The 144179-nt window shown below is 45.7% G+C and overlaps 3 protein-coding genes and 1 pseudogene across 3 annotated transcripts; 2 read left to right on the plus strand and 2 right to left on the minus strand.

Annotated features, from left to right (window-relative positions):
* Positions 1–13259: 13259 nt before the first annotated feature.
* Positions 13260–16342, minus strand: SYCE3 (synaptonemal complex central element protein 3). The gene is made up of 2 exons (XM_090041138.1): positions 16234–16342; positions 13260–13499 (listed from the first exon to the last, which is right to left on the minus strand). The coding sequence occupies exons 1-2, from the start codon at positions 16340–16342 to the stop codon at positions 13330–13332; spliced, it is 279 nt and encodes a 92-aa protein (XP_089897264.1). The 3' UTR covers positions 13260–13329.
* A 9810-nt stretch (positions 16343–26152) lies between these two features.
* STYK1 (STY kinase 1) lies at positions 26153–71754 on the plus strand. The gene is made up of 10 exons (XM_090043953.1): positions 26153–26305; positions 42276–42385; positions 47832–47984; positions 51293–51541; positions 52047–52228; positions 64920–65003; positions 67644–67852; positions 68138–68178; positions 69313–69409; positions 69614–71754. The coding sequence occupies exons 2-10, from the start codon at positions 42319–42321 to the stop codon at positions 69816–69818; spliced, it is 1287 nt and encodes a 428-aa protein (XP_089900079.1). The 5' UTR covers positions 26153–26305; positions 42276–42318; the 3' UTR covers positions 69819–71754.
* On the minus strand, positions 56511–57325 carry LOC149866592 (kit ligand pseudogene; annotated as a pseudogene).
* A 21465-nt stretch (positions 71755–93219) lies between the features above and the next one.
* On the plus strand, positions 93220–106202 carry LOC149866593 (natural killer cells antigen CD94-like). The gene is made up of 7 exons (XM_090041139.1): positions 93220–93313; positions 99450–99575; positions 100015–100113; positions 100802–100930; positions 103304–103455; positions 105067–105170; positions 105848–106202. Exons 1-7 carry the CDS (start codon positions 93220–93222, stop codon positions 105963–105965), a joined length of 822 nt encoding a protein of 273 aa, XP_089897265.1. The 3' UTR covers positions 105966–106202.
* Positions 106203–144179: the final 37977 nt, after the last annotated feature.

Raw genomic sequence — 144179 nt, forward strand, 5'->3', positions numbered from 1 at the left:
GTTCTGTAGGATGCAATATGTTGTTTACAGACACTTTCAGACCTCATTTTCTTTTATCCATAGATATGTATAGTCAGAGAAAAACATGTACCTTGAAATGCACACAGTGAAATACTGTACCCCTCCTGTCCCCCTGGTGGGGAGAGGGTGGAAAACATACAAGAAATGCTTCCAGAAACATTAGGAAGTATATTCTCTCCCCTACACACAATCACCTGCAAAAAAACCCCCCCAGAAACATCCACATAGAAAAGCACTCACATGTATGCAGATACTCAAAACAATACACACAGAAAGCCTGCTCTAGAAACAACCACACACATTCACAACTGCACACACAACCTTTTAGATCTGAGAGAGTGAAACATGTTGGACAGCTAATATTTAAATGGATCTATCAAAAGTTTAGGGGAGAGTGTTACCTGCCTTTTGTTACTTCAGTTATATTTATTGCATCCATCTTTCACGTGTGAGATTTGAAGAGTGAGAGACTTGGGACCAGGTAGTAGTGATCAGCTGAGCAAACATCTGAGCTTTTCCATATCATGTTAGGTAAACAATTGTCTCTGCCCAAGATTTTCTCAATTTTGTAAACACGAGCAGATGAGAGTGAACAAATAGCAATCCACAATGTCCAGTTTTATTTCACAGTATCTAAAGCAAACATAACCTACCTATAGGGTTAAGCATAATCTAGACTATTCAATTTGAATCTCTGTAGCAGAATGCTAAGAATCGGAATACAGCTGAGATGAACTGCAGTAGGTGCAGCATTAATTATTTAATCACATTTACACAGTTGGCTCCAAAGGTAACCATCCTGTTTGCTGTTTCAGTTACTCTGAAGGGCAAAAAATAGTAGGATGATTTCTGGAATCCTATATAGCTAAGAGTTTTTCAGTAAGGTGAGATATGACTTAAAGAGCCCAGATTTGCCAAGAAAGTCTGGTAGTAGGTAGGCCAATTGACAGTGAAGACCCTTGTGTTTGTAAGGGAAGCAAAGGGGAAAGGAAGGACATCAAGCCTGAAAAACATTCACTGTAAATGGACAGATACTGGTGTAAATCAGGAACAGCTCTATTTAAGTCCACATTGGTGTAAAACTGGAGCACTAAGGGAATGGAGAACTAGTGCCTGTGACTAAATAACTGGTTATCTGCTGTCAGAAGGTGTTATTGGAAATGGGACCATTTGGCCTTTAGAGACCAGACTACAGCCCACTTATAATTGGACCCTCTTTTTCAAGCTTAGATACAAAATTAAGATACAGCTATGATTCCCTTACCAACACTTTATCAGTCAGTGCTAATCTCTTGATTAGAAGACGATCTCTACCATGGCTTATTGATGGGTCTTGAGGTGACTGAGGAGTCCAATCACTGAGCCACAGACCCACCTACAGAAGTTTGTAGGTCTCTTCACAGGGGAAGTAGGTTGTAGGCTGGGATTCCTTTTTTCCTTCCTCTGTGTGCTCTTCTCTGATTCAAGGGCTACTTGGTTGAGGTTGTAATGCCAATGGAGTCAGTTAGCAGCCAGCTCCCCCCAGCTCTTGATGTCAGCACCTGTTTTCTTGGGGTATATCTTCAGTGTGTCCCTGTAGCATTTCCTCTGGCCAATGTGCAATTTCAGACTCTAAGTATGCTGGGAGTTAGAGCACTTGTTTTGGGAGTCCAGAGTTGGGCATCTGCACACAATATCCGGCCCAGTGAAGTTGGTGCTGAGCATCACCAACTCAACCTGGGAAATCCTGGCTTCGGCCAGGATTGTTTGTGAGGCAAGATTTTTTTGTGTGGCAATCTTCCAATTTGATGTGGAGGAATTTATGGAGGCATTATTGGTGATACATCTCCAAGTTCTCAAAGTGATGACAGTAGGTCCCTCTACATCTGTAGAGGAGAGTGGGGATGATGATTGTGGTATATACTTGGATCTTGGTGTCCTTAGATCTTGGTGTCTTTATGGTGATCACAATCAATAAAAACATGCAGATGCAATTTCCTGAAAGAGACACTTGCATACTGAGTCCTCTACTGGATCTTCTCATCAACATTCATTCTTTGAAAGAAGTGGCAACCGAGGTAAGGGAAGCACTCAACTACCTCCAGGATCTTTCCCTTGATGGTCATTTGTGGAGGTATGGGCCACATATAGGCCTGTGCAGCATAAGCCATGGGTACATTGTTGCCAGATTGTGTCTGGAGAACTAAGCCAAAACAGCAGAAATGTAGCTAAAGCAGAAGGTCTCAAAAACCTGTTTCTGAGTGAACCTTTGCAGGTGTAGCAACTAACTTGGTCAGCAGAGCAAAGGGATGCCATTCTTATGTTTAATCAGATACAATCAAACAGACTACAAGGCCTAAAAGGGAACACTATAAGAACCATACACCAAATCCAAATACCTTGCATCATAGCTTCATCCTAAAGTAATTAGAAATAGTAATAGATGTAGCGAAATGTATTGAGTGTTATTTTGCTATAACAGGTGTATTTTTGTTAGACTGCTTAGCTAAGTTGTAAAAACAAAGCAGCCTTATCAGGCCATAAACTAAGGTTAAAAAATTAACAGACCTGTGTGATGCAACATTCCACAATGGGAAGGGAAAGGCAATAAGGAAAGCCTCCCTTTTGCTTTTGCAGGGATATAAATCCCAATTAATTAACACCTTCTAGGGTCGACAAGAAATTCAGTGTAATCTAGTTCTAAAAGTCTCAGTGAGATGAAGAAATTTAAATAAAGTCAATTGGAGAATGTGTTAGAATATTGGGACCGGCCATCTATAAATATTGAGCATAGGCTGGAGGGAAACTTGGATTTTTACATTTTGGACTTCAAAATTTGGATTTATCTGAAGCTCAGCAAACCAACTCAAATCCCCAGGGGAACAGAGAAGTCTAGCCAGTGGACCCGTTTCTTCCCTACTTCCAAGGCTATGTAAGCATTGTCTTTACTGAAACATATCTATGCTATTGAGAATCTTAATAAAGCTTTTGAGTTATGACTGGACAGGTCTCACTGCTCAATTAATCTTCTTTCAACCACACTTAAAGTTTAGTAGGGGGGAGGGAGGGGCAGGAATCACATTCATGGTCTGGAGCAGTCTGATGGAATACTTTACTCTTTTTCCATGTTGAGATGGCCAAAGTTTGGTAGGCTTCTGCAAAGAGATCCAGCATGGTCTGGAGGTTTTCCTCAGTGTATATTAGCAGTGGCGATGGGTAGGGGGGCACATGCACCGAGTGCTGGTGCACCCCCTGACATGCCATACTCCCTGCTTAAATGATGGGCAGGGAGGGCAGGCAAGAGGACTGGTGCCCACCCTGTGAGCACTGGCCAGGCAGTGGGTGCACCAGATGAAGTGCCATGGCTGTTTCCAGGCCGCTTCCTGGTTGGCAAAATTGGCTGTGGGGGGACCCACCCCCCTGGTCGCTGGCCGATTGCTGGGGGAGCAAATGCCTTGCTGACTAAGGTGGCACCAGTCTCCCATGCATACAAGAATGGCACGGTCAGAGTACTGAAGGTCAAGGACACTGGTTATGAAATCCAATCAGTACAGAGAGACAGATCTATAACTTAACTTTTTACTGTCACACTTTAAAAGTGCAAGAATACTTGTATTATGTTGTTGTGGGTAGTTGGTCATGAAAACAAGTAGGTATATGTGGCAGGACAACCTAGGGGTGCCATGAACTCCCCTAGCGCCCCTACCTACTGTGCCAAATAAGGTCTAAATGCACCTTCTGTATCTCACCCACCACGTCTTTGATGTTGATTGTTAAAGGGAGGCTGCCTTCTTGCCCTCCTTGGCACAGTGCCTTGATGTACCAGGGCTCTGTCTAGCTGTCTGCCCGTGCCCTCACAGGCACCTCCTGGTGTCCTCTCGCAGCCTGCACCAGGGCCTTGCCTCTGTACCGTTGCCTGCACCGGGGCTTTGCTCGCACTCCCACCCACTGGGCTCCTCACAGTTGGGGCTCAGGCAGCCTCAGCCTTACCTGGCCCCCAGACCCCCTTTCCAGGTCCTATGCCCCACTGGGGCTTCTTGCCTGCACCCACACTGGGCTCCTCCCAGTGCTGCCTACACTGGTGCCAGGGTCAGGACACCCCAAAATGCAGCACCCTCTCCAGCACCAGCAACCCCCCCCACTACTGGGGATCTCCTATGAGGCCTCCTCCAACCCCTACAGCCTCACCCGGTCCTCCAGTGTTACACAACAACCAAAACAGAAAACACAAAGCCCCTGAGCTATAACATAAATCCAAAACCAACCTGGCTATCCTTTATATGTATCCCAGCTAGGGTTTCCTCCACCCAGTATCCTTATGCTGACGCTGCTCAGGCCATCATCCTTCTCTACCATGCCTGCCCTGCTTGCTCCAGCAGAGCTCCACATCTCCTTGGCTGCCAGAACAGAACTGACCTTCCAGCCTGGCTGTTTATATGGGCCAGGCCCGGCCCCCTTCTGGTCAGCTGACCAGACTGGTTGTCTCAGCATCCCACACCTGGGCTGCCCTGGTAAGTGGCAGCTGAGCCCACATTACTGTTATCAGTAGCAGGCACCTTAGTGCCCTGCTACAGTATACTAGCTGGTGAGGCTTCAGAGGGAGCACATACACTGGTAGATCTTGAATTTGTACAGTTCTTCAATTTTCCCTCCAGTTTATACCATATGTTTAGAGATGGCTTGTTTAATACTCTAATACAGTGGTCTCCAAAGTGGGGTGTGTGCATCCTGGGGGTGCGCAAGACAATCCCTTGGGGTGTGCGAAGAAAATATTAGAACTTGTATTTTTATTTATTTTTTTATCTAAAAAAATAAGAAAGAAATTAAGCTTTACTAATATTTAATATACAGATTGACACTGGTGCCCTCACTCAGTCTGTATGTCGGACGGTCATGTGTCACGTACGGTACATGAGGTATCCTGAGGGAAAAAGCATTCGTTTGCTTTCAGCGTATTGCGACATATTGCAGTTTGTGTGTGCCTGGTTAAGTGGATTTATGAATTTATATTATCTAGTTTTAACTAAACTAACCCTCACAAAATGGACAAGTGGCTTAAAAAGATTCCTGCAAAGAAACCGTGGATTGAAGATAATACTAATAATGCGAGCACAAGCAAACAGCAAGAAAATGGCAGAGCTGACACTTCTCCTACTCCTAGTACGAGCTCGTCATCAGCCACATTATGAGGTAAAAACAATGACTATTTAATTTCTATTTTTTGTGTACGTTTTATAATGTACATAATATATTAGTACAGTAGTACATGTATATAATTTATAAATAAATACACATATATTGGGGATGAGTGCTCAAAAATTTTTTATTGATAGGGGTGTGCGATCAACAAAGTTTGGAGACCACTGCTCTACTAAAAGATTGATTCTATTTAAATTTGTGTCACTGAAATTTTTGGGACTGACCAGTCCCTTATGGCATTTGGGTAGGCAATTACTTCAAGAGGAGGGTCACTTACCAAGTTTTGGCAAGCTGCCAAGGCCTGCATGGGTAGCCCCACCCCTTGACAGGTGCCCCATCCCTGGTTGCCATCTTGGGACCGGACATCTGTCCCTTTGACCTTTGCCACCGAAAGTCCCCTCCCCTTGCCCTTAGAAGTATGCCTTTGGGGAAGAGGGTTTGCCATCTTAGGGGAAAAAATAAATGATACACTAAAAATTGAACACCCATAATACTATATTTTAATTAACAGAATATATTTTTGTCCGGATTTGTGTGTGTTTTGTACTGTATATATAGAAGTGATTGCATAATAGCTCAACATGCAGTCTTACTCATATATTGTTGGAGTGTGCAGGGGTGTTGGGTGGGGTGTGGGGTTTGTGGGGAGCTGTAGGTGGGTGGGTGTGGGGGTTTGTATGGATGTATGTATGTGTGTGGGTATGGCAGCTGCTCAGGTGGTGACTCGGGGGGACCCAGCTGCAGCTGCCTAGGAAGGGGTTCTGCTGCCTTCTCTAGGAACAAGCAGCAGAGCTGCCTCTCAGGGATTTCCCTGCCCACATCCCCCTGCTCCCAGCTGTGGGCAGGGCTGGAGGGTCCTGCCTGGCCTGGCATGGGCCCCAGTACCTCGTGCACCTTACTGGGAATGGCCATTGCGGTGGGAGCGGGAAAGGGGCGCACAGAGCCAGCTGCCTTACTCCCAGGGCTGCCCTGCTGCCCGCATGTGACTGCTGGTGGCAGAAGCCACGGCCCAGTGGTTGGGAACCCCTGGTCTATGGAGCCAGGCTAGGCTGCACCAGCAGGGAGAGAGGGGAGCTAGCCCAGCTTCATATAGTCCCTGCTGGCCTGGACCCCAAACTTCTGCTGCCTTGTTCTGGGCCCCACTGGCACCGTCCCCAGGGCACTGGTGTGGGCCTTGCGGTCCCAGCTGGCTGCCATGCACCCTCTCACTCCCAGCCCCACCTGCCCCAGCCCTGTGGTACAGGTGGGGATGACCATGAACAGCCCCGACCCCATGCGCCCCATGCTTGCCCACCTGGGCTGAGCAGCAGTGACAGGGAACAAACTGGTGCTCAGTGTGGGGGAAAAGTGGCTCCCTCCCTTATTGCTGGCACTCCCTGCTGCAGCCAGCCAGAGCCTATGCGAGGCTGCCTGCATCTCTGCCACATCACTGGTGCCCTGTGGGGCAGCGGTGGCAATGGAGAGCAGGCACAAGGAGCCCTGCATGAGGTCTGAGTGGCTGTAGCAGGGAGCGCCGGTGGTGGGGAGGTAAATTTGCGTTAGTCAAGACGATGAATTTTTATGTCACCAGCTGACAAATACTGGAAACTGAACTGAGACTCACCTGTTCATTTCACATGGACAAACAGAGAAGTTGGCACACAATCAGTACCAAATCTTTCACCTCTACAGTTGGTCATTTGTTCTAATCAAGCCTCAAGTCAGAGATACAGCATGTAGATAAAGCACTAGATCCAGATGGACATAAGTGTTGGTTTGGCAGTGCAACAGCTAACTATAGGTGTCTTGCCATGCAGGGAAATCTACAGCACCAAATTAAATATCTAGAGACCTTATCTAATGCATTGAGATAGGTACCTATGAATTGGATCCATACAAAAAAAACCAAAACCACATTGAGTCAGCCACCACCTACCTTAATAGGAGATGAGGAAGCATGTGGCTTAAGCCAGTTTCCTCTTAAGTAGTTGGTTAGGGCACTTGGGTAGAAACCCTCCACTTGGTATTCACAGCTATAAACTCTCCTTTGGGGTTAGACATCTAACCTCTCTCACAAAGCATGGAAGTATTCTACTGCCCCTTTTTTCAATGGTCCATTGGGGAGAGGATTCACCTTGCATGTAGGGAAATAAAGTCTCCACCAAAGAGCATTTGATTATGCATATTCTTTCTTTTGTGCAATGCCTTATCCTGTAGGGTGTTCTGAGGAACCTTAGCTTCTCAGCACTGTTAGGATATAACCCAGAAGCAAACATTTAGGTGCTCAGGGAACTTTACTAGCAAAAACTTAAAACCCAGTAAATTTAGATATCTCCAGATTAGATCATAGAATCATAGAAAATTAGGGTTGGAAGGGGGCTCAGGAGGTCACCTAGTCCAACCCATTGCTCAAACAGGACCATCTCCTACTAGATCATCCCAGCCAAGTTTTGTCTAGCCAGGTCTTAAAAACCTCCGAGGATGGAGAGCCCACAACCACTCTGGATGACCTGTTCCAGTGCTTTACTACCCTCCTCATGAGAAAATTTTCCTCAATATCTAACCTAAACTTCCCTTATTGCAACTTGAAACCACTGCTTTTCATTCTGTCCTCTGCCACCACTGAGAACAGTCCAGCTCCATTCTCTTTGAAATCAGCCTTCAGGTAGCTGAAGGCTGCTATTAAATCCTCCCTCAGTCTTCTCTTCTGCAGACTAAGTCCAGTTCTCCTCAGAAGTCATGTGCCCTCAGCCCCTTAACCATTTTTGCTGCCTTCTGCTGGACTCTCTCCAATTTGTCCACATCCTTTCTATAGTGGGGGGACCCAAAACTGCACACAGTACTCCAGATGTGGCCTGGCCTCACCAGTGCTGAATAGAAGGGAATAATGGCTTCCCTCAATCTGCTGACAATACTCCCACTAATGCAGCTGGGGGACTCTGATTTAACTTGACCCAGGAAGGGGTCTGAGACAGAAGTTTCATAAACTGGTTTGGCCCAAATCAATCAAACCTCATCAGGGAGGCCAGGGACCAAGGTTGCTGAGGAAATGGAACTCCTCCTACCTACAAGCAGTTCCTCCAAACTCAGGGTTTGAGCACAGAGGCATGTAGTATTGGAGGATCTGGCAATGCCTACTGCCCTGCTGCTGTTTGGGGAAAAAGGGAGCTTTTCTCAAATGTTAGACACATGCATTCAAACACATCACAGTGGAGTTAACTAGGGTTTAATTTGGCACATTACGTTCAAGAGCAGATAAAGCACTTGTTGGTATAAAAGCTGTGGTTGCCAGGAAGAGTTGATCCAGCCAGTGTTAAAAGTTAGTACCAGCACACTGTCACTAGGTGGTAGTGTTGCTTCGCATTCTTACCTGTGAAAAAAATGCTGCATCCTTACAGTGACAGGAAACCAATTTATTTTAATGTGGGTTGTCTGGTTTCATCTGCAATCCCACAATGTGCAACAAAGGTAAAAACCAATGTATGTGAAAAGCATGAAATAAAAACCCACACTCCCCACAACAAGCTCTCTGATTCTCTCACAGAAAAAAGAGAAACCAAACATTTTAGTAGGAAAGGAAACCATAATTACCTCACCACGTAGGATTTCAAGAAACATAGGCTTTGCCATATGGAATGAAGCACACCAGTATAAATAGACTTTTTTAGGATTGAAAGAAATCGTGGGTCAAGGAAATTTATTTACCTTGTTACCTTGAATTCTGTCTTCTGAAAAAGACATGACTGAATCCCTAGGTTTATACCCTAAAGCAGTGGTTCTCAACCTTTTTTGTACCAGGGCTGATTTGCAAAGATTGATGGCTTGTCCTGATCCACACCCCCAGCCCTGCCAGTTCCCAACCCACAGTGTCCCACCCCACCCTGCCCTACCCCAGCCTCCGTGCCTGGCTACCCAGCCACCTTCCCCGGCACCTGGCCCCCCTCTCTGCTATACACTCATCCCTTCCACACACACACACACACACGCGAACACTGCCCCCCTGCCCACCCTGACAGTCCCCAAGCCCTGGTCTGCCAACTCCTGTTCCACATACACTTACCTTCATCTGGCTCCCATGACCCTGCCTGGGTGCGTGCTGCCAGCCTGCAAGGGGAAACTCTTGTTTTTACATGCTTTCCTGGGACTTGCAAGTTATGATGTTTCGATTTAAGATGCAGTTTTCAGGAATCAATTGTGTTGTAAGTCTGAGGACTGCCTGTACACCTTAATCTGCCTCTGCTCAAAAAGCAAGTTTTCTACAAGACACCACAGACTTCTTCAACAGAATCCAGACCATCTAACACGTCCCTGAGGGGGCACAGCTGTCTTCCTGAAATACTTTCTAGACCATGGAGTGGACTCAGATTGCAATAATGTACTGCAGAAATCATCCACTTCCCCTGGCTCACAACAACTTCACTTTCAACAATTGTCACTTCCTTCAAACCATGGACCCAGTTATGGTACAAAAATGACCCTCCCATATGCCAACCTTTTCATAAGCCACTTGAGGAAAACAATCTAGAAAACTGCACCAGCTACACTATACCTGTTAGATGGTATTTTCATTATTTAGACTCACGTATTGACTTCCACTCAACCATCATCCCTCAGTTCGCACTTTAACAATCATCATCCTTCAATCAAAAGTTCTGTGCAATACTCCTACACTAACATCAGTTTTCTAGGTACCACAGTCCATATCCAGGATGGTACCCTATAAAGCACTATATACAGAAAATCCACAGACCACTGTAACTATGCCCATAAGATCAGCAATCATCCCAAACACACCAAAAAAGCTGTTATCTACAGCCAGGACCTCAGATATCACTGCATCTGCTCTGAGAACACTTGTGATGCACACCCGACCAGTCTAAAATCTTCCTCCATAAAACAAGGACACCTCAACAAAGAGATAGCCCATACATTTGAGAGAGCTATCCAGATACCCCACAGTAATCTGCTATAATACAAAAAGAAAACCCCCTGCAACCACCCCGGTCACCTCCACCCCACACTGAAACCAATCAGAAGAATCACCAGACATCTACAGCCATACTCAACAAAGGTCAGACCTTGAGAGAAATATTCCCAGTCTCTCTGCTCCTGGCTTTCAGACAGCACCCAGCCCTGCCCAACTTATCATGAGAAGCAAACTCTCCACTGTCCAACAGACATCAAGTGGAATGCAGCCTTGCCTTGGCAAGACATGCTTAACTTGTCAGCACATCTCCACTGCCATTACCCCCCACTCCACACACGGCAGATAAAAATTCCATCAGGATCCATGGTTTCTATACAAGCTTTTCCCAAAATGTGATAAGCCTGATCTAATGCACCGAGTGCTCTCTTGGTAATATGAGTGAAATTAAACAACTACACACCAGAATGAACTGTCACAGAAAACAGAGGGCAGTCACATAGATCATTAGAAATACATGTCTCACAGAATAACTCCCTCTCTGACTTCACAGACAGATTTCACTTGAGCAGGTAGACAATCTAAAAGGTGAATTTAAGAACAAAAATTCATAAGCTTGCTGGACACAGAATCAAGGACTCTAAAAACTGATATCAGGTTTATGGGATTTATATAATTTATCCACCTCCTGCAATTTTACCACACAAGGAAGGTGAGATTGACCCTCCTCCCTTTTGATAGGCCTTGATCTTCCAGCAATTGGCATCTTTTCTTCTTTTGTGTCTGCTGCCCCTGAGCATTTCTCAGCCCATCCCCTCTGCTGTGTTTCACTACACTGTGCCTGGCTTGCTGTGATCCAAGACCTGGTAAAGAATGTCTTGCATTTGAAAGCTTATTTAACTTTATTTAAGCTACATAGTTGGTCCAATAAAGTTGATCACCCTAAGACAGGGGTGGGCAAAATACAGCCTATGGGCCAGATCCAGCCTGCCAAGGGATTTTATCCTGCCTGTGGTGGGTCCCTTGGCCCTGCCCAGCATAGGTGCATGGGACAGTTCAGGCTGTGGCATATGCAGTGGGCCCCACCACCCCCAGGCACACAGTGGGGTGGGGTTCGTATGATAGCTGGACTCTGCTTTCTGGAACCCCCAGCTCCTTCTGGCTGCCACTGTCAATGTCACTGCTACCGCCAGACCCAGCCCTACTGCCTGGGCACCCTGGCCTGTCCATCTCGCACCCACTGCTGGGGGTGGTAGACAGAGCAGGCAGGCAGGATCTCAATGGAGACTGGCCTGGGACCCACATGGACAGGGCACACCTGACTGGGTGGATGGGATAGGGCCACAGGAGGATGGGGAGTGGCATCTGGGAACAGGGCAGGGATCTTAGGGCAGTGACTGCGGAGCTGGGGCCTGGGGCAGGCACAATCTGCTGCCAGCACATCACTGTGATGGATACTGGTTCTATGGGCAAGGATGTGCTGGGAGTGGATCATGGCTCTGCCCTGGGCCCTGGCCCCATGTTCCCAGCCCTGGCTACCCATCCTGCTCTCAGATACCACTCCCCACCCACCCATGGCCCCATCCCATCCACCTGGCCCAGCACGCCCTGGCCACAAGGTTCCTGCCCCTAGGCCAGGATCACTGGGTGGTGACAGCTTGAGGCCAGGCCCCCAGGCAGAGCCACTTAGGGAGATCTGGCAAACTGTTGCAGCATAGGGGGCTGGGTGCTGACCCAGCCTGCAAAAGCTCACCATAACTCCCTATATGGCATCTCCAGTCCAAATAACTGCTTACCCCTGCCTTAAGAAATTTCTGCCTGACTCACTGAATAAAATTTTAGCTTGCTAAACTCTAGGTGGTGTTATTGGTTCATATCTTGCACACAATTGAAAAAAACCCAACATTTTTTTCTTTCCTCAACTTCAGGAACTCATTAAGGCAAGAAACCAGTGCTTTTGAACATGGTTTATTTGGTTTCTGCTGCAGTCCCACAATCTACACCTTGCCGTCTACGCTACTGCGGTAAGAAAATTCACATAATTCAACAGAGATATCCCATGTACTGTACAATTTTTATACAGTGGAGTCGCATCTTACGCAGGGGTTAGGTTCTAAAGTCAGCGTGTAAGGTGAAAATTGCGTATAGTCAAAATTACCCTTGAAAATCCCTTAAGTCACCCTTCCCGCCGGGTTTGGTGCCGAGCAGCCGCCACAGGGCCTGTACAAGGCATGCAGTGCAACAGCTGCACCTACTACGGGGCAGCGGGGGACAACCTACCGCTGCTGCTCCGTATGTCCTTCCCGCTGTTGCACGTCTTCCACACGCACTCCTTGCCCCTCTTGTCCTCCACTGCCTCATCCTGCCAGAGCAGCCAGCTGACCATGAACAAGCTGCCGCCCCCCAGCCATGCTGGCGTGTGCAGGCAGTACTACGCAGCGCTGCACTATGCGCCGTGCCCTGGCTGGCACCCGGCGGCCAGCCCCAGCAGCCGAGCGCATATAGTTGAATTTGCATAAGTTAACTGCACATATGATGCGACTCCACTGTAATGCAAAAACACAATTTATTTTCCATAAGAAAGGAAGATTTCTGGAAGAAAGTTCTCAGAAAAGGTAAAGAAGCCAACCTGCCCTTGCCCCCCCCAAAAAAACCCAACCCAAAACCAACAACCCCAACAAAACTAACCAACCAAACAGAAACCCTACCTAAACAAGATGAACTAAGGATGTGCAAAACCAAAAATATAAGCTAGCAATTGACTATGAGTCCATTTGATCTACAATGCCATATCTAACTAAACTGGATCAATCTGCATATCTAGCATTTCAACTGTTTTTTTAATTGAAGAATCATAATTTCCTCATAAAGTCTGTTGCTGGCACATCTACTCTTTAGTGGTGATCTGCGGACCAAAATAGGTGTATCTATAATCTGTAAACTAGGTTGGAATCCTAAAGCAAGGAAAATAAGCCGTGCAAGTCTATATAACTATACTACAAAATATAAAATGGGTATAGATCTAAAGAATACATAATTACTTTTTGGTTTTAACAATACATGTATTTTGTAGAACATACCTGTATATATAACCACATCAGTATTTCTTAATAAGCTTGAAGACAATCTGTTTTCCAAGGCCTTTGTGGATCTTTTATGACTGAAAAAAACCAAGTCCAAAATGATCTTCCAGGGAAGGAAATTCTTTCAGAAGGTTTGAAAACAGTTTATTCTTTTTTTTCTCCTCCATCTTTAGTTTCCTTCAGCATTTCTTGCCAGTTCTTCTCCATCTCTTCTTTGCAGTTCAGGAAGGCATCTTCGAGTCGTCTCATCGAGCTGGCCAAATCTGGGTTTGTACGCATTACCACCATGTCATAAGCCATCCAGGTTGCCTGCACTGCAACAAGTATTAGGAAGCTAGCAACATTAGGATGGATGCCAGCAACATTAAGATAGAAAAGAAGCAATGGATGATTCAGGGAAGCATAATGGGAAATAATGCTTCCCAGTTCTGAACAGCACACTCAGCTCAACACTTGCCAGTAATCCTCTATCAACAAATCAGTCAAATCAGTATACATATCAACAAATCAGTATACATATTCCTTATCAATCCCACAATAACAATTCAATGTGCACAGCTTGAATACTCTCAGGCAATCCATGTTAATCAAGTAGTGAGTACAATCTTACAGTAATAAGCAGTCCCACATCTGTCACTAATACTACAGTTAACCAAAGCAAACTGTCCATTACCTTAAGGGCAGTCATACCATAGTAAGCAATTCATACACACCAGTGCTATTCAGCATGTCAACAAAACCTTATAGGTACAAACCATCTCAAAATATTTTAGAATATTGTCCCTAAGACAAAGCCAAATAAAAGCAAAGGGAGAAATAAATCAGGAGGCAGCTACAAAGCAGACAAGATTTTAAGTCAACATTTACAGTAAGATGGACTGTCAATGAAAGAGAAGGTTGTTAACATGGCAAACGTTGGAAAGAAGACTTTTGCATGAACAGTGGCAGTAGGAGAGAGGAAGCTGGTGCTAGATGAAGTGAGAGGGATGTAGACAAGACAGTGAGAAGTTGCAGCAAATTCACAGAAAGTTTTAAAAACAAGTCAGCTGCAAAATGGATTCTGAAATAAATATCTAACAAAGCTAGGCTAATAATTCTTGACAAGTTTTCTGTTTGCAAATTATCCACAAAGATTGTGATTTTCTCAAATTCATGCATTATTTAAAATGGGTTAAAGAATAACTTAATGTGTAGTTTAGGTTAATTAATTCTTCCTCTGCGCATTATTTGTCATCAGCGGTGATGCGAGACTGAGACTAGGAAACTGCCAGTCTAGATAAACCTCAGAAACAGATTTCTGATGCAAACACATTTACAAATTTGGAATGCAACCTTCACAAATATTATTCACATAAATTTAAGTCTGAAACTTTTAAAATTCACTTTAAATTGCTGATTCTGCAAACATCCTTTCTAGTAAGTTCATTCATTGGAATATCTACAGAAATGAAAACAGCGGATGCAAACATCCACCAAGCAAATCTGATAATAAATGCAAGAACATATTGTGAAAAATTGTTCAGTATTTCTTTAGCTCTAGTAGTCAAAAGAATTTGACAAGGGAGTGAGGATGAAATGATTATGTTTTCTGTGGGTATGAGAAAATAAGAGCATTCTGTTTTAAAAATGAAAATTCTGTATGTAATTTAGGGAGGTTTTATAGTAACTAACAAAACAATATATGCAGTCTTATGTTCAATAACAGGACAGTCCTGATAACAAATCAGAATTTCCAAACTTATACAGTAATGACTTTATTAATATACCTGTACGGTACTCATATATGATTATAGTTTCATGGTTTGTAGGGTCGGAAGGGACCTGAGTAGATCATCTAGTCCGACCCTTGTCATGGCAGGAATACAATTATGTATTGTATTATACAATTATGTATAATACAATTATACAGTTATGAAACATGTACATGCAATTAGGATGGAAAAACACATCCCAGTAAGCAATTATACTTCTGTTTGAGGAACCCTGTATAACTCTAAATGGTTACTTCATACTGGCTTGGCAAAGTTCCTAATGAGCTCAGCCTTAGATTTCTTAGCAAAATATAGAAGCCATCTGATTACCCAGTTTGAAACCATTTGTGCTATATTAACATAAAGTTTTATGTCATAAGAGATGCAAACATTGAGTTTGATCCCCGAATGGGAGGGAGGACTCTGTTCACTGTTTGCTATTCTGTGCCTGATAAGCAATTTAAACAACTAGCATTTCCCAGATCAAGACAGCCATAGGAGAGCATCTTATCTGTGATGAAGCTTAAAAGCTTTAGATTAAACAGTCTGAAGAGGCAGCAATAGGAATATCTTTGTATGAATGCAAAGAAAGGGATCACAAAAATAGTGGAAAAATCTAGCTAGATTCCTGCTCTAAAACGCATACAAAATTTAGATTAAAATCACAGATAAGCCTTTTTTCCCAGTTGGATAATCAGTATTTGTCATTTTCCCAGAAGCACATCCACTGTTTTCCAAAGCTGAGTCTCATTTTTTAAAATATTCTGATAATGTTTTTATCTCTGTAAATTCCTTTGTATCATCTCTGTTCTCACTAGTAGCTCTTTTCAATTTAACATCATCTGCAAATTTCATTTTTGAGCCATTTATGCCTTCCAGATTACTTATGAAGATAGTGCACAATGTGCACAGCTTGAATACTCTCAGGCAATCCATGTTAATCAAGTAGTGAGTACAATCTTACAGTAATAAGCAGTCCCACATCTGTCACTAATACTACAGTTAACCAAAGCAAACTGTCCATAAATGCCTGTCGTTCTAGGCATTTATAATACACACATCACTAAACTCCACATATCTGAGTATTCCAGATATTTGAGATAGTGCTGGTCTCCACCAACCAGATTCAATTTAAGCTAACATGGTCATTAGTGGACCTCATTCCATCTCCATTTAAATTTCTACTATACGAAGTTTAGAGATCTCTGAATTACCTTATTATTATGTATGCGTACTTGTGTAATGTTTTCATCTTCTAGTAGCAAACTCTATATCCTCCTAAGAAAACCAACCACACCTGATAGTTTCTCCATTTCTTCCAGCAGTTTTTCTAAGTCCCTGTTCAGGTCCTCCAGCATCTTTACCATATTATCGCAGTTTCTTTCTTGAGGTTCATATTTGGCCATCTACAAGAAAAACCAGAGCATACTACTTTGTCCCAATGTGAGGTGTGTGGGAAAATAATACCTTTTTCATGTTTATGGGAAAACTTTAAAAAATGTATCCCTAAAAAGAGCTGTCAAACTAAGTAGACTACATTAGAAATTAAATATAGTACAGTAATTTAGGGCTCAGGCTGAGTAGATGCAGAGGTTTTTTTGGGTTGTATTGCCTTTTCACTTTGAAATCAATACAAGTTGTGGGCACTAACGTTAACTGTCTGCAGGATCAAGTCCATGCTTAGTGAACATTAAAGTTCACTTTACCAGATCATACCACTAAGAGATACTACCTAAGTGTTTGCTTTACTGGATCAAATTCCTTACTCACCTATTCTTGCCATGGCCAACTAATAATTCTTCATATAAGAATTCTTCTCTAGCAAACAATTCTAGTGACATATTTCATATTTGTTTGATGAAAGGTATCTTTATACCACATTCAGGCACTTGTCTAAGTGACCTGATTTTTAGAGGTGCTCAACAGTTCATTAACCACCGCTGAAGTTGTGGGAGTTGAGCTCCTCTCAATATTGGGCTACTTAATTACACAACAAGGTAACAAGCACAGAAGTTTAATATATTAATGCTAGTCAATTAGTTTGATTTCCTGCTGTGAAAGGTACAAGGGGAGAATTCAAAAACTATTAATAGTACCTAGTCCTCATTGTAAAGGTATTTTTTTTTTAAACTTCTCAGTTAGATTTATTGGGCACATTTTTCTGGCTTTTATTTTTAATAAGTCCTGAAAACAGAATAGTAAATTTTTATCACTTAATTGAAAGCATTTTAAAAGGACTGGTTGTTGAGCTAAAGCCAAGACCTAACAGTAACACACACTTACCCTGAATTTCATGAGACAGGAGGGGTGCTGAAAGATGCTTGAACTCAAACCCCTCCTCCTATGTAAGACAAGGTTGTCTGGGTAAATGTGATATCTAGGGGTGCACCGATAGAGATTTTGAGGGCTGATACCAATAGCCAATTTTTAAGGAGGCATATTAGCTGATACTGACCTGATTTCTTATACAGCTGTGTCCAGCTGGTAAGGCTGTTGAGGTGGAAGGGGAGGGGAGAGGGAAGGGATGTGCGGGTGGGGGGAGATCAATGCTCCCTGCAGTGAGGGATGGAGTGGGGCAGGGGCAGGGGCAGATGCTGGCCAGCTGGGCGGCACAGGGTGCAGGATGAAGCCGTGGCTTGTCTGGAGGGGGTGGGGTGGGGTGGGGTGGCAGCTGCAGCCTGCCCACCCCATGCAGATCTGGGGGCACACTGCTGTGCCCCGGCTGGACAGCACCTGTCCCACTCCCTCCCTCACCGTGGGGGGTGTTGATCTCAATATCAAACCGATGGATCTGTGGACTGCTAATGATATCTTTTATTAGACCAACTCAGGAGTTAGAAAAATTGTTCTTTGCAAGCTGTGGGTACAAACACTCTTGTTCAGGTGCAGAGCGAGCCTGTTGATGTACTGAAGAAGGGTGCTTGTGCCCAGAAGCTGGCAAAGAACAATTTTTCCAACTCTTGAGTTGATCTAATAAAAGATACCACATTCCCCCAAACAACGTTGTATGCCTACGTCCTTAGACCAACACAGCTACAATCAACAGCCCTGCTCCTAAGTAAGCCCCTTTTCTTGCATCACAACGTTTCATCAAGCTTGTATTAATACATAGAGGTCCAAGATATGCTAGTTCTCTGCTGGTGAGATAAACACTTTCTACAGATACAGAGCCTTCATCTCCGGGCTGGCAACATCACTCCACCTCTGCCCAGCTAAGTTGGGCTTCTGCAGCCACCTGGCAAGTAACTGAAGGTTCACAAAGACACTCAGCCACCTGCCCCAGTCTGTTCAACAGCAGCCGGTGACCTTGCAAAAAGCAGCTGTGTGTAGACACTGCCTGAACCATACACCATTTCCAGGGCATGAAAAGATGGTAGGTAGGTGCTAGGGTTCCAGCCCCTGGTGCTTGTGCACTATGCTGCTGCCACAAGATTGTGATGGCAGCAGTGCTGGGGACATAATTATCTGTCCACAGACAGGCATGCATATTGTATCGATTTGCTTCTACCTCCTCAGAGGGAGGGAGGACAAATCCTGGGAGGGTACTCTCTGCCACTCCCAACCTGCTTTTGTCCCTCATTTTGACCCTTCAACGTCTCTTTACCCTAGGAGAGCTCCCTTTACCTGCTCCCCCAAATCCCTCACACCACCCCTCCTATTTGGGAATCCCCTCTCCAGCTCCCACCAGACCCTTCTCACTACGCAGGGGATCACTGACCCTAAACACCTTCCCTCCTCCACCTGAGGGGATCCCTTGAGCCCCCTCTCCGGGTGTGGTCCCTTTCAGGCAGCGCCCTTCCAACGGCCGCCAACGCCTCCCCTCCCCCTTCCCCGCCAAAACCAACAGTGCCGTGCCCGGCCCCACCCCCGGCTCTGTGATGTGCCTGTCAGCTCGAGAACACGGAAACGAGACAAAAAGCGAGCGGGCGGAGACGGCACCCACAACGATTGCCGCCCCTTTCCCTCGGTCCCGCCTTGCAAGTCCCCCATAAATCCCACGTAGCACGGGTGGCGGGACCCGAGGCGTTAGGTCGGGCGGGCGGCGCGAAAGGGGAGGAGAGGCATTGCCGGGACGTCGCCGTGGCGGAAGCTCATAGGCTGTATCCTCAGTGTCGCACTCGGCCTCCCCAGTGCCCCGACACGGGGTGCTCAGCAGATCGAGCCCGGTTTTGGCAGATGCTGCTGTGCTCCCAGTGACACCTGGGAACATCCCTGCTGCAACCGCCGGGGAAGGAAACAGCCCCTGGGAACAAAGCGCCAATTCATCCCGCCGCAGGGACGTGGCGAGCGTGTGTGTGTGTGGGGGGGGGCGTTAAAGCAACACAGGCTCAGATGCATCGGATTCCCTCTGATCCGAGGCTCCCCGGCCCCGCTGGAGGCTGAAGGAGGCAGCCTGCCCGTGGGTCCACAGCCCTTGAGTTTCCCCGCTGCAAATCCAGGGGCCTTGGACCCCCCTGGCCCGCTGTATGTCTCTCGGGCAGACTCTCGGCAGAGCATTCCCTGAAGTGACCCTCAAGGACCTGCAAAGAGCCATTATTTGTGTTTCCAGGGATAAGTGACAGCGTTGTGGTAATGCTTTGGCTGCAGGCAGCATAGGAATAGGAAGGAGATACACACTTATTAAAATAGGGTAGGTGTCTCTTGTCCTCTGCACAAAGTGCGTCAGAATTTAGAACGTAAGAAATGTCACTTACTGGGTCAGACCATAAGTCCCATTTTGCCCAATCCCATTTTGTCAGAGAATCATAGAAAACAAGGGTTGGAAGGGACCTCAGGAGGTCACATCTAGTCCAAACTCCTGCTCAGAGCAAGACCATCCCCAACTAGATCATCCCAACCAAGGCTTTGTGTAGCCAGGTCTTAAAAACTGGCAAGGATGGAGAGTCCACCACCTCTCTGAGTAACCTATTCCAGTGTTTTACTAACCTCCAAATGAGAAAATTCTTCCTAATATCTAACCTAAACTTCCCTTGCTGCAACTTGAGACCATTGCTCCTTGTTCTGTCATTTGCCACCACTGAGAACAGTCTAGCTCCATCCTCTTTCAACCCCCCCTTCAGGTAGTTGAAAGCTGCTATTAAATCCCCTCTCAGTCTTTTATATTGACTAAATAAGCTCAGTTCCCTGAGCCTCTCCTCAGAAGTCATGTGTCCCAGCCCCATGACTGTTTTCATTGCCCTTCACTGGACTCTTTCCAACATGTCCACATCCTTTCTGTAGTGTGGGCCCAAAACTGAACACTGTACTCCATATGTGGCCTCATCAGTGCTGAATAGAGGGGAATAATCACTTCCCCTGACCTCCTGGCAACACCTACCAATGCAGCCCAGGATGCCATTAGCTTTCTTGGCAACAAGGGCACACTGCTGGCTCATATTCAGTTCGTGTCCACTGTAACCCCCAGATCCTATCTGCAGAGCTGTTGCTTAGCCAGTCAGCCCCCAGCCTGTACTGCTGCATGGGATTGTTCTGTCCTAAATCCAGGACTTTGCACTTGTCCTTATTGACCTTCATGGGATTTCTTTTCGTCCAATCCTCCAGTGTGTTTAGGTCTCTCTGCATCCTAACCCTCCCCGCCCCAGCATGTCTACTCCCCTGAGCTTTGTTCAACTGCAGACTTGCTGAGGGTGCAATCCATCCCATCTTCCAGATTGTTGGCATTCCACTTGATACCACGTCCCAACTAGAGACATTGAGCCATTGATTTACTACCCTTTGATCCCAAAGATCCAGGCAGTTTTCTATCCACTTTACAGTCCATTCATTCAACCTGTACTTCCTTAGCTAGCCTGTGAGAATGTTGTGGGAGACTATCAAAAGCCTTGCTAAAGTCTTGTCACACAGTGGTAGAGAGTGAATGCTGAAAAGGAGTCTAAATAAGTCATGACCAGGATTTTTTCCCTGCTGTTCGTCTCTTATTTGCAGCCTCCAGCATTTAAGGTCTAGGAAGATCAAATTTAGAGGCTATATCCCTAACTCTTATGCCTCAGTGTGCTTTATTATTCAGGGCCTCTTGTGTGTTACTGTACTCTGAAGGGCATCCCATAATATATGGGCACAATGAGGTCTTCAGACATGTTCAAACTTACTTGTTTTTTTGAAGGCTGTGGAGTGTTGATGCTTCATACAAGATGGAAGAGACACAAGCAGGTTTTGGTTTTCACAACACTGCACCTGTGCTAGTGGGATAATGATAAAATAAATAAAAGGTGAAACTACTGGGTCAGAATGAATGATCTATCATTTATTTTAAGAGAATTTAATGGTACCAAGAAGTGTAGATTGGCTGGTGTGGAGACTTCCCTGTTCATCCCCAGAATCAGTACCATGCAGTCAGTAATAAATAATAACCAAGCCTGTGCACAATCCATATACCATTCACTAATCAACTATAAAATACCTGGTCCTTTCTCATACAGTTTTCTGCATCTGATCATCTGTTTTAGTGAAGGGATAATATGCCTTGGTCTTGTCTGTGGATCTCATTCAGTTTATTAAGCTCCTAGGGTGTCCCTGTTAAACATTAGCACCGCAGTAGGGTTCCTAGTTGGCAGGCTTAATGAGAGGCCACTAATTAAAGATGCAAAGCATTTCACTACCTGTTCTTGAGTAGCCCATCCGGGCCACAGATAGGGCAAATTAGGTGTGATGCCTGTGGGAGTGTCTACCAATGTTAGAGGTATCTTTCACTATCACTGTCTGTGTTGAACTAAAATGTTAGGGGATTTGAGTCCTCAAGAGCTTTCAGTCAGATATCTTTCACAAGCATTACATCTACTTTTAAACGCTGGCACAGATGTTGGCTTCTTCCACACAGGGATCAAATTAAAAAATGAAATAATATTCTGGGAGATGACTAGATTTTGATTTTCACTTCTGCCCCATGACAATGATGTAAAAGATATGAAGAGGGAGGTGGGTAACGTTCTCTCTTCGGGTAGCATGAAGGTTCTTATCTAGTTCTATATTGGCAGTTCCCATCAATGCTCGTTCACTTGCTTCTTTTGCAAACATTTGGGTTTGGGAATGATTCCATTTTTGCAACGTGGGGAGTTGTCTATTGAGACCTGCACTACAAAACTGGAACTCTTGTCAGTAGTGTCAGAGGAGCCTGGGACAGAACTGACTGCAGTAGTTGAATTACATTTTGGCAGGGATGGTTTGTATTTGTGTGTGTGTGGCTTGTACTACTGCTGTCCTGAAGATAAAGAATTTGAGGTAAACAGGATGTCCTTCCACTACCTCTCACTAGTACTAAAAATATTTTCTTTATTGCAAAACCCCCCCACCAAAACTAAATATTTGAATAATGTTGTGTTTTCTTCATGGGTGGGCATAGAGGGAATATAAAGTTTTCTTCTAGCAGAAAAAAATAGTTTTTACAAGAGGAAATCTTGAAAGTGATTGAACCAAGCAGAAGGGCAGGTGAAGGGAGTGGATTAGGGAGGAGGACCATATCCTGACAGCTGAACTATGAACCTTGCAAATATCTCCTCCAACCAGTATGACTGGGAGAGCAAAAGGAAAAGATTTCAAAGAGGAAATCAACAGCAATAGCAGCTGCTCAAAAAGCACCTTGTATATCAACTTCTTGACTTATCCACCATTCTTCCTGGTTTGGAATCAAAAATTGGGAAGGTGAAAGAAAGCGGTAGATGAAGAGGATGTGAAAGCAACTGGGCTCTCTCAGAAGCAGGAACCTAAAACAAAATCTTTCTTTGGGGAACTACCCTTGGGAGTCACCTCACAGCCTCTGCACTGCTTTCAGCAAGGTTTTAAATAGGTAATGTACTTTTGCAAAACACCCACCCTCTGTATCAACTTTAAACAGAGAATAGGTGTGTGGTAAATTCCCTGCAGTTGCTATAGAGAAAATATTGCTCAGGTTCAACTCGCCAGCCCATGCACCAATGTTAATAGGAAACTCATTCTGCGGTCTGCAGTTACATTGACCTCTGTAACTGAGGTAAAGCCTTAACTTAGATAAGGGTTCTCAGATTCTCCATGAGCAAGAGTCCTTATCATAAAAACCATTTTCACTGGTAGTAATTTGCCCTTTACTGCCAGGCTCAGAAGCAATGGAGGAACTAGAAAGCCAACCTCGCTGTTCCCTGCTTCTCACAGGTGGGATCTTCAATGGGACAGTGAGGCACAGAGTACACAGTTAATAGCTATCCTGTTTTTCTTCTTTTCACAGGTCTGTCCAGACTTTTACTAACACTAAAATCTACTGAACAGAAAATCATAAGCACAGCACCAGCGTATTTATAGGCTGTTTCTGCTCCAAAGGCAAGTTGCCTCAAAAATGCTGTTTCTGCTCCAAGCAGCCTGCTGGGCTCAAGCCATCATCTATATCTCCTCCGAGCCACCTGCAGCAGATTATTGACTTGGACATGAACTGGGTGTTTCAGCAGCAGGTCATGTGGTGTTTCCTGTTGCACTATAACTGCTACCCTGTTTTACCTAAATGCTGAGCAAATAATCTTGCACACCCATGCAAAACTAGTGATCAGGACTATGAAACTTTTATGTAAGGGTTGAAGGCAGCAGAAGAGGTGAATCTTGAACCTGAAATAGTAGGGAGGATTGCAGGTGAGAAATCAGGAATCAGATGTATTCAAAGACCTGTGAGAAAAGCCCCAGGACTGAAATAGCTGGACTGAGTGGTAGAGTATGTGGTAGTTCTATATTGAATTTATTGTGATATTGGAATAGCAGGAGATTGTGGGACAGGGCTGAAGGGCCTTGGTAGATGTGGTAGTGCTGTACAATGCTATCAAGCTCTGTTTCCTTTTCTGAGTCATCCATTGACCTCTATAGAGTGGGGGAAAGTAGGATAAATATGGAAAAAAGAACTTGGTATATCTCCCTATAGGATCTGTTCTTCCTGAGAGAGGTTTCTGGTCTCAAAAGTGTGGAGTTGTTGTTGTTGTTGTTTTCTGATTTTTTGTAGCATCTGTATCGTTTCTTTCTGAATGTGAACCCAGACTAGTACAGCAGAAGTCTGTGAATTCTGAAGCTGAAGTGGTTTTTTTTATTCTCAGTTCCTTATTCCCAGTTTCTGCCTCCTTTTTCAAAGCTAATCCTTACACAATTAACAGTTGTTAGTAATGGATTACTCAAGCTAAAGGGCCAGGATATCTCAGCATAATTCTATTGTCTCAGTAGACAGGCAGATGCCTACTGCTACCAATACTGGTGCTGATTCTGTGATTTTATTATTGCAATTAATACTGTATTTACCTGAATCCAAGATGTCTTTTAATGTGAGTGATGTTGCAGGTGCAACTGGGGCTTTCTCTCCCCACCACTTATCAGGGGTTTGGGTACCTGTTGCCAGGTGTTCCTCTGAACTCCTGGGCCACAGAGGTTTGGGGCTTCTGCTTTTCCTGTCATTCAGCTGCTGCCACTATCCCTGTAAGGCTACAGGAGAACTCTCCAACCCATACTGGGCTATGATGCCTTGTCCAAGTACCTGCAGGGGAATTTTTAGGGGCCCTTACTCTTAGGTTCCTTTTATGAGGGTACCCCCTGCTTCCACAGATGACCACCACAAATAGGTAGCTTCCATACATGGAAAACTAACCTACTATAATTCTATACTTTTCTGTAATTTTCCATGTATAGAATTTAATTATTGGAGGGTTGTCTTAAATCTGTCCTCAACCATAGAGGGAAGGAGGGAGGGAAGAAGGCAGCTCCACAGTAGCCATGCCACCATGACGAGGTGCCCCCTGCCCACATGGCCACAGCGCAGATGGCAGCAGAATGGAGCTGTGCCTCCCCCCACCATTGCTGCCGGGCAGAGAGGGGATGCAATATAGATGATAACATGATCCCAGCAAGCTACTTGGAGCCAAAATAGCCTTTTCCCTATAAATACATTGGTGCTGTGCTTATGATTTTCTGTTCAGTAAATTTTAGGGATTCTCAGGGAGCTGCCCACACGCTGAATGGTCCTCGCTTTGCCGTCATGGTGGCACTCTGCCGTGCCATCTTTTGTCCAATGCTTGTGGAGCATACTGATTGGCTGTTTTAGTCCACCAATCAGAGTGTGAATAAAACGTTATGGACAGACGAAGACATTTATAATATTAGAATGGGGGCCTGTGAGTTGGCAGCCTGGCACTCGCAAACTGAGTTTTAGATCTGGGAGGACACTGCCCAGACTTTCAGGAGATTCCACCCCCTCCCCCCGCCATGGTGAAGCTGTGTTTTGGAGTGACCCGAGAAGGATTTCCACCCAAAGTCCTAGCCCAAACCCAGCTCTTTATTCAGGGTTCTGTATGGAGCACACAGGCCTGGGGCCTGTGAGTTGGCAGCCTGGCATGCAGAGCTTTGGGTTGGGCACAACTCTGTCCAGCCTTCCCGAGATGCCTGAGATGTTTTGGGGTCACCCAAAAAGGATTTTTACACGTAATCCCAGCCCCAAATCAACTCATTATTCAGGCCTGAGGGGCCTGTGAGTAGGCATCCTGGCATGCAAAAACCAAGCTTTGGGTTGGGCAGGGGTTGTTTGCCCAGGAGAGTCCCCCAATGGTGGAGACATGTGTTTTGGAGTGATCTGAAAATGATATCCACCTGTAATCCCAGCGCAAACCCAGCTCCTTATTCAGGTCCAGGGGCCTGTCAATGGTCAGGCTGACACTCACAAATGGAATTTTGGTTCAGGGAGTGGCCTGCCCAGGCTTCTTTAGGTGGGTAGAGAGTACCCTGGTGGCAGTGACATTTGTTTTGGGGTGACACAAGAAGGGTTTTGCCCCATAATCCTAGTATAATCTCGGGTCTTTTTTCAGGGCTATGTACTTGATACATGATCTTATTTTTACATTTTTATTAGTAAAAAATACATTTTTAATGACATCCTAATTCTTTATCTTGTGTCATTCATTACTAACAACCTTTAATTGTGTGAGGAGTAATTTTGAAAAAGTAGCCAAGAATAAAGAACTGGGGACTGGGAGAAAGGAACAAGGGACCAGCTTCAGCCTCATCTCATTATGCTTTGAGATCCCTGCTGCCAGGTCCTTCTGGCCTTTGCTGTTTCAACATCAAGAGGTAATCATTTGTATGTGGAGGAGCCAGGCAGACCCGTTTTACGAGTGTGTGTACCTGTCAACTAGCTTGCTAGAAATGGTCACATGATCTCCCTAGGGAGACAGCTGAGAAGACTATGAGGAGCAAAGAAGGGAAGTTGGACAGGACCAGGCTAGGAAAATCACCTGGGACCAACTAGACACAGGAAAAACAGCAACATAACACAGCTATCATCACTGTCTCGAGTTGTTGTTTAGGATTAACTGGGAAGAACAGCACACTGGAGGGTCAGGGAAAGGCTACAGACAGACAGGAGTAGTGGCGTAATTCAGGTAGGCAAGAGAAAACACTGCTGGAAGATTAGATAATGAATATTTAAATAACTTTGAAAATGTTTTTACCTGCATGTGACCTAATATATGATGTAGCTATATATATATGCATGCATGTGTTGTTTCTGTATGTATCTATCTGTAAATGGATGATAATGACTATAGTAGGGCTGGGGAGAGAGAAACCAGGTGGGTAGGGGTTATAACTCATAGCTGCATTCAAATGAAAAGAGCTCTAGGCACTTTTTAAACAGGTTTTGAATAACTACAAAGGATAACTTTCATATCAAATTAATCCTAGCTCACCAGAAGCTGGGAAAATAGAGACTGATTCTCTGTGTGTGTGTGTGTTGTATGTAAGTTCTGTCTTAAGTAAATATAAAATGTTTGTATATAAGTACCTGACACTGTACTGATCTAATTTACATCAGCTTTACAACATGAGTCACTGAATTGAGTATAATGTAGCTAGTCTCAATTTGTATAAATGTGAGAAGAGAATCCATGCTTGTTCAGATATAAATATATTTTATTTTAGAAATAACAATGTATGTTTGATGTATCCACATTATTGCATTCAAAAATACATTACAAGGATGTCATTGTATAATTAAGCGCTCAGGATGTCAGGAAAAGCTAAACCTAAAGCTATATGCATAACTTAAACTCTGCTTTCTTGTTCTTATGCATGTATAATGTTGTCTTTACTTACTTGCTCATATAATTTTTCACATCCTTCCATATAATATATTTTTTACAACATTGGATACATGGATGTGTTATTTTATAATGTAGCTTTCATTCCTGTTGAATGGCTACACTGATTTCATTATCAAAATGCTCTGGGATATTTTCCTTGGGTCGGTTATTCATAAATGCTGATTTCCTGCAGCAGAAGCTGCAGGAAGTTAAACTGTTGAAGTTATTGCTTAAATTCCATGGGCATAGAACCTATGGCCCACATTTTCAAAGGTCATCCATGGCTGCAAGTGCTTTTGGTTTTGGGTCATGTAAATAAAAATAATAAGTAGGATTATTCGTATTAGGAAGTAATGCAAAATCTAGTGCAAAAAAAGTGTGGAGAATAAACAGGGTGAACTAGAGGTCTTTATACATAAATCAGAATTATGACTTAATAGGAGTAACAGACTTGGGCTGTAATAGTGATATCAACTGGAACATGACTGGAAGAGTAATATGAAATGTTATGACCTGTTCAAGAAGGACACATAGGGGGAAAAAGGACATTTGCTTTTTAAGGTCTTGACTATAGTGGAAGAGAAACCTGTTGAAAGTCTCTGCTGGAAAGTCTTATCTGGAAAGATAAGGGCAAGAAGAATAAATGTGGTTTCATAGTTTGCTGTGTCACAAGAACAGAATTACCAAAGCACAGGACTTGGTGGTAATGGGGGACACAGATTGTCCATCAGGTTCTTGGAATTGTGACTGTTTATATATGTATAGAATAGAGAGAGCAAGAAGGTAGAATGCTTTTCTAGGGACCTGGGCAATAGGGAGGAATTAGTTGGAAGAACAATGGAATACAGACAACGAACTTCTTAAAAAAAGGGGTTCAATGAACTCAAAATTAGTAGGTATGATACAGCAGGAAACAAGTCTAAGGGGGAGAGAATTCATGAGAGCTGACAGTTTCTTAAAGAAGCAATATTAAGGGCATGAACACAAACTATTCTGATAGGAACAAAACAGAGTGTAGTAAGAGACCTGCTTGGCTAAATCATGAGTTCTTTAATGACTTGGGACTTCATAAGAAAACACTAGCAAGGTTAACTAATATCAGATGGTTAACAGTGACAAGAGTGTGTGTTGTGCGTGTCGGGGGGGCGGGTAAGAACTCAGGCTAAAATAGGGAGGGAACAGGTTAGAGATTACTCGGATAAATACAAACTGGCTGAGCCTGATGAATTACACCATAGAGTACTCCAAGAACTGGTTGAAACAATCTCAGATCCATTAGCAATCACCTTTTGAAAACTTGTGGGGATGAGGGAGGAGGGGGGCAGAGGTGCTCCAGATTGCTAGAAAATGGAAGACATAAAGTTCATTTTTAAAAGGGGGGGAAAAAAGAGGACTGAAGGAATTATAGAACAGTCACCCTAACTTAACTTCCAGAAAGATACTGGAACAAATAATCAGAAAATCTATTTGTAAATACCTACAGACAGTCAAAAAGGCTGAATTGATTCAATCTTCACAGGTTCATTTAAACTGTGTAGATTGAACTGATAAGCAAGTGAACAGGCACTCACTTTTGATTCTGGAAATGCAGCCACATGACTGCAGTGGCCCAGGCCAAAAGCTGAGGGGCACTAGAGCACTCCTCCCTGTTCATCTAGAACAGACAGCTTGGGTCAAGGCTAGCATGCTCACCCTGTGAAGGGAAGGGGGTTTGCAGAGAGGTGCAAAACATTCTGGGATGCTGGGGGGAGTTAACTTGAATCTGGAGGGGATCTGGGACAGAAGTTCAATAAACCAATTCACCCTAAATCAGTTTAGTCTGATACTACATCCATCCAGGTTTATCTTAAACCAGCTTCAGCCATTTTGAAAGCAGATTATGTACACTGAACTTCTGTGGCATTACAGATTTGAACCAGTTCTGATCACTTATACCAGTTTATCTGTAATTCCTGTCTCTAGTTCTAGAAGACAGCAAAGTTATTAGTAAAGGCCTACTTGGAACTGTCAAGATCAAATTGTGTAAAATCAACCTCATTTCTTCTTATGACAAGATTTCAGGCATTGTCAACTGGGAAGAGACAGTAGGTGAGAGAAAGCAGGATTTCTTAAAGTCTTCTGATGTCTCAAATGACATTGCTGTAAACAATTTACAGAAATGTGCTGTAGGTGGAACTACTATGACATGGGTACAACTGGTTGGAAAACTATTCATCAGATTTGAGGCACTGTTGGAGTGGAAGGATGTAATAAGTGGGACTCCTCTGGGGTCTGTTCTGGACCTAGTACTAGTCAGTATTTTCATTTGAGAAGGGAATGGAGAACACACTTATTAAATTTGCTGTTGATACTGAATGTATGGGGTTGAGAACACACTGGAGGGCAGAATTAGAATTCAGAGTAATTTGACAAATTAGAAAAATAGTTTGAAATAAGCAGAATGCAGTTCATTAAGGACAAAATGCAAGGTATTCCACCTAGGAATATTAGCTGTATAAATACAACATTTAGGAAAGACTTGTTAATTGGAATACTTGCAAAAAAAGGATCTGTGGGTAATGGTGGATCACAAATTAAACTTGAGTCAATTATGTCATGCTGTTGCAAAAGAAAGCAAGCATCATACCAGAATTTATCAACAGGAATATAATTTGTAAGACGGGTAAAATAATCTTTCTCCTTTACTAGGTATTATTAATTCCTCAAGCTTTAATTGTAACCAATTTTAGACATCCTACTTCAAGAAATTGGGGAGAATTCATGGGAAAATAACTAAAATGATTAGAGGTCTAAAAAACAGGAACTATGGGGAAAGATAGAAAGGATTTCATAGTGTAGAGAAAAGACTAAAGGGAGAAATAACAGTCTTCAAATAAATAAAGGTTACTGCAAAAAGGAAGGTAATAATTATCTTATTGTCCCCTGGAGATAGAACAAGAAATAATTGGTTTAAATTGCAGCAAGGGAGATTTAGGTTAAAAAGGGGGGGGAAAAAACCTTTTAAACTGGAATAGATTACTTAGGGAATCTGTGGAATATTCATCATTGCAGGAATAGCTGATCCTGACTTGGGGCAAGGGAATGTTAGATGGCCTCTCAAGGTTCCTTCCAAGCCTATTTTCTATGATCTGTCCCATGGACTTTTATTATGGCAGGCTATTTCATCTCTAAAGGTGTGCACATTTCACAGTATTTTTATTTTGAATTTTTTAATTTTTTTTGTAAAATAAAACTGTAAAGTCCTAATGTCAGCGGGAGCATGATCAAGGTCTGGGGGGGTTTTACAAGTGCTCTGGGACACAGTGCCGAGTGCTTCAATTAGCAAGCTGTGCTAATTAAAAGCACCCATACAACATGTGTATCAGCGTCCCCACACTGAGAAATGGTGGCAGGCTCTTTGAAATAAAGTTCATTGAATGTTGTGCAAGAGCCAGTAGGTGCTTGATTGCGGTGGCCATTTTAGATCTCTGGCTACCTAAATAAACAGAGCAGTTTGCTGCTGGCAGGCCAGGCAGAAACATTGCCTAGCTGTATGCAACATCCTGGAGGTAAGGGCAGGAGCTTAAGGGGATGGTTTGGAGGCTTCTGGTCCTTGGCATGATCTAAAACTGCACCCTGCCAGGAGTGGGTGGCCTGGTGGGGCTCACAGTGGTGTGGGAACCCCCAAGAAATACCAGGCCAATTACCACCCTGGTGGAAGGTGGGTCAGGGCACCTTAAACCCTAGCCCCCACAATACTGTGGGTACAAGGGGGCCAGGCACAGCTACAGCCACCTGAGCCCCCACCAGGGAGGGAAGCCCAATGGTCCCAGTGAGGGGGTGGAGATAAGGAGTCCCAGTGAGGGGATGGGTGTGGAACCCCAGTGGGGGGGCAAACCAGAGGGCTGGGAGCCCAGTATGTGTGTGAATGTATAGATTTGCCCAGTGAGGGGTGTGGGGTGGAATTAGCCAGGGTTCAGCACAAAGCTGGACCACGCAGAGTAGGGGAACTTGCAGGAACTGAAGGGGCTGCATGGTGAGGCCAGTATGCAAGTAGTGAAGCTTGTTGGCCCAGAGGGGTCACTCAAGGAGGAGCAGGGTGGCAGAGTGTGGCCTGGTAATGGGCAGTATGCCAGAGGGGCAGAGTGGAAGAGACCTTCTGTAAGAGGGGAGGTGGTATGTGATGAGTGGACCAGATCTATATGGTCCTACAACAAACATGCATGCAGATAATTTAGCCTACTGTCAAAAGGAAGGATGGTGCAAACTACTTTCTGACCTAAGATCAAATGTTTTAGAAGGAACAGTATGGAGCTGAACTTCATGCTGTTTTTTTTTTTCCCCCCCAGTGATCAGCTCCATCAGCGGTGACCAATATTTTGTTTCAGCCCTTATTATGTCTCAAAAGAGGCCTTCCTATAAACACAATGCTGGATGGCCTAAGGTAGATGAGTAGATTCTGGTGGCCTGCTGGGGGCTATAAGAAAATTCAAGGCCAACTGAATTTTGTCTTTTGGAATAGTTTGATTTAGGAGAAGATGTATCACTTAGAGCAGCAAACAATGCTAAGAAAACATTGAGGGACTTACAAACCAGTACAGCAAATTTCAGGACATTAATAGTAAGACTCATTTAAGGTAGAAAATGTGTCTGTTTTTATATGATGAATGGGAATGAATCCTTAGGTTAAGTGCAGACAGCCAAAAAGCCTGAGGCTGAATTGATTCAGTCTTTGCAGGTTAGTCTGAACTGCAAAGATTAAACCAATAAGCACATGAACAGACATTCACTTTTGATTCAGGAAATGCAGCCCCAGTCTATATGCCTGCATTGGTTTGGGCCAGAAGCCAGGGTGCGCTAGAGCTGGGCTCTCTGGCACTTAGCCAGCATGGGCTGTGTGTTCACTGCTTCTTTAAGGTCTCTGGGGTTTGCAGTCCAGACTCATAGTAGTAGGACTCCGTATGGTTGCTCATCATGTTCTCTTCCTGCTTCCAGGTGCCTCTGGGATTTGTAGTCCACAGTTGCAGCCAGCAGTAAGTTTGAGTGGGGTAAAGCGTGTTTAACTCCCACCTTCCTGCCAGCACTAAGTGGGCAGGGCAGGGCAGCTCTGTACTTGGAGGAAGGGAAGTTTAACCCCTGCTCCCTGGCCCCAGATCCCAGCTGGGGTTTTTCTGGTGGGGCAGTGTGATGGGGGCAAGCTTGGGGCCAGGTCTCTAGCCGGCCTGCCCAATTGTCTATATGGGCAGTCCACCCAGTCTCGCTTGCCATGGCTTTGCTGTTACAATAAACAGTAAATACAGGAGACTGCCCATTATATGCTCCAATGCCAGGGGGTGCTATCCACGGCTCCGTACCTCCCCTACACCATGGTCCATGCCTCTCAGATGGCATCCAAGTTATTATCTTCCCAGTCACAAGCCGGACCAAACCTAGTCCTCTGTCAGGCCTCATGCGCACACACACACACACTCATACTGCCCCCCTTTTACTGGGGCCTCTTGCAGTCCACCCTCTCTCACAGGGTCTCTTGTTTGCCACACAATACTGTGCCCCTTCTTGTGGGGGTTTGGCCCATGTGCTGCCCTTCTGGCTGTCTTTTAGCCCAACTTAGCACACCCCCTGAGGCTGCTCTTCAGACCGTCCCTTCAGCCCTACTCAACCCCTAATTATGCCCAGTCCTTCAGGTCGTAAGGATGTACCCTACTGTGGGCTGGCCCACCTATACCCCTGTTCTCTCAGGGTCTTCTTAACTTCTCCTTCTCTGGTGCCACACAACTTTCCCCTCCCTGGGGCCTCCAAGGTCTTTCACCTCTGTGGGCTTAGGTGATCGCAGCCCTGCCTGGCCCCACTCCTTTCCTAGGGACTTACGCCCCCTGGGGCTCAGGTGGCCATAGTCAAGCTTAGTTCCCTTACCTATAGTGTTGTGGGGTTGGGGTTATTAAGGTACCTTGACCCGCCTTTCACCTGGGAGGTGAGCAGTCTTGGTATTTGAATGGGGCTGCTGCACCACTGGCAGTCCCACCAGGCCTTCCTTCCCCAGCAGGGTACAGTTCTAGGTCATGGCCAGGACCAGGAGCCTTCAAACCAACTCCATAGCTCCTGCCCTTGCCTCCAAAATGTTCCGCATCACGAGGGAGCTGGATGCTGCTGCTCCCTCAGCTGCAAGCAGCTAGCTGCTGGCTCAGACTGGCTGGCCTCTGTTTGGAAATGGCCGACTTAATTGGGCACCTGTCAGCTGCCTGCTCCAGCCCTTAAAGTGGGAGGCACCAAGCCAGCCAATGAGCCAGCCATCACTGTTCCAGCTAGGAAGCAGAGGGGTGGGGCCAGCCCTGCTCTCTGGAGCAGGCAGCACAGCCCTACCCAGGGCTGGAAAGCATTCTGGGATGCTAGGGGACTGTGGTTTAACTTGAACCCAGAAGGGGTCTGGGACAGAAGTTCCGTAAACCAGTTTGACCTAAATCAGTTAAGTCTGATACTATATTCAACTAGGATTATCTTAAACCAGTTTCTGATCACTTTAACTGGTTTATGTGTAACTTTTCTCCCTAGGCCTTGAGTTCACTGTTCCATGCAGCTGGAGGTGTTCCTTGGTAGCACTTGGGGCATCTCATAATGAGAGCTGAAAAGAACACTTACTCCATGGTTTGCATGGACATTGCCAGGATTTTGGGATATCCTAGGATCCAGGCAGGGCAATGGGAGTGCCCCCTCACCTTTTGTGAAGGAAAGGGAGGAACTGGTAGATAAGAGGCCCAGTATGCTAGGTTTTTTGTTTACGTGTGTTCTGAGGGAGACTAAACTGAAAGGTTTGTGAGCTGAGGAAGAGTATTTTGGGTCATTTATACATGTTGCCTTTAATAAAGGACAGATGTTGTCTGACATGAGGGAGAAAATGTCTACTTTTTGCCCAGCTCCAAAGATCCTACTCGCCTCTTCCTCAATCTCTACACATAAGTGACACATGCAGCAGCTACTGAAATTCTCCCCGTTCCACCTCAAGTGATTTCTTTTTCCTTCCAGTTCTGCATACTCTTTAGTTGCCTCTAATCTGTGTGGGCATTCATGCTCTGCTTATTATGCACTGTGACTGAGTTGTATCAGACAGCCAAGTTCAAAACGTCAGAGAAATAGACAAAAAAGGAAAAGTTACACAGAAATGACCGCTGGAATACTTTAAGAACACCATTATTTCATTGAAAAAGTTATATATGAGACACTATTTCCAAAGTACTTAGGTTACATTGCATCTGTCAGTCCATAGGCCAGACTGAAGTGCATAATTAGCAAGCTACTGTTTTGCTCCCTGCTATCTTATTACTTTCTGTCTTTCTGTTTAATGCAGGGGAAAAAAAGCAGGCCTAGCCATATTTTGATAACAAATTACACAGCAAATAGTTGCAGTGCCTGCCACACTTGCTGTCATTCTCAAGTACATTTTTAATAGTTTAGTGAAGATACCAGTTAATCTTAGTCGGTCCTTAGTTACGGTTTGTTGCTTCTTTAGTCTTTGTAACCAGGTTTAGGGGCCTTGCAGGTTTGTTTTATTTAGTAAAAGAAATGGTTGATAATGCAACAGGTATGTTCTTTGGTACAGGTCTGATAAAACTGTTGCCAAATCCATTTTTCTTGAATACAATACAAACAGACATACTGGCTCCTCACAGTATCAGTGCCTGCCTTTCAATGTGTGCCATGCCCACAGAACAGTCTCTCTGTTCCCTCTCACATTTATGGTCACCACTGCTTCTCTGGGTTTTTGAGTCTTCAGCCCCCCATCTCACTCTCTCACTCACTCACTCACTCACTCCCCTCTTTCTTTTCCATCAGCCTATATACTCCTATTTGTACAATAATCTAGGCCTGGGGTCAGCAAAAAAACCATTTTGCTTGGCATGCCAGCCCTTTTCAGAAAGATTATTCCATGCTAGGTGTCAGGGGCTTGTCCAGAGCCCAGGCCAGCGGTGGTAGGCAGCTATGAGGCTGCAAGCAACTGCACTGAGGTCTGTGGAGCCCCAGCCCGGCTCATTGCTGGCAGCAGCTGTATGTATGCTTTGTGGAAGATGGTAGGGGAACCATGAGGGGGTACGTGAGCCAGGCTGAGGTTCTGTGAACCCCAGTGCAGCTGCTTGTACCCTTCTGTCTGCTTGTGCATCAAAGTGACATCCCAATGTGCTTAACAATGTAAAAAAACCCAAACAGAACAACAAAGGAAAATAATTCCACCTGTGTTTCTCTTTCTGTTTGTAGTATGTGAAACTTTATTTGTCATTACCAGGTGGTTAGTTTTGGTATTTTTGAAAATTTGGTATTTTCTGTTTAAAAAAACAAAAAAACAAAAAACCAACCAACCAAACAAACAAACAACCCCCCCCCAAAAAACTAAAAAAAAAAATCCAACCCCCCCAACATTTATGATTATTAACCATAATAATATGCAATGTGTCCAACCAAGTACCCCTTCACCCCCTTGTTTTATTTGCGTGGCATGCCAGTATCTTACAAGTAGATGTTGAGGATTTGTTGTCACTGCCCAAAACTGTTGCCCACCCCTGATCTAGACCATATACTCTTGTATTTTGAGAAGCAAATATTAATTTTATGTCCTTACTGTTATTTTATGGACAACATACCTTGCCAGAAGGCTCTGGAATTGGATGTTGAGATGGAATGTCTCTTTGCTTGAATGTCAGGGACATTATATCTATTTATCTAATTATATAAGGAAAGCTATTACATCTAATTTATTTTATCACTCTTTATTTTTATTGTGTTCCCTACTGCAGCTCTGGATGCCCCAGAACAGGTGTCAAGGCAGACTAGATTAGATGACCTCATGAGGTCTCTTCCAGCCCTACTTTCCTTAGTGGGATTCACTGTAGTGGAATAAGAAACCCAGAAAAATCAGGGAAGACCTATCTGATACGCACAGAACAACAAGTAGGGGCTCAAACCAAAATCAAAGCCAGCCTTGAAAGAATTCACAGGCCCAAACAGGAGATTGTTTCTGGAAGGAAGGTGAAATGAAAGTGGGAGGTAGACAGTTTGACTGATCACAGGAAAGACGACACAAGAGCTAAGTCAGCCGCTTACCTGCTGTTGAGTCCTTTCTCCAAGGCTACGCTAAATTAGAGTAAGATTAACAACCAGCTTGGCCCTTGCTTTCTATCTTCCTCACATGTGTGCACTAGGACTTGTACCCTTCACTGAACAGAGGGGAAGCTGGAACCCTAAAGAGATCTGTATCATGAACCTTTAGAATACTATCCTTGATTGAATACATATATTACCTGGGTTTGATCTTGAATGCTAGTTTGCATATAGTACAACAAATACTTGAAAAACTGTCAGTTGTTGGCCTTGTTCTCTGGTGCTGTTCCAAGTACTCTGTTTACTGAAGCCACCTCAGTGGTCTCATGGCTCTTTTTCAGAAGCTCAGGCAGTCTTACTGAACCAAGGACAAGAGATAAGAATTCATTTTGGTTTCTGTTTGGGAGGAAAGTGCATGACCTCAGAAAGTCTGTGAGTTTCTGGGGAATTAGAAGAGTTTTTATAAGTGACTACTCTAGAATCAGGGCCAGATGTTTAGAGGGAGATAAGTGCATCATTTCAATTGACATAATGGGAGCTAGGTACCTAAATTGCTTTAAAAAACTGACCATCAATCTTCATTACCCATTTGTCAACTCCTCCATAAATTCACATTTACACACATTATTACTATGTATATACATATTATCTGGGATGACAGTAACAGTTAATGAAATACTCCTGCATTTCTTTTAACAAGAAGTTATCTAACTTGACTTTATTTTGAATTATTTAAGAGAACATTGTGTGGGTACTAACCTAACAGCCCAGGAGACAGAAGTGCTGTGTTTACTCTCAGATCTGATACAGCATTGGAGGGGAGATGCAAGATTTTTCATTCTGCCTCTGCTGATGTGCCTTACCCTGACCTTGAAGGGACCAGTATTAAAGCACCATTAAAAACCTATCCTATATTTGCCCACTGTGTCAGTAGGAAGATGCTTAATGGAAATTGCAAACTTGTGTATGTCAGGTGAATGCTTAACTTGTTAGGAATTGGTCTGATACCTGCTAACAGCCTAGACAAATAAGCAAGGAAAGTAGCTGATGACTAACTAGATAATAACTTTCAGTAAACGCAGAACTACATTTACACAAGCTACATAAAAGTGAAAGTGCCTATATCCTATAAATCAGCCAGTCCCCAGAGAGCTCATTTATTAACTCTTCCTCAATACCCCGGAGATTGAGTAGGTCCCACTTCTGAAGTCACTTTCACTCTGGTTATACAATTAGCAAGGCAATATATTAAACAGGCAACTGGGAATTGGGAGCTGCTAAATTCCATACAACCTCTTTTGATCCTCCTGGCTGTAAAATGGGGATGATGTGTAAGAACTTAGGAAGATAGGAACTGCAATACTGCCAAGGTCAGACAAATGGCCCACGTGAAGTGCCAACTATTAGAATCAATGTGGTCTTGACACAGAAAATAATACAGAGAGGCATTTCAGAAGATTATCCCATTTTTTTAAAACTGAAGTAGTGTCCTGGATTTCTTCCCCAGAATGGTCTGATTTTGCAGGAGGGATGATTTTGTAAAATTTAAATGGACTCATCTGAATTAACCTTTCCATTACTAAGTAGTACCTAGATAGCCACTTAAATTCTGTTTTTGGCACTCATGCAGATTTTTAGATCCTTTTTTTGAACTGTGGTATAAAAGGATCACCCAGATATTTGTGTTCTTGCCTGAAATAAAATGGAGAAAGGAGAAGCTATTGAGCTAAAAGAGGGAAGAGCTCTCTGTCCTCCCTGCCTTCTTATTCCTCCTCTTCATCCAGTATCAAACTGTTGCTAGTTGTGTTTTTTCTAATTACAATCTCAGGTACTTAAGTAGAGTTACATATAGCTTTGAGTGATTCTATTCCATCCTGAAGCCTACGCAGCCATAATGGAGTCTAGTGAGCACATTCAGAAGGGAAACATGGGACAAGTATAGCTACAGAGGTGAAAACAGAATTTAATTTCAGTGTAAATGTCAAATATTGCACTTACCTGGCTATGTAAGGGCCACTTGGGAACGTAAAGGTATAATAGGATTTGGCACTTTGTGTCTAAGGTACCTCTCTGAATTTGTCTTTGTGTACGTCTGTAAGAGTAAAAATACATCTCCATTTAGGCACAAGTCTGCGTCTATATGGGTGTATTTTTCTGGGCTTATCCACATATTTCCTTGAAAATGTTCTTTTTTTAATTATGTGTGTCTCTGTGAAGCAAACAAATCAATTTGCTGTAACATGGAGCATTGTAAATTATATGGCTGGGGTTATGCCGCATGGATGCCTAGTGACAGCATGGCACTCATTTTGATGATTCAGGAAGTCTCTTCCATTCCTGTGTTTCCATGAAGAATGCTTGCGTCTGTCCATGGGAGCACATGCATGCAAATCCATATGTGTATTAGAAAACTCAAGTGCCTGCTTCTATTTGTGGCTACATCATATATTTGTGCGTGAGAGTGTATGTGTGCCCCTGTTGTATCTGAAGTAGGTTTACATAGTTTATTTGCTTAAAGGGTGGTGTGGAGAGGTTTGCATTGATCTTACTGACTTTTCCATACATTTCTGTTTGATTTTTGTTTAATGATTTGCTCAGTTTGGAGCCACTCCCTAGAAACAGGTGAATCTGCTAATGTGCTAAGTAGGAAGAGAATAAAAAACTGAAGTGCTGGGGTTTTCCAACTGCTGCTGTATCTCTTTTCTTATACAAGTAATAAATACCTTCAGAGCCATTTCTAGGGGTGTGCGGGGCCCAGGGCATGTCAGTCTGTGCAGGGGCCAAGCGGGGGTGGCAAGTGGCCAGAGCGGGGGGGTGAGGTGTGGAGCCAGCAGAGCTGGATGGGGGGCATGTTGTGAGCAGCCAGAGATGGCTGGCAGGGGGGCGGGGGGTGAGTGGCCAGAGCCGGTGGAGCAGGGGAGGGGGAAGTGGTGAGCGGCCCCAGGCCTGATGTGGTGGGGGGGGGAGGGAGAACAGGCCTGGGTCCAGGTCCAAGGTGGGGGGCAGGCTATACACCACTATATCTATCTGTCTATTAGGGCTGTGCAAAATTTCGCCTGCTGTTGGGTTTCAACGTTGTTTCAAGCTCAGAACAGTGAAATTGAAATGAAAGGCTTCAAAACAGCCTTGAAATAAAATGAGGGCAGTCAAAACATTTCAAAACTTTCAAAACGTTTTGAGACTGGGCTTTCCTGCAAGGAAACTGAAAGTAAGGAGAGGGAGGGGGGGAAAAGTGGGGAAGGACTGCTCTGACATTGACTGTATGGCTGGACAGTGACTGTGATCCTTCCCTGAGGTCCCTTCCAATCCCAGTGCTCTGGGGGAGGCACGGAAAAACATAGAGAAAGCTCAGTTCAAACAATGCTTTTTCTGCTAACTTCACACTTACAAGTGACGCAAGTTTTGCTCTGAACAGTTTGAGCTGCAGGTTCCCAGAAGCCCCTGCACCTATCTCCTTGAAACTTGGCAGGCTTTGGGCTGAGCAGGGGCTATCTTTTCTGCAAGTTTCATTCAAATCAGGCAAGAAATGACAAGGTTATAGGCAGTTTCATGCTTCCCCATTATAGCCTCGTGGCAAAACGTTGAAACAGTGAAACAGTTTGGACAAAATGAAACAGCACTGATTTGACATGAAACAAAACTCAAAATGAAATGCTGTCCTGGCGAAACGGAAATTGAAACAAAATATGTGTATGTGTGTATAAATTATAAAAAAATATATATTAAAAAACACAAAAACTAAATTTTTCCATGACTAAAATGAAACGGCATTATATATAAACAGCAATAATAACAGCTTTGCTTTTTATATATATAAAGCGAAGCTGTTATTATGATATATATCTATCAATATATAGTGTTTCATTTTAGTCATGGAAAAATGTGAATTTTGGGGTTTTTTAAATCAGAAAATTTGCGATTTCTCTGATTTAAAAAAAAAAAAAAACAAAAAAAAAACACCAGGATCTCTGATCACATATTTTTCTGTCTCTTATTTAACTAAAAATGCTTCATTGTTGGGGCTGCACTCAAGGGGTTTATATACTTTTTCCCACTACTGTGGGGTTTGAGTGAACTATCACTTTCCATTTTTGTGTCACCAGTTTGTAACTTACCACAGTTACCTGTTTTCCCACCTTCTGTATCACCCTGTGTGTGTGTGTGTGTGTCTCTCGCCTTATCTTTTCAATCTAAAACTTAGTGTAGCAATGGGACACCTTCCAGTGTACATGTACTGTGTATATGTAAAGTCATGGGAATAAGTAAACAAATATTTTCATGAGTTTCCCCTGAACAGTAGTTCACACACAACCTTGCTTGCAGAAAGAAATATTTGCATCAAGTAGAAAAGTATTGAATGTTCAAACTAAAATTAAAATAGAATTTAATAGAATCATTTTGACATTTTTTATTCAACTCACCCTGTAAAGGAATCATAGCTATATTGTCTTGAAAGGTTCATAACGTTATACAGGTATATCAGTCAGTTGATGTTTTGTAGAAACCTGACTCCATATCCAGAAATGTTTACTGATACTACCATTTAAGTTGCATGTTTATCAGTGTGTAAAAATTATTATTATGGTAAAGTATGGCCTTCCTGTATTTCACAATTGTGTGCATTACAACCCTGAGGCATGTTGTGTCATTATTTCACAATGGTATAGTCTGTCACCTTGTTGTGTGATGTGCTGTGTCATGACTGGAATTTAGGTGAGACAGTTTGGACATAGTATGTGAAATATGTACAATAGAGGAACAGGATAGAGGTTAAGCAGTGTTAATAGAAGAAACAGCTAGATCATGTTGCTCTTGTACAGATGATATTGTAAAATGTCAGATATGCCCTCATATTTGTTGGGGTTCAAATATTTGTAAATTGGCCATTGAAAGGTATGCCATACCCAGTCAAACAACTTTGATACAACATTACACCAATAAATCAATTATATGCCTGAATACTGTATAGAATTACAGATGTAGTGGTTACACTTAACTGGTACAGAGAGGTATGGATCAGATATACTGGTGTCCGCTGCCTGCTTTATATTTCTTCACTAATGCAAAACAGCTAAAAATCAATATTCAGTGGTTTCTAGATGATGAATCAATGGTGCACACCCAGCAAGGATGTTTATACAATTAAGGATGTTCATGTGGCTGTTGTATATAATTACAGATGTAAAGGTCCTGGCCGAATGGGTGGAATTGCCTGTGAAACCTTTATAGAATTTCAAGAACAAATGGGTTCCTGTAGATATTAACAATATATATATGTATTGATTCACATCAAGATTTGTATACAATTTCATTATAGACCTGGTTGTATTATTAGTGGAATCAGCATTTCAGACCTTAATGGAAAGAATACCATTTCATTTGATCCATGGTCCAATGTTGCATGTCCTGCTTAGGGCATTTGTTGGCTAGAGCTGTGTGTCACACAGGTGTATTCTATTTTTTTTCTAGACTTCTACAGGTCCAGATTTGGTCCTCTACATAGCATTATAAGTACCCCCTCCAAGCTAGTTACACACAGGTTGGCTTATATTGTGCACACATAGCCCTACTTGCTTGTGAAGCTGGATGTCCAGGGTCTCCCTCATGTAGAAGAGGGTCTGAACCTGTGTCTTTCTGACTTGTCATCACCCACACAGGCTAACTATTCCAGCTGTTTTTCTTCTGGCACCTGACAGGTGATTTGCACAAATAATTTTAGGCTAGAATTAAGCTAATGGTTCTTGGTATAGCCATATACAATCCATATATTTCTTCAATGTTTTCTCCTATGTCTGATGAAAGGTGTATATGCCTGAAAGCTTGCAATTAAAGATTTTTTTGTATTTTTTTTGCAAAAATCTAGTTTGTCTAATGAAAGATATCACCTCTACCTTGAGAGCTAATGGCTCTTGGCTTTTTTTATACATGTAGCTCTGGGGACTGAACAATACTTAAGTCTCCTGCATGGCCCTGCAGAACAAACTTGGCTTTAAACACATTCCACTCATGCAGTGACACATGATCAACGAAATTTGATTCTGGGTATCCCATATCACTCACAAAGCCTTCCCATGCTACTTCCTTCTACTAACTGGAGTAAATTAGAACCAATGACACAGGAAAAAAGGACCTTTGTATCCTATCTGTTCATGAGCCATACTATCATCTTAGGTTATTTATGATGATGTTCTTCATGTGTGTGCAGGGGAAATTCCAGAGGTGAAGGACACGCTCACATTTTGCTCATCATGGCAGAAGATGTAAGGAAATTCACGCGTATGCTACTGGAATGCAGCAGCAATGACCAATTATGTGGTAAGATTCAAAGACACTTCTTGTTTTACATTATTAGGTCTCATAAGCAGAGCAACCGGGCCTAGATGGCTTAGAGTTAGATCCATTAAGTGGACGAGGTTTCATAGTTTCATAGTAGCTAGAGTCGGAAGGGACCTAGGTAGATCATCTAGTCCGACCCCCTGCCTTGGCAGGAAAGAGCACCGGGGTCAGATGACCCCGGCAAGGTGCTCATCTAACTTCCTTTTAAAAATCCCCAGGCTAGGAGCCTGCACCACTTCCCCTGGAAGCCAGTTCCAGGCCCTAGCCGCCCTGACTGTGAAGTAGCGCCTCCTAATATCTAATCTAAACTTACCCTCCGCCAGCTTGTGACCGTTATTCCTGGTCACTCCTGGGAGCACACGGGGGAACAGGGACTCCCCCAATACCTGCTGATCCCCCCTGACCAGTTTGTAGCAGGCCACAAGGTCCCCCCTTAACCTTCTCTTGTGGAGGCTAAACAGGTTCAGGTCCCGTAGCCTCTCCTCATAAGGCCTGCCCTGCTGACCCCTGATCATACGAGTGGCCCTCCTCTGGACTCTTTCCATATCGTCCACGTCCCTCTTGAAGTGTGGCACCCAGAACTGGACGCAGTACTCCAGCTGCGGCCTGACCAGTGCCGCATAGAGGGGGAGGATCACCTCCCTGGACCTGCTCGAGATGCATCTGTGGATGCATGACAGGGTACGGTTGGCCTTCTTGACTGCCTCCCCACACTGCCGGCCCATGTTCATCGCGGAGTCAATGACGACTCCAAGATCCTTTTCCGTCTCCGTGCTGGCAAGAGGGGAGTTCCCCAACCTGTAAGTGTGGTGCCGGTTCTTCCTCCCCATGTGCAACACCTTGCACTTATCAGTGTTAAACCCCATCCTATTCTCATCCGCCCACCGTTGCAACCTGTCAAGGTCAGCTTGTAGCCTATTGCACCCTTCTAGTGCACCCACATCCCCCCACATCTTAGTGTCATCAGCAAACTTGAACAGGGTGCTTTCTACCCCCTCATCCAAGTCACTGATGAAGATGTTGAACAGTGCGGGCCCAAGGACCGAGCCCTGCGGAACCCCACTGCCCACGTCCTTCCAGGTCGAGAAGAACCCATCCACTACCACCCTCTGGGTGCGGCCCTCCAGCCAGTTGGCAACCCATTTGACTGTGTGGGCATCGACACCACAGTCTCCCAGCTTTTTGATGAGGACAGGGTGAGAGACAGTGTCGAAAGCCTTCCGGAAGTCCAGAAAGACTACATCCACAGCAACCCCTGCGTCTAATGATTTGGTGACCTGATCGTAAAAGGCTACCAGGTTGGTCTGACAAGACCTGCCACTGATGAACCCATGTTGGTTGCCCCTGAGCATGCATTCCCCCGCAAGGCCCTCCTGGATGTGTGCCAGGATAATTTTTTCAAAGAGCTTACCCGGGATTGAGGTAAGACTAACTGGCCTGTAATTTCCCGGGTCCTCTTTTTTTTTCCCTTTTTGAAGATAGGGACCACATTGGCCCTCTTCCAGTCCTCCAGCACCTCACCAGAGCACCACGAGTGCTCATAGAGCCACGCCAGGGGTCCCGCAATGACCTCGGCCAGTTCCTGTAGAACCCTAGGGTGAAGATCGTCCGGACCAGCAGACTTGAACACGTCCAGCCTCTCCAGAAGTACCCTAACTAACTCCTCGCTAACCCCTGGCCCAGGCGTGTCTCTCCCGGGGCCCGAGGGGGGCCCAGCAGGGAGGTGGCTGAACTGGTCCCTACTTAGGAAAACAGAGGCAAAGAAATTGTTAAATATGTTAGCTTTGAGGTGCCATGGCGTTGAGTATTGTCAGCATGTAGTTTCATGCAAGTCAGCCTGTTAAGTGATAAACCATGATAACTGGTTACTGATATCTGAAACTTCGAGAACAGGGATGTGTCTTCAAGCCCCTTTCGGAGGCTGCAAGGAGATCTCTATCTCCTATTGGGATTCAGCACTCCAAGCTGTTTCCTGGATTTGGCCCCCATGCTAGTCCCTTCCTTCAAAACACAAGAGAAGGTGGAGCTGCTGACCCCTTTTTCCAACAGTGTAGTGGTTAGGATCCCCTCAGTTCTGAACATAGGTTTATTTCTTCATATGTGTGTGTGCAGGGTTTGAACCTCTACCTCCTGCTTCTCCGAAGAGTGCCCTAAACACCATACTAAATCATGTTCCAGGGTTTACTGTACTCTCCACCCCTCCTATTAAAGCTGTTCCATATCACCTGGAATAATTCTGTATTCACTGGGCCAGAGAAACTGCAAGCATGTCTCTTGAGCTTAGAGGTTAGGGCATTTTCCTGGCAGGGGGGATAATTTGGTTCCAGTCATTGTTCCAAGGATATTTCAGTATTTGCTATTAATTACCAGAGAAGACCATGGAATACAGGTCTCCTGTCCTCTAAGGGAATGCCCTGATCACTAACCTTTAGAGTCCTATTTGCTTACTCATCCTCTTACTCAGTCTCTCATACACCCTTTATTATGCATGCATAGTAGAACAGCATCATCAGAAGGACCAGAGACAGCTCTTTAGCTTGGTTGGTTGTTAAGAGTGTTTGACTGGCTGGTAGTTGAGCAATACAGGTTTAAATACCCTTAGGCAGAGACAGCAATAGCACCTATGTCATTTCTACCCTGGGTAGGTGCTCCATTCAGTGGGCTATTGGACTATAGTTGTTGTGATTGCTCCTTCCCTACCCATGTTTTGTTTGGGGCCTGATTCTGTGGCTGTGCTCTGACAGCAGGTACTGGATTGGGCCTTGCAAGTAAGAAAGGTAGAAGAGTGCCTAGTTTTTGCATCCTGATGGGGCATAGGTATGATTGCAGCACCAAGCTGCTCAGGCTCTGGGCTTAGAGGGTTATGGACATGCACAGCTTGAAACATTAGGGAATGTTACTGCTGAAAAATGTAAGTGCCTTGAGACTTCAAGCACTTCCAGGTAGCTGAACAGAGGGGCTGAGAAACTAAATTTGGGTCTTAGGTGCAGTTAGGTAGGTCTGTATAAGTGTCTAATAATGGCATATACACAGCTATAAAACTGCAGTCTTTGGCACTTAGACACGCAGTTTCAGATTCTGTTGAGCCTGTGGCAAAATAGTCACCCTGCACACCTACCTTCCGGAAGCAAGATGGAAGAGGAGGATGAAGGCTCTCCTATGTTTTAGCTCAGTCGCCTAGTGGTTGGGGCACTTGCTAATGGAACAAGAGACCAGCTTCTAAGCTACCCCTCATCCAAGGAATTTCAAATCTGCATTTCCTGCTTCCCAGCATAGGGCTGAAACTGCCAGTCCATAGATTAGGCATTAGCCAGACCCTTCTCCAGCCCTCCTCTTGAAGGTGACCCACTGCTTCTGCCATTTACAAGTCAGTAGATGAGATGAATAGAGAACTGTAGCTGCCCTATTGGGAGCAAGGGCCCTTAACCATTAAGGGCAGCCTCCAACTAATTAAGCCACATACTCTGACTTAGTCTTTCCCTCCTGGCCCCATTTATCTCCATCCCTTGGCTGTCTTTCAGTGGGAGAGCTCTGTCTGGTACCTTACCTGTAACCTAGCGGTTATCTCAGTTTGATGGCAAGCAGGAAGATGCTGGTTCAAACCCTCTGTAGGCTGGGGATGCACCTAGAACCTGGGTCCCCTATGCCTTGGGCAAATACTGTAGCCTCTGGACTCTTAAGCTAAAAGCTGGGAGGGTCCTCTCATCTAATGTCTAACAACAGCTAGTCATGGATTTTTGTCTGGATACAGTTTTAATACTTACCCAGCCTTGAATGTGTACCTGGGTAATGGCACAGCACTGCTACCTGTTTGGCTGGAGTACAGCTTGTTGGGCTTGCATATTGGATGCTTGCACACCCAGAGCTGAATGGCAAACTGTGTGTAGGTGCCCCAAACTGCAATTATATGACTACATATAGACCACTTAGAGCATGTTTCTTGGATTGGTATCTATAATAGGGCAGTAGGGAAGGTGGAGGAGAGGAATGCTAGGGTAATAGTGGATGGAGGTTTCCTGGTACCAAGATGGGAGATGTAACATCCCAGCCAATGGTCAGCATGATGGAGGCATCCCAATTCTGCCAGCTCTGAGTGATCCTGATTCAGCTTTGTACACCACATTACTTTGCACTGGAATGTAAGTAATAAACATTGCACTAGCATTTCCATGGGGATGCCACAGCTCTTGGCTTTGCAGCCCTGCTGATCTATCACAATTGACTGGGGTTGGGCCTGGATGGTATCTGATGGGAGACTAACATAAGACAGTGCCTAAAAAATAGTGGTAGCTGCTATAAGAATAGGCAGGTATAGCTTGACCAGGATGGAAAACCCAGGTGCTGTAAGGCATGCAGCTTTTGACGCATTAGGGGAAAGTCTTCCCTCTAGATTATTACTGAAAGCAGCACCTTAAGAGCACGCTTAGGGGAACTGTTTTGCAGATGAGGCATAAAAACAAGGCCTTGACCATGTGTGGTCATTAAGGATCTTCTAATACTTTTCCAGAGACCAATCCTCCGAGGTGCTGAGTCCCACCCACTCTTATTAGCTGGGTACTGAGAGTTGCCATCACCTTGTATGAGAATAGCAGCACTTACAGTATGGGACCCAAGAGGGTAATGGAAGTTAACCTGAGCTTCCTGGCCAGAAAGCAAGCCACTTAATTACATCCTGCTTCTCTAAAGCCATGTACTACCTTCTGACTGTTAATGGCTAATGTTATTCACTTCACCTCCTATGACAATGTTGAAACAAAATGGTGACCAATCTCATGTCCAGAGCCACGTCCATTTTAGATGTAAATGTTCCATGTATATCATTCTCTTTCTCTCTCGCGCTCTCTCTCTCTCTGTGGGATATAAGCATATATTTATTTGTATGTGTGTGTATGTATGTAATAGATACACAAACACACACACACACTTATACAGGATAAAATTGTGCATTCTTCAGCTCATGGTGCTAATAGAGCATGGTGCTTTCCTGCTATGGCAGGGGTTCGGACTTCATGATGACGATCTCCTCAGGTCTCCTTCCGACCCTATCATCTATGAAACTAGTGCCAAGGTTTCATCCCCGTAGGGGACACACGACCTTTCCTATCTCATGTAGGGGACTGGACTAGATGACCTCTGGAGGTCCCTTTCAGCCTGACTTTTCTATGATTTCTGTTTGTTTATGATTTTTAAATATGTAGTCTAATTGTCAGAGGTGCAGAAATCTCATTGACTTTCAGTAGGAATCTCATATACGCAACACTCGCAGAAATCAGATTAACAGCTGATAAAGGTGCCTTGATCCTATTGCAAAGGGCACACTGTGTTTAAAGTTACTGGAGTGTATTATTACTTGTGCACTCCGTGACTGTTAAGCAGTACAATGGCCAGCCAACTATTGTTTTCTATTCCTCCTCTGCATTGACAGTTGTGCGTGAATACCAGACTGAAGTGATCATCATTCCAGTTTTCTTGGTGGGCATCTTTGTTATTGTGTTAAGTGTGATCCTTTGGCTCCGTTACCAAAGCTGGAAGACAAATCAGCAGCAGCAGCAGCAACTCGTACTGCCTGGACATGAAGGTAACCTCCAGGGGGTTCAGAACAGGGGAATGGGAGGGGGAGGCTGGATTTGGTTGCAGTTACTACCTCTTGCCTTCCCACCCTGTCAAGGAGTAAGAGATTTGAAAAGTCTGAGCTAGGCTTTCTGTGGTCTTGTCCACATCGGGAAAGGTGGTACGATGGTACAACTCTATCAGTGTTTGAAATGGTGGAGGCTTGTAGTGAGATGGAACCTGGGTGTTTAATCCATTGCAGCATCTAACCCTGCTCTGAGTAACAGTGTCGGCCAGCTGTAACACTGCTTGAAGGTCAGAGATTTGTCAACTGGGGAAGTCCCTGTTCCCCCATGCACTACCAGGAGTGACCAGGAATAACGGTCACAAGCTGGCAGAGGGTAGATTTAGGCTAGACATCAGGAGGCACTACTTCACCGTCAGGGCAGTTAGGATCTGGAACCAACTTCCAAGAGAAGTGGTGCTGGGTCCTACCCTGGGGGTCTTTAAGAGGAGGCTAGATGTACACCTTGCTGGGGTCGTTTGACCCCAGTACTCTTTCCTGCCATGGCAGGGGGTCGGACTTGATGATCTGCTCAGGTCCCTTCCGACCCTAGAAACTATGAAACATGAAAATTGCCACTCTAGAAATACACTAGTGGAGAAATATGGGCCAAAGTTTTCCTAACATAGATTCAGACTTTTAGCTAGTATTCTATATTGTTCTTCAGGGGATGTGATTTCATGCTGCAGGTTCTTGCTTTTTTTTTTAAGGACTGTATAGGCCAGGACTCTACTGAGGTTGGGCCTAACACTGCTGGAGGTTAGTGCTACTATGCAATGCAGAGGGTTTTCTACAGCTTCAGTTTCCAGGTGCTGGGCTAGGAGCACAGTGAGGCTGGTTCTGAGGGCATATACTGCATAAGAAATATACATGTGATTTCCAGATACAGGTGTTTCATGCATAGGGGTCCAGCTGGTAGAAACTTAAAACTCTGTAATGCAGAGCAGGTTATAGCAAGAAACCCATATCTTGGCATTCATACAGAAAGAAATATTTATGTTAGGAAATATTTACGTTAAGAAAGACCAAAAGTATAAAGCACAGAGTATGCCCTACTTCGTACAGCTGTCTCTTCTCTAACTACCTACAGTTACTTACAGAATAAAATAGCTATTGCTTCTGCACATGAAGAAAGTCCTTTATGCATAGTGATATAAAAGAATAATATCCAGAAAACCAGGGTTGTTTTATAGTTAAATATAGCTGAGCAGAGGTGTCAGTGCATTGCTTTTGTGCTGGATTGGGATTACAGAGCTGCTTCATTCTGGCAAGCCTGGGAATTTAGGGGTGAGCCTAGTGAGGGGTGAAGGTCTATTATAGAACCCATACAGAAGTGCTCCATGCACATTTTATAGCACTGTAATTTAGGGCTTTTTATAGCAGTATAAAGTTACAGCGCTCTTAAACATGACAGAAGTGCAGGGTTTGGTGGTGGTGGTAGAGAGAGGGGACTTTGAGCCTTCCTGTACTTTCAGGGATAGGAGGCAGAGGGTGCTCCACAGCCTCCTGGGGCTTCTCCACTGGTCAGAAATTTGACCACCATACAGAAGTTATATAAAGTGCAGTAGGTTGCTAAAGTGTTGTAAAGTACATCACTTCAAATTTCATACCTCATTTAAGGAGGATTAATTTAAAGTGCTGTACCCATTTTTGAAGTGCTGTAAAGTTGTGCAATTCTGTTAAGTTCATGGCAATAAAGCACTTTAAATGGTGAAAAAAGAACACCCCAGGGCTTTAGCACCCTGCTGGACATGGCTGTTAGTAGCAGGGGCCAAGTAAGCACTGTGCCACATGTGCCACCTCAGTCTCTACTTTTCCTGTAGCTGTCAGCTCTGCTGCATCTGTGTTTGTCTTATAGATCTGATGAGTGAGTCCAGCACTCCTGACTAGAGGGTTCAAGACTATTTCTTCTCCCTCTCAGTCAAGTGGGACAGAAAGCAAGATCCATTGTATCCTCAGGGTACTGTATTTATTGAGGGCGTGTCTTAATGCAAAGCCGTATACAGATACCCAAACCAGCTCTAAAGAAGGAAAAGCAAATTGGCTAAGGCAGAGCACTGCACTATTTTGGCTATATTGGGTGCTTGTACACGCTATGGGGGTTTAATTCAGTTTAGTTCTCCCAAATTGAAATGATGGGGCTTTAAAAACCCTCTGTTTCCACCACTTCAATTTAGAGAGAATTAAACTGAACTAAACTCCTGTGGCCTGTACACAAAGGTGGGGGCCTGATTCTTACCTGCTCCTCCAGCGGTGAGGAGGTGGGGGCAGCTGCTGGCAGGCTGAGCAGTCCCTGAGCTGTGGAGAGACCGGTGCTTCCCTCCTCAGGCGACACCTGGTCTCTGGCTCCTGGCCCAGGTGTTCCTGGTGGGCACTGCAGCTGTGGAGAGAAGCACAGGACCCCCATGCAGCTCAGGCAGGCAGGCTTCAGGGAGAAAGAGAAAAAAAAGATCAGGCTCCTTGCTGCCTTTTTTCTTTCCTTCAGTGGAGCCTGTCTGCATGCACTGCTGCCGGGTTGCACAGCCTATGAGCTGCGTGGGACCCAGTGCTTCCCTCCATGGCTGCAGCACCTCCTGAGACTGCCTGGGCCAGCTGCCAGTGGGCAGGCACTGGCTGGGGGGCCCTCCTGTCGCATAGGAAAGCACCAGAGTCCCCCACAGCTCGGGGGGCGGGGGGGTCACACGACCCGGTGGCAGCTTGCCCTCTCTCTCCTTCCCCACTGCTGGAGAGGCATGTAAGCTCCAGCACCCCTGCACCATCTCTGCTGCCTGGAACTGCCCGGGAATGGCTGGCTTACCACTGGGGCAAGGTGTCAGGAGGGTGGTTGGGTGTGCTGGCTGTGGGAGAAGGCATGGGGGTGGTGCATGGGGCACTGGAAGCCCGCCAAGCCCCGAGCACGTTGGTTTCCAGCACCCTGTGCTCTGTTACACTTTGTTAGGTAGCAAACTAAAACACCTTGGAGGTGTTTTATCTTGCCACGTAATTAAGTCATTTAAAACACAACACGCTACCACGCATGCAAACAGCAGCGTCATTAAAGCGCAATATGCTGCCAAGTGTGCAAACAGTAACTCCATTAAAGTGGTGCAGAAGGGCAATTGCATGTACAAAGGCCTTGCTTCTGATATGCCAGTGAGTTCATTTAGAAATGTCTTGGGTGCTTCACTGTGCTGTAAAGAGATGTTTCTTTTCTGCAAGCCTTTGCCAGTATTTTAAAGAGGAAAGCCCATCCATCCCCAACACTTACACCTTATATGTGTTTATTTTTTCAGTCGAGAGAGAGAGTCAGCAGGAGCCAAATGCCTCAGGGAACTCTTACATTCAGCTGAGTGAGACAACAGTGGAGAGCCTGCTAAAAGCTGCTGCCATGACACTGAAGGAGCTGCAGATACCCCGAGAAAGACTCACACCCGGCTCCTTGATGCTGATACACACCGGTAGCTATGGGAGCATCTACAGAGCAGAACTGCAGACTGAGAACCCTGGGAAGACTAAGGCAGTCATCCTGAAAACCTTGCAGGGTAATAGAGGTAGTGGGAGTATGCAGCATTTTAAACATCTCTCTCTTATCCACTTATGTGTATTCACTGGAATATCCCCTCTTCTCTAGGGTCAGACTTATTTTATTGTCTAAGAAAGTATTAGATAGGGCTCTGAGCTGCCCAGTCCCCACCCTCTGCTTTCTGCACATGTATCCACATTGGAGTATCATCCTTTTTCCTGCCAGCCCCTCTGTCCCTGGCCTTGTCTTCTCTGCATAATTGTTCTGTTGGGACACAATGGTGAAGCTATCTGACGATGATGCATTAGATAACATGTTGAGGCGCATGAGGCTGCAGTCCATGTAGACAAGGGACAACTTGTACTAGGTATCAGGTCAATGAGTTGTGATAAAGCCTTGAGCTGAGGAGGATTTAATCCCAAACCCTACTTGTATGTTGAAGATGTACAGGGTGCATGTTGATGAGGTTTCATGGGTTTGCACTGCCTCCTTGTGGTGATACTTTTATTCCTTGGTGCTTTCAGACACAGCTGGACCCCGTGATGTGAAGGATTTCCTGGGGAGGATTAAGTTCCATCAGTCATTAGGCCAGCATGAGAACCTGGTGGAACTGGTGGGGTGTTGTATAGACCAGCTGCCGCTTTATATGGTCCTGAAGGAGTCATCTCTTGGGGATCTCTTGAACTTCCTGTGGATCTGTCGCAAGGTGAGGCTGAGGAACTGCTGAAATAATGTTTTTTTCAGGTTGGTGGCTGAACCAAGGTATCTGCAAAAATACTCACCTTATGTCAAGCCAAAACAGAATTTCTTTCAAATTCTTCAACAAGATAAAAAACAACCAAACAAAATATTTTGTGGGGTGGGGTCTGAGGCACTGAAATGAGGTCTAGGTGAAATTTAGGTAACAGAGTCCCAAGAAATGACCTAGAATACCTCAGTTCCAGCCAGTTCAAAACCCATTAGCTGTCTACATTTGGTGACTACATTTTTATCCACAAAATTACATAAGGCATTAAACCTAGGTTTCTGCACATGTATAGGCGATTAGGGAAGGCGAGTACCTAACATCCATTTAAAGGCCACTGTGATGCAGATGGGTGAATCAGCACCTCACCTCTGCCTGAGACCTTGAAAGGGCTTCATCTGCTCCATGGGGTTAGAGAAGGCCTTATACAAACCAACTCAACAACATATCTGGAGGTGTCATCACCCCCCTCAGCTTTTGTGCAGTAATGTTGTAGACAGAACAGGTTTTGGTTACTGGTCTCAGAATTATTTTTTGCTTTGTTATCCAATGTTTGTCTAATGTAAAATTCATTAACAGTCCATACAGCAATGACCAGAATTTCCCTGCCTGCTGAGTAGTTTAACTCCCATGCTACAGAGCCAGAATCCCTCTTGTTTTTTCTCCTTCTGGCCACATTACTCTAGCAGTCTTTTGCTCTATTAACCAAATACTTCTCTGCCACTGCAATGGCAGGTCATTGGCAGTAACTTTCATCTCCCTTCCCCTGGCCTGTGGCATGTTGTAAATTCCCCCTAGTGTTTCTGGTTTCATTCCTTATCCTCGTGTGAGAGCTGAAGATTGAGATTTCAAGGAATCTTTATGTAATTGTTTCTCTGCAAACATAGGGGACTGGATTCAATGCCTGAGTCCCATATTCCTATATTCTGGACTGCCCAGAGGGCCAGCTTCAATAAGAGGGGTGAAATGTGTCTCAAAGACAGTTTTTGTAGCCTTGTGATTAAGATAATCTTCTGAGAGCTGGGAGATGTGTATTTGAAGTCCCTCAGGCTGAGGAAGACCTGGAACCTAGGTCTTGCACTGACTAGGCAAACTTTATACCTGCTAGTTGTCAAAGTACCGGAGCTGGCGACCCACGCTCACGGTATAGGTCACGGTGGTGCGGCCGGGTGGTGGCAATTGGAACGAACAGGTGGGACTAGTGGTGGTGGAGTTTGAGCTGCACGGGACACACGTAAAAGTTGAAACAAGGATGGTTTATTTACTCACGCTTGACAGCGGAGGCCCAGATGATTTCTTCAGTTACAGTATGTTACAGAACCAATAAACAGACAAACAACAAAAGGGGGTCTGTTGGCCCACGAGGTTCACCGGCGAGCCCTTGCTATCTATCCGCTAGGGATAGGGGCGGCTGTCCACTGGTTAGTCCCAGGGCTGGTGAACAGCTCATTAAACGGGGCTACAAACAAACAAAGCTGTAACACAAGGAACGATGAACTGAGGATCGAAGCCGGGAATGTGATGCTAGTCCGAAGGGCAGTTCATAATCAAGAAGAACGAAGAAGAAGAAGCCGAAGTTGGAGATGGGAGCCGAGGTCAGGAGCCAAACAGGTAAGCACGAAATTGTCGCCAAGGTAATGAGGACGATCCAAACTCGAAGTCAGAATCCAGGCCAAAACAGTCCAGTAACCGAAGATATCAATATGAAGAAGATCAAGACCGAAAAGACAAGTCGCACTCTCACACCAACAACACCCCACACCTGTCCGAGCTTTCTCCCCCCCCTTGAGTAAGGGTCCAGGACCCTTTATTGTTCCCCTTAGCCAATCGGGGAACTGCTTAGGAGGAAGGTTCCAGACTCATTACCTCACTGAAACTCTGACTGAGCCTGTGCGAGAGTGAGACCTGTGAGGCCACTGAGCCTGCGCAGGACCAGAAAGTAGGTCACTTGTGATTGACAGCTAGCAGGTCATTCAGGGGGCACATGCTGGAGGCCTGTCTGTGCTTGACAGTTTCAACTCCCTGTAATGGCAGCACTAGCTTTAAGATATTTCCCTGACATGCCCCCTTGCTGTCAATACAGGAGTTGAAACACAGACCTCAGCAATCGTCCTCTACTTCATCTGTGTTGATGAAGTTTTCATAAGTGGGTACGGTAGAATATACATAGACTGACAAATTTGACACTTTTCGTGTTATCACCTTGAATACACGGCTTACTAGGAAAGCAATTAACAAGAGCACTAACAAAAACGATAACAGGGGTGTTAAGAGGTTTGCCAACCAGGGTGATACGTTCCAGCCCAACATCTTGAATACTTGGGATAGCCAACCTTGTCCTATGCCAGAAATAGCATTCACGTCCTTGGCTATTTTTCGGATTTTTACGACCTGAGTTTGCAATGGAATCGAAACGTTTGGTATTGCAATGCAATACATGTCTCTAGACAAATTCAAGAATTGGCACAAACCTCCTTGTTTTATCAATAAGGCGTCAAGTGCCAATCGGTTCTGGATGGTCATTTGGGAGGTGGCCTGGAGTTGCTCGTCAATCAACTCAAATCCGAGGGCAATATGATTTGCTAACAATTCCACTTGTTCAGCCAGTTGGGCTAGAGCTATTCTGGCTTTTGCTATAGCCAGTCCCAGAGAAATAGTCCCTCAAAAGCCCAGCTGAGGCCTTGGGCTATTTTCTCCCCATGGGTCAATGAGCTCCACACTGGGGTGGAGGATCTAGTTTGTTGGTGCGCCATAATGGGGCTTGGTGGATGAGCCATAGAGGCTTTCAAAGCTGGGCAGAATAAAATTGAGCTTAGAAAACACTGAACGTTGGTTAACGTGGCCGGTAGAGTTGTATAGAGCCGGCCATCCGAACACGCCCAGGCCAACCCAAGAGGTGCCGGTGTCGTCAGTTCATCGCATTGGCTTGGGGGAAAGTTGGTATGTATAGATTGTCCTTGGGTTTTGTGTTGTCCGGGGGAAATTTTTGTGCTATTGCACACTGTATTTTCCCACACCACCCGTAAAGTGGAGAAGTGGAAAGTTAACCATGGATTGTTTTTCAGACTTGGGTAAGTAAAATCGTCCAATTGGGAGCATATATTTGGGTAAGGAAATGCATGCTTTGCTCTTTCAGGTGGTCCCTTTTGCGTCACTGGAAGTTCAATACTGTGGCATGCGGTATTTAATAATATCGCCCGGAGAACGGGGTAGTAAAACCCGTACCACGAATTACTCCCATACGGTCCAGAATTAGTCAAATTGATAACTAATTCTTCATCCCATTCAGCCAACGGTGTGGCTTCAGTGAGAGATGATAAAACAACTATAGGGGTGACCTTTTTCCCCCGGGAACTTAAATTAATATGCCAGGGCGGATTGATGGACTGGGGGTCCCACTGCAATGATGCATCAGGTCGGGACCATTCGCCGCCCTGGGGGCTTACTCCCAACAGAATAGCAGAACATGACAATGGAGTTTTTCTCCTAAAACACTTTTTTGCTGTGTCGGAAAGGTCTTTTAAGGTGAAGTTCCTAGGCCAGGAATATTCTGTGATAGTGTAACCCCCGTCCTTTGAAGGTACGGAGATGTTAATAGATGTTTTTTCATTTGCCAAGACCTCTTAAGAACCATTTGGTCACATTTGAAGGGTACCAAGAATGGGGTGAGGACCGGGTCCTCAACCGATATGGGGATCTTCAGGCAAGTGGTTAACCCCTGGTCTGGTTTGTCCTCCCCAGTGGCGTTGGCCCACAGGGATAATAATTGGAGCACTGTATTGGATGAATGCCTGAGTTCCGTGGTTGGATTGGGCAATGGATTTGCAACATATTTACAAAATATACACAAAACAAGGCTCAATGTAATGTCTCTGAGTCTCGTTGCCATGTTGTCCAGGCTCATCCGGCTTCGGAACCACTCTGAATCGATAATGGTGCGACATCCCTCAATGTCTCGAACGAGGCCGTAATCGGGTCGATGAGTCTTGAATAAAACAAAACAGGACAGAACTGGTCTCGGGGTAAAACTATTTACATGTTATTTTCTTTTATGTATCTTTCCTCTGTGTTCTTCAGCATGTAATGAAGAGAGTAAAGAATGACATTATGCCCCCTTGCTGGAAACACAGAGGACCTTGGAGACGTTTAGAGTTCACTCTCATCCTCAAATTTAACGTGAAGATGAGGGGGTAATTTTACGTAGACGAATGTAGATAGCACTTTCAGTCATCGCGATAAGGATTTATAGGCAAAAAACAAGCAGATTATGCTGATGGAAAAATAAAATTAGCATCAGTCCAAATAGTATGGCTTGGGTCCGTTGCTCAGCCTTTATCAGTTGTTTCAACTCTTGAGTGTTTTCTCTTTTAGCTTGCAGAAGTTCAGGTTTCTTGCTTTTTGGTTTAGATGATGACGTTACATCTGTCTCTTGTAGGTCAGAGTTAGTGGTATCTTGGGCACTTTCATTATGATCGTTTTTGAGGGAACGGGTGGCGACAGGAGGTGGAAAAGGTAGTTCTGTTCCAGTGACCGTGGAATCATTAAATGGGGTTTTTGTTGTTGAAAACAGAACACAGTTATCGTACTCCGGTATTTTTGAAAACATCTTAAAGGTCTCAATCATGTTGTTGAGTTGGTTGAAGAATTCCTCAGGACTGAATTCACTTTCTTCATAGGAGTGGTCACTTTCTTTTTTTTAAAGTTCTTATGTTCGTCCGACGTGAGGCATTCCAGAAGATCGTTAATCATTCATGTGAGACTGTTGAGGATTGAGTGGTTGTTTGACGCGCCAGATGTTCGTGGAAATTTGTGGAGCAAGTTGTTCAGGCTCTTTGCAAATTCAGGTACCATCAAATGCAACCAGCAATGATTGTGGATATATCCCATCTCATTGACATATTTGAAGGTTATTCTATAATTGTTTGGAACATTTTTAATCAATTCTGGGATGTTATCTACGTCATCTGTCAGTGGATTGTTGCACGGCCTATAAGCAGCGGTAAGTAGATCAAGCACGAAGAGAGTGATAATCCAAATCAAATTCTTGGTCGACGTCATGTTGGTCCGTAGTCTTCCTCTACTTGAAGGTCTCAAGGTTGTACAGCGTCCTGGGTCGCAGGAGTCTGAAATAGAAATGAAGAAATCTAATCATCTTTCGACAGTATCGAGTCTGTGATGGCCCGTCTCGCTAACCAATTATGATGCACTAAAATAGTCCTCGTGCTGTCTTCCAGCTGAGCGAGATAGGTGTTTGGGTACTTTTCGGCCGAACGCATTACACCCTTTAACACCCTTGGATGGCGACTCTTAGGGTCAGGTAGGGAGACCCACACAAGTTCCTGTGTTTGAAATTTCGGCTTCCATGGGTTCACCGGTTTGTCGTCGCTCTCTGCCCAGAGTCGTTTTCCTGAGTTTAAATTTATCAGGACCTCATGGTTTAATTTGGTCCAATTCTTGTACGAGCCCTGTCCTTTCAGGCACAGAGCCTCCTTATATAGCCCTACGGCACATTCTACCACCCCGTTAGACTGGGGGTGGTAGGGCAGGTGGTGATGCCAATTTGTATTATGGAGGTGAGCAAACTTGTCGGCAGCAGCTGATGTAAAAGGTGGTCCCCCGTCTGATTGTATTACTTGGGGGACTTGCCATACGGCAAAAACGCTGGTGAGGGCAGAAATCATGGCAGTTGCATGAGTCTTCTGAAGGGGTATGACAGTAACCTGACGTGTCCCTAAGTCTATCGCTATTAGTCCTTTGTTGGGGACCGCAGCCCCGGTAAAGGACCTGTCAAGTCCACTTGCCATGAACTCCTGGGTGAGAAGGTTTTTGGGTCTAATGCGCCTTTGAGATTGCTTGTTGGATGTGCTTTTTCTGTGGCGCAGACCTCACAGGCCTTGGTAACTCTTCTCAAATCCTGGTGCAATCCGTAGTTAGATCTCTCTTGTGATGTGTTGCACCATTTTGTGTAACAGACCTTCGGACCCGGATGACCCCAGTGTTCATGAAGCCAACTAAGATATGGGTCTGCACATACGGTCTTATCAGTGATTTGGGTGGCAAATACATTGGCTTCGGTGGGATGTTCGAGGAGTTCATCAATCTTCCGGTGCATAGGATCGGTGTTGACCCGGTGGGATCTCATGTGCTTGATTAATGGCAGCACTGAAAATTCAGATAATAATGTGTATATTTCATCCCATAGAGGGAGATGCTCTGTGGGCGATGCCATCCCTGTGACTATCTTGTATATGTACTGGGAATCGATGGCAATTATCGGCACTGGACGAGTTCCGTTATGATGTTTCAAACAGTGATATATAACGTCCCGGAACTCTAAAAGTTCATTCCTCTGAGCCGATTCGCAGCCAGGGTGGATTTGATGTTCTGAGCATGGATGGCAGTAAAAGCCATGTTTCCCGTTTTCATGGGTGGAACCATCCGATGCCATCCATGCTGGCTGGGTAGTGCCGTATAATACAATGTTTTGGGCCTCAGCTATAGTTTGTGGCAGTGATAAGTCTTCGTGCTTCCAAGCGTGCCATTGGTATAAATGATTGAGTACCAGGGCACTCCATGTGGACAACTCGCCTTGGAAACAAGGGTCTGGTCAATCATAGGCAAGTCGGGGCAGCAACGTTGCTCCAGTAGCTCTCAATTTTCTTCTTTCGATGGCTAACGATTCCACCAATTGAGCAGAAAGAAGAGTTTTCCCGATCACTCCGTACCTGTGCTGTGTCGTCTGGAGAGTTCTATGAGCAATGTAAACAAGGTTTCCCTCGGGATTTATCACAGTCACAAAAAGGTGTTCTGTAGTGAACCCAATGGTAATCATCAAGGGTGTCTTGAAGTTAATGGGGTGTAGTGTGGTGTTCTGAACTGAAATTATTAGTTCATCTAGGGCTTTGGCATCCTTGTGAGACCAAGGTGTCTTTTGTCTAGTCTTTTCTCGAAGTTGTCTCTGTATGCAGGCTAGTACCGGTAAATGTTGCGGAGTAGTGTAATGTCGGTACCAGTTTAGTTTGCCCAATATCGACTGAAAATCAGCCTTTTTTGTTGGGTATTTTCCTGGTAGATCGATGTTGATGGCTTCATGACTCACCCCGTATTGTCTGGGTCCGGTGAAAGTGGTTCCCAGAAAATTAATTTGGTTAGTTGGGGTCAATTGAGACTTGCCCTCGTTGATGGTCCACCCATCACTCTTCAGGTGGTGTACCAGTTTAGTTGTGATGTTCCGAAATTCTTCCGTTCCCCCCATGATTGCTAGGTCGTCAATATAACTCCAGAGTTGGACTTGACGGGCTTCACGGTGTCTCTGGTAAAAGCGGTCAGGGCTCTCGTTCAATGCACTGGTTGCTAGTGCAGGGGCATTGCAATACCCTTGCAGGCAGACATTCCACCGGAACGTTTTCTCTCTTACACACATATTCAGGATACCTTCTTCGTCATCAATTGGGATGGAAAAGAACATGTTTTTCAAATCTAAGGTTGTTCCAACCCAGTCCTCTGACTGGTATATCGCCGTCTCATTGAGACTCTGGACCAAGGTGTAAGGTGCTGGTTGGGTCAGGATAGTACATCTCTTGTTGACCTCGTGATAGTCCATGACGAGACAGACCTCATTCGGCTTCCCCGGCTTGGATATCCCCCATCCGGGCGACAGTCGACTGCTAGCATGTACTGGTGTGATGGACCCATCTTGTTGCAGATTCTTGAGTAATGCATCTAGTTGATCATGGAACTGTTGTTTGGGGGGTATCGGAGGATACCTCCAAACTGTGGTTACCCGGAGGGATGGTCAGTGCCACTCACGCTGAGGCAAGATGTTAATTGGTAGGGCCTCGAGTACTTGATCCTCTAGGTGTAACGTTCGAATACCTGGTATCCCCAAGATGTTTACATGTCCTAATACCGCTTCGAGTGGTTTCTTGTGATCTTTCACGAAGATCTTTACTCGTGATGTCGCCAAGGCTGAGTTCAGCCCTTGCACCATCATGATTTTACTCGTTCGCTTATGCGGGATGGATGGTTTAATTACGTTAACTTGGGCTCCCGTGTCAAGTAGGAACCTTGCGATAGTTTCGTCCAGGGGGTCATCTGGGTTCTGGATACTAATTGTGACATAGGGTCGTTGATCGTCATCCAGCAGTTTTGTAAAGCTCGTTGTCATTACTGCTCCATTTTTTCTGTGAATCGTTTTATCAACTGCATCTTTTTCTCGTACCGTTTCACTGATCGTATCTTTCTCTTGTACCGTATCCGAAAATCTGACCACCTTCCGCTTTCCGTCGCCCTTGGTAACCGTTTTAATTGTATTCACGTAGAACCGCGTGAATCGTATCGTTTTTCTCCTCCAACCGTCTCCTGCTCTCCATCAATCGTAGAAGTTACCGTTTTCTGCTTTAATTTGGGGTCCGTATTTCATTCATCATTCCGTTTTTCAGGATCTTCGTAGCCACTGGTCTCCGGATTCACGCTGATGGCTTTTACTCGTTTTTTGGTTTGGGACTATATCTCTGGAAGCCTAGAGTCTCTGCTAAGGCTCGCTGACCATCATCCCCTAGTAGTCTTAGTTTCTCGTTTGTTAGTCCCGATTTGTTAACTAGGAAACTGAATAAGGCTCTCTCCATCGGTGTTCTTTGTGGAGGCGAATACTTCGATGTCGATGTCCGATTAGATCTTGGAGGGTCACGCTTGAACGACTTCTCTGGTAGTTTTGTAAAAGGTTTTTGCAATCGGTTTTCTACTGGATACGCTCTGTTTCATGCTCATCGCCAGAAGCGAGGTTCACTCTTGTTTTCTTCATCGCTCCTTGGAGTTGGTCCAATCGGCCCAAGGTGTGAATGACAGGACCGTTAATGGATGCATTTAACAACAGTTTGGCAGTGATTCCTTGATTTCCCACCATAGATCTCGGTGGCAGCATCAATGGCTTCAGCCAGACAATGTACGTCCCCGGGGGTGGTGGCCACACAGGTATGCTATGCTCCCTGTACCTGGGCTGGTGTCAGGTTCAGCGGTTGATAAGCAGGATTCCAATGAGCATAAGATGCTCCGATTATGGCATACGCTAACGAGGCCACATTGGCACGGTCTGCTGAACCCTCGTGGCAAGTGTGAACCTTGCACTGCAAGGCCTCTACTGCTAAAGCAGGTATTGGTATCGGCCAGTATTGGTTGGCCAAAACTGGAACGGGGTCAACCACCTTTTGCTCTACTCCATCCGGAGTTTCTCACAAGCTGCAACGCTTCCTCTTGCTTGACAGTTTCGCTGCCAGCTTCCGCTAATAGACGTCCTAACCATGTGATAGGCGTTTTGTCACTGCAGATCTGAGTATATTTCCTAAGTTCACTCATTTCTAATCAGTTTCTGGATCTCGTAGTTATCATTGTTTGCATCTGTCCTTGTGGTCCAGTCACGAATTTTTGTACTGCAATTGGGTATGCAGTTACATACTCCAATTTGTTGCTTGTTTGATTGATTATAATCGCATTGCTCGAGCTTGTGGTTTCACTCGTAGCTTCCTTGTTTCTGATATCTGCATTGGCCTCAATAGTGTCCCTGCTTCAGCTTATGGCTGCAGTCTCATCATTATCGTTGGTCCTGCTTGTGCCAGTTGCATTCTCGTTGCTGTTACTCGTCTGTCTTGATGCTTCCAGTCTCACACTTCTTGTTACATTGTTGCTCGTGGGTTGGTAGCTCTCATGGTTACAGTTCTCTTGTACATCCCCTGGTTGGCGCTGGTCGACGTATGGGGGCGGTGATACTGGCTTGGAAGGGGGCGCTGTTGCGGGAGGTCGATTGCGCTGTGGAGGGGGTTCAGGGGTGGTGACAAATAGTGGGTCCCAGGTGGATGGGACAGCAGGTGACGTGGTGGCAGGAGGAGGGATCTTGACAGGCGGGGTGGGTAGTGACATCAGCGTGGGGTTTGGCGCACCTTCAGAGCGGCTGGCACTATCTTGTAATGGCCATTCAGTAGCAGTCTCAAGCTTTACCCCCAGCTCCATGAATTCCCTCAATAAAATGACATAATGTTGAAAAAGCATGTTTATTATCCTGCCCTTTTTCCATCGGATGCCGGTCCACTTGGCCTTCTTCCCGTCTCTCTCCAAGCCCTCATGGAGCTGCGTCAGGAGCTCATGGCCCCTTGATCCGGCAGTGAGGCTGGGACACTGGAATCGGTTGGAAGGAGTTTCCTCTCCCCCCTCTTTCATATATTTAATACACTGGGCAAATTCCCGCTCCAGGCTGAGGCTTGCCACGGCCGGAGACTTTGTCCGGGTGGTTCCGCTTTCCTCCCTTGGGCGATTTAACCAGCCCGGGAGTCCCATAATATACAACCCAGAGCCTCCGGGCTGAGCTGGATGGGTTTCTCCTTGCCGCTTGCCCCCCGGAGGGACAGGTACCCGCTTATCCATTCCCCAGCCGGCTTTGTGGCCTGATGGAACATGACATGGTCCCACAGATCGTCTGGATCATCGATCGACTGGACTCCACTGCGCCATGGGCAGCTCTCGATCAGCTTTGACTCACACACGCCTCCCTTGGATCCTGATCGTGACGCCATGTCAAAGTACCGGAGCTGGCGAGCCACGCTCACGGTATTGGTCACGGTGGTGCAGCTGGGTGGTGGCAATTGGAACGAACAGGCGGGACTAGTGGCGGTGGAGTTTGAGCTGCACGGGACACACGTAAAAGTTGAAACAAGGATGATTTATTTACTCACACTTGACAGCGGAGGCCCAGATGATTTCTTCAGTTACAGTATGTTACAGAACCAATAAACAGACAAACAACAAAAGGGGGTCTGTTGGCCCACGAGGTTCACCAGCGAGCCCTTGCTATCTATCCGCTAGGGATAGGGGCGGCTGCCCACTGGTTAGTCCCAGGGCTGGGGAACAGCTCATTAAACGGGGCTACAAACAAACAAAACTGTAACGCGAGGAACGATGAACTGAGGATCGAAGCCGGGAATGTGATGCTAGTCCAAAGGGCAGTCCATAATCAAGAAGAACGAAGAAGAAGAAGCCGAAGTCAGAGATGGGAACCGAGGTCAGGAGTCAAACAGGTAAGCACGAAATTGTCGCCGAGGTAACGAGGATGATCCAAACTCGAAGTCAGAATCCAGGCCAAAACAGTCCAGTAACCGAAGATATCAATATGAAGAAGATCGAGACCGAAAAGACAAGTCGCACTCTCACACCAACAACACCCCACACCTGTCCGCGCTTTCTCCCCCGCCTTGAGTAAGGGTCCAGGACCCTTTATTGTTCCCCTTAGCCAATCGGGGAACTGCTTAGGAGGAAGGTTCCAGACTCATTACCTCACTGAAACTCTGACTGAGCCTGCGCGAGAGTGAGAGCTGTGAGGCCACTGAGCTTGCGCAGGACCAAAGAGTAGGTCACTTGTGATTGACAGCTAGCAGGTCATTCAGGGGGCACATGCTGGAGGCCTGTCTGTGCTTGACAGTTTCAACTCCCTGTAATGGCAGCACCAGCTTTAAGATATTTCCCTGACACTAGTATATTATGTAAAAGATGTGTCATTCTATCATTATCACTTCTTAACAAGAATGAGGCCTGCTCAGTGGGGCACCTGTCTTCAGAAGAAGACTGAATCCCAGCTGGTTAGGAGTGACTAATGTTTAGGCCTCAGCCAAAAGACTAAACTCCAAGGAGGTGTGGAGCTTTGGAAATATTGTCCTTTGAAAATTGTTCCAAATCTCCCTGTTGTTTAAGTTTTCCCACTAGCCAACTCTAGGCTGCTCCCACGTAACAGGTGGGGCTTTTTGTGTATGATCCCCTGGAGGCACCTGACTGTCCTCATTGAGTGTACGAGGAGCCCAGGCACCTAACTCCATTTCCTCCCATCACTGGGGCCAGGCAGCTGATTTTTAGGTCTTGTAATGGTCAATCTGGAGGAACCTGAAGATGTCTTTCAGGACCTGATCCTGCCCCTATAAGAGCTAAGCTTCCCAGGCACAGTCTTGGTGGGGGCCTGAGGAGCATTTGTTGCTGTGCAGGGCCAGTAGAAAACAGACGCAGAATAAAGAAGAACACTTGCATGTGTTTAAGCACCAAATGTTCACTGAACACTGTTATATATGTCTGGTCAGCTTGTTAAGTATCCATGTCTTGTCTGGCTCTTTTCACCTATCCAACTATCCATATCTATAAATATGCTTCTCTACTCATCTTCATTTGTGGTTTATTTGACTATGTATATTTCCATCTCCTTTTCCAGTTCTCTCCACTCTTGTCACACATGATATCCATTCATCTTTCCTCCATCCTTGCAACTCCATAATCTGTCATCCTTGCTATACACTCCGATCCTTAACTCCCACTATCCACCCAAGTCAACAAAACCTTCTATCCGTCACCTTTGTTTTTCAATCACCTATTCACCCTGACACTACTTCTGTTTGGGTGCTTGTTCCAATTCCCAGGCATTATCAATAGATGATAATCTAACTGTCTATAAACATCTGCTCTTTCAAGGTGAGCTAATAATACTAATGGACTATGGGGCATAAAGTAAGAGCGGTGTTAGAAGATATGGTTCCATTTCATTAGAAAGAAGCTGGGGTTCATCCACACCTTTCCTCCCTGCTAGGATGATTGTCTGATGTATTGCTCAATCCTTTGTCTCTAGGATGTAATGACAATGGATGGTATCCCATATGACCTCACTGAGAAACAGGTCTATAAGGTTGGGCAGCAAGTTGCAGCAGCTTTGGTAAGTCTGAGCAGATGTGGTGCATTTATCTTTCTTTTTGGCTTCAATTCTGAGGTCACAGGGAGCCAAAGGAGGAGAAATCCAGAGTTACATCCTCTAACATTAAGTGATTGCACAGGCAAACTTATTCTGCCAAAAATAATGCATGCTATTTTTACAGAAGAAGCAAAACTCCAAAGGAGTATGTTCCCTCTGGCTCCAGTAAGAAAAGATCCAGGGTCATCTTATTTTTATTTAAATGTGGTGCTATTAACACTTGAAAGAGCAAGAGTTATTCTCATTCTATATCATAACAATCTATATTGTTTACTTGCTGTAATCTTACAAGCTGATATTTACTTTGAAAAAACAGCAGTTCATTCCCAGGGAACATTAGAGTTTTACATTTAAGAATGAAAATGGAGTAAGTGATGGTTACACAACAAGGATGTGGAAAAGCTTGAGAGAGTCCAGAGAAGAGCCACCCGTATGATCAGAGACTTGCAAGGCAAGCCATACAAGGAAAGGCTGAGGGACTTGGGTCTCTTCAGCCTAAAAAAGAGAAGGCTGAGTGGGAACTGGGTAGCAGCTTACTGCTATGTCAGGGGAATACCTCAAGGACTTAGCGAATAACTGTTCACCAGGGCACCCTTCGGGAAAACCAGGAGTAATGGCCACAAACTCCTGGAAGACAGTTTCAGGCTTAACACAAGGAAAAATTTCTTCTCAGTTAAGGTGTTCAGAATGTGGAATAAACTCCCTCCAGAGGTGGTGCAATCACCTATCCTGGAAATCTTAAAGAGGAGATTGGACAGTTACTTCGCTGGGGTCACCTGACCCCAGTTGTCTTTCCTGCCTAGTGCAGGTGGGCTAGACCTGATGATCTTGCGAGGTCCTTTCCAGCCCTTACAATCTATGAATCAATGAATGTATGGTTCAGGAAGGGGACTACTCTTCCAAAAATCTAAGATCCTTTCTCACTTTAGAGAAAAATTTTAGAGAAACACAGATCCAAACAAGTATTAGGCTCCTAACTGGCATTTAGGTGCTTAAGTCTTCTTTTCTCTAGGCTCTTTCCATTTTTTTAGGCCTTTAGTCTTTGTGTGTGTCAGACTTTTGTCTGTAAAAGGGGAATAATAATCCTTTCTTTGTCTGTCCAGTGTAATTAAACTGTAAATGCTTTGGGACCAAACTTTCCCTTACTAAGCATTTATACAACACCTAGTGTAATAGAGGTATAATACTGGTTTGAATAACCAGGGGGCATGTCAACACATTCATTAATGTGCTGCAATTATGGCACATTAAGTTTAGTACCTGTAGTTACAGGGTACCTGTACATGAGAGTGGAGGCTGCTCTGATGCACTGCAATTACAGCGCATCAGAGCAGACTCAATTAATTGAGTCTACTGAAGCATGTTAATTATTGCACTCCAGCAACCTCCCCCGTCTCATATCCTCACGCTTAAAAATGGCAGTGGGGGTGCTTGAACTAAAATTTGTCGAATGACTTTTAGTTCAAGTGCCACAGCTGCCATATTGCAGTGCGGGGAAGCTGATAAAGGAGACACTGAAGCTCTTTAATTCACTGCCCTCCACATGTAAAAATTCCCACAGGTATTAACTTAATGCACTGTATTCTGTGCTCCTGCACAGTAGCACTGGAACATTGGGGGGGGGGGGGTTGTGACACTAATGTGCAGTAGACTAATTCTATTGAACATTAGCTCATTAGCATGGCTTTTGCCATGACACGCTAACACACATTGGAATTGGCGCATTTAGCGTCTTGTGTAGACATGCCCAGGTAGTATGCGAATACAAACAAAAATATTTCTCCTTGTTCAAAAAGGGCTTGTGAATTCTTCATGCTAAGCAACAATGTTTAGAATTCATTATTAGGGAAAGCTCACATGCCCTCCTGTTCCTCCATCTTTATTCAGGAGACATTCATTTAAAGCTATGAGGGAAAGAAGAGGGTACAGATGAAATGGGAAAAAAAGGTGAAGCCAAGCCAAAAATAACATGGAAAATTTTAGGAGGACAATGGTTTCTCCTTCTAGTGGGCTTTCCCTCTATTGTGCCCATCTACTGGAAGGCATCTCGTTCCTGTCACTCAGAAATTGCAGAGGCTATTACCTGCCTGTTAGTGAAAAAGAATAGTTTTTCCATTAGTGGATTTAACTTATATTAGAGAAAAAAGATGTCATTAGACAGATTTTTCCACTTAGTAGGAGTGGGCATTTTTTTGTTTAGTGTACTTTCACAAGGGCCATGAATCTCCAGTGTGGGAGTTTTTTCCATCCAGTTCAACCAGGAGTTACACCTCCCTCCCCTTTCTCCCAACTCCTGGTTAATATTTTCTACACAGGTGACCACTTTTCAGTAAGTGGGGAAAGCTGTTTCCTATAGAACTTTGTCTGAAAGGCCAGAGGCCTCAAGGAAGCAAAAATTATGTTGCGTTTTCTGGGCTTAGTCCCTGAAGAATATCTCTCTTCAGCCAAATGTTCCTCCTGCCATTATGCAGGTATGCCAGGTAAACTTGCCACACAGGTAGGTGCTGGAGCCCCCAGTACTGTGGGTGGGGCAAAGGGCACAGTCGAATTGAAGTTTTCAACCAGCTAAGAAACCCACTGGACTCTATTTATTTTTTCCCCCAGGATTTTCTCCAGCAGAAGCAACTTGTCCATGGGGACATTGCTGCCAGGAACGTCTTGCTCCAACATGACTTCACTGCCAAACTCTGTGGGCTAGGCCTAGCCTATGAAACCCACACCTATGGGGCCAAGTCCATCACACAGATTGTGCCCCTCAAGTGGCAGGCACCGGAGCGACTCCTGAAGAGACCTCCCAGCATCAAGGCAGACATGTATGATTTTCGAGGAGGGGTGAAATCTCACAGGGCTGTCAGACCTGACTTATCATTTACTCTACCCTCCATGCTCTGACATCCAGTGTAGAGTGATTAATTACCAGTTCCATTGTATGACTCAGCTCCTCTCTCCTACCAATCATCTCTCTAGCTCATATCCCCCCCCACCCCGTATCATTATCATGCATTTTATAATTAGCTACCTTGCTTTTTCATTTGTTCTCAGACAAGAATGGGAATATAACACCTAACATTGTAACTGGCATTTTGTTTTTCTTGCAGATGGTCCTTTGGAATCTTACTGTATGAGATGATTACGTTAGGTAAGGGACTAACTAAAACCCTAAGGGAGGAAGGGACTGAATATCTTAAGACAAAAGTTAGGGCCATGGAAGACTAAAGTTAGGTATCTAAGGCTAAAAACAGACATTGCGAAGAACTCAGACCACAACTGGTCCGAATGCATGTAACACTGTGGTTTCCTATTTGAAATCACTGTGTTTATTTTGTGAATCAGATTTGCACACTTAACAGTGCTAATAATGTGTGGCCCTGAACAGCACCCTTTCAAAGATCTCAAGTCACCCCAGGGTGCTGCAGCACCTTGGCTGAGAATTGTTCTACGCTGTCAGGCCTCTGACTGAAGTTCTGTTGTAGAAGCTGTGATGGTCTCTTACCCACAGGGTGCATCTACACAACATGTTTACTGCAGAGTAAACTAATGAGCTCTGCAGTAAACATCTTGGCATCTACATGTACAGGGCTATTAGGCTGGAGTAAACCCTGCAGTAGTGTATGTGTAGATGCTGACCCATCTGGCTGGTATGAGGATGCTTTAGTGAGGGGGCTGCCTGCTGGGAAGCCCTGCACTAAAGCACCCTTGTGCCCCAGCCAGCCCTTCTGCAGTATATTGAGCAGCACTGGAGCTCCCCTGGGCTGGCAGGATGAACTCCTGGACTCCCTGCCACCTGGGGTTGCTCCAACCTGGCTCAATGTGCTGTGGTCCTGGGTGCATGTGAAGATGTGGCACCCAGGAGCAATAAAATCTGGCATGATAAGCACTAGAGTTTATTGTGTTGCATTAATATGCTTGTGTAGATACTCCCACAGAGAAGCATTTAGTGTCTGCGAGCTTGCCTATCTTCTCCTAACTAGACACATGGTCAAATTATATTAGGTTGTTTCACCTCACAAATCAAGCCCCTGAATTTCATCTTTCGCCAGATTAAATCCCTACTATTGGATATTGCTTGTGCTCTGTGCAATCATCTTATACAGCCATCAGATGTCACCCTTGCACAACCTGTCATTCAGTCAGAGAACATTTCTTAGAAGGGGCTGGGGAAACTTAGTTTAGAGCCTGGCTTGTTTTTTATGTGTGTGGGGGAGGTGGTTTTTTTTGTAGGAGCTGGACTCTGGTAATTGTTTTCCATTGTGTTGTTTGTTTCCACTCTCAGGGGCTCCCCCATACCCTGAGGTGCCACCTCCTGACATCTTGCAGCATCTGCAGAGACGGAACATCATGAAGCGGCCTTCCAGCTGCCAGCCAGTCATGTAAGTGTGGAGGTGCCTCTTGGTCATCACATGAGAGACTGAAGTAGGGACCTCCACAGGCAAAAGTCTGCATTGTTACAGCATAGGAGACAGCTCTGGCATTGGGGCTGTGACAGTTCACATCCTCTGTGGACTGGGCAGAGAACTTTTTTGGGAAAAAATATCTTTGTATTGTCATTCCTGGCTTCTTTTTCTTTCTTGCAGGTATGGCATCATGCAAGCCTGCTGGCAATGGAATGTGACTGACCGGCCCTCCCCTGCAGAGCTGCTCCAGTACCTGCAGAAAGCAACCAAGACCAGCAATGATCATGCTGTGCTGCAGGTGCCTGAATTGGTGGTGCCTGAACTATATGCCAATGTGGCTGGCATTGATGTGGACAGTCTTACCACCGATTACACTGTTCTGTGAGAGAGGTCTGTGCATATAGGAAGGACTGGATCTCCTGCCTTTCTGAGAGTATATGCTACCACTCTTGCTGTAACTCAGGGTGCTGGTTGGGAAACATTCCTCTCTTTTTATAATGCAGAACATATTTTGGGTTCCTTCTACTTGAAGCTACTTAGTAAGAACTGCAAGGGGCTTGTGGTTCACCACCTTGGAGTTCAAAAACGCATCCTATGGTACTTAAACTCTTCTGTATATTGTGATCAACTACCCTGAAGGACACATGAGCCTGAAACAGTTGTTTTCATGGGCTCATGGTGGTGTTCAATTAGGAAGCTGAACAGAATGCTGCTGGATATTTGAATGGAAGACATTTACAACCCAGAAGCACTCCCACAGCATGAAGAGCATTTAGATGGTAGAACAATTTCTGTCAACCTTGACCTTTTTCCATTTGTGCAGGTGAGGAAGAAGAAGCAGCTACCTGCAGCTCTGGCAGGTATGCAGCGAGCACATGAAGGCTGCCTACATGTACTTTCAGAGTACATATACCAAGGATGGAAAGGAATTGTTCTTGTTCCAAGGAATGCAATTGGAAAGAAACTGAATGAAAGGGAATGAAAGGAAAACTGATGCTGACAATCATGAAACATTTCCAAAATGGAAGGGTTTTAGGACATCGTGCCAAAGGACGGTTGGAAGCTCCATTGCTTGGATATTTAAAAGATACCCTGTAGAATAAAATTCAGCATCCAGCACTGCAGAGACCCAAGAGATAAGAAAGTGGATGGATGAGATGATAATCAAATAAGTATATTTTATCTCATTTATTGACTGAAGGGCCATCCCATTCAGACCACTTGTGACACTGCTTGTTAATTGTTCCTCAGGTGCTGTAAGCCATAGCTAAATGCAGGAAAATGTGCACTTTTATTGTGATAAGACAAAATAGCCATGTGTTACGGTTTGGAATAGAAATTGCTGTATTCATTTACTACATTTTTTTTCATGCAGGCCTATTTCTTATTTGTGGGGTTTTGGATTCAAAGGCCCACTCCAGGGTAAAAACAACAACTACAAAAAACTCTACCCTGCCTCAAAATCTCAGGGAAAATTTTGACTGAGAGCTAATTCTCAGGGAAGGAATGTGGTGAAGGTTTATTTCACTTTATTTGGACAGAACAGGTGACTTATTTGTATGTTTCTCCTTCCACACCCTTTCCCCCAGGAGTACTTCCAATTTCAGTCATGACACAACTACTGTGAAAAGGGCATGGGGATGATGTAGGTACAACAGAAGATTGGGCTACTGTGAAAATCACCTGTGATGGAGAATAACTTGGTGATGACATCAGTGTACAGATAGAGTTGTAACAGGCCACAGTTTGCAACATCACGTTGTGAATAGTGTGGTGAGGATATGCCTTCTGTGTGAGTAATACAATTCTGTGATTATATATATATAATGTGTAATTACCATGGCAATGAGATATTATCTGTTAGAACAGCATGCAACATGTCTAATCTCTGAGCAATGTGCCAACACCTAGATATAGTAGATCCAGAAGGAGTGCAGTGGTGGGATTGTACCCTGCTTTGTGGACCATGCTGTAGGAACAGCAGTCTGCAAATCAGGAAAGAACCCATCCCCTGCCCACTCTTGGCACACCCTTTCTTCCCTTCCATGCTCAATGGCACCCCCCTCTTTCCTCCCATTTCCTGGTCCCTCTCTCTACTCATGCATATGGTGCAGGAAGGGGTCAGGGAGATCCTGCCCGCCACCATTGTTCTGGCCACCCTTGCCTTGCTACAGCTGGGTTGCATGGGAAGTGGCTGGGTGGGGAGCTGAGCTTGGCTAGGGACAGTAGCAGTAGGAGGTAGTTTCCCCTTCTGGATCCAACCTATCCATTTAGGTGTTCTGTGACAACACACATGCTCTGGAAATAACTGAGATGATGAAGCCATGATTCAGTATAAAATAAGCGTGACAGAAGACTTTGACCAGAACACTTAACTTATATGGTATCTGTTGTACAAATGGACACTTCTTATTGTATATTTCAAGCCTTGCCTACACTATAGATTCTAGTTACTGTAGCTAAACCACTGATTTTACACTTATGTACTGGTAATTTAGTCAAGATAAGGGTTAACTGCTCCTGTTCAACCCCCACTGCGTTAGTCTCATTTGTGTCCACACAAGGGGTTTGTTCCAGCACAGCTATGTTAATGGCTGAAATCTTAATATATGCCTAGTTTTCTTCATGTCAACTGCACCTCCCAGGTGCCTGCGTAGAACAGGGTTAAATCTTTTTGAATAAATATACTATGGATTTGTACCTGCTTTATATATTTTATAAAAATTGACCCACAAATTTAATCAGGAACTGTTTGGGAGTTAGATTCTGTTAAACATTTAAATTCCTACAAAACTTGAAAGCTGCTCCTTTTCAAGTTAGCAGCATTTTGAGGATGCCAAAAGGCAGAGTTAACTGGGTTCAACCAGGGTTTTTTCCACCGTTTCTCTCTCTTGCTTGCAGCCTCCAGCAATTAAGATCTAGGAAAGCTCTGATTCAGAGGCTGTATCCCTAATTTGCCATCATTTCAAAAGAAGCAGAATCAGACCCTGAGTAAAGAGACCTTCCTTGCAATATTTTCATTGTCTGTCTGTCTGTCTGTCTGTCTGTCTCTCTCTGTTTGTTTGTTTTTGTTTGAGCTGGAAGTAGTGTGAGGACCATCCTTTCTTCTGGTTATATAGGCACTTGCAGCCAAAAAAGGCAGAGGAGGAACATGAAAACGATTGTATTTTAGGAATAATATGACATGAACTTTTGGGTGAAAAGTTGATTTGAATGTTATCCAGTTCACTCCACATTTTTACAACTAGCCTGACTTTGAAGCAATCCTAAACATTTATGGGATATGATGAACACATAGGAATTGATAGAACCCTAACTACAAATGACTATATTATTGATTAGTGTTTCAAACTTGGGTTGGACCTAGACCTCATGGCTTTCAAGGGCACTGGAGGTACATGAGCACCTTTTGAGGCCAAGTATGAGGCCTGTCAGCCATGTTGAATTCTAGGAGCAGATGGGACTGGACAAAGGTTTCCTGTTGGAATGGACTTTCACCAAAAAAGTGAGTTTTCAACCAAATTAAATTTTAACTAAAGGTCTGCACAACATTGAGGCCTTCTTGAAGAATCAAGCAGTTGAAAAGTTTTGGCCAGGAAACCTAAATCCTTTGGCCAATAATTTTTGGCCAAAAGTTCGGTTTTGTCCAAGCTTTTCAGTTTTTGGCTGAATACTTAAAGCTTCTGGTTTTTAGCAATAAGTCATTTTTTTCTATGGCAAGCTAACCCATCTACAGCAGTTCAGTTTAGTCCAATTCTTCTTTGGAGTGTTTCCAGCTCTACAACCTCCTCAAATACGTGGAGAGCCCAGGGCTCAGTCAGATGTAGATCTCCTTGATATTGCAGTCCTAATCTTTTGGTAACTGGCCAGGATCCATCAAAACATTTGAATTAGTAGTTCACTTTCCTTCAGATGCAATAGCATATTTTGCTTTCATAGTTTGATTGATATTACTCACTGTGGCGTCCTTTACTTAGTGGTGAAATTATTTAATTGGCTCCAGAACAACTGTGGTAGAATTGTATCCTGCTACAATTTCTTCCTCAAACAAGGCAATATGTAAAAAACAAAAAAGAATATGGGTATTGCATATTGGGACTATTATGAATATTGTGTAGAAGATGTATTGGCAGGGCCTGAGGATCCTTCTCTGATTGCTGGTGCACAGAAGTAGGTCACCCTGGTAAATGACCAGCAGATGTGCTGCCTTCCTTCATCAGAGGTTTGGGGGTTGCAGGGACAAGCATATGCCTTAACAGGAGAGAGTTTCTGTTTGAATCGCTGTGGTGTGAACAGCCCATAGCATGCTTTGCTGACATTTTAGTGTGGTTTTTTGTGTTAATGCAGACACGCAGTATGCCTGAACATTTCAGGGGTAGTAGAGTTGTTGCTAAAATTTCTTACACTGTGAAAACTTTCAGTTGATCAAGAATATAGATGAAAATCCCTAAAAAGAGCTGTTCTTTCCCAACACTGGTAAATTTCAGGAACTTACACACATCATAAAAATCATTTGAGAACATTTTTGCATAGATGTTATGAATTTTTATTTGGGAGGGCAAAACAAGGATGTCATTGCAAAAAGGCTTCTGGATTTGCCAAATATTCCCTCTCAAGTGAAGAGTCTCCCATGTCCATGTTACAGAAGAATATTCAGAGAAAAGGAACTTCTTGGTTGTAACTTTCATGTGCTTATATTTGTATAGCTGTAAAGAGATGTCAGGATTCTGTTTTCCATTAAATGGAAGGAATTTACCTTTTTTGTGGGGGAGGGGCAATATGCAGTTTTTTCTATTTTGTGCAAGAAATCATTTCAGCTTTGAAATATCACAGAGAGAATTGCTGTTCCCTGTTTCTTACCCATACTTTGCTTTTTTCCATAGTTTTTTAATTTATCTGGAAATAAAAGAAACCTCCTCCAAAAATGCATAGTTGATTGCTGTATATGAAAGCCACTACAAAGGTCCAGAATCACTGTTCACCTGGCTTTCTAGCTTTCCTCCTTATGTTGATTAACTGTCAGAGCATGGACCAGTGTTACTGCCACTATAAGAGCCAGTTACAGAACTGAAACCATCCAGCCCTGGCATAACTAATAACACAGATGTGTGGGAGTAGAGATGGGGCCTTACTGTGGCCATGCAGTGTTCACAATTCCCTTAGAAGGGATGTGGGGATAGAACACCTTGAGAGTGGGCAGCACTGGCAGAAAAGGGTGCATAACCACCACAGTTGGGGAGTGAGCTACTTCAGAAGATTCCTTAAGCATTCCACTAGGACCATTACAGACCATGACCATCATAAACTCACTAGGGGGGACCAGAAGGGTTTGGGAGAGACCTTGTTTTCCCTAGTGCCCCCTGGCATAACAAGGAATAATGGCCACAAGTTGTTGGAGAGTAGGTTTAGATTAGACATCCGTAAGAACTACTTCACAGTTAGGGCAGCTAGGATCTGGAACCAACTTCCAAGGGAAGTGGTGCTGGCTCCTACCCTGGGGGTCTTTAAGAGGAGGCTTGATGCTTACCGAGCTGGGATCATTTGAGCCCAGTTTGCTTTTTCTCCTGCCCTGCCAGGGGGTTGGACTTGAAGACCTATAAGGTCCCTTCTGACCCTACTTCTTTGATTCTATGATCACTTTCTCTCCTGCCCTCAGCAACACCCCAGTGTAGGTGGTGATGGAAACTCCCCTGCCTCCCAAGGGACAATGAATTTTCTGCTGGATGCAATTCTGGGCAGATCCAGAATTTTGAACAGGGCTATGTAGGTGGTATGGTACATCATCACATAATACAACACGGACTTTTCTCTAATTAAGAAGACACTAGAAGCTTTACTAATACACTTCAGGCTTAAGGCTATATTATTCAGTTTAAGTGTAGTTTATTATTCAGTTTAAGATCCAAGCAAAAACAAATATCATTGAGTTTGGGAGTGGGGTGCATGGTGACTGCCAGCTCTAGGTTGGAGCAGGCACCCAGTGCCAGGGGAATGAAGCTGTCATCCCCAGCCTTGCCATGGACAGAACTGGTCACGTGGGTCCAGACACTCCACCATGGCCCCGAAGTGCTGTTGCCCTGTGGGGTCAGACCAACCCTCAGGATCTCAGTATTGTGCTGTTAGATGGGATGGTCACATACACCCCCCCCAAGCCAGCCTAGGCACATACATACCTATCACCAATTCAACCACATACACACACCAAAAATTAGACAACAATCAGTTGTCAAAACCCACACACAGATCCCTAATTTGTATATGACGCACACAATGACATACATATTCACCAGCTCACACACACACCACCCACCTATACATACACACAGGTGAATTCCTAACTTGAATGGTATGGCATGTAATGCGTGCGTTTGGGGTACCTGGGAAGGTTAAGTTGAGAGAGAAAGTGTAGGGAGTGAAAGCTGCTGGAACCAGGATTAAAACCAGTAGACTAGAAAGAAACTGGGCTGAGGAACTGAGGCTGGGGGTTACTCAAGGTCAAGTGGCCCCAGGGTTACTCAAAGTCACTGGTGCAAGGGAAAAAGCTCGGTGGCAAGGAGGAGATAAGCAGGAACCTGGGAGCTTGGGGCTGGAAACTGAGGCAGACAGTTGGGAGTTTGTGGGGCAGATAAGTGGTGGCAAGGAGGAAACAGTCAGAAAACAGACAAACCCCCAACTCAGGGTTTCAAAATAACAGGTTTATTAAACAAACAACACACTACACAGCCCCATGAATTTATTGGTTCACACATGCACATGCACAAGCACACACAATGGCAGCAGGAAAAAGAGACTTAATGGAAGGGCTGGAGTCCAGATAGGGAAGAGAAACAGAGTCCAAGTCCTTGGTTGAAGAGAGGGTGGAGGTAACAGCTACCTATCCAAGCTGGAAAGGGGTCCTTGTCTAGCAGGTGTTGTCCAGACTGGGGTCGCCAGCAGAGCCTCTGGGTGGACAGGTGATATGGTGTGGTGCTGGTCCAGATGGAGAGGGTGTGCTAAGGGGTAGTGAAGACTGAGTGCTTTTTATGGGGCAGACTACCTCTGATCTCCTATGGGGAGGGCCTGTCCAGGCAAGGCCAGTCCTGTTCCAGAGGGCTCCAGGTGTTCTTACTGAGCATGTGTAGCGTTGGTACAATGGTGGGTTGCCTCATCTTTTGTTTCTTGAATGCTGAGGGTGGTTCCAAGGGCTGGGTCATTGGTCCAGGTATTGGTTTTGATGGTTCTGTCATTCAGAAGGAGCTATTTTTAGATCTAATGTCATTGTCTCTCAAGCACCCTCATTCATTCCCATTCATTCAGGAACCAAGTTACATTGGAGGGGTAGGTGTGAGTCATAGGTTACACAGCAGGGCATGGGGACAAGATGGAGACTTGAAGAACAAAATAGAAACTTGACTTGACTTATGCTAACTTACATATGTAGGCCTAAATCATATACTGTTCTATATTACTGTTTTACTGATACTATAAGTCAATATACACATAATAATTATACATTATAAAGAAGGAGAAAAAACAAAACAAATACAACTTGCTACCTCATCCTATGTCTTAGTTCTCTTATACTTATCTAAAGGGAATAGAGAGGGAGAGAAATAGTTGGGGAAGGGAATGCATTTTAAAATAAAAAAAGAAAAACTGGGGGTTTTGCTACAGTGCCCCTCACTCCCTTTATACCCATGACCCCCCCCCCGATTCAGCCCCTAGAAGCCCCTTCCCCTCAGAATCCTTCCCAAATATTCCCTCCCCCACAATGCCTCACTGCCCTTGACTAGTGGAAACAAAAAAATCCCCTAGAAAAAAAAAAGTCATCTAGTACAGGTTCTTAGGTAGTGACACACCTTTATTGCATACACTGGGGAGATAAGCAGGGAAAACACTATCGGGGTTGATAGCAGAAAAGATAACTGTAGAAGAAAGGGTAGCTTGATCAGCGGAAGATCAAGGGTTGTTATCTATGCAGTAAAGAGATTAGCAGGGATCAGGTAGATAATAATGGGCCATGGAATCAACTGATTCCCTCAGCTCCACCTGCATAGAAATATGGCTGTCCCTACTGGACAGTTTGTTTCTAACTTTGACTGAAGCATGAATTAATGGGGAGTGTAATTGCACCACCAATCCTGACCTTCCCCCTGTCCTTCCCAGTCTGCCTCTGCATGCAATGGGAAGATATACTGTCCATCTCAGGGCTATAACATGCTTTATACTTTCATGCAATAGCTAAGGCTGAGGGCATTCAGGGGAAGCCCAGGGAATTATGGTAAAGCAGCTGAGAGCAGAATTGAACCCTTCATGTCTGGATAGTTTTGCCTCCCAGGCCATCCTGGGGAAGTTTTTTGGTACCAAAGCTGTCAGGCTTTCCTATGGATTCTTCAGTCCTTTGATATCAACATTATACAGTAATGCCACTTCGAACTCCCATAGAAGGAAGAGCCATGCTGGAAGCATCTGGCTCTTATTCCAGCTGAAGGATGAAGTTTGAGCAGAGCAAGAAGAGGCTGCTGACCCACATTCCAAACCCATCAACATTTACAAAACATCATGAACATAGTTTTGGGTTTTTTAAAAAAAAAATCTGTATAGAACAACATCTGGTGTATAATATTCCAAGACAATCATCCTATGATTACCTCACCTATTCTGTCTTCCAACCTTCCTGTCATCTTGTTCCATAGTGCTTTGTCTTTTTTTCTAATGCAGATCAATCTAGTTAGGCATTAACACTTTTTCTTTTCTCCCAGTTTATACATCTAATTTTCCAACAGTTTTCAGCATGACTTTTTTAATTTCAAAACAACTTAAACCATTTCTCATAAAATTGAAAATGAAAGACTTTTGCTACCATATTTACTCAAATATAAGATGAAGTCCCCCCATTCAACACAGGGGGAAAAAGCCCCTCATTTTAGATTGGAGTATAAGGTGTGTGTGAGGAAGCAGTGGCTGGAGTTCCAACCCTAAGTTCAGAGTTGGAGTTAGAGTTGCTGCTCCCCTGCCATCTGGGGCAAGTGGCAGGGGGTAAGGTGTGTGTGTTGGGGGGATGAGCACCACAGGGAGGACAAAGACACTGAAGGGGGCAGGTGGCAGAGGGGGGCAAAGTGCAGGGGGGTAATCATTTAGACATACAGGCATCACAGGGGGAGAAGGCCTGGGGCATGCAGGTACCAGGAGAGGCAGGCAGAAGGAGATGCAAGTGGTGGGGGGCAGGTGGCTGCTTGACTTCTCTGCCACCTGCCCCTTACCACCTATTCCCCTGCTGCTGCTTTCCCTGCTGCAGTGCTGATGGGGGTTACCATTTAAATCAGACCTCCAATAATTAGATTCTCTACATGGAAAATAAATATAAAATTTATAATTTTCCATGTAGAGAATCTAATTATTGGGGGTGGGGGACAACACATGTTGCCTTACATTCAAAGTCATCTTGTATTTGGGAAAATACAGTATTATTTTGTTGGATTAGAAACATGGAACACAAAGTTTAGTTAGCATTATTATCTTTAATCCCTTCTGCAACCATATTTGAACACAAAAATCACATTTCACTTAATGTGGTAATTTTTAATCCTTTTGTAAACCTGCTTTAATATGCCAGGAGATATACTTACAAGAGAGAAGATAACACTGTACCATCCTCCCACCCTCACCTCATAATGATTGTTTTACCTGACAATCCAATCTGGTAATGGTAATGAAGACCTTGGAAAACAAGAGTATTTTAAATAACTTCTGGATTGTGAAATGCTGCCCAAGAACAAGAGAAAAGTCTGAGTTTCTCCCTCATGGGTTTTTCACTGGGAATAAAAGGGTCATCCTGATTAGTCTTGTCTTATGAGAGCTTCTTGCCTGTGAGATGTAGCAGTCCTGGAGTTTAATATGGTTAATTCATGTTACAGGTCAAAGATTAATTAACTTTGTCTGGAAAAACTGTTGCCCTCAGCATTTGTCATGCCAACTACAGAGGAATAGCTAAATTCTATTTCACAACCACACATCTCTTTTGGTGGCATGCACAGACATGTAATCAAAGTTTTTGGCACTTATGCACAGTTTCGGATTTTATTTCCCTTTGTGGCAAAAAGGACTGTGCTCTGTGCATGCCTGCACAGAATAAAAGAAAGAAAGTGGTGTGCCCACACTTGAGCTCAATAGCTCAGTGACTTTTAATGGAGACCCTAGGCCACAAAGGCATGTTATCTGATCTGTGGGGCTCCCTTGGAGAGCCTAGGCACTGAGCCACTAGGCTCTGAGCAGCTCCCAGCACCAGATAATCTCTGCAGCTTCCGGGGTGAGGATGGTATCCCAAAAGTGAAGTCACTAAGTGGGACTGAGCTCAAAGGATTGCATGGAGACACAGCTCCAGGGCAGGGAGGCAAACAGCAGGAAGAAAGAAAATTGCTGCCTGGAGGAGAATCTGAACACAGGTGTAACTTGCATCAAAGAGAATTGAAGACATTCTGATACCACAGAATAACTGTGGAGCTTTTAATTGTGTAAATGGAATCAGAATACCACAATCCCCTCTTTATTCTGCTTCCAGGTTGATTTTTTTAAGGAGCCAGGACTCCTTCCCCCCTGCATCCTCCCCACCAATCCAGGTCATCAGGTATTCTTCTTCCCCCATTCTACCCTTCTGCTCCTTGCCCTTCCCCTCCTTTATTTCCAATCATCTGCCCAAGACTGCATGAATTTCTGCACCTGCACAAGGTGAAATAACATGGGGGGATCCTTCGGCGGTTCTATGTTGGAGCAGGATTCTGAACCTGTAACAGAGTAGAACTTGCCTTATAATAGATGTGGGTGAAGTGTGTAATTAGGTTTTCACAGTCATGTTCCATACCTCAATGTCACTTTCTTCTACGCTGTGATACCCTGGCTAATAGAGAAGAGGCTACAAAGAGTACAATGGGCCAATTTGCATATGAAGACAACAGCAGAGCAACAACAAATGGAGTCCCCAGTAAATGAAGATGTGTCTGGAGGGACATGAAAACACCTGATGCTATAGTTTTTTGTATATTGTTTTCTTGTCTTTCTTCTTAAATCTATCTGTATTTCAGGAAGTCACCTGCAAGCATATGATCCATGGTACAGGCCATCTATGTTGTCCAATGACACCCATCACTGTGATGAAAAGAAGTGGGCTGAATACAAAGTCCTTGTGAATACCAATTTTCACTGTCTAAGGCTGAACCATGAATGATGAACAGGATGAACATGAGTTGTCAACGTGATGAAGTAGTCAGCAGAGCCAATTGCACCTTGTCATTCATCCATAGGTGCTTCACAAATAGGTCCAGAGAGGTGATTCTCCCACTCTACAATGCACCAGTCAGGCCCAGCTGGAGTACTGTGTCCAGTACTGGATGCTGCAATTCAAGTGGCATGTGGACAACCTGGAGAGGGTCCAAAGAAGACCTACTCATCTGATTGGAGGCCTGCAGGGAAGGCCAAGGGACCTTAACCTTTTCAGCCTCTCCAAGAGAAGGTTGAGAGGGAACCTTGTGATGGTGTATAAATTGATAAGGAGAGAGCAACATGATGTAGGCAATGTTCTGTTTACCAGGGCATCCCCTGGAACAACAAGGAACAATGGCCATAGGCTACTGGAGAGAAGGTTTAGAGCAGATATTAGAAAGAAGTTCTTCACTGTCAGGGTTGTCAGGATCTGAAATGGGCTCCCAATGGAGGTGGTGCTTGTCCCATCCATGGGGGTCTTCAAGAGGAGACTGGACAGGCACCTGGCTGGCCCAGGTTTGGTGCCCCTTTTCTTGCCTGCCGGGGCAGGGGGTCGAACTAGATGGCCCACTGAGATCCCTTCCAACCCTAGAATCCATGAAAAAATGTGGGCTGAATACAAAGTCCTTGTGAATACCAATTTTCACTGTCAAAGGCTCTTTTTAAAAAGGTGCTTATTCAGACTCTGTGGAGGTTTCAGATGCACAACTTTTACTAGTCAGGTGTACTATTTGGTGCTTTCTTCTCCATCCAGCTTCACTGAAGAACTTGCTTTAGGACCTACTCAAATACTTCTAGAACTACAACCCCTCCCCCCCAAAAAACAAACAAACAAACAACCCCCCCCAAACAAACCAAAAACAACATATGGCAGTGTCACAGAACTGAGTGTAGGGGTGCACCCAGAGCCCCAGATTTCTTCCTGTTCTTTTTATCTCCAGGAACAGCCTAAGGTTTGCATCTCAGACAACTGCTTGTCCCTGCAAGCCTGCACTCTACTGCCAGCCTTTGCAAGTCTCGATGCAATCTTCCATCTCCACTTACACCAGACTGCACAGTTGCAGCAAGGAAATATTTGCCAGTTCCAGGGAGTTGCTCTTTGGGGTTGTGCAATATTTGCACGTTCCCCCTTCCATATGAGAGGCACATCTGCAATATCACTGTTCTTGGATCATGCGCCACCACAGGAAACCAGTAAGGAAACAAAACAGCAAGCAGATTTATTACATAGAAGAAAAGAATTGTACAAGGAAAGATTGACCAGAGAGCTTGGAGGCAGAACAAAACCAGTCATCTGACTAGCAACACAGCCCTTCAGACAGCCCGGACAGGATTTTCAGAGACCAAACTTCCTCCTGACTGTCAGCTCTGCCAGCGGGGGACCAGTATTCGCCCACAAGGCATGGGAAAATCTAAAGACATCATTTATCTAATACCTTCAAGTCAGCCCTTCCCCCCATCATCACTGTACTATCTATTTTCTGGGGAGTATGAGAATCCTCCAGAAACCTTTTTAAAAATCTTTTTTGGGATATCTGGAATTCCTGCAGGTAATTGTCCATCTCCTTAAGTTGTACTTGTTATTGTGAGGGTGATGTTTCTTCTTACAGACAGATTGATACTCCGAATATTTTGGGTGACCATCCCAACAATAGTCCTTTCTGCCACATGGTCAAACTTGGGACAAATATCTCTGCATGAGATACTAGGCCTCAGCATCATTCCTGTTTTGGGGGTGATTTGTCACAATCATAATTTTGGGGGCTTATTCTTCTCTGTATTTTTTTGAAAGTGTCTGAGGATTTTTTTGCATACTTTTCTTGTGCAAACACTTACATGATTCCCAAGATAAACCCAAAGATTTCAAATAGGAATCCAGCGTAAAAACCATTCTTACCTATTGTGGCCTCTCTGAATTCTCTGCAACAGAAACACTGCTGTATCATTTTTCCAAAGTCAAGAAATGAGTGAAAGCTAAGAGCTTGCATTTTCTGAGGCATGCCTCGAATCTAATGAGGCGTGCTTCAAGTTTAAAGATCTTGAAAACCACTAATCTGTTTAATTCTCTGTAACCATTTCCTTCTTTTTTCAAAATTTAAAAATATCCTGTTGATTGTAATTGGAACAAGGGTTTGGCTGGGTTCTATATTTACTTACTGCACTTACAGCTTAAGAAATGTCTTAAAGTTTTCATATCATAATTCCTTTACTTTATTTAATTTTGTTGGACAGGTCTCTTGGACCTACCATGCTCCCTCAGACTATATGTTGGCCCCCAAATATAGTTGAACCGGCAGTTGTTACAAAGCTATCCTTTTATGTGCACTGTTGATATGAATTGCTTTCTCTCCTATATAAATTTTTATTGTCACCCAACTGAAATGAACTGTTTTTGCTTTCCAGAGTCCTCATTACAAGCTTTTATCACAAATAAACCCATTTCCAGTTCTTTCCTCGGTAAGTTCTTTGTTTGCCTGGTAAGATAAATGTCTATCTGTAAGGAAGCCCACTATCTTCTCTCTTCTTAAATTGGGATCATTATTTCAGTCCTTGACCTAGAATAGGTTGCACTGGCCTCCTCTCCCGATGGGTTAAGCTGAATTTCCTGTATTCTGGAACAGTGGATGAAACCTCTCTGAACCAGTTTGCTCCTGGAAGTTTGTTTGCTGAACAGATGCTCACTCCCTGGCAGAACACAGCTTTTGCACAGGGGTGGATTAAAATTTCCTGGGGCCCTGGGCCTGCACTCCCCACCTCTGACCCATGTCCTGCCCTACAGCTATGGGCTCTATCCCCAGACAGAGCAATGGGAGGAGCAGCTAGAACAAGATGCACTGTCCTTCAGGCCCATGGGCCTGTGCTGGACCAGTGCCAGGGGTGTGGAGCCAATGTCCGCTAGGAGCATGCAGCATGGACTGAGCTCCGGGGGTGGCCCCTTGCCCTGCTGCAGCTCAATCTAACTGCAGTGGCTCCTAGGCAAATCATGCCCAGCAGCCATGGCCTGCTGTGTCATGCATGCCTAGCCCACCCTGGCCCCTGGTTTCATCCACATCAAGGCAGGGGCCCCTGGACCTGGGTCCAGTTGGCTCATGTGTTAATATACCTATGCTCTTGCCAGGCACAGTTTCTTGCTTCCCTTGCCTTGGTCTGAGTGCAGATTTCCTAGTCCCTTTCCCCTCATTATCTACCTTATGGTCAAGTTAATTGAGTCAGAAAGTTCCTCTGCACTCTAACTTCATGGTACACACCTGAGATGCTTCCACAAGGGGAGCGTGAATAAACTATGGCATAGCCAGGTATCATCAGGACGCTCCCACATGGAACATCTCTTGGTAAAATTCTATGGGTAAAACTAATGTTATAACATGTCCATTATCAGAGAAGTCTTGCAAGATTAGCTGATAGACTTTAGAGCTTGAAATCAGGATTTACCAATTAGGACTCATGGTAGAGATGATCTCTTTTATTAGATCAACTAGATTTTTGAAAAAAAAAATTCTTTAATTGCAAGCTTTTGGGGACCAACACCCTTCATCAGACACTGGAGAAAAGATTATACAAGTTCTCCTGGGTAGAAATGAAAGTTCATGTTTTAAAGGAGAGTTGAAGGTGGTAAAATCTCCTGTTTGGAAAAGGTTTGGACTAGGTGATTTATCAGTTAAGGCTGCAGATGTTGGCATTCTGGTGACTGTTTTCAAGATGGGAGTGGACCTGTTCTTCTCTCCAAAAGGCCAAGAAAGTTCAGGACATCAGCACAAGACTATTCAGAAGGATGGGAAATGGCTGGTTGGCTTTACCATCTATGTCACTATCATGGCTTCACTATCAATAGCATATAGCCCTTAGTGGATGATATTGCCACAGGCTGACAGTTGCAATGAGACTCACCTGGCTGCACAGCAGCACTTAAATACAGCAGCAGCATCTGTTCAGTGTCTCAAAATCAGTAGAAGGCAAACAAGGTAAGAGGCAGACCAACCAACATGCAGAACATGTGGGATAGTAGTGGGAGGACTGTCAAAGAGTTAATGATGTATTGCAAAGATGTGTCCACATCTACTTCATCATGGAACAATTGAGTATGATATTGAATGATTCATGTCCAAAGTGGATTTATTAATTCCAACAGTTGGAATATGGCTCATACCCTGAAGCATAAAGATTTATACCCCAGAAATTTCTGTTCCTCTCTGATGCCACTTTGGACATTACTATCCATACCAGTGTCTAATCCTCTCTTATGTCTTTCACTAGGGATGAGTTTGAGACCATTCAGTGAGACAAGTGTTTGCTTCAACACTATCATAAAAATGTCTGGACAGGACCTGAGTGCTTGCTTTAAAGGCACTGCATTTTCATAGCTGCAGTATTTAAATAGTCAGCTTGAACACTGACTGAATACTGTAGGGTAGCTGAACATCACTGCCAGTGTATAGGGCTTCCCAGAGTAGAAATCAGCAGCTTCCATTTAATTGTCAAAGCTGTTTGTAGTGGAAACAGGGTTATTTTCTAATGAACAAAGGTCTGTGCAAGATAGGAGAAAATGTGGGAAGATCCTTAAATTTCACACTTTTGTGTATGGTGTTTTCCTTGCAGCAGGATCTGTCAAGTGCGTAGAATGTAATCAGTCTTGGCAGTGCCATTTGATGCCTTTACCTATGACTTAACAGGAGATCAAGGCATAAGCCTAAAATCATAGGGGACAGGTAAACTGTTTAATCAGAGATCCTAGATATCCAGCTATGCAGTCATGTGCTGTTTGTGGTGTCACAAACCACTTTGCAGTGCCACAAATTGCATGCCTGTGTGCCCCATGCTGCAAATGTGTGGCATGGGGGAAAAATTTGCTAATGGGAAATCCTGGCAGCAGCAAAAAACCCTGCAAAAAAAGGGGCAGTGTGGCACATGGCATAGGAGCGTATGCCAGCAGACACAGAGGCTCAGTCCTTCCAGGAGATTCTCTGGCTGCTGGCTAAAATGTCTCTCCTCCTCTAGTTCTGACTCAGCTCCTCCAGCATCCTGGGAGGTGGGAGAAGTGGGGAAACAGCAGTTTCTCTGAAATGGGGCATTTTGCCCAGCATCAAAGCACATGTGCAAGGGCATATGTAGTGACAAAAATTTGTACCACTATTTTTTTTTTTGCCACTGCAAGCGCATGCCCCCTGCATGCAGGAAAGCTTGGAGGCTTTCTGGAGGACATCTATGCTTTTAAGAACAGAACAGCTATCCTGGGAAAGGCCCTCCCTTTTTGTACTTGAAAGCAACCAGGAGGTCCAAAATTCCTGATCGAGTAGAAGAGCTGGAGGTGGGCAAGATCAGGAGCATGCTGCTTGCAGGGGCAACAGGGGACTGTGAAGGGAAAATGACATCAGGAAGTGATGAGTGCAGCCTGCAGAGGCTGGGGGAAGCAGCTAAGAGACTGAAGAAGAAAGGATCAGAGGGGTCTCAACAATGAAAGGAAGTTTGAGCAAAGACAAGAAGGAAGGTAGGATGACAGGAAAAGTCTGGCATATCTGTCATTGGGGACTCAGTATTGCCTAGATGTCTACGGACATGGAAGTGAGTCTAGTCATAGTAAGCTGTAGCACCCTTATTACATTTTAGTTTTTTCAAGAGCAGCATTTATTAAGTTATCATCATCATGAATTGTTGTTCACCTTTGTTTCAGGCTCCATGAGCTGAGTGATGTGGTAGAGACCAGAACCCACCCCTCACACAGATCTAAGCAGGCAAATGATGAAAGCTTTCATCCAAAAGTTCTCCCCAGGGGTCTCCCATTCTAAAGGCTGCATCAGAAGGATTATGTCTGAGTTGGTCCCGGTGTCTCTCATAGGCAGCACCTGCTAGAATCTCCTCAAGGATCTGAGGTAGAGGTTGTCTGTCTTCTCAACCTACAACCTACCTTCTACCAATAGGCTGGTGGCGAGTCTAACTTTATGTCCTGTAACAGGGGGCCTTCTCAGGGCCAATTTGCCTATGGCCCACCCACCTGTTTCTGGGCCAACTACCTGCCTTCTCACCCACCATGCCTTGATGACATTTAATTAAGTTGTTACTTAGGTGGGAGGCTGCCCATTTTTTTGCCCTGATGCAAAGGGACGCTATCTGCAGCTACATACCTCCCCTACACTGCAGCCCATGCCTCACAGATGGCATCCTCTGTTGTCAACATCACCAGCCCCACTCTGGGCCCCAGAATCCTCCTGTTTGAACCCCACCTGGATCCCTCCACTCAGGCAGCCTACTCTGCCTTCATTCTAGGTTGCATAGCTCCCTGGGCTGTTCCCCTTTATGGGTGTGGTTCCCCACCAGGACCTTTGGCTACACTGGCCCTGGTCTCACCTCCAGGCCAGTCTGAACCACAGGCCCTCAGCTCTGGGCGTCCCTCCCAGTGGGCTCCTGGCCCTTCAACCCTTCTAGTCCTGGCCCCAGCATTGACCAGGGGAACTCAGTGCCCAAGATGAGTGGTCGTTCCTTAATGAGATGATACTCAGGACCCAAGGGGTGACCATCCCAACAAGAAGCAAGGGGGCAAGAGTGCCCGAAAGCCCCCCTGGCTCACCAAGGGCATCTGGGCATGCCTGACTGCCAAAAGTACAACTGGTGGAAGGGGTGCTATCTCCAAAGAAGAGTATACCTCCTCTGCTCGGGCTTGTAGGGGGCTGCCAGGACATAGAGCTAGGACTAGCGTCCAAGATCAAAGATAATAAAAAGTCCTTTTTCAAGTATATAGGGAGGATGAAGAAAGCACTGGGAAATGTGGGGCCCCTGCAAGATTCTCTGGGCAATCTGGTGGTTGCACCAGAGGAGAAAGCAGACCTCTTTAACCAATTCTTCACCTCTGTTTTCTTGTGCAGGGACTGGGACGTTGCCACCGTGATGCAAGACGGACTCAAGGAGAACGCCTCCAGACCTCAGGTTGGGGAGGACCGGGTTAGAGAGCTTCTGGAGGAGGGGCTGGATGTGTTCAAATCAGCAGGTCCAGATGCTCCCCAGGGTCTTGAAGGAGCTAGCAGGGGTTATTGTAGGGCCCTTGGCACGGCTTTACAAGTGTTCGTGGTGCTCAGGCCAGGTGCCAGATGATTGGGAGATAGTCGCCAGTGTCCTCCCTCCTCCCTTTTTTAAAGATGGGGACCACGTTGGCTATAGGCCCGTCAGTCTTACCTTAATCCTAGGGAAACTCTTTGAGAAGATCATCAAGGAGCACATCTGTGATAGGCCAGCTTCAGGGATGATACTCAAGGGCAACCAGCACAGTTTTATTAGGGGCAGATCATGTCAGACCAGCCTGATTGCCTTTTATGCATTGCCTGCAATGCGATGCTGAAGTTACTAAAGCAACCACAATGCTGGCTTGCATCCATAGATGCTTCTCAAGCAAATCCCGGGACATCATTCTCCCCTTGTACTTGGCCTTGGTGAGGCTGCAGCTGGAGTACCGAGTCCAGTTTTGGGCTCCACAATTCAAAAAGGATGTGGAGAAGCTTGAGAGAGCACAGAGAAGAACCACGCGCATGATCAGAGGTCAGGAAAACACACCTTATGACAACAGGCTGAAAGCCATGAGGCTCTTTAGCCTGGAAAAGCACAGGCTTAGGGGTGATCTGATGGCCACCTATAAGTTTATCAGGGGTGACCACCAGGATCTGGGGGAACGTTTGTTCACCAGAGTACCCCAAGGGATGACGAGGTTGAACGGTTATAAACTACTGCAAGATGATTTCAGGATGGACATGAGGAAGAATTTCTTTACTGTCCGAGCCCCCAAGGTCTGGAACAGCCTGCCATCGGAGGTGGTTCAAGCACCTACATTGAACACCTTCAAGAGCAAGTTGGATGCTTATCTTGCTGGGATCCTATGACCCCCGCTGACTTCCTGCCCTTTGGGCAGGGGGCTGGACTTGATCTTCTGAGGTCCCTTCCAGCCCTAATGTCTATGAAATCTATGATCAGGTCACAAAAGCACTGGATGCAGGTGTCACCGTGGACGTAGTCTTTCTGGACTTCAGCAAGGCCTTTGACACCACCTCCCACCCCACCCCACCCTCATTAAAAAACTAGGAGACTGTGGCATTGATGCCTACACAGTCAGATGGATTGCAGATTGGCTGAAGGTTCGTACTCAGAGGGTGGTGGTGGACGGGTCATATTAGACCTAGGGGGAAGGAGGCAGCGGAGTCCCCCAGGGCTTGGTCCTTGGGCCCACACTGTTCAGCTTCTTTATCAGCAATTTGGATGAGGGGTGAAAAGCAACATGTTTAAATTTGCTGATCATACCAAAATTTGGGGTGAGGTGAGCATGCTAGTAGGGAGGGAAAGACTGCAGCAAGACCTGGATAGGGTACAGGAGTGAGCTAATGAAAACAGGATGCGTTTCAATACTGATAAGTGCAGGGTGCTGCACTTGGGCAGTGGTAACCAGCAGCACACTTGTAAGATGGGAAACTCCCTTCTTGAGAGCATGGAGGGAGAAAGGGATCTTGGAGTCATAATTGATTCCAAGATGAACAAGGGCCGACAATGCAAGGCCATGGTTGGCAGGGCTAACCAGACCTTGTTGTGCATCTACAGGTGCATCTCAAGTAGGGCCAAGGAGGTGATCCTCCCCCTCTATGCGACACCGGTCAGGCCACAGCTGGAGTACTGGGTCCAGTTCAGGAGGGATGTGGACAACATTGAGAGGGACAACAGGGCAGACCCTACAATGAGAGAGACTGCGGGACCTGAACCTGTTTAGCCTTCACAAGAGAAGGCTGAGGGGGGACCTGGCAACAGTCTACAAACTCACTATGGGGGACCAGAAGGGTTTGGGAGATAACTTGTTTCCCTTAGCACCCCCTGACATAAGAAGGAATAACGGCCACAAATTGTTGGACAGTAGGTTTAGATTAGACATCCTTAAGAACTACTTCACAGCTAGGCCAGCTAGGATCTGGAACCAACTTCCAAGGCAAGTGCTGGCTCCTACTCCAGGGGTCTTTAAGAAGTGGCTTGATGCCTACCTGGCTGGAGTCATTTGAGCCCAGTTTTTCTCCTGCCCAGGCAGGGGGTGGGGGTAGGGGGTGGGGTGTCAGACTTGAAGATCTACAAGGTCCCTTCCAACCCTACTTCTATGATTCTATGACCAGTCAGGGGATTCAAGACAGGTTCCAAGTCTATAGCCCCACTTTCTCTCTGGAGTCCAGCTTCTGGACCCTACAAGGGGGTAACCAACCCAGTTGTGGGAGCTGGGATTATTAAGGTGCCCCAACCTGCTTGTCATCGGGGTGGTAACTTGTCTGGCATTTCTTGGGGGCTCCCACACCACTGAGAGCCCCACCAGGCCACCCACACCCAGTAGGGTGCAATTTCAAGTCATGCCCAGGACCAGGAGCCTCTTAGCTATCCCCTATAGCTCCTCTCTTACCTCCAGGATGATACAAACAACCTTGCAGCCAGGCAATGTTGCTTCCTGGCTTGCCAGCAGGGAACTGATCTATTTATTTAGGCAGCCAGGGATCTAAAAATGGCTGCAATCAAGCACCTGCTGGCTGTTTGGCTCTGATCTTAAAGTGGCAGGCACAAACAGTCCCCTGCCACAGGCCCCAACCCAGAGCCCCTGAAATCAGTAGGGAAACTTTTTCATGCACTGAATGGCCTTTGGCATGCAAGAAGAAAAGGTTCTATTAAGAACTGGAGTGAGGAGATTTCCTGACCCATAGTCTCACATAATGATTGGACTTAACTTGAGTTCTGGTTGGTTATTGTGTTCCTGGCAGTGACTTAACACTTTAAAATATCTGCAGGCAAGTAGGCTTTGATGTCAGATGCATTGGGCATGTGGACAAAGGCATTGCTTTTCAAATTAGCAACTTGAGGACTTCCTGTGCGGTTTCTTTCGGAACACTTCAGAACAAATAATCTCTCTCCTGGTTAGCGTTTGTCTAGGTTTAACAAAATAGTCAAGTGTTGAACTCATGCTGCCCACTCTCTCTCTGCTCAAGAGGCAAAGCTGGTGCAGGATTTAAAGTTCCTGTGCAGGATTTCAGCCCTTGTCCTTGGATCTACAACCACAAACTAAGGTAATGCTTCTATAGGGACTTTGCTTGTTACAAAAGATAATTTGCTATATACTGTAACCTTATGGTTAGGAGATAAGCAGCTATGGCTATAATGGATGTGGCCATAATGGAAGAGTCATCTTTTGTATGCATGTGTATGTGTCTACAGACCAGAGCTTAGTTCAGTGAGCTTTTCACAACCAAGAGCCTTCTTTGAGTTCATTTGAACCCTATAAAATGAACTATAAAAAGTAAAAAAATAGTTCAAATTTTCCTTTCCAGTGTGCAGTACTTTGTATTAGTTGGCCCTGCATTTTATTTTCAATTATGTTGTAGATTTGCCTAGCTTGTTAGGTTTCTTTGGTGTCCTCTCTAGTTTTGATTAATTTGAATTACTTTGTGACATCTCTAAGGATTTTACCACTTCACTCTGTTTCCCTTTCCAGATCAATGGGTAATATATTTAATAAGATGGGATCTAGTACAAAACTTTAAGGCATCCACTTCTAGGGTTGGGTATTTGACAGGTCAAAAATTCTCTGTTAATTGATCAGTCAAATAGTTGTCAAACACTGTTAATAATGGTCAAATATTTTAAGCAATTAGAACAGCAGAAAGAAACTTTATTATTTGGTAGGTTAGACACATATACTTATGCCAAAAAAAAGTTAGTTAATTGTTATTGTGAAACAAGGACATTACAGTCTAAAACGTAATAGTGTGTGTTGATCTAACACTATAGTTATCAATTTAAAGTAAATTATACTCAAGACTGAACAGTTTTTTGTTGGCTTTTAATCTGGAAAGTACAAACAGTTGCAAAAAGAATTAAATCAACTCAAAAAACCCCCATGAAGAGCAACTATAAAAGGCCAAAGTCAGATTTTTAAATGTAGTTAGGCTAATTAGGCAGCAGGCCCAGTCTAAGCATTTTGCAGTTTGCAGCACAGCATTTGGCAGTCACAGCGGATGGCCAGTAAGAGAGGCTTTTCTCTGCTGCTCTTCTATAAAGCCATCTAGTCTGGCCCCTGCTCGAGGCAGGATAACCTCCATATCTTCTATGCTATAGGAATGTTTGTCTGACTACTCTGTTTATGGCATCTGACCAAGTAGGCTGTAGCCTACCAAAGTTTATGACTTTCTGAATAAGTTTCAAAAAGTTTTTTTTCTTCAAATAAAAGGGAGGAAGGAGGACTCAGGAAACTATAGGTCCATTAGTCTTACCTCAGTCCTGGGGAAGCTCTTTGAGAAAATGACCCAGGAGCACATCTGTAAGGGACCAGCAGGGGAGATTATGCTTAGGGGCAACCAACATGGGTTCATTAGAGGCAGGTCCTATCAGACCAACCTGGTTGCCCTCCATGACCAGGTCACAAAATCCTTGGAACCAGGTGTTGCAGTGGACGTAGTCTTTCTGGACTTTAGGAAGGCCTTCAACACTGTCTCTCACCCCATTCTCATTAAAAAAAACTAGGCAACTGTGGCATTGATACCTACACAGTCAGATGGTTTGCAAATTGCTTGGTGTGCGGCACCGGGAGTGGTGGTGGATGGGTCATTTTTGACCTGGAGGGATGTGGGCAGTGGGGTTCCCCAGGGTTCTGTCCTCGGGCTCGCACTGTTCAACATCTTCATCAGCAACTTGGATAAAGGGGTGAAAAAGCACCTTGTTCAAATTTGTGGATGACACTAAGATGTGGGGAGAAGTGGGCACACTGCAAGGGAGGGACAGGCTACAACTAGATCTGGACAGGTTACAGGGGTGGGCGGATGAGAATAGGCCAGTACAAAGTCTAGTAAGGCATTTCCCCTAGTGGGAGCGTGTACCTCCTGTGATAGGCGAAGGTCCTGTATTTGAAGAACTCCTTGTCCAACTAATTTCAAATTTTGCATTAAAAAAAAAAAAAAAAAAAAAGTTACCTTTGACCAAGAGCTAAGCTGCCAGTTTAATTGCACATATGGTATTCTCATGGGTTTAATAGGAGGCACAGAATTGAGCTGCTCTGGTTTTTGGGGGGGTTCTTATCTTGCCTTCAGCACAGTAATACTTGAGAAGATTCCAACTGCACATGAAGTGATCTGACTAACATCTGTTGCATATGGTTTGTAGTGGTCCTAAATCTCCTGTAGAAGTTGGTCCTCCAGTCCTTGAACTAGCCATTAGAAATCTTTATTTGCTACAGGGACAAACCTTGCCCTGGAACAAAAAGTTAAGTTGCATCTTAAGAGGAATGCTGTCAGTCACAAGGATCTTAGGAAGATCTTTTAGTTTTCTTGGATCTGGGAATGATATTTAAGTTGGAGAAAGAGTACAGTGAGTGGGGACCGGTGTGATGTGTTCACAGTAGCTTGTGTTGTTGAGTGATATGCTGTAGTCTTCTGCTCTGGTTAGTGCAGCTAAAAGCATAAACTTCTAAATAACTCTTGTGGTTAAAATAATAACTCAAGAATAATGTTAATTCACTAGCAAACCCAACTGTGAAATTTCTCTTCCCTAACCTAGGAGAAATGAGTGAGCAGACAGTGACTTATGTGGACCTTCCATTTTGTGTTCCTTCAAAAGAGAAGACCAAACAGAAAGGAAAACCAAGCAGGATCCCAGGTTTGCTATGGCTCATCTGATTTTTTCGACCAGCTTAAATCTCTTCCTTGAATGTGATCTCACTAACACTAACATTATATATCATGAATGCATTAAGGTTTTCTTGTGTTAAGTATCAGTCATTGCCATATTGCTAGATTTGCTCTCTCTCTTTAGAGACAAGGTGTTTGACTGTGAATAGATGCTATATTCCAATTAGGTGCCAGTGGTGCCAGGGTGCATCAAGAGCTCTAGATAAGCATTGTTTAATTATAAGCTAAAAACCCTTCCTTTGTGTTTAAAATGAATGGAAAAGCTTTGCTTCATGGCCATTGTTGCTCACAGAGCCAGGAAGGTGATGGTTACATTATTCATTGTTGACATAGAGTCTAACATAGGCCTGCTTCATTCTGTGCATAAACTCTGATTGGTGAGTGTTTTCATGAGGCATGAACAGGTTCCAAATAGCTCACACCCCAGCTTTCTTTCCCAGACAAAGGAAACAATAATTAAAAATCAACACTAATGCAATACAGAATTTCAAGTACTTATAACCATTCTATAAAAGAAATTAACTATCAGTCTTCAATTAGTCTGAGGTGCCCTGTGGAGTGAGGTACCCCAAGGCATGGAGATTACACCATGATCTTCTGGCTGCACCAACAAGTAGATCTGATCGTTCCATGTCTTAGAGCTCAGAGGCCTTCTCAACCGGCCATGGCTGTTATCTGTCTGAGACCTTCTTGAACAAAATGGCTGACTCGGTGCCTCTTGTTTCCTACTCTTTTGGGTTTTGGAAAGAGTCACTTGTTCCCCTGAAATATTTCTCTTGGGTATAACAGTCTCAGAAGATTCCTAGTTAAGTCTCATGCCCCCATTTTTGCTAGCACCATTTCTTCTTGTAAAATACATACACAGCATCATTTTCATGAAGGGTGGGGACTTCCAGGACCTTTGGTCATACTGAGATTTTTGGTTTTGCCTTATCTCTTTCTCCATTATCTCTTTAACTCATTTCCTAGCAGTGCAGGCATTCTTCTCTCAAGTTTTCTATAGAAGAAAATCTTGGTAGCCATCAAAGAATGTTTGGATGGTACTATTCTGTAACCTAAGTGTGCTAAATATGAATTAAAGCCTATCTGAGGAATTCTGGTGACATGTCTAAGCCCATTTTTCCATTGCAAAGTGCTCAGTTTTATGCCCACAAACCTCAGGAATTTCTATGTCCATGTGTTCTAAAAAAACACATTTACTATACAGATGCTACTGTTTAGCAGTAGTATCTGATAGTCAGTCTGTCTTGGGAAAGTGCAAGACTTCATCAGCGAATATAAAACACATTTATTCCTAATTTGCTTCAGTGGGCAACCTTTTCCTGTACCACCAACATAGCATACATTGGTACACTGGTCCTTTAATTTTGGCACAAAGAACCAGTTTTCACAGCTTCTTTAATGAGACTATTCATTTGAAGCTAGTATAAAATATCCCTAGCCCACTGCCTCAATTTTTCACTCCCAAAGTTATTTTCACATAAGCTTTTTAACATATTTTCTGTAACATGTTAATAATTGCCATCCTCATGTCTTTAAACATAATCTTATCAAGTACTGAAAGGAACTGCTACAACTTCCAGGGTGAGATAATCTCAGAGCCACCTGTGGTAAAAGCTTTATTTTCTTTATTTATGGACTTATTATCAACAGCAGTTCCGGCAATCCAAAGTTCACATTATTATGTAATTAGACACGTGCTTTATCTCACTAGCAGGTATGTCATCAGTAGGGATCCGAGTTTTCCTTTCGCCATGGAAAAATAAGGTAAAACCTGGATGTGATCATTTTTAGGAGAAAAACCTGGTTTTTCTCCTTTAAAGGAAAAAATGGGGGAAGGCAGGTTTCCCCTTGCAGCCTGACAGAGTTCCAGCCTGCAAGGGACTGCGGGGAGCAGGAGGTGGGCTGTCAGGCAGGGGGTGCCATGTGCATGTGTGCACTAATGCACATAGCATCCAGACAGCTTGAGAGCAGTTTTCACAGCTCATTGCAGGTAAGTCTGGGGGAGGAGGGGGGAATTGAGGCCCCCCCATGAGGGCAGGAGTCAGGCAGGGCTGGGGCTGCTACCCATCCAAGGCAGTGCATGGGGCTTAGGGCCATGTGAACTGAATTGAGCTATGGACAGCTCATTTGGGAGGTTGTGGGGGGCTAGCTTCCCACTGCTGTACATATTCCCAGGGGGCAGGGGGGGGGATGTGTTCCCAGATCTGTGGATGTAGGCTGCCTGCTGTGGGCTCAGAGCTCCTCACCCTCCTGCCCTCCCCCTAGGGCCTCCACAGCCCAGCAGGTGGGACCCAGCATGGCAGGGCAGAGTAGGCTGGGGAGCCCCACCCTGCTGCTGGGAGCCCTGCACCACCGCGGCAAAGTGCCCCCCATCTGCCTGGCAGCAGCAGGGACGGCAGCTCGGCATTGTGACCCTGCTGCTGCCAGTCAGACAGGGGGGGCATTTCTCAATGGCAGCATAGGGCTCCCAGCAGTGGTGCAGGGCTCCTTCCCCACCGATCTGCACCTGCTGGGCTGCAGAGGCCCTGGTGGGAGAGCAGCAGGGTGGGAAGCACTAAGCCCACAGTGGGCAGCTTGCATCTGCACCCCACACAGGCTCCGTTTCAGCCATGCTGCCTGTGGGGGATGGGAAGCCCAGCTTCATGCTCTGCTTCACCACAGCAACCGCCGTCTCCCATGGGCAGGAGCTGGGGCTTCGGTGCTGCTGTGGGCGGGGGGAAGGTAGGAGGGCAGAAGGCTGCAGACCTGGGTCCTTGACCCTGTAGTCCTAGCAGCTGGGGGCCTCTTCCAGCAGGGCTGGAGGGGGTGGGGGGCTGTGGGTGGGGAGTGAGGGGCAATGGCATGGACAGGACATCAGCATATCAGTGTTGATCAGTGCCACAAAAGGAGCGGTTGGGGGGACAGCCACAACTAGACCAACATCCGTGTAAGCAAAGGGGGCAGGGAAAGAGCCAAAATCAAATGTAAAAATGTATAGGTATTTAGATTGTATTACAGGCAGTCCTCAGACTTATGATGCAACTGGCTCCTAAAAACTGTGTCTTAAGTTGAAATGTTGCAATTCGAAACCAATCTTCCCATAGGAACAGTGTTGCAAGTGGGGGATTGGTTCCTTTATGATGGTGGATACCATGTGCATCTGGTAAGTGGAGAAAGGGAAGGGGTATGGGGTGGGAGACAGATCAATGCCCCCTACAGTGAGGGAGGGAGTGGGACAAGCACTGCCCAGACAGGGCTGGACAGGAATGGGGAGGAGGCAGCGGTGGCTGCTGCTGCACACTGCTTGTCTGGTGGCTCAACTGATGGTTCCCACACTTGCTCCCACTGCTGGTCCAGGAGGGCATTGGGGGGGGGGGGGGGCCCTGGATCTGTGCAGGGTGGGGTGGGCAAAGCCAGAGCTGCACCAAGCTGCACTCTGGGCAGGTCACAGGAGCCATGGTGAATTTTCTGGTGGCTGCAGCTCCCTTAACTCCCGCTCTGCTGCCCTCCCGATCCTGATCCAGGAGAACACCCTCCCATACCCTCCCACCACTCGCCCAGCCAGGGTGGGATGGGCACAGGGCTGAGCCACTGTGTGGCCTCAAGACAAGTGGCAGGAGCTGCCCTCCTGCATCCCCTGGATGAGCTGTGGCTTTGAAGGCATAGGGGGAAAATGTGCCCCCAGATTGGGGTGGGTCAGGTGGTGGAGCGGGGGCTATGGCAGGGCTGCAGCCACCCAAAAAATTTGCCTTAGTCCCTGTTCCCCAACTGCAGTGCAGCCCAGTACAGCCCTGTCCCACCCCGTGCAGATCCAGGGGCACATGCTCCCCCATGCTCTCCGAGACCACTGGTGGGAGCAGCGGCAGGAACTACTAGTCAAGCCACCAGATGAGCTGTGTGCAGTGGCAGGAGCTGCTGACCCTCTCCCCATGACTGCCTGGCACTGGCTGGGAAGCACTTGCCCCAGCCCCTTTCTCAGCCCCAGCCCTAGTCCCTCCCCCACTACGAGGGCGTTGATCTACCCCTTCCCTGCACCTATTCCCTTCCCTCTCCCCTTCCACCAAGTACCAGCTGCATGCAGTATCAACTGTCATAAAGATGATACCCACATTGGAACACTGAAACAGGGTGTCAATTTATAAATGTCATAAGCAGCGTTTATTGCAAATTGAAAAGTCATAAAATCGAGGACTGCTTGTATAGTGACTGAGGCACTAGTAGGCTTCCAAATTGCTGTAAAATTGTAAATATATCAATAAAACATTGCGTTCAACTGATATCTATAGATACAGTGGCAGTTCATTTGAATCATGGAAAAACATAGGATTGAGGGTTTTAAAATCAGCGAGTGTGATTTTTAAACAGAGAAAGCCAGGAGCCCTGGTAATCTGGACATTCTTACATTGAAATTGTCAGAGGCTATAGACTACATCTCTCCAAAATTTGTATTCAATTTGCAAATCACAAAATAATCTCTGTATTCTCAAAGCATTGTTTGCATTTGGTAACAGCTATAAATGGTTTATCATCTTTTTCAGTTAGGACTGGCCTCCCTTAAATATAGTCATAACATTTTTGCACCCAAACCAGGGTCAATACCTCCTTTCGTATTGCATTCAGTGTATTTGCATTCCAATTGTGTTAGTGTCTATGATATATAATCCACTGGCCTACATTTTGATCACACTGTTGTAAATAGATTGTACAAATACCCTTCTTTGAAACTTCCATGAAATTTAGTTTTGCTCTTGCTGTCATATCAACGCAGGGCCGGGGCCTCTTCCATTCCTTTAGCTTCTCAAAACACTTAGTTAATGTTTGTATCCCAAGTCTTTTGAACAACTTTATGCAGTAGGATTTGCAGCCCACTGGTTGGAGCAGCTGGATTAAACACTTAATCCAGTTGTTCCCTGCTTAAAATTTACTATTCACTGCTTAGTTTACTAGGCCAAGGCATTTTTTGACTTTTCCTTGTCTGCTAGGGCAGACATGTTTGAATTGCCCTCACCTTTACTGCTATCTACCAGAACACCTAAATCTCCTGTATGGAGATATATTGGATTTACCCCATATTAAAGTCATTTTTATGGTATGAAACATCTTGTGCTTGGCATCTCCCAAAAAGGCAGTCAGAAGAAAGTGTGTCCTGCAAGGGGCGGGGGGGGGTGAATATCTACAAACTTGAGCTCAGGGCCAGTTGGCCTCTTTCCACTCTATGCTGTCAGAAAAGTCTCGGTCCTCTGTGAGGAGTTTTGTTTTTAACTTCTGCCTTGAGGTATTTTGGCCTTATTTAGCTAAGTGGTACCTAATAGTACTGCCTACAAAGAATAACCCTTTCCTAGGAAAATAACTAAAGAGTACAACTACAAAGATGATAAAAAGCAATTATTTATAACTAAAGTTCCTTCTGGCTAATTTTAGTCATGACTAAATTAGATTTAAAATCACCGATTTAAATTCATATATCCTGAATCTCTTACCCCATGAAGAACCCTTAATGAAGTTGCCATTAATGGGCCTTGATACTCATTTTAAGTCATCCGCTATTGTGTAAGGGGGGATAGAATCTAGCCATGAGCGAACTCAGCCTCTCCCTTTTTTCTATTCATGAGTTACCTGTAAAATGCAATTCAATATTTAAGAATTTGTTTCGTATTAAAAAAAATTATTCTATGCGATCCAGCCTGCAAGTTGACTTCCAGCTATTTCCAGGAGTTCACCATTCAGGTGTTTTTCAGTTATGTGGTTGGCCACCTAAGTCAGTGCATGGTTGCTGTCTACTAGTGTGATAAAACCTGAAAAAGATCATAGTGGAAATAACAGATTGAGTAAGAAAGGTAATAAGCCGCTGGAGCAGGTTATCAAGAACAGTATTTAATTCTCAGTTACTGAATTCAAGAGCAGATGTTTTTTTTTTTTTGGAAAAAATCATTACCTGTTTCCAGCCACAGGTTTTGGTTGAAAAATGGGAATAAAAAAAAAAACACAAAAAACCAGCTGATATTCCATGTTCTGTATAATAACATTATGCAGGAATTTAATATTTGCTCAAAACGGTCATTTTGGGCTTAAAAAAAAGATTGAGTCTGTATTTCCTGCCTGATATAATGAACATTTCATAGGTGAATCTTTCTACTCTTATAACCCATCAGAAATCAGCAAGCAGGAAGTGATCTACTCAGAACTGAAATGTCATGCTCCTTCCAAATCACAGAGGAAGCCAACGCCTACAGTCTTAAAGAACAGAGGTACTGTGCTTCAAGAGTTCTGCTGGATTCTGCCTTTCTTTTATCAAAGTATCTGAAGTCACAGAACTTCCCTTGGGGGCAGCTGTTGCCATGACATGAGGTTTCAAGAACCAAAAAATGAGAATTTTTTTACCCTTACAAGAAACAGCATCTGGCTGATGGATGGGACCTCCCTTGAGACCATCCTGGGCCAGTGCCCAGGCCAGATCACTGACCTATCAGGAGGAGTGACTGTTCTCTTCTAAGTCCTCTAACCGGTTGTTGAGTGCCCAATAAATGGCTACAATTACTGGAGGGATTGTAGATTCCGGGGGGTGAGATGTGAGTTTCACTGACAGGTGTGGTAGAGAACTCTAGTCTCCCCCAAAATTATAGGAGTGTGACATTTTCAGGTCATGTGTGTTTTTTCTTCTCTCTCTCTCTCTCTCATTTCTGTTAGAATCTTGTTCTGAGTCTTTGTCGTGGCGACTCATAGCAGCAATTCTGGGGTCCCTCTGTCTGGTTTTGCTTGCAGTTTCAGGAGTCCTGGGTGCCTTATGTAAGTATTTACCAAGAACACAATGAGAAAAGATTTGAGCTGTTGAAATGTGTAGAAAAATGTGAAAAGTGTAGAAAACTCCTCCAAGCAATGCGCATACATGCACAGTAGTATATTTTGGACTCCTTTGTGGATGATAACAGTTTTAATTGCGTGGTCAAAGCCTATTGCATGCACTGCTGAGAGTTGAAATTTTGTAACTGAAGCATAAGATGATTTCTTGAAAAATGTTTTGGATTTATGACCTGAGGTTAGGTTGAGATTTCCACTGTTCGTTTAAATGTAGTTAGAATCATGGCACAGAAATGTGATCTGACTTCTATTGCTTTGAAAAGATTCTTCCAGCTTTCTCAGTTTTCCAAGCCAAAAGAAAATGAGTCCCAATTCAATTTGCACAATATCAGGTTGAATCATGAGAGAGATAGCATAAAAAGACGTTTTGATTTAAACAAAAACAATTCAACTTGTGTTTGGAGACTGGCCTTTATAAGCTGAGAGTATTCTCTCAAACAAGAACTAGCATTTCACTACTACTTTGGTTATTTTAACATCAAAGTTATGCACAACTCTTAGCACACTATAATGGAACTGGCATCCGATTCATAAAGAATAATTTGGTTCTCTTTCAACTGAAATGGTGTGTTTTGCTTATTATTGTGGACTTAAGTTCTCCTGCCTTCCCTGCAAGTGAGAAGTCAGACTGGAATCGTTCCCCAGCAAATGGAAGTTCTGAAAAACCTCACGCAGCTGAATGAAGCTTTGAAAAACTGCACCTTGGAAAGGGATAATTTCAAGGCTCAGAACACAAGCCTGAAAGGTACCAAGTAGTGTTCATGATTCTTTTCCACACTTAATGCTAATTTTGCATTAGTATTCAGTTCTTTGTGTCCTGATGATGACAAAAGATTCTCCTCCCCCAAGCACCCACTGTACAAGGGCTTGAATCAGTTACTGATAATGCGGAAAAGCAAAGCCAAACTTCTTTGAGACATGGGATCTCCTCAGTACAGACAGAGAATGATCCACAGCTCGATAATGACACACTTGAGAAATGTAGGTAGCTCCTTGGCAGCTCACATCTCTCAGCTGATGAAGGTAAAGTCACTGACAATGAATAATGCATAAGATATATGTGCAGTGGGTGCCAAGAAAGCTGCTCATTATCCTTCCCTCCAGTGATAACATAAGTGTCATGGAGTGGGGACGTAGGGGTGGCCGTGATATCTATATCTATATCCACACACACACACTTACTGTGGGGTAATATATACCAATTATAGGGAGGCTGCCTTTCATTCTCTTGGCCGTGATTCTCCTGCTATCACTTGTCTTGTTTCTATAATGGGGTTACATGCACCCTGGCCTTATGGAGCCACACAAAGCCTAACCACCCCTGTACCACACCCCAAGCCTTGCAGATGTACTGGACGTTGTTCAGTCTTAGCCGCAGCCCTCATCTCTCTCTCTCTCTGCACCCTCTGGCGCTTGTCAATCACTGCCCCCTTTGCCTGGGGCTTCTCTTGCTTGGTCCCCTCACACTGGGGCTGGGGTCAATGCACCCCAAAATGCTGCACCCTCTCTGGTACCAGGGTCCCCACACTATCATGGATCCCCTATGAGGCCTCCTTCAACCCCTAATAGCCTCACCCAAACCTCCAGTTGTAAACAGAAAACTCAAGCCCCTAGGCTATACCATAAATCTCTGCCAATCAGCAATAACATCATTCTTCCTCCCACCAGGGTTACTCCATCTTTCCCCAATCTCAAGCCATACCTGCAGTCTGGCCTCCCCTCTTTGCTCAGTCCAGCAGAGCTCCTTCCCTTTTGGCTGCCAGCAGGGAACTGCCAGCCTGGCCTCTGCCCTGGGTTTAAATGGGAGCCAGGCCCTGCCCCTTCCGGTCAGCTGACTCCCAGCGGTTGCCCTAGCAACCTGCACCTGTGCCTCTTCACTCACTGCTAGGGCTCTTTCCCTAGCAGTTTCCCCCTTTGCAAGGAGCAGGGCACCTAAGTGCTCTGCGACAATAAGGAAACCCTGGTTTCTTGATCAGACTTATCATCCTCTTGACTGTCACGATGGAAAGCATGCATGACAATATGCTAGCTACAGCTGAAGGCACTTCATCACACAAAATGACCTAGTGCTAGCCTCAATAAACAAATATTGATAGCTCTCACCTTAGAACTATCCCTTTTATCTATTCATGCTTTTGGTTACCATTGTTGTTCACTGCATGTGCAATGTTGTTACTGACAACAACTAAAACTGCCTATTGGAAAAGACACTGGATCACACCTAAAAGGCTATGGAGGAGGGAGTACAGATTCATTCAGAAGATTTCCTAAACCCCTGGTTAAGCCCTTTCCTCTCAGGAGTGTAGATGCATCTGCTCGGGGAAAGATTAGATGCCATGGTTTTGCTCAGAGGTGAAGGGGACAGATCTTTGTTGTTGCTGCCTCTGCCTTTTCTTCCTTGTTCAGTTACCATTTTGCCTTACTACTTTTAACTGGAAAATGTTGGCCATTTCAGATATTTTGTAGAAGTCTCTCTCATACCCACCCTAGAGCAGGCAGTCACTCTTCAGTTCAGTCTCTTTTTCTCTGTTGGTTGCACAGATGTCCCTCTCTGGTGATCATGTGCTATACAGCACTACATGGCTACAGAGACAGGGTCACATCTCTTTATGAAGCAGACAAAACCCCAGCCAATGTATTCAGGGAGCAAAAGAACTCCAGGAGCCTTGCATCCTGAATCACCTGCCACTGAGCAGAGCGAGTTGAGATTAGTTTCATACTATTCAAGGGAAGGGAGCACACACCCGGGAATGAAATTAGCTTTTGCTGTCATCACTGAAACTTTATAAAGTTATCTATAGTATACTCCACATGGATTGCTTATCTTCTAAAAGAGGCACAATCATCCTCAGGACTAGGATCTGTGACTCTCTTCTGCCCCAAAACAGGATTCTGGTATATTAGCAAAGGGGGAGACTGCATGATCATGTCTAGGTTGATGGCTTTGGTCCCTTGACTCCCTTGTAGCAAAACAAGCCCTTATTCCTCACTGAACAGTGCAGCATGTGAACATCAGTTTCTCCATAGTGCACTCTACAATGATGTAGTCACAAGGCACTTCATCCATCCCCCTGGAAATATAGCAACTTTCTGTATCAAACATGTTTTTATTTTCAAGGAGAAAAATGCAGTGCTTACTCAGATTGCTGGAAACATCACAAAGGAAAGTTTTACTATTTTACTAAGGAAAGGAAAAGCTATCAAGAATGTAAAGCAAAGTGCTCTTCTCATGGCTCCAAACTACTCAAGATAGAGAACAAGGATGAGATGGTAGGACATTGTTTCTGCTCCTTTGTGTGAACTAGTCACTGATTTAAACCTTTCCAGATGCCTGTGTAGTGATGTGATCTATAGCTCTAGAAAAGATGCTCATATTACAAGGTAGATGGTCCTCAACAGTGGCCTGGGTTACGTTTTGAATTAAAATCTCAGTTCGGAAAAGGATGTGGGCACCTAAATTGGGACAAGCTAGATATAGGTGGCTAAGTAGACCACTGTGGGTGCATCTACATGTGTCGCTATGGCAATGTTGTTATTGTGTCGTGATTTAGTACTTCCTTTTGGTTATTTTTAGCAGCTAACTCACTGTTGGGGTGCACTATAATGGGGGGAAGTGTGTCACTCTGGTGAAGTAGCTGCGGGTCACATGGTTCTACGTCACTGTAGCGCGTTACTACGTCACCATAGCATCACGTGTAGATGCTCCCTTTGACTCCCAAAAAGTCTGCTCAGCTGCCATTAAAGAGGTGTCTCATGCCTGTAGGCATCTGAGATTTCAACGTTACAGCTCCCCAAAATCATAAAGTTTTGCTTCTTCAAAAGTCCGTTTAGTCCTGGCAGCACAGAGCAGCTAATGTGCCTGGTTCGTGCACAAGCCTTGCACAAAGCACAGACTAGGCATCCCAACACCTGTTCTGCTTGCAGAGCTGGATCTGATAGGCATTCCCAGGATACGCCTAGGGAGCAACCTCTGCACAGAACGCACCAACATTGGCAGCCTCTTCTACTTTTGAAACACAACCAGAAGATGTCCCCTCTCCTTCCATATACCAGCTTAGTGGTTATTGCACTTGTCCCAGATTTAAGTGACCAGAGTTTAATTCTCTTCCCTAGCTGCAGGATTCCTAACCTCTATTACTCACTACCTGCAAGGAAAGTGCCATAATTGCCAAGCTATAGACTGGAGGAGGTTCAGTCTCTTCTCTATCCCTTCTATTGAGCTTGCTCACTTTAGACAGCATAAACAGAATCATTGAACCTGGTACAGACAGGGAGATTTTACCTAAGTCTTTACCCAGCCAGTTGTAGCATTCACCTGGGAAGGTGGACGATCTGAGCTGTATGCCCTGTTCTCAGGACTGCTTAGCTATTTTACATTGGGCAGTAAATACAAATAATATAGTAACAATGCTAGGGGAGAGAAATCTGTCTGTCTCTGTTGTGTAGCCCCAAATGATTATGAAATTATGTGGCCCTTTTTCCATTGGTGCCATGTCTGTTCCTGTCGGCTACAATGAGGGCAGTTATGATATTAGCCTTGTATGAGATGGTCACATCAGAATGATCAACAATCTCTGTAAAACCTATGGCCAACTCATACAGTGAATTTGGCTACTATGGACACTTCTCTGAGAGCTGAAAAACCTGTCTGAGGCCTCGAGGATGGGTTTCTTGTTCTCTTGGAATCCAGAGTCAGGAGACCTCCCTCTGGACAGGTGCCTAGAGCTGCTCTTGCAAGGTGCAAGGCAGAGCTCACTGTTTTTCTTTCAAAATGCAGACACCCGGGTTACCATGGTCTCAGCCAAGAGACATCATGCTTTTTCTCCTGGAATTCATGGACAACAGGGATGAAATTCACTTTTTCGGTTTACACCCAAACAGAATTTCCTAAACTCTCTGGCAGATTTCCATTGGATTGGACTAACTCGCAAAGGAACGGGTTCAAACTGGAAGTGGGAGGATGGCACACCTCATTCCACTAACCTGTAAGTCTCCATCACATCTAGAAAACTAGTTTATACCCTTGTGTTTTTCCTCACAGGATTTGTAATATGGTCTTGTGGATGACCAAAATGGTCAGTCAGGATCCCCAGGATTATGCACATCTTTTTCTACCAGAACAGAAAATTCTTGGTTTAGGATTATTAAGTGTCTTCATATTTTGTACTGTTATAATAATGTGTCATATGGAGAGAGGGATACTTAACAAATTTTTTTGTATGAATCTAAATTAAGAAATGAAATAATGATTAAATAAATGTCTGAGTCCTTTTGACAGCCATAATGTTCTCTCACGGTACAAGAAGTAAGTGTCAAGATATCTCAGAACACCATATATTTCAAAACTGAACAATTCCTTTTGCATGACATTACCATTAGACCTCTAAAAAAGGAAAAGGGAAAATCACCAGTACTAACTTGCATGAGAATGAGGAAAAGCAGAAAACAAGATGCCATCTCAACTCAGCTAACAATCTCAAAGAGAATATCCAAGTGACAAAGACCTACTGGTTATGTGTCAACTTACTGGATAATTTTTCTGAGAAATTATATTAATGAATAAAACATGATATTTCCAGTATTCTGGTATTTAATGCAGTAACACTGTTTGTGTTTTCACTGGTTTCCTTGGCTGACATGAAATATTTCTTTTCACATACAGGTTTTCAGTAAGGCATTCACAGCCTGGACGGTCCTGTGCAGTTTTCAATGCAGGACAAGCCTACACCAATAGCTGTGATGAGCAACGGCACTGTGCGTGTGTGAAGAGGACTGAGTAACTGTGACTGTTGCACCAGAACAAGGAGGAATAGAGAATCCATGAGAAACACAACCTGGGAGGTCCCAAAGGCAAAGAGAAAGCATAAACTTTTACATTAATTAAGTTGCTTATTTTGTCTGAGGAGCTGCAGTTCCCGAGGTTGTGGTACAGCCCTTCCCGAATGTTCCTTGGTGAACTAAGGACCAGCGGTCAGTGTGACTTGCTCCCATTCTGGCTTCATATGGCTTCATTTGAAATTGGCTATTTGTTCAGAAGTCAATAAATACCTTTTGTCTGGTGTTTCTTAGAAAACACTATTTATCACTATTTGAAGGAGAGCCACGCATGATCAGAGGTCAGGAAAACAGACCTTATGATGACAGGCTGAGAGCTATGGAACTCTTCAGCCTGGAAAAGCGCAGGCTCAGGGGAGATCTGATGGCTGCCTGTAAGTTTATCAGGGGTGCTCATTAGGATTTGAGGGCATGTTTGTTCACCAGAGCGCCCCAAGGGATGACAAGGTCGAATGGTCATAAACTCCTCCAAGACTGTTTCAAGCTGGACATAAGGAAGAACTTCTTTGCTGTCCGAGCCCCCAAGGTCTGGAATAGCCTGCTGCCAGAGGTGGTTCAAACACCTACTTTGAACACCTTCAAGCAAAAGTTGGATGCTTATCTTGCTGGGATCCTATGACCCCTGCTGACTTCCTGCCCCTGGGGCAGAGGGTTGGACTTGATGATCTTCTGAGGTCTCTTCCAGCCCTAATGTCTATGTCTGTGCCCCAAAAGGAACTACCCAAAATGAAGGTAGTAAAGAAACACAAAGAGGAACAAAGAAGGAGGTGGCTGGAGCAGCAGCTGGAGTAGCCCTGTTGGAGTAGCTGGCCAGAGCTGGGGTGGTGCCATTAATGGGCAGAGGGCAGGTGCAGGCAGAAGCATAGCATTGATTGCCCTGGGCAGGAGCAGTGGGGCTCAGCCCCATGCAGAGTGCTACAGGCGAAGCTGCAGGCTGGATACAATCAATTGGCAGGCTGCATCTAGCCCATGGGCTGTATTTTTCCCACCCCTACTTTAGCATAATACTGTGGTAGTTAAATCTCTCATTCAGGAAGAGGGACATCTGAGTCTGAGATCTGAGACCTTCCTCACCCTGAGGAGACTCAAAGTTATGTCTCCCACCGCCCAAGAAACAACTCTGACAACCAAGCTACGGGTTGGGTTGGGACATCTCACAGCCCCCTTGCTGAAGCAGGGCCGGTGAGCAACTGAGAATGGAGTCCTGGTGCCAGAAGGAAAGCGAGCAAGAGCAGAGCTCTCAACAAAGCCTGCACAGCACTGCATTTAGGCAGCTCCATTGCTTCTGGGTTTTAGAAGGCAGTGGGTGCATCTACACATGTAATAATGAGCTTTTCCTAATACACATTAAATTTAGTGCCTACAACATGAGGTACTAAATGGATGCGCATTAGGCAGTGCTAATGAGCAGTAGCTCGAGCACATGCTTTTGAGGTGATCCTTAATGCACAGTAATCTATTCTACTGTGCATTAGCACAGTTTTTTATGTGCCATTTTAATGCGTGGAATAGGCTACTACATATTAAAGCACACTTGTAGACATGACCAGTATGTGAGAACCTATGCCTTGGTGTGCCTCCCCCATGTATAGTATTGAGGGGAGGGGAAACGGGGTTTAGAAATGTCCTGTTATGGCTCTAGAATGATGTGCTAACTTTTTCGAGAAGAAGCTAAGGGCGAGACTTTGACACAGTTACAGAATTCACATGGGGGGAATCTGTTTAGTAGGTAAGAAACTCTCTTTGATATTGTGGAGTGGGCACCTTGCATCCCATTACACCATGGCAAGCAGGCATTGAGTTGAGCGAATATCTGTGATTTTGTGTGTGTGTGTGTGGTGGCGGGGAGGTCTTACCCAATCTATACGAGCAGAATGGAGGACTTTATTTCCTGGTCCCCCTGGCAGCACAGTGTGCATAAAAAGTCTCATTTTGCAGGCAGACAGATGATTTTAAATACATATAGAAATGTCCAACCTGCTAAACCAAGAAACCCAGTAAAAATGATACCATATTCCTAATGATTTCCAGAGATGAAGAATCACCTTTAATTTGTTCTCCACTCAGGGCTAGACAAACAAGTACCAGAACAAAACAAGCATGTAGTAGCTACTCAGTTTGGGTTGATATATATATCAAACTGCTTTCACTTCTATCCTCCACATATCCCTGACCATCTGTCCCTGATGTTTTCTCTTCTCGTATATCTACACTGCACTCTTATGCACAGACACATCCCAGTGCTGCCTCACCCTGAACCCTTTGAACTTCAGAACATGCACACACGTACGTGCATCCTTCCCCTTTGTTCTTTCTCTCTGATAGCATGAGTAAATTTTGAACCAAAAAAGTACTTAAGAGAGAGAGGCTCCCTGCTTGCTGTAGTTTATCATGTTTGAATCTTCTCCTTCACAGTGAAATAGGTCTCATCTCTCACTGTTCTCCATGAGGATGAACTCATGAGCAGATGCCCTCCTTCAAGGTATCCATTGCCTCTTGTTGCTTCTCAAGAGAGTGAAGTTAAATTGCCGTCTTTGCTGTTGTCGTCAGTTATAAGGCGGGTAGGCGTGGTTAGACCAGGGAGAAGGAGACAGCTCTGCAGTGTCAGTCTGTTTCATTCACAGAGCTCTGTACAATAATAAATAGATAAAATAAGCAAATAAAAGTCTATTTGGGCTGTAGCAACTTGGATCTTGCGGTATACTGTCTTCAGTGGTGCTGCTTGCAGCTGTGTGGTGCAGTGTGTGCTCAGAGGGGTTGTACCATTCCCAAAACACATGGAGCTCCCTGGAAACTTCCTGGTGTCACCCTCCGAATCATCCCCACTACAATTCCTGCAGGTGGTTTCAGTCATTAAAACATAGTATGGGCAGTAAGTGGGACCCAAATCACATCACTTTAAAGACTTGGTAGCAGCTACTGTGAGATGACCATCCACAGAATGGACAAGGGGAGTTCAGAAATCCAAAGACTGCCTTGTCCTGCAAAGTGTCTATCTAAAACAGTTGTGTCATTTGAGGAGGCAGGCTTGTGTAGTTTGGGAGTGGGAGTGGAGACTGACTACTGGTCGCTGCCATTTTGGATTTGGCAATACCTCTTGTTTCTAGTGAAAACATCGAGAAGGTATGTCTATCTCAAAATGGCTTTCTTCTGCCTAGTGAGGTAGAAGGATTTCCCTCTTGTGATTCATCCATGTTGACTTAGTGATATTAAATACAAGGTATGGCAAAGCCACTGGAGGCAGAAGCCAGAACCCAGGGCCCTCTTCTTCTCCCAGAGGAGGGCTGGAGGATGCTGTGGGCAATGCTTAGCTCATGGCCTCGTGGTTACAGCAAAACTCTGGGTGCAGGGGCAGGTGCTTTCACCAGTCGGGAATTAGGCTGGAAAGGGAAGGGCCTCATCCTCCCCATCCTTTATGTTTTTCCTTGGGCACTTGCACACTCAGACCAGGCTTTTCTGTCACTGAGGGAAACAGAACAGATAATATATGTAAATGCAACACTTGTACTTTAGCAGCTCTGTCAGTGCCACTTAGATGCACAAGGTGAAATATGTGCTTTCGAGCAGCCACTGAGGACTGTGCCAGAGGTGATTCAAACACATTCATCCAGGTTGGAGGGCCTGTCTGCCATAGCAGTGCAGATTTTCCCTTTTTCTTTATAACAGGCTATGATAGAAATCCTGCTGCAGGACCCAGAAGCTGTGGTTTAGACTGAAGTGGTTTGAGCTCTGAAGAGGCCTTGTGGCACAACTGGTGGCCCAAGGCCCTCCAACCTGGATGATATTAGCCAGTCTCCAGTTAGTCTAACATTAGATCAAGTTGCTTCTTTTGAGCCACCCTGGGTGCAGGGACCTTCAGCATATTCTGCCACTATGCTCAACATTTTCAGTTGTGGGAAGGATGTGGTTGTCATTTGTTTGTCACAGCTCCCCAGTGTGGGGGAAGTCAACACCCCTATCACTGCTGGACATTTTGTAGGAGAGAAAACTATGGCAACATTGTCTCTGCCTCCTTCCCCACCACTCAACATGCTCCTTGTCTGTAATTAAACAGGTACTATTGCCAGTGGCTGCCAGTTTATGTCACGTCACTAGTTTTTAAGTGGTTTTCTTATTTCTTTGCTTATTTAATGAAGACTAGCAACTACTGAAACAAGGTATTTCATGCAGGAACTCATTTGGCTTACATCCAGCATAACTTGTGCCCATTTTATTTTATTTGCAATTGAAGAAACTTCTATTTAGCGCCAATTAGAGAATGTTCATTTTCTACATCAAATCATTTTTCCTGTTAAGAACTGACTGTGTTAGAAGTGACTCAGTTGTTAGAAATGGAATATTGTTAGAAATGGAGTATTGTTAGAAATGCACAGCTTGCATCTTGCACCTGATAAGAAAGAAACACTGCCAAGGACTTTTTTCCTTGCCCAGCCTTGCCACAGCCTTTCTTATACTAAATCGCAGAGTCTCCCCCAGCTTCTCCCTAGCCTTTCTCATGCAGATTACAGAAGCTGGAATTCAACTGACTGTGTCCTTGAAAGGGGGGTGGTTTGAACTCTTGGTGACCTATAGTAGTCTCTGAGCATGCTTAATTAGCTGATGCATATTTACCTCTCTGCCCTGCATACTTAAGTAGTTAATTATACTATACATGCGATACATGTAGTGATGTAACCACATGTATGCTTGTATGAAACGGAAGTGAGCTGTAAGAGTTCCTGTTTCTGCACACGTGCCCAGGAGGAAAAAGATAAATACAGCCTGCAAAATTCCTTGGTGGGTTCAGAGTAATCTGAGTTTTTGACTCTGCTCTGATCCTATTTGCAAATACACCTTTTGTGCCATCTAATGAGCGTGTGTCTGTGGTTTTGGTGGCCTCCAGAGAAATGAACCGCTTTAAGCATCAATCTGGCACCGGCAGATGGGACGTCTCTGGATCACCTCGGGGCTCAGTGACAAGATCGTCTCTGCCACCACGGGGAGTGCGCACCGAGCCGCCTTTTTGGGCTCGCCCAGGGGGTTTGAGACGTGAGTCGGGGTACCCAAGAGATTAAAGGCTCCTGTGCAAAATTTTTGGTTTCTGAGGACGCCAGACACACATTCCGGCATTCTGATCGAGATCTCTGGGGTATCTGAGTGAGTATATGAATTTCCTTGCCCAATTTGGTCTGGATCCGGGAACAAAGACGCGTTCGATTTGGTTTAATACTGGGAAATTTTCGGCCTGGTATATGCGAACCATCTGTAACTAGGATCTTTTGGTATTTGGTGTGTGTTGGACGCGCTTTTGTGGGCATATGGGTGTGGGTCGCTCCCGTGTAGAAAACTCGGATACGCCTTTAAGTTATATATTACAAAACTTCAGTAAATTTGCAAAGCAGGGAGATTATGGAGTGAAGATGAAAAAGGGTGATTTAATTAAGTTTTGTCAACTCGAGTGGCCAACATTTGGGGTCCACTGGACCCCGAAAGGATTCTTTGTAGTAAAAGAAGTGATAGCTATCCATGAAATAGTTATGCAGTATGGGTATTAGAATCAATTTCCTTATATCGATTGTTGGTTGTGGGTGGTTCAAAATCAGCCACCTTGGATTAAGAAATGCTTAGTAAAGTCTCATGTGATGGTTGCTAAAGGAAAGACTTGAGGAGGACCGCCTGTACTCCCTGAGTCTAATGAGGGGGGGAATTCTGAATTGGCTGAGTATCGGACCCGCTCTCCGGTCACCTTGTCAGGTAGCGAGGATGAATCAGACACATCCTCGGGATCCAGTCCCTCTGCACCACCGCTCCCTCCCTCAGGGAAACCATCACCGGCGTATCAAAGCATACCTAATGATTCAGAGCGTGAGCCTCAGCCAAGTACCCCATCTGAATCAGAGAATAAGGGCTATTATTTGCGCAAGACTGTAGAATCACAACCTGGTGCTGAATTGCCCGATGCGAGAGGTTATCAGAGAGGGGGGCAATGCAACTTTTGTCTACACCCCATTTAGTACTTCAGATTTATTTAACTGGAAGAATCAGAGCCCCTCTTTTTGTGAAGACCCTGAAAAGATGAGGGACCTGTTTCCATCTATTGGGCAAACCCATCGACCCACTTGGGCTGATGTCCAGATAATGCTCCAAACCCTCCTGACCCCGGAGGAGAGAAGATTAGTGTTGGGGACGGCAGAGCGCATTGCAACAGCCAGGGTAGAAGCGGCGGGAGCTGCTGGTTGTACCTTGCGTGATACCTGCCCTGTTGAGGAACCGAGATGGGATAATCATACTGCAGAAGGAAGAGAGCTGAGTGCACGGTATCTGGGGATTATAGTTGAAGCAATGGGGAAGGCAGTGCCTCGGGTTACTAATCTGTCTAAATTGTATGAAGTGAGACAGGGAAGAGAAGAGGATCCCTCAGCTTTCCTCGGGAGGCTGTATGAGGTGTTCCGCAGGTTTTCGGACCTAGATCCAGAAGCCCCAGATAATCAACGCATGGTAAATCTTATGTTTATTGGTCAATCCGCTGCTGATATTCGTAAGAAGTTACAGAAAACTGAGGGAGGTGCTGGGAAACCGATTTCAGAGCTGGTGGAAATTGCATATAAGGTATATGGGAATCATGAGCATATGCAGGAGCGCAAGGAGGATAAAAAGACTCAGCGACAGATGGCAGCGCTGGCAGCTGCTATAACTGGAGGTAACCCTGGAAAGGCTGGGATGCAGAAAGGGAAAGGAGAAAGAGTGGGAGCAGACGTTTGTGCTTACTGCAGGGAGAAAGGACACTGGAAGAGGGAATGCCCAAAGTTAAAGGAGAAGAGAGAGGGTGAACCAAGAGGTCACCTCATGCGGGCAGAGGAAAAGGGTGAGGACACAGAATGAAGGGGATGGGGATCTAAGACCACTACCCTTCGGGTTGGAGCCCGAGAAGATCCCATGGTAACCATTAGGGTTGGTGGCAAAAACTTTGAAGCCTTGGTGGATACTGGGGCTACATTTTCAATGATTCCAGAAATGCCCCCCGTGCAGGAACTAGTGAACAGCATGTTCTTGTGGAAAGGATTGAGGGAACGCAATCCCGACTCCCTGTTTGTAAGCCACTTCTCACCAAAGTGGGGGACCATTTGCTTGAGCACTCCTTTGTATATTCTCCAAGTTGCCCAGTTGCACTACTTGGGCAGGACCTACTCACAAAATTGCAAGCTGAGATATTTTTTAGAGATGACCAGATGGTGGTCCAGCTACCTGTCAAGCAAAGCTCGAACTATCAGATGGCTCTCCTGGAGGACCGACGCCCTGTAGTAAGTTCTGAAGATCACATGACTGGAGTAGACCCTTTGGTATGGGCTGATGGAACCCCTGCACGAGCTAAGTCAGTCTCCCTGGTAAGGATCATACTCAAGGATGGGGAGGGGCCCATTCAGGTAAAGCAGTATCCACTCAGCCGAGCGGCCAGAGCTGGACTCAAGCCGTTAATAGAGAAATACAAGAAGTGCGGATGGCTAGTGGAAGGGTCCTCACCATATAATACCCCCATTCTTGGAGTGCCGAAGGCAGATGGGGTCTCATACAGACTGGTCCAAGACCTGTGAGCAGTAAATAAGAAGGTCCTTTCAGACCATCCTGTAGTCCCGAACCCACACATGATTTTGACACAAGTACCGGGGGAAGCTGAAATATTTTCAGTGCTAGATTTGAAAGATGCTTTCTTCTCCATTCCCCTTCACCGAGAAAGTCAAAAATTGTTTGCTTTTGAATGGGAGGATCCAGATACTTTCCATAAAGCCCAACTCATGTGGACAGTTCTTCCACAAGGATTCATAGCAGCCCCCCATATTTTTGGACTTGCCCTTCAGAAGGACTTGGAGGAGTGGAAGGGATCACACCCCGCAGTGACTCTCCTCCAGTATGTGGATGACCTGCTAGTTGCAAGCCCAAATTTGCAACTCTGCAAGGAAGCCACCAGGTCACTGTTAAACACCCTAGGGGAAAAAGGATATAAAGTCTCTAGAGAGAAAGCCCAAATATGTCAGCCTCAAGTTACATTTTTGGGATATAAGCTCTCAAAGGGAGTCAGAGCCCTGAGTGCGGACCGCATACAGGCAATCCAAGGTCTAACCTCACCTAAGTCACCCAAGGAGCTGTGGGCATTCCTAGGGCTAACTGGGTTCTGTCAACTATGGATACCAGATTATGATGGGAAGGCTAGACCACTGTATGACTCACGGACTAAGGAGAGTCTCACTAAATGGAAATGGACTAAAGAAATGCAGCATGCCTTTGATCTGCTTAAGGCAGCATTAACCCAGCCCCCTGCCCTGGCCATCCCAAATAGTAAAAAGCCGTATCAACTGTATGTTCATGAGAATCGAGGGGTCACATCGGGGTGCTGACACAGCCATCAGGCCCAACCTGGAGACCCGTGGGATATTACTCAAAGGTTCTAGATCCAGTTGCACTCGGGTGGCCAGCCTGTCTTCGGGCTGTGGCAGCCACAGCAGTGGTTGTTGAAGAAGCCCAGAAGATAGTCATGGGTGCGGCTATGGAAATACACACCCCACATGGAGTTCCCCTGATTCTAGGGACTGAGGGAGGAAAGTTTCTCAACCCCTCCAGACAATCACGGTATGAGATATTTTTGCTCTCTAATCCAGGACTTATTTTCAAACATACTACAGCCTTGAACCCTGCAACCTTACTGCCGGAGCCAGGGAAACCGACGCATGACTGCCTTGAGGTCCTGAATCAAACCACACAGGTGCGGCCTGACCTTGCTGAGGACCCAATTGAAGACCCAGATGCTGAATACTTTGTAGACGGCTCCAGCTCTGTCATCGATGGAAAAAGACGAACAGGATGTGCAGTGGTAACCTTGGATAAGGGAGTATGGAGGGAGTCATTGCCGAGCTCATAGTCAGCACAGGCTGCAGAACTCACTGCGCTCACCCGAGCATTACAGCTGGGGACAGGCCAGTGGGTTAATGTATACACTGATTCTCGCTATGCTTTTTCTACGGTCCATGCGCACGGACTATTGTGGAAAGAAAGGGGTTTCATTACAGCTTCTGGGAATAAAATTGCTAACGGCCCTCAGATTATCAAGCTACTAGAGGCACTCCACCAGCCTAAAGAGGTAGCAGTCATTCATGTGCGGGCCCATGGGAAGGCTGCTGAGGAAAAGCATAAGCTTGGAAAAGCAAAGGCTGATGCGGCAGCAAAGGAAGCCGCATTTATTGGTGGAGAAGCGGAGGAAGTATCCAGGCAGGCCTTGTCCCATGCCATATGGCCATACGTCCGGGATTTAGTCCCGCAGTATTCCCCTGAAGAAGATAAATTTGCACAGAAGGCTTGTGCAGAAAAGAACTCCCAGGGGTGGTGGATAGTACCAGGAGGAAAGGTCATACCCAGGCCATTGCTTCGGGAAGTGCTGCATCAGCTTCATGCAAAACCCATATGGGAGGCTTGGCTATGGGTGATCTAGTGATCCGCCAAGCAGTAGCCCCAGGGCTATATGTAGAAGCTCAGCGTATTGCTACCAGGTGCATCACATGCCAGAAAGTAAACCCTCGAAGGAAACCCCCTGTGCCAATGGGAGATAGACCCTGGGCAGCGTACCCTGGACAAGCATGGCAGATTGATTTTGCCGAGCTCCCACGGTCCGGACATCATGGGTTTTTACTTGTCATGGTAGACCAGCTCTCTGGTTGGGTCGAGGCATGGCCCACCAGGACTGCCACTGCGGCTACAGTAGTGAAGTATTTGTTGCAGGAGATCATTCCCCGGTATTCTCTGCCTGAATCCATTGAGTCGGATCAAGGACAACACTTTGTGGGAAAGGTAGTTCAAGAAGTCGCACAAGCTCTCAAGATCACTTGGAAACTACACACACCATGGAGACCACAGAGTTCAGGACAAGTGGAATGCATGAATAGACTCTACTCACCAAAATCTGTGTTGAAGCACGCCTTAAGTGGCCTCAAGCATTGCCGCTAGCTCTTACTTGCATTCGAAACACTCCCCGACGGGGCATTAATTAACCCCATATGAAATTATGTTTGGTAAGCCCCTCGAGTCTTACGCCCTGGGATGCGAGAAAATGTAACTTTTTAATTAAGTAATAGGAAGCTTCATATGTACGTTATTGCTTTGCAGTCTGTCTTGTCTTCTCTTCACAGGTATGCAGCCTCCTTTCAGCGTCTGCCTTTAGATGTACCAGTACATGACTTCTGCCTGGGAGACTGGGTCTTGGTGCAGCGGTGGAAAAAGGAACCTTTGACTGAGAGGTGGAGTGGCCCTTTCCAGGTACTTCTAACAACCCACACCGCTGTAAAGATTGCTGGCCATGACCATTGGATACACCATACCCGTGTGAAATGACATCCACAGGCGTCAGAGGACACCAAGTCCCAGGACAAACTCACTCTGGAAGCTGAATCATCCTCGGAACAAGAAGCCAGCAAGTGGAGCTGTGAACCTACTGGTGATCTCCAAGTGCGCCTGAGACGACTTAATCAAAGTTCAGAAAATTAGACAAAAAAGTAAAAAGAAAAAGTTTAGGCTGTATTTGATCTCAAGAAAGGGAGAATATGGTGGGAATCTTAATATGCTTTGTTGTTATCTATGTAGTAAGAGAAGCAGGATTGAGCAACCCTAGCCACCAGCCTATATCCCCGCTTCCCCCAATTGCTCCCCCAGGGACAAATTTGTATGTTGACATGATGGAAAGAATTGCAGGTACCTTCAATCTTACCAACTGCTGGGCCTGTGGGAGACTCCAAGAGGCCAGAGAACAGTGGCCTTGGAGAGCTTTTCCTTTGGCCCCAAAATGGTTGGTAAGTGATAAGGCGGATGTTAAGAGTACTGGTCAAGAATGGGATGAGAACCGCAGCTGGGATCTTTCCCAAGTGGCATTAGGAGAGTACTGTATTAGCAATAATGGTACAGGGAGGAGTTTGGGACATAGCCAGTGTACATGGACATTGAAATGGGTCTGAACGTGCACTACCTGTTATGCCCTTAATTGCAGCAAGTATGCAGGTCAATGGAATTCTACTGCTGTTAAGCTCCCAAACTCCACGTGGATGAAATGTAACTCATCCACTCCACAATCATCCCCACATGATGAAGACACCTGCTTCAAAAAGATTGATAACCACCACAGTTGAAAGGATGCAAGTTGCAGCAGTCCCCCTCAAAGCGCAGACTGTAGCAAAAGTCATGGTACTCAGAAAAATTCCTTGTAATTATCTTGATCTGCCTAAATGAAATGGGGAGCAGAAAGCACCTTGAGGGGGGGATATTGTTAGAAATGGAATATTGTTAGAAATGGAGTATTGTTAGAAATGCACAGCTTGCATCTTGCACCTGATAAGAAAGAAACACTGCCAAGGACTTTTTTCCTTGCCCAGCCTTGCCACAGCTTTTCTTATACTAAATCGCAGACTCTCTCCCAGCTTCTCCCTAGCCTTTCTCATGCAGATTACAGAAGCTGGAATTCAACTGACTGTATCCTTGAAAGGGGGGTGGTTTGAACTCTTGGTGACCTATAGTAGTCTCTGAGCATGCTTAATTAGCTGATGCTTATTTACCTCTCCGCCCTGCATACTTAAGTAGTTAATTATACTATACATGCGATACATGTAGTGATGTAACCACATGTATGCTTGTATGAAACGGAAGTGAGCTGTAAGAGTTCCTGTTTCTGCACACGTGCCCAGGAGGAAAAAGATAAATACAGCCTGCAAAATTCCTTGGTGGGTTCAGAGTAATCTGAGTTTTTGACTCTGCTCTGACCCTATTTGCAAATACACCTTTTGTGCCATCTAATGAGTGTGCGTCTGTTATTTTGGTGGCCTCCAGAGAAACGAACTGCTTTAAGCATCACAGTTGTTCTTAATCCCCTTGCATTGCTAGCTTAGGTTATAACTGTAAAACTGGAACGTTGATATAAAGCTACTAGGGCTATGGTTTCAAACTTGAGGAGCAAAAACCTGAATTTTCCCTTTATTTGTGCAGTGCATAGCAGCGAATTCTGGCACACTGAGCACATGATTACACATTTAATTTACATACAACCAAAAGTAAGAGCACTCAAAATCCAGCACTCCCGAATTTGGGAAGGCCACCTTAATGGTCATCTGTGAACCACGGCATTGTGAGCAACAACAGGCCTCAGTGACGAAGAGCTCAACAGCTAGCTTGGGTAGCTGCAAAATGGTTTCAAACAAGTAAAGCGGTATTGCAGCCTGCTGCACAAAGGACCTGGTGGGGAATGCATGCTTCCAGAAATCACCGAATGCTGATTAAATCAGTCAAATATATATCAAATGCTGATTGGACAAATTAAATGTATGTTGGATCTGTGGTTGTTGAGGCATATGATATACAAAAGACAATGTTTTTAGGAGCTCTTTGGGAGCTGTGTGTACCCTGCTACTCTCCCCGCTGTCAGCTGCCTGTTCCCCCCAGCTCATTGTGCATTAAAGGTTCTTTGGTTCATACATATGATGCCTTTACCGAAGCAGTAGCCACAAGAGTTATGTTCTTTGCAAGTGATAGTCATTAAAAAGTGGAACTAAGGGAGAGAACCCAAGACACCTCCCCTAGCCCAAGGCAAGTAGCTTAACTTTTCTCCACAGAGGTAGTTACAGAAGTTTAATTCAGCAGGTGCCAAGCTGTGTGCAGAGAAGGCTTTAGTTTCACTTATGAACTTGAACCATTGCACGGTATTTAGCTGAAGTGCCTGGACATGCTCTAGGCTTATTTTACAGCTGCTGTTGCTCAGTACTTGAAATATCTAAATAGTGCCTAAGTTCAGCTCTGCAGTTAACTGTGGTTAGTGTCAGCAATGGTCACACACCCCGTGGCTGCTTGTCTGCAGGCTCTTTTCCTTTTTATGAGGACAGATGGTGCAAGTAAACGCTTTACCTTATATTTCAAAAGACGTTTGTAGTGTAAATATCTACCGTTAAAACCACTTGCTAGCCACTAGTGTAATGGAAAATCTTACTAAATGGGGGAATGGGCTGAGTGAGAAAACCTCAGAAGCCATTTTGTGCTAGTTGTAAAATGACACCTATTGTTGATTGACACTAAACGTTTTCCTGTTTACTGTCAAGTGATAAATCATTAAATCTTCCCGTTAACTGCACTTCAAATCAATTACCTAGTGTAGTGCAGTGAGTTCTGTTTTTCTAATCATGCCATGTGATTTAAGTTCTCAGACTAGTTGTCTGGCTTGCTTCAGTTTTATCTCTTATCTAGTTATTTTCTTTATTTGGGACAGACGTGGTTTCACAAGGAACTGGGAACAACTTTCAACTTCTTCTGATGTAGAGCTAAATAAATTGTAGCTGCTTTGCTAGCTGTGTTTTTATATAGAGCTGCAAATCATTAAATGAATTATAATCAGAATGATCTAAAATAGATGTCATAAATTCCACTTATGAAATTCCACTTGTTGATTATAGTCCATCAGAATACCAGTTTTCAGGGGGGAAAAATGGTAAGGGAACAATGTTTACACAATATTCTTGGTTGTGCAGTTGCCTGTTTGGAGTGTATATCCAGGGCCCTCTATAAATCATCATACTATCTAAATTATGAGATTTAATCTAGTGCTTGGAAGCTCTTGCATGTAAAAAGAAGGCACAACTGCATTGAGAATTACCTGGGAAATAATGCCAAAAGCAGGGCTTGCCTAGGAGGCTTCCAGTCATTAATTATAGATGATCGATAAATGGGAAGTCTCTGTCCTGCCTAGGTATCTTTGGCCTGGCCTCACATTGCTAGAGAACAGTTTTCCAATGGAGTCTTTGCTTCTTGAGAGGATCTTGTGCAAGAGTGGGGGAGGGACCATGAGGAGCAGGCTTACCATGTCTGGACATCAAAGAAAGGCACCTTGCTCATCTCAAGATAAATGAATGCCCAGGAGTGGCAGGCCTCCATGGTAGCTCAGTCACTGGGCATCACAGAGGAGTACCACCAAATGCTTAATAGCATCTTGGCCCTGGTAGCCTTCTCTGTGCCAGTGGTCACCCAGTATCTGGCCCTGACCCTGGGTGCTGCCTGGCAGCCAACTGCTTCCCAGCTGTCAACCCCAGCCCTGGTCCCCACCTTAGCCCCGTGGTGGTGTTGCCACAGGCTTGGGTGCTAGGTGCTTCTCCCCAGGCTCTGAAGCATAGGTACTGTCAGCCCACCATTCCCCTCACACTATACCAACTACAGTCTTGTAAATAGTTGCACAGGGAAGAGGGTGTTTTATTGTTGGTGGGCATTGGGGTTTGGGGGCGCGTGGTGTTTTTAGGGAAGCAGGGGCAGGAAGGAGCTTGTTGTTGGGGAGGGGTGGTGAGAGGGATTGTGCTGTGATGGAGAAAATTAAATGTGCATGATTGGAAACTGTCCAGAGTACATGTGGAGCCCTAATGTGTGGGATGGGGAAGGAGGCACTCTGTGGGTGCTTTGAAGACATGGTACCCTGTCCACCACTGCTGGGGCGGGGTGGGGGTGGTGGGGCAGGGAGCATCCATGGTGTACTCACCATAGGATCCCAGGCTGAGCCAACCCTCTCGTTGGAGACCCCTGCCACACTAAGCCTGCCTGTCTTCTCTTGGAGATCCCCACCAGGCTGCGCCTGCCCCCACTTGGAAATTCCTGCCACATTGGGTTTTCCCCCCTCCCCCCTGGAGCCCCCTGCAACATAGGTAGCTGCAGCTCCCCCTGTTGTTCAAAGGAAGGCAGGAGAAGCCCTGGATCTCTTAAACCCTAAAGGGCATGTCCACACATGAAGCATGTGTGCTTGTAGCAGCTCAAATAGAAGTGGTACAAATTTGAGCCGGGGCTTTTTACCTAAGCATACGTGCTCAGACATGCACTTTTTTTGTGGAGCAAATTGTGCCACTTGGGGCAAAATAACCCTGGCTGGCTCCTCCCACATCTGCAGCCAAGCAGAGTTAGAGCCCAGGGCCAGCACCCATGCTGTCCCCAGCAGTATAAAAAGCTGCCCTGTCCTAGCCCCAACAGTATAAAAAGCCACCCTGGCAAGTAGCTCAGGAGCTTCTGGGGCCCAACCAATTGGTACTTGGGGACACTACCCCTTGTGCTGGCTGGACTGCTGAAGCAACCCTAACTGACAGTTTCCTGCACCCTCTACCCACTGCAGCAGTCTGGCAGTGGGGACTGCTGCCTGGCTGTTACCTGCTGTGCACCTGCCAGATCCAGATGAGGACTGCACAGCTAGTAGAGGCATCTGCCCCTCTGGGCCAGCTGCCAGTGGACTGCAGTTGCAGGGTTGTCCTCTGTGTGGTACTACTGCCATGTGTGCCCCTGCCAGGCCATCTGGGCAGCTATCACCCGGAAGATGTGTCAGGTGTGGTGGCCTGCTTTGAACTGTCAAAGCATGTCCTCCTGCCCCCATTTGGCCAGGAGGTCAGCCACTGCCAGGTGGGTCCAGGGTGCCAGCTCTGAGCAAGCAGGGTCCTGCCACTGGCCTCCCTAGCAGGAATTCTGGTGTTCCCTATTGGAAAACTGAGAAATCCATGATTAAAAAAAATCCTAAAGACACTCTGTAAAATGCCTCCAAATCCATGTTCTTCCACAAGTAAAACAAAAGACAAGTATAAAGACAGAGAGAGTGAGACAGAGACAGCGATCAGTTGGACAATGTTTTCTTGATATATCTACAGTGTTAAAGCATGTCTCTATCATAATAATATAGTGAACTCTAAATACATGTTTCATGAATTCATGAATACATGAATATATATATCTTGCTGCCCTCCCACAGGAGGTATGGCCCCCCAACAGAGGATTCGGCCCCCCACACAAGTGCTATGGCCCCCCAAAAGGGGATTTGGCCCCCCAAGAGGGGCCAAATGGCTCCAAAGGGGCTACCATCCCCCCTGCAAGGCCCACATGCCCTACCCCAGCACCACAATTGCTGCCTCACCTGGCCCCATCTTCTGCCAGCAGCCGCATCACCCCCAATGGCTGCCCTACCCAGACCCCCCCGCTCCCCTAGACCTCCCCAATGGCTGCCCTGCCCAGTCCCAACCCCCACTTGCACCCCGCCAGGCTACCATGACTGCCCCCATAACCCTAGGTACCTTCACTTTAAAGGAGAAAAAAAGAAAAAATAAACAGAAAAAAGCCTCTACTTACCCTAGAAGCAGGGGTGGGGAGGCTCCAGGGCCTCCTGGCAGAGCTTGCCCCCAAGGCAGCTCAGGACAGCGAGGTGGGGGGGCATCAGGGCCTGGGCTGGGGCCACTGGGTCTGTCCCTTTGCCCCACACTGTGCAGGTGGGGCCCCAGTCAGCCAGACATCAGCTGAACTGCTGGTAAGTGCTAGGGTTTGTTTGTTTGTTTTAAAACTGTGGGGTGGGGAGGCAGGGATCGGTGGGGTTTGGGGGGATAGGGGGATAGGCCCAGGCAGGGCAGGGTTTGGGGGGTCAGGAGGGCTGGCAGGAGGAGGGGCCGGGCAGAAAAGTGATTGGGGGGATGGCAGGGGGTAGGGCCAGGCAGGGAAGTGACTGGGGGAGTTGGGGCAGCTGGTGGGGGGAGAGGCTGGGCAGGGAAGTGATCGGGGGCTTCAGGGGGGCTGGCAGGGGTTGGGGTCAGGCAGGGCAGGGGTTGGGGGGGCTGGGGAGTGGGCAGGGCCAGCATCTCCATGGAGGACCCAGCCTCTGGTTGCCTCAGGGCATAGTCCAGGACTCTGCCCTGCCCCGCTTTTTTAAACTTTGAGTTTTTTAGACCCCTGGATATCCAGGATATCCAGGGATCAAATCTTGCCCCTATGCTGCAAATTTGCAGCACGGGGAACACTTTTTCGTTCCCGTATGTGCCTGTTGACCCATCTCAAAGGGGTTTGAGATGGGACAAGAGGCATGTGTGCACTTGTCTGGAAGCGTCCATAAGGAGCAAATCTGCTCCTAACAGGGTGCACATGTGGATGCGTTCCCAGGGCTGGTGTACTAGGCAGGAACTTACTGTGCAGTAATGTTAAATAACATTAATTGCTTGTGTAGGTGCACCCCCCTGAGTGGCACTTTGATCCCCTTTCTCTGCCCGATCTACTGCTCTGGTTCCTGTGCCCTACTTTGGGTGCCCTGCCTGATCTCCTGCTCTGCTTTCTACTTCCTGCCTACTCTGATTTCTGCTTTAGGTCCTATCTGGTGCTGTGCTGCCTGTTCCCTCCCTGATCTGCTATGTGTCCACACATAGAAGCTACCTGTGCCACTTATAGCACCTGTGCTGCAGGTTGGCCCCTCTGGTCTAAAAAGTACCCAGGCATCAGCCAAATGTTAGGCATAGTTACTTATTCTTACTCTAGGAAACTAAGTATTTCCTTGGCTCCCACTGGGCTTTAAAGTGAATCCATTTGCCTTCATCAGTGATACCTTAGCCTTCAAAGTACAGTGTGTGACACACACAAACATGCAAACATTGAGAGGGTTGTAACCTGGGCTTCCTTCAAAGGCTGTCCCAGTGTTATTTCTGTCCCTCTAGCACAAACTTCTAGTACTTCCTAGTGGGCAGGAAGGACCAGGAATCTGAGGCCGCAAAAGATTTGCAAGCCTCTTTGGTTTGAGTGGTTTGAGTGAGGTCAGTATATGTCATATTAGCTTCCTTTTCTAATGCAGCTGGGACTTTGCAGACTGAAAGAATTCTCTCTTTCTACTCATGCTGCCCTTCTTCCAAGAGCACAGGCTTTTAATTGTTCTTTCCTCCCAGGCATCAATGGCAGTTTAAATAAGTGCTTTTCTCAAAGTTTTCTTCTAGGCCTCCAGCAGGCAAACTTCTGGATATGTACACAGGTATTATGATAATATTATTATGTGTTATCAGAGGTATAATTTTCATCATGGTCTTGGAGACTTTCATTGATAAAGTTTGAGAATTGCTGCATGTATAATTTTTGTTTTCCATCATGTCAATGAAATGATTGCTAATGACATTGTATGCCTTTACAGTTTGGACAGGATGATCCTTGAAGTCCCTTCCAACCCTATGAGTACTGAAGCGCTGACAAAACTTACTACAAGCGACAGATGTATCTGAGATGTCATATTTTAAATAATTTTTGTAATTTTTTGTCTCTGCAAAAACTGTTATATGGTCCATGGAATTCTCTATTAAATATACATGATTACCACCAACCAGAGAACAAAAGAGATCAGGCACCTGGAAAACTAGTAGGTAAAACATTTTTAAAAAATCTTACAAATTTCTAGGATAAATTCATTTTGCATTATCTCTTGGTAATTGAAAACTGCCCAAGAAACCATGGCCCAGAACCTATTAATAAATGGCAACATACTGAATCAGTATAGTAATGATCTTCAGGTAATTGGTGATAAGCCTTCTTATATGCTTGTTGCACTACCAGTATATAGCTGTTAACAACAGGCTTAGATTATCCTAAAATAAAAGATTTTCTGAATTTTAGAGGCGAAGTAATCCAAAGTAGCTGTTTTTGCTTTATAGGGTAAGAAGTGAGAAACAGTAAATTCATGGTTTGGTTATAAAATAAGTAGCTAAATATATAACAGAGAAGCACAGAGAAATACCTAAGTACATCTTCTGCTTTTGGCAGTTATATATAGTTATCCAACTCCAAATGCAATGTGCATATTCTAGCATCCAGACAGCTTAGCATGCTCAGAAGATTGCACTCTGGTCAGGCAGGGACACTTTTCCATATGCTTGTATTGGAGTGACTGTGGGAGCATCTACACATTATTAATGTGAATGAAAAAACTCTGGTACAGCGTGAACCAGAGTTTATTGCTCCCAAACACCATATTTGCAAGTGCGCCTGCAGCACATTGAGCTGGGATGGAGCAGCCTCAGACAGCTGGGGACCTGAGAGGTGGTGGGGTGTGCTTTCCAGGCCAGGGCTGCTCTGACGCTGTGGGGGGACTGGCCAGGGCAGAAGGGTACTTCAGTGTGAGGGTAACCAGCAGGCAACCCCTGTACTGAAGTACCCTTGTGCCCCAGCCAGCTCCATTAGCATCTACATGTGCATTGCAACAGGTTAATGATGCTGCAGGATTGTGCTTGTGTTTACAGTAGAATAGACTGCACATGTAGATGCTGAGACTTTACTGCAGAGCTAATTATGCAACTCCACAGTAAACATTTCATGTAGATGAGCCATGTAAGCCCTGAAATGTTAGCTGGACATAAACCCAGGACTATCATCTGTTAGAAGCTGTATTTTAATCTAATAGCTTGGGGCATATGCGTTTCTGACGCAGCACTGGGAGCTTTAATTAGTGTGAAGTAAAAGTGCTCAGTGCCACATCAGGAGAATGTGTATCAGCACCACATGCTGAGAAAATGGCAGTGGTGTGCTTTTAACTAAAGCACATTGCATGTGTTTTAATTCAAAGTGCACCACTGACATTTTTCAATGCAAAGAGTTTTCTCAGTTGTTCTGCTTATACACAAGATGTGAGGCTGCCAAAGCACATCAATTTACATTCTCCAGCACCTTGATTAATTGAATCTGCTCCAATGCATGTCACATCAGTCTCCTTGCATGTCTGTAAGTGCCTTTAGTGATTAGGGCTCTCACCCAGGATGTGGGAGACCCAGGTCCTAGGTCCCCCTCTTCCAGAAAGGGTTTTAATCCATCCATATCTTTCCTACATACCACAATTTGCTAACCACCAGGCTGCAGGTTAGGCATTATCCATTGCTGGATTGCTGGCCCCCTGGACAAGTCAGCAAGAGGAGACCTATTTGTCTTAGCCCAGAGTTATTGAGCACCCACTAAACAGTGACTTTTATTGTGAACTGTAAGAGCCAGAACAACTACCTCAGTGCCTCACTGTAGAAGACAATGACGAGAGGATTAGAAAACAACTTCCCGTGCAGACCAGCTATTCCAAAGTTGTCCATTACTGTGGATTTGAATTGTCTCCAGAACACCTAATGGAGGCCACTACTGACTATATGACAGTAGACTCAGTAAAGCATAAATGTAAGGTTATACAACATTGGTGTTCTTCAGTCTGGACTGCCTAGTTGTTTGGGTTACAGCTTTGAAAACCTGGCACTCTTTAATGCTGCCCCCAATTCTCACTGTGCCTCTCTTTGTTACTTCTGTTCCTGTTAGATTCTCTGTCTCCTTCTTGGAGACTCACTCTGTGCTTAGTCTTGCTGGTAATGTCAAGGACCTTGACTACTCAGGCTAAGTAGTATGGGGAGGACATTGAAGCCAGTGTGATGAACTTGAAATAGCTTCATTTCTCTCAATGAATGTTGCACAAGCATCTAAGTGCATCTCTGGTGGGTTACTTGTATCAAAATAGGTGCTTATTAGGCAAAAACAAGATAGACAAGAGTCTTGGAAGGAGCAATGAAAACACTGAGAATTGTTTACTTACCCAAAGCTAAACCAGGATCTAGTAGTAGGCATCCATCTGTCTCGTGAGACAATAGATTTGCAGTGAGTGAGGCATCAGGTCATTGAAAATCTGTGAGTGTGGCTGTAGAGCCCAATTTTTTAATGTTATTCCCTTTGCCACTGATCAAGTTCATATTTAACAGTCCTGAATGTGGTGTGGGATAGTTCCTGAGTTTACTTCTTTCCTCTGCATGTTGGGCTCTTCTTTCTTCAAAAGATTTCCTTTGACACTTAATAGACTGTTTCGAAGCAGTTCAGTCCTCAGCAATCTTTTCCCAGGTATTTGGCTTAATGTTCATTGCCTTCATGTCTCTCTCGCAAATATCTTTGAACCAGAGATAAGGACACTCGCATGGTCTTTGTTCTGTAAAATGCTCACCATACAAGTTATCCTTGGGTATATGGCCCTTGTCCATTCTATACATCAAAGCCGATGTAGACTGAGAACAGAATGGATGTGCAATGTTGGCCCATTCCAAGACTGAGGTGCACATACAACTTTGTCCCACCAGGAAAATCCTAGAATGTGGTGAAGGCAAGGTAAGTGGAATCTGTTGAGGCATGTATGAGTATGAGGTCCAGGATTTGCTGCTGTATATAACTGTGGTGATGATGCAAGCACAATATACTTTGACCTTGGTCTTAGCAGTCAGGTTGTTGTTGTTCTACACTCATTTGCTTAGCATACTCATGATATCTGATGCTTTGTCAATGCGAGTGTTCAGTCCAGCCTCAAGTGACAGATTGTTGGTAACAATGGAGCCAAGGTACATAAATTTACTTATCCCATCCAATAGGTTTTCACCTGTTGTGATCACTGATGGTGAATCAATTTTCTGGCCCATAGAACTGGTCTTCTTGATCCTGACTTTAAGACCAAACTCTTGGCAGGCATGGGAGAAGTAATTGATGAGGCTTTGAAGGTCACTCTTTCTGTAGGCTATCGGTGCAGGTCATCAGCAAACAGTGGCTCACAAATCAAAACTTTCCACACTTTAGTTTTCACTTAAGTCATGTAAGGTTAAATAATTTTCCACCTGTGCACATATGTAGGTAAATTCCTTCACTGGTGGTCCTGAAAGTACATTAGAAGAAGAGAAAATAAAATCCATACAAGAGCTGGGGCAAAGATACAGCTGTGCTTGACTCTGCTTCAAATCTCAAAAGCCTCAGACATTGATCCATCATAGCTGATTGTTCCTGCATTCCATCATGGAAAGAATAGATTGTGCTTAGGAGTAGTGGTGGGCAGTGAATTTTTTCCAACAATTTGAAGAGTCATTTTCTGTGGCAAGGGTTGAAGGCCTTGGTCACATCAATGAAGGTCCTGTAGAGAGGTCTCCATTCTTCCCTACATGTGGGAATGCCATCTTTTCCCAGGCCTTGCCAATGGCTAGATTGTCTCACGCCTTACTTAGGTCTTCAGCAGTTGGAATATCATTAAACTCTTGAAGAACACTCAGACTCTCAATAAAGGTAAGGGCTGTGCTAGTGAAACCACTTTCCCTTGAACAGCATTCAAGACAGTGTTCTTCCCATCTTTCTATATGTTGCTATCAGTCTGTTATGACTTCTCATGGTACTATCTTTGATGGAATTAACCTCTTTGCAGCTGGACCTATCATCTTCTTGATTTTATCATACATGCCTCTGGTGTTTCCAGTGTCAAAAGAACACTGAATTTCCTTGCACAGTCACAGCCAATACTCATCAGCACAGTATCTTGAGATCTGTTGAACAACACTTCTTGCTTTCCTCAGTACCTTCAAAGTTCCATCTGAATCATTCTCTGTTTGTTTGGCCTTGATAAATGGAATCAATTAATGTGATCAAACAATCTGAGTTTCTTCTGACCTGTTTGCTGAATATAGAGTCAGCACTGACATAAATCATGTTTTTGAGAATTCCCAGCTTCTTTTCTGCAGTCTCACCCAAAAGCAGCTCTGAAGAAGCCTTCTCCAGAACTTCTACAAATTGCAAGGTTTTCTGGTGATCAGATGTTCTTCTTCAGCAGTCCTTCACAATTGAGGATAATTGTCTTCCATGATTGTCTTATCTGTTTGTCCAAACATGGCTGATGAGGCCTATCCAGGATTGACAGACTCTACTGCAGCTCAGACATGTGTTTCTATGTGTGGGGGTGGCGCTAGATTTTTTCTTTGTTCCACAACACGCTATTTCTGCCACTTCTGCTTTTCAATCTCCTGTTGTTATTATGAGGTTTCAAAGTTCTAAGGTCCTTGAAGCAGACTTTTTCTCCATTTGGAGCAGTCCTGGGCAATAGTCTTCCAGGAGTTGACACTGAAGTTGCATTGTTTTAAGTTGGCCTTGAGGATGCCCCTGAAATGCTTTCTCTGCCCTCCTCTTGAGCATATGCCTTGGCTTAAGTGGGAGGATAAAACTTGCTTTAGTAGTCTGGAGTCAGACATCTAAATGACATGGCTGGCTGTAAGAGGGGGCCTTTTCAGGGCTGATTTGCCTTTGGCCCACCCACCTGCTTCTGGGCCAACCACCTGCCTTCTCTCCTGCCATGCCTTGTTGTTATCTAAATTATCTTAATTAGGAAGGAGGCTGCCCATTTCTTGCCCTGATGCCAGGGGTGCTATCTGCAGCTCTGTTCCTCCCCTACACAGCAGCCCAAGCTTCGCAGATAGCATTCATAGTTCTTACTGTCACTGGCCCCACACTGGGCCCCAGAATCCTCCAATTTGAACCCCACCTGGATCCCTCCACTCAGGTGGCCTACCCTATCTTCATAGATTGATAGATTTATAGATGTTAGGGTCAGAAGGGACCTCAATAGATTATCGAGTCCAACCCCCTGCATAGGCAGGAAAGAGTGCTGGGTTCAGATGACCCCAGCCAGATGTCTATCTAATCTCCTCTTCAAGACCACCAGGGTAAGGGAGAGCACTGGGGGAAGCTGAAGAGGTCCAGGTACCCTAGCCTTTCCTTGTAGGGTTTGACCTGCAAGCCCTTAACCATATGAGTGGCCCTTCTCTGAACCCTCTCCAGGTTATCCACATCCCTCTCAAAGTCTGGTGTCTGTGGCTGGTGGCTGTGTGGTAGAGTTTCTGGCATACCATGTGGTATGCCTGGCAGAGGTTCTGCCTACCATGTGAGAGATCTGAGATCAAGTCTCAGCTGGAAGGATTTGGGGTGAGTGAGTTAACAAGAAGCAAATCTTCTTGCAGTGGAAAGGGGCCATTGTGTTTTTCCCTCATTCTCACTCTCCAGGTACCTACGCCCTATATTTCCCTTGTCATTTGACATTTTGCCACCAGTAGTGGCTGTGTGGCAGCATTCAATTTTCTGGGCAGTTGAGGAGCATGAGCAGGGTGCACATGTACTGCCTTACCTTGGTGGCAAAGGCAGGCAGCTATGGAGGAGGCAGGGGCAGCAACAGCTGATTTTTTCCCCCATGGTAAGTGGGGCAGAGGGTACAGTGCAGCTGAGGTGGATCTGGAGGGGAAGCCCTTTGGAGCCCTCTTAGCTAGCCTAACAGGGAGCGGGGTTCAAACAGGTGTGCTCTGTAAGGGCGCGCTGATGTTCACATAAGGCAGGTGCAAGGTAGCTGCCCAGAGCAGCATGTCCAGCAAGCAGGTGCAGCTCTGCAGAAACAGAGCATGGCTGCCAGGGGCCCCACCTTGGTGCTGCTGCCTGCCATGGGCTCTTCTGAGGCCTCCACCCAGATGGAGCTTATGGTGGGGTTGGTAACCCCTTGACCCCCTGTCTGGGGAAGGAGGGGGCTGGTGGTCCCCTGCCTGTCCCTCCTGTGCATGACTTAGGGCCCTGGAGGAGCAGGTGAGGGAGCTCCAGGCTGAGGTGAGCAGGCTGAGGGGGATTAGGGATGCAGAGGATGAAATTGATGCCTATTTCTGTTCTCTGCAGGCCTGGTTGCCCACTGTACAGCCCCCACAGGAGACACATCCAATGCAGGAGTGGAAGAAGGTGTCCAAATCCAGAGCTGCTAGGCCTAGAGTGGTGGAAGCTCTCCAGGTTCACCTGGGGAACAGATTCAACGCCCTGGCAGCTGTGACAGAGAAAGACAGAAATTGCCTCCAGCGAGGACAATGCCACTCCCCACATGACAAAGAATAGGCAGAGAGCAAACACCAGCAGGAAGAAATGCCAGGTCCTTGTCATCGGAGACTCCATCCTACGAGGACTGGAAGGTCCCATCTGCTGGCCTGAACCCATGATGCGAGTGGTCTGCTTCATGGCTGGGGCTCGGGTTAGAGACATCATGGAGAGGATCCCAGCCTACATCCGACCTGCAGACCAGAACCCCATGGTTGTCATTCATGTGGGAATGAATGACGCGGCCAGGGGCAACCCCGACCACATTATGAAGGATTTCAAGGTGCTGGGGGACAAGCTTAAGGAGATGGGGGCACAGGTGGTAATTCTCCTCTCTTCTTCTAGTGAGTAGGCGGGGACGATGACACGAGGCCTGCATTGGCGAGGTCAAGCAGTGCTTACACAGTTGGTGCCACCAGGCAGGCCTTGGGTTCCTAGATAATGACCCATTCTTTCAGGCGGGGGACTTGCTGGGGTGGGATGGGTTTCACCTCTCTCCTACAGGCAAGCGTGTCTTCTCTTCCAGATAGGCTGATCTTGTACGGGGAGCTTTAAACTAGCCTCACCGGGGGAGGGGGCTGCAGGAAGATGAGAAGACACCACCCGAGCAAGACAGGTGACAAATGCAAGGAGTGCCCAGGTAAGAAACAGGGGTCCAGACAGTCTCCCAAATCGGGGGATAGCACACGCAGCTAGGCAAGGCCTTAAATGCCTATATACCAATGCTCATAGTATGGGGAATAAACAGGAGGAACTCATCCTCAGAAGAGCCAGTTCAGACCCAGACATAATAGGGCTTACAGAAGTGTGGTGGGATTCATCCCATGACTGGGCAGTCAGCATTAGGGGCTATAGGCTTTACAGGCAGGATAGAGAAGGAAGGAAAGGTGGGGGTGTGGCACTCTATGTCAAGGAGCAATACACATCCTCTGCCAGCAGAATGGGGTCAGAGGAGGGACAAGCTGAAGTGCTCTGGATCAAGATACAAGGGGGCCATGGGGAGAGGGATCTAACACTGGGGGTCTACTACAGACCCCCCCAACCAAGGGGAGGAGCTGGATCGGGAATTTTTGGGCCAGCTTGCAGAGGCACTTAAGGCAAGGGATGTAGTTGTCATGGGTGATTTAAATTACCTGGACATCTGCTGGGAGGAAGAGTCAGCCAGGTCGGACCGTTCCAGGAGGTTCCTGGCCGAGATACAGGACTTGCACTTAATTCAGGAGGTGCACAGTCCCACCAGAGGAAATGCCCTGTTTGACCTGGTCCTGACCTGGGTGACGACCTGGTAAGAGGCCTCCAGGTTCTTGACCACATGGGTGATAGCAATCATCGCTTGCTGGAATTCACCATCCAGTGCAGGGTGTCAAGGGCCTGCAACAAGGCGGAAGCCCTAGATTTCAAGAGGGCCAACTTCAATGAGTTGAGATTAGTGGGAGAGGCACTGGGGTTCTCAAGTGTAGGGGAACTCAGTGCCCAAGATGAGTGGTCGTTCCTTAAGGAGATGATACTCAGGGCCCAAGGGGTGACCATCCCAACAAGAAGCAAGGGGGACAAGAGTGTCTGAAAGCCTGGTGACAGTCTATAAACTCACTAGGGGGGACCAGAAGAGTTTGGGAGAGACCTTGTTTCTCCTAGTGCCCCCGGCATAACAAGGAATAATGGCCACAAGTTGTTGGAGAGTAGGTTTAAATTAGACATCCGTAAGAACTGCTTCACTGTCAGGGGGGCTAGGATCTGGAACGAACTTCCAAGGAAAGTGCTGGCTCCTACCCTGGGGGTCTTTAAGAAGAGGCTTTATGCCTACCTGGCTAGACTCATTTGAGCCCAGTTTTTCTCCTGCCCAGGCAAGGGGGTCAGACTTGAAGATCTACAAGGTCCCTTCCAGCCCTACTTCTATGATTTATGAAAACTGGGCGCAGTATTCCAACTGTGGTCTGGCCAGTGCCCGATGGAGGGGAAGTACCACCTCCTTGGTTCTGTTTGTCATGCATCTGCTGATGCATGTAAAGTGCAGTTAGCTTTGCTGATGACTTCATCACACTGATGACTCATGTTCATTCTGGAGTCCACTAGGACTCCAAGATCCCTTTTCACTTCCACGATACCGAGCAGATCATTTCCTAGGCAGTAGGTGTGCTGGACATTTTTCCTCCCTAGGTGCAGCTCTTTGCATTTCTCCTTGTTAAATTGCATTCTACTATTTTCTGCCCATTTGTCTAACCTGTCCAGGTCTGCCTGTAGTTGTTCCCGGCCCTCAGGTGTGTCAGCTTCTCCCCACAGTTTTGTATCATCCGCAAACTTGGACAAAGTTCACTTCACTGCCTCATCCATGTTACTGATGAAGATATTGAAGAGTATCGGTTCAAGGACCGAGCCCTGTAGGACCCCACTGCCCACATCCTTTCAGATCAACACCAATCCATCCACCACCACTCTCTGGATATGACCCCCTAGCCAATTTGCCACCCACCGGACTGTGTAATCATCCAAGTCATAGCCTTTTAATTTGTTCACCAGTATGGGGTGGGATACCGTATCGAAGGCCTTCCTGAAATCTAAGTAAACAATATCCACCCCTACTCCTGTGACCAGGTGTTTTGTAACCTGGTCATAAAGACAGATTAGATTAGTCAGGCATGATCTACCTGCTACGAACCTGTGCTGGTTTCCCCTCAACATAATTTTTGGATGGAGGTGAGACTGACTGGCCTATAGTTGCCTGGATCCTCTCCCTCCCCTTCTTGAAAATAGGGACCACATTGGCCCTTTTCCAGTCCTCTGGGACCTGGCCCGTTCACCACAAGTGCTCAAATATTCTTGCCAGTAGCTGTGTAATGACATCAGCCAGTGCCTTCAGTACCCTCAGATGGAGCTCATCTGGGCCTGCAGACGTGAACGCATCCAGTCCTTCCAAGTGACTCTGTAACATCTCAGGGTCACTACTTGGTAGTCTGGTTCCTTGCTGTTGCCTCTCTACAGTCCCATTGTGAGACTTGTCTTACCCCTCGTTTAGGAACACTGAGGCAAAGAACTCATTGATGAGTTCAGCCTTGTCCCCCCATCACCAATTGCTTTTGCCCATTCAGTAGCAGTCCAATACCACCCTGGGCCTTCCTTTTACTCCCTATAAATCTGAAAAACATTTTTTTTTTGTTATCCTTAACTTGGGATGCCATCTTCAGCTCCATGGTAGCTTTGGCCTTTCTAACTGCCTCTCTACAACTGCGAGCTGAGGAGGTATACTCCTCTTTAGTAATCTCTCCATGTTTCCACTGCTTATATGCCCCCCTTTTTGCCCTTAGGCTGCTCTGGATTTCTCTGGTCAGCCAAGGAAGCCTTTTGGCCCCTTTCCCCTGCATTGGGATCATCTCCTTCTGTGCCCGAAGGATCGCTTTCTTGAGGCACAGCCACACTTCCTGGGCTCCCATCTCACCAGATCTCTTACTCTGCAGTGTATCATTGACCATACGCCTGAGTTCGCTGAAGTCAGCCTTCCTAAAGTCTAGCACTTCCACCCTACTAGTTACCTTTCCCACTCTGCACCTCATGGTGAATTCTATTGTTTGGTGGTCACTCTCCCCCAGGTGACCACTGATCTGTAGGTCCCCTGCCATGTCATCCCCCATTGCCAATACCAAGTCCATTAAGGCATTCTCCCTAGTGGGACCATGTACCTCCTGCATCAGGTGCAGGTCCTGTACACAGGTTAGGAACCTGTGTGAATGGTGGGAATTTGCTCTGTGTCTCCCAGCAGATGTCAGGGTAGTTTAGGTCCCCCATGACTACCGCTTCCCTAGTCTTTATGGTCTCTGAGAGCTGCCTCAGGAGTTCCAAATCTAGTTCTTCCTTTTGGTATGGGGGTCTGTAGCAGACCCCTACCACCAAATCCTTTTCCCTTTGACCTCCATATATTCTAACCCACGATCCTTCTAATTTCTCCTCCTCCAATTCCATTTTGATAAGGGTCAATGTATAAAGCTCCTTGACATAGAGTGCAACCCCTCCCCCTCTCCTCCCCACTCTATCTTTTCTGTACAGCTTATAGCCCTCAATGTGTACTGCCCAGTAGTGGATAGAGTCCCACCAGGTTTCTGTTAACCCCACTAAGTTGTAAGTGCTTTCTGCAAGCAGGAGTGCTAGTCCATCCTGCTTGTTCCCCATGCTCCTGGCATTAGTGTATAGGCACTTGAGCCCTGTGACTGGTGCCTTTTGTTGCCCCTCAGCTCTGATGCCCAATGGAACCCTTATAGCTTACCTGCTTATTGCTTACCTGTTCTGTACTGCTGGATGTCCCATGGATTGCAGGTTCTTGATGTTCTCCATCTTCTGCCTCCCTGTCCCCCATCTGAGCTAGTTTAAAGCCCGACATAGGAGATTAGCCAACTTGTTGGAAAAAATACTTTTATCTTTTGCTTTCATTTGGGGCTGCCTAGCTCCCTGAAACTATTTCCTCTCTCAGGAGTGGTTCCCCCAGGATCTTTGGCCACACAGGCCCTCACCTCACTTCACCTCCAAGGCCAATTAGAACCTCAGTCCTTCAGCTCTGGGCATCCCTCATTGTGGTCCCTGGCCCTTCAACTGCTCTGGTCCTGGCCCCAGCATTGACTAGTCAAGGGTACTCTACATCAGGCCTCTGAGCCTCTAGTCCCATTTTTTCTCTTGGGTCCACCTTCTGGCCTCTATTAGGGGGTAACCCACCCAGCTGTGGAAGTTGGGGTTATTAAGGCACCCAGACCCACCTTTCACTGGGGTGGTAACTGGCCTGGTATTTCCTGGGGGCTCCCGCACCACTGGAAGTTTCACCAGGCCACCCACTCCCAGCAGGGTGCAGTTTTAGGTCATGCCCAGGACCAGGAGCCTCCTAGTAATCCCCTACAGCTCCTCCCTTACCTCCAGAATGATACATGAAGACTTGCAACCAGGCAGTGTTGCTGCCTGGCCTGCCAGAAGCAAAATGCTTGGTTTATATAGGCAGCCAAAAATGTAAAATGGCCACCGCAATCAAGCACCTGCTGGCTGTTTGACTCAGATCTTAAAGTGGCAGGCACCAAAAAAGCCCTGCCGCATTAGCCCAATGAAGTTGATGCTGGATGATCATTGCCTCAATGCTCATGATGTTTCTCCCAGGAGGACACGAATGTTGGTATATCTCTCATGCCACTGGATTTACAAGATCTTCAGGAGGTAGCATTGATGGTACTTCAACAACTTTAGATGAGTCCTATACATTGTCCACATGTCAGCTTCATGCACCAAGGTGGGGATCATGATTGCCTGATAAACCATGATCTTGGTTTTGGAACTAATATCATGATTTTCTAACACTCATTTCTTCAGGCATCCAAAGCCTGAACTTGCACATTTGAGGTGATGTTATATGTCTTTGTCAATGTCAGCCTTCTGTGAGAAATGGCTTCCGAGGTACAGGACATAATATTCTCCAGAGCCTCACAATGGATCTGAATTACCAGAACTGAGCACTGTTCATTAGGAGCTTGTTGGTGGAGAACCTTAGTCTTCCAAATGTTAAGAGTCAGCTCATTTTCTTCTATGCCTCGGTAAAGACACTGACAATTGCCTGAAGCTCTGCTTCCAAGTGAATGCACACTACAGCATCATCAGTGTACCAAAGCTCAATGATTCTGTTCGGGGTGGTCTTGGTTTTGGCTTGGAGTGGGCTGATGTTAAACAGCTTACTATCCATTTGGTAGTTTAACTCCACTCCATCTGGAAGATTGTTGGTGGTCAGATGTAACATTGTGGCAAGAAATATTGAGAAAAGTGTTGGAGTGATGATGGAGCCTTTCTTAACTTCCATTTTAACCTCAAAGGGATCTGTGATAGATCCATCACTGAGAACCACCACTCACATACCATTAGAGCAGGCAGAGAATGATGACAAATTTTGGTGATCATCCATATTTCAGAAGGATCCTCCACAATATTTCTCAGATGACAGTCAAAAGTTTTTGTAAGGTCAAAGGCTTATGCTTATGTTATTCCCCACATTTCTTCTGCAGCTAGCGAGCTATAAAGATCATACCAGTTGTGCCTCTTGATGCACAAACTGGAAACCCACAATGAGATTCTGGGAGGAGTTCTTCAGCAAGTGGAAGGTGATACTTCAGAAGGCTTCTCACAATGATCTTTCCTGTGGCAGACAGCAAGGTGATCCCTCTGCAGGTTCCACAGTTAGACTTATCTCATTTCTTGAAGATTATCACAATCATGTTGTCCCTGAGGTCATCTGGGATTTCCTCATTATTCCAGATTCTTAAGATGAGGGCATGAAGCTGTGATATGAACTCCACTCCTCCCTGTGTTAAGATTTCAGCAGGGATGCCATCTGCTCCAGATGCCTTGTTTTTCCCCATGTGCTTGATGGCTTTGCTTACCTTGTCAAGAGTTGTAGGGATTTTGAGATCATCACTGACTGGGTGTTGTAGGATGGAATTGAGAACACTCTCAGCAGTTAGGCTCCGGAGTGACGAGAGACACGCAGGTGAAGGCCCGTCATGCCTTGGCTGCCCCGAAGCCTCTCAGACACCTCAGACAACCCCCAGCAGCTGCAGAGCCCCCTGCCAACCCCCAGCACAGCCGGAGGCAAGTGGGGCTCATGGTGGGAAGGGGTTAACCCCTCTCTGAGTGGGAGGAGGCAGCTGCATGGAGCCGGGCTGTGTCAAGCCCCTGCCCAGGCCCCTACTTTGCCCAGACCCCCCAGGGAGCCATGCGACCAGAGCCACATGAACAGGCTGTGCAAACAGGCGTGCTGTCTGCTGGTGCGTGAGTTAGCATGGGAGGGGGTAGCATGGGAGGGAGTTCGTGTAGGAGGGGGCGTGGGAGGGCCCGAGACCCTGCCTGCGAACCCCCCAGAGTAGACAGTCCCAGCTGTAGCCAGCCTATCAGAGGCATGACACAGACAGGCATGCGCTGCACCCCTCGGGTCCTCTTGGGCTGTGCGGTCCCCCGCATCGGGTACCTCAGAGACTGCCACCCAGATGGAGCCCATGGTTCCAGGCTCCACGCAGATGGAGCCCCTGGCTTTTGGCTGCGGGGTCTGCCTGTCCCTTTTTCAGGCTCTGGGGCCCGGGAGCATGGCCACCTCCCCATGTCGGGTCTGCTCCTTTTTGAGGTCTCTGGCATGCCAGCTGGAGGAGCTCCAGGCCACAGTCCAGAGACTACGTGCCATCAGGGACTGTGAGCAGGAGATTGACTCCTACTGCCAGGCCCTTCTCCCCCCACTCTGTCCAGTCTGTCCAGTCAGGGGCATGGACCAAGGTGGTCAAGGGCCCTAAGGCCCGCCACACCAAGGCCCCTGCCCCGCCGGAGCTTAGCAACAGGTACATACCTCTTGTAGCTCAAGCAGAGCCTGCTGAGTTGCTAGATCCCACAGAAAACACGGACTTACCTGCAGCTACCGTCCCCACTCTCCCCAAGACAAAACATAAGGTGTTTGTTGTGGGAGACTCCATCCTGAGGGGGACTGAGAGGGCAATCTCCCGCTCCGACCCCTTAGCCCGGGAAGTCTGCTGCTTCCCAGGGGCCCGCATCCAGGACATTGCAGAGAAGATCCCAAAGCTCCTCCAGCCCACAGACCACTATCCTATGATCCTTATTCATGTAGGCACCAATGACATGGCTCGGAGCGCTCCCAGCTGGGTCATGAGGCGCTACAGGGATTTGGGAGTGGGGCTTAAGGGTCTGGGAACACAGGTGGTGTTTTCTTTGATCCTCCCAGTCTTGGGGTATGGGCTGAGGAGGGAGAGGAGGATCCACGCAGTCAACCAAAGACTGCGGCGCTGGTGTCATCGAGAAGGCTTTGGCTTCCATGATCACATCCTGTTCTTTGGTGAGAGAGGCAGGGAGCTGCTGGGAAGAGATGGCCTCCACCTCTCTCTGCTGGGGAGGAGGCTCTTCTCAGCCAGACTGGCTGACCTGCTCCACCGGGCTTTAAACTAAGCCCACTGGGGGATGGGGGGACTACTGCCACTGCTGGCCCACAGAGCAACCCTTGCAAAGCCAGCAGACCAAGGCACTTAAGGGAGCCCACCCTTGCCCCAGCCCTGGTACAATCTGTGGGCAAGGCAAGAGCCCCCAAGGGGACACTTGCCTGCCTGTACACAAATGCCAGGAGCTTGGGGAACAAGCAGGAGGAGCTCGTCCTCCTGCTCAGTCCAAAGAATTATGATGTCACTGTGATAATGGAGATCTGGTGGGACTCCACCCATGACTGGACCATGGGTATAGATAGCTATACCCTGTACAGGAGGGATCGTGTAGATAAAAGGGGCAGGGGTGTAGATCTCTATGTGAAGGAAAGCTACACGTCCCTGCAAGCTGATGTTGGCGACCGGCATGGACAGCTAGAGACCCTCTGGGTTAAAATTTGTGGGGAACATGGCACAGGGGACACAACGGTGGGAGTCTACTACAGACCTCCCACCCAAAGTCCTGAGCATGACCAGGAGTTCACCTGGGAGCTGGCTTAGGCTGCATGCTCCAGGACCATGGTTGTCATGGGTGACTTCAATTACCTGGAGATCTCATGGGAGGATCACTCAGTAAAATCTGAATGGTTGCAAAGCTTCCTCTAGTGCATGGATGACCTCTACCTGACTCAAGAAGTCTATGGCTACAGGGGATGACCTAATCGGTGACCTAGTGATTGACAGGAAGCTGGGTGATAGCAACCACAAGCTGATCACCTTCACCATGTGCCGTAAAGCTGGCAAGTCAGTCAGCAACACAGAAGTCCTTGACTTCAGAAAAGCCGACTTTGACAAGCTCAGGAGGCTTGTCAGTGAGGCCCTAAGGGACCAGGACTCCAGGGGGAGGGGAGTTCAAGAAGAGTGCTTGCTCTTCAAGGGAGTGATCCTCAATGCACAAGCTAAGTCTATTCCATCTCAGAGGAAAGGCAACAGGAGGGACCTAGCAGACCTCCTGAGGCAAAAAAGAAAGGCCTACAAATGATGGAGGATGGGATTAATCTCCAAGGAGGATTATTCTGCACTGGTCCGGTCCTGCAGAGAGCAAACCAGGAAAGCCAAGGCTGCAACTGAACTCCAACTAGCTTCAAGCATCAAGAACAATAAAAAGTCTTTTTTCAGATATGTGGGAAGCCGGAGGAAAAGAAGGGCAACACTGGACCCCTGCTGAACCAGATGGGGCAACTGACAACTGGCGCCCAGGAAAAAGCCATCCTATTAAATGGGTACTTTGTGTCGGTCTTTCATCAGTCCCATGGGACACCCATGCTCGCTACGGGACAGGGAGGTCCAGGTGGGGGAGATCCCCTGGTCTCCATTAATGCTGATCTCATGAAGGAACACCTTGAGAGGCTGGAGACCTTCAAGTCAGCCGGCCCTGACAATCTACATCCTAGGGTGCTCAAGGACCTGGCAAGCATCATAGCATGGCACGGATCTTTGAAAACTCCTGGTGCTTTGGTGTAGTGCCCGAAGACTGGAAGAAGGCCAATGTGGTGGCTATCTTCAAGAAAGGGAGGAAAGTGGATCTGGCTAACTATAGGCCCATCAGCCTAACTTCTATCCCAGGGAAGATCTTAGAAAAGTTTATTAAAGAGGCCATCCTTAATGGACTGGCTGATGCCAACATCCTAAGGGATAGCCAGCACGGGTTTGTTGTGGGTAGGTCTTGCTTGACCAATCTCATTTCCTTCTATGACCAGGTGACCGATCACCTGGACAAGGGAGATGAGATTGATGTCATATATCTTGACTTCAAAAAAGCCTTTGATCTGGTATCCCATGATCACCTCTTGGTCAAACTGGCCAACTGCAGCCTTGAGTCCACCATGATCCACTGGCTGGAAAACTGGTTCTGTGGTCATACCCAGAGGGTAGTAATTGATGGCAGTCACTCATCATGGTGTTCTGTGACCATTGGGGTCCACCAAGGCTCTGTCCTTTTACCCATATTGTTCAACATCTTCGTTAATGATGTGGACATTGGAGTCAGGAACGGACTGGCCAAGTTCACCGATACTACCAAACTTAGGGGCAAAGCATCCAGGCCAGGTGAAAGGCGGGTGATCCAGGCTGACCTGGACAGGCTCAGCAAATGGGCAGATGAGAACCTGATGGTGTTTAACACTGAAAAATGCAAGGTTCTCCACCTTGGGAAGAAAAACCTGCAGCATCCTTATAGGCTCGGCAGTGCTACACTGGCTAGCACTATGGAAGAAAGAGACTTGGGGGTCATCATTGACCACAAGATGAACATGAGCCTTCAATGCAATGCTGCGGTTACTAAAGCAACCAAAATGCTGGCTTGCATCCATAAATGCTTCTCAAGCAAATCCCGGGACGTCATTCTCCCCTTGTACTTGACCTTGGTGAGGCTGCAGCTGGAGTACTGCGTCCAGTTTTGGGCCCCACAATTCAAAAAGGATAGGAGAAGTTTGAGAGAGTCCAGAGAACAGCATTGCACTTCATCAGCTTCCTAGGTCGTAGGTACAGAAACTCATGGACTCAATATATATTAGACAGTGGAATTCTGACAGACTACAACTTGCTGGACATCTGACTCCCCAGGTACCTCTGCACTTTTACCTGTACTGCTACATCCTTCTTACCCCCCGACCCCCAGCCTGTCCATCACCCCCTGATGCCTCCATTCCCATTTTCACTGACTGGCTTTCTTGCCTGCATTGCATGCCAGACCAGTCTCTGGCTTCTTTATTATTCCTTCTATCCAGGACAAGGAGACACATCAAATGCAGGTACTTCCTCAGCCTGAGAAAGGGTTTTTCAACCCAAAAGCTTCCTAAGATATATTTCTCTAACTATTCCAGTTTTTTTGGATAATAAACAGATAAACATAACAACACAAGATAAGCCATCACACACCAGAAGTAACATATATCCAACACAACGTCTTTACTTCTTTCTGTCAATTCCTTTATAAAAAGAAAGGCTCTGTGACAGTTCAGTTTGGCTACCTTAGATGCTGCTGGTGCTACTGGTGCTGACTGCTGAGTCACCTACATTATTTTTACCTGTTGTAAATTACAGTGGTGGACCAGACAAAGGCTGTAGGGGAGGAGGCCTCACTGGGACACACTACCATGTTGTGTAGAGGCCCCTGCACCAGGAATGGTGCACCTGAACAAACACACAGTGTCACCCACCCATGTCACGAGTTTTGCCTGCCTGTGACCAGAGGTGCGGGGCCTCAGAACCCAGACTCTCCCTACACCTATCTCCTTGACAGCTGGTAGGCTTTGTGGCCACAACAGGGCCTAGAAGCCAGGCCTGCAATAGTTTCCCCCTGCGCCTCCAGCCCCTGCACCCCAAGACAGAGTTGTACACGCACCCAAGTCAAGAGTTTTACCTGTTAGCAGCCAGAGGTGCAGGGCCCCAGAACCCAGACTCCCCCTGCATCTCTCTCCTTGACAGCTGGCAGGTTTCATGATTGCAGTAGGGCCTAGCGGGCCTGTAATTTTCACCCCCATGAACACACACACAGTGTTACCTGTCTTGAGTTTTGCTTGTCAGCAGTTTGAGGTGCAGGTTCCCAGAAACCCCTGCACCTAGCTCCTTAAAACTTGGCAGGCTTTGTGCCCTCAGCAGAGGCTATCATCCCTGCAAGTTTCTTCTTAATTAGCCAAAGCACAATAAAGTTATAAATATTTCATTGATTCCCCATTATACTCTATGGCCAAATTTCTGAATCTCTCCAAACTGGCTCCGAATCTTCCAAAGCAGATGCGGGTGAATTGAATTGGAAAAGCAATTCAAATCTCCAAATCAAATTGCTGAACATGCAAATCAGCAGGCAAAGTACAGCCCAGGGGCCAAATCCAGCCTGCCAGGCCATTCTATCCATCCTGTAGGGCCCCTGAAAGTGTAGAAAATTAATATTGAATATATTGGATGTCTACTACAGACCACCCAACCAGGGGGAAGAGCTGAACTGGGACTTCTTTGGTTAGCTTATGGAGGCAGTTAGATCAAAGGATGTTATTGTCATGGGTGACCTAAACTATCCAGACATTTGCTGGGAGGAGCAGAAAGCCATGTCTGACCACTCACATAGGTTCCTGTCTGTATTACAGGACCTTCACTTTATCCATGAGGTGCACAGCCCCACTAGGGGTAATGCCTTGCTGGAACTGGTCATGGCCACTGAGGATTACCTGGTGAGGGAACTGCAGGTCCTTGACCACCTGGGCAATAGCGATCATCACCTGCTAGAATTCACTATCCAGCACAGGGTGTCAAGGGCTTACAGCAAGACTAAAGCCCTTGACTTCAGAAGGGCCAACTTCAATGAGCTTTGGAGATTAGTGGGGGGGCACTGAGGGCCCAGAAGGTAGAGAAGATGGGAATCATGAGGGGTGGTCGTGCCTTAAGGGGACGATCCTCCAGGCCCAAAGAGTAACAGTCCCTGAGAGAAGCAAGCAGGGTAAGAGTGGTCAGAAACCCTCTTGGCTCAGCAAGGGCATTCAGGAATACCTGAGGACTAAAAGGGTGGTGTACAACCAGTGGAAGGGAGGAGCTAATACCAAGGAGGAGTACTCTGCCTCTGCCCAGGAGTGTAGGAGGACTATTAGGAAGGCCAAGGCAGAGATGGAACTCAGGCTAGCGTCCAGGATTAAGGACAACAAAAAGTCCTTTTTCAAGTACATTGAGAGCAAGAAGAGGGTACTAGGTAATGTAGGGCCCCTGCAAGACTCTAATGGTAAACTTGTGGCTACGCCAGATGAGAAAGCTGATATTTTTAACAGTTTCTTTGCCTCTGTTTTCTTGAACAGGGACCGAGACATCTCTCCTACCAGAGGTAGGGACAATCTCGGGGATACCTGTGTCAGGCCTTGGGTCAGCGCAGATATAGTTAGGGATCTTCTGGAAGGGCTGGACATTTTTAAATCTGCAGGTCCAGATGCTCTCCACCCAAGGGTGGTGAGGGAGCTGACAGGGGTCATTGCAGAGCCCTTGACCCAGCTATATGAGCATTTGTGGTCATCTGGCCAGGTGCCAGGGGATTGGAAACTGGCTAACATGGTCCCAATTTTTAAGGGAGGAAGGTGGACCCAAGTAACTGTAGGCCTATAAGCCTCACCTTGGTGTTCGGAAAGATCTTGGAGAGAATCATCAAGGAGCACATCTGGAGAGGGCCAGCAGGGGAGATCATGCTCAAGGGCAATCAGCATGGGTTCATCAAAGGCAGGTCCTGCCTGACCAACCTGACTGACTTGTACGATCAAGTAACTAAATCCTCGGATGATGGTGTTGCCATGGACATAGTCTTTCTAGACTTTAAGAAGGCCTTTGACACTGTCTGTCACCCCATTCTCTTCAATAAATTAGGTGACTGTGGCATTGATGCCTCCTACACAGTTGGATGTGTAGCTTGGTCAGATTACTAGGGAAGATTATGTGAGTACGGCACAGGAGCATATGAGAAAATGATGAAGATCAAGGATGGTTTGAAATGCAATCCACAGAAGACAACAAAAACAGGATTCTACAAGTATGCCAGAAGAGGAAGATCAAGAAACCATAGATCCTTTACAGAATACAGAAGCTAATCTAGCTATGGATGATACAGGGAAGGCTAAAATATACAATGCCTTTTTTTACTTCACTCTTCACAAATAAAGTCAGCTACTAGATAAGATATGGAGTAGAAAGCAAAGGTATGTATGGAGACAAGCAGTCTATAGTCATGAA

This window comes from Crocodylus siamensis, chromosome 4 (genome assembly GCF_052110815.1).
Source record: "Crocodylus siamensis isolate JL-2025a chromosome 4, ASM5211081v1, whole genome shotgun sequence".
NCBI lineage: Eukaryota > Metazoa > Chordata > Crocodylia > Crocodylidae > Crocodylus > Crocodylus siamensis.

Bases quoted from the DNA above. Each gene is read 5' to 3' on its own strand.
- SYCE3 (XM_090041138.1), bottom strand. From the start codon at position 16,342: ATGGCCAAATATGAACCTCAAGAAAGAAACTGCGATAATATGGTAAAG. The intron at 13,500-16,233 runs GTGTGGTTGGTT...TACTTGTTGCAG, and splicing joins AGAAATGGAGAAACTATCAG to TGCAGGCAACCTGGATGGCT.
- LOC149866593 (XM_090041139.1), top strand. From the start codon at position 93,220: ATGAGTGAGCAGACAGTGACTTATGTGGACCTTCCATTTTGTGTTCCT. The intron at 93,314-99,449 runs GTTTGCTATGGC...AACATTTCATAG, and splicing joins AAAACCAAGCAGGATCCCAG to GTGAATCTTTCTACTCTTAT. The intron at 99,576-100,014 runs GTACTGTGCTTC...CATTTCTGTTAG, and splicing joins TACAGTCTTAAAGAACAGAG to AATCTTGTTCTGAGTCTTTG.
- STYK1 (XM_090043953.1), top strand. From the start codon at position 42,319: ATGGCAGAAGATGTAAGGAAATTCACGCGTATGCTACTGGAATGCAGC. The intron at 51,542-52,046 runs GTAATAGAGGTA...TGGTGCTTTCAG, and splicing joins CATCCTGAAAACCTTGCAGG to ACACAGCTGGACCCCGTGAT. The intron at 68,179-69,312 runs GTAAGGGACTAA...TTCCACTCTCAG, and splicing joins GTATGAGATGATTACGTTAG to GGGCTCCCCCATACCCTGAG.